Source organism: Nelumbo lutea, chromosome 6 (genome assembly GCF_056320005.1).
Source record: "Nelumbo lutea isolate HS-2025 chromosome 6, American lotus-T2T, whole genome shotgun sequence".
Lineage (NCBI taxonomy): Eukaryota > Viridiplantae > Streptophyta > Magnoliopsida > Proteales > Nelumbonaceae > Nelumbo > Nelumbo lutea.
The window spans coordinates 26,171,733-26,289,166 of NC_142689.1; the positions used below are offsets into that span (position 1 = coordinate 26,171,733).

The 117,434-nt window shown below is 39.0% G+C and overlaps 3 protein-coding genes and 1 long non-coding RNA gene across 6 annotated transcripts; 3 read left to right on the top strand and 1 right to left on the bottom strand.

The window, feature by feature from the left end:
• The first annotated feature begins 5,405 nt into the window (after positions 1 to 5,405).
• LOC148848065 (uncharacterized) lies at positions 5,406 to 11,028 on the top strand. The gene is made up of 3 exons (XR_016100352.1): positions 5,406 to 5,533; positions 10,579 to 10,644; positions 10,721 to 11,028. It is a non-coding gene; the product is annotated as an uncharacterized LOC148848065 (long non-coding RNA).
• Positions 7,275 to 13,927, bottom strand: LOC148848066 (synaptotagmin-3-like). 2 transcript variants are annotated; one of them, XR_016100351.1, is made up of 5 exons: positions 13,547 to 13,927; positions 10,146 to 10,242; positions 9,018 to 9,104; positions 7,665 to 7,793; positions 7,275 to 7,584 (listed from the first exon to the last, which is right to left on the bottom strand). XR_016100351.1 is itself a non-coding variant. In XM_088948331.1 (4 exons), coding segments are annotated over exons 1-4 (282 nt in total). In that variant the 5' UTR covers positions 13,549 to 13,925; the 3' UTR covers positions 7,275 to 7,530. The 2 variants fall into 2 exon arrangements, 1 of the variants encoding a protein (XP_088804457.1); XM_088948331.1 differs by lacking the exon at positions 9,018 to 9,104 and having other exon boundaries at positions 13,547 to 13,925.
• A 23,265-nt stretch (positions 13,928 to 37,192) lies between these two features.
• On the top strand, positions 37,193 to 81,246 carry MCCA (methylcrotonyl-CoA carboxylase alpha chain). 2 transcript variants are annotated; one of them, XM_088951074.1, is made up of 16 exons: positions 37,193 to 37,638; positions 45,682 to 45,803; positions 46,121 to 46,268; positions 49,805 to 49,942; positions 50,215 to 50,310; positions 50,401 to 50,460; positions 56,165 to 56,257; positions 56,339 to 56,450; positions 74,409 to 74,513; positions 75,024 to 75,160; positions 76,358 to 76,592; positions 76,677 to 76,843; positions 77,163 to 77,279; positions 79,242 to 79,484; positions 79,573 to 79,668; positions 80,906 to 81,246. In XM_088951074.1, the coding sequence occupies exons 1-16, from the start codon at positions 37,297 to 37,299 to the stop codon at positions 80,912 to 80,914; spliced, it is 2,220 nt and encodes a 739-aa protein (XP_088807200.1). In that variant the 5' UTR covers positions 37,193 to 37,296; the 3' UTR covers positions 80,915 to 81,246. The 2 variants fall into 2 exon arrangements, with proteins under 2 accessions (XP_088807200.1, XP_088807201.1); XM_088951075.1 differs by lacking the exon at positions 74,409 to 74,513 and having other exon boundaries at positions 37,199 to 37,638.
• Positions 81,247 to 89,334: 8,088 nt separating this feature from the next.
• LOC148848068 (serine/threonine-protein kinase 54-like) lies at positions 89,335 to 99,918 on the top strand. Its single transcript, XM_088949746.1, has 6 exons — positions 89,335 to 91,087; positions 97,452 to 97,573; positions 97,681 to 97,877; positions 97,965 to 98,139; positions 98,442 to 98,576; positions 99,534 to 99,918. The coding sequence occupies exons 1-6, from the start codon at positions 90,760 to 90,762 to the stop codon at positions 99,741 to 99,743; spliced, it is 1,167 nt and encodes a 388-aa protein (XP_088805872.1). The 5' UTR covers positions 89,335 to 90,759; the 3' UTR covers positions 99,744 to 99,918.
• The last annotated feature ends 17,516 nt before the right edge of the window (positions 99,919 to 117,434 follow it).

Genomic DNA, 117,434 nt, shown 5'->3' on the forward strand with positions numbered 1-117,434 from the left:
TCGTGTCTGATCCTTGCACAAAAGTGGTTGTACGTACCACGGTAGTCTTTCATATCTGCACCCTAACCTAATTTTATTCATGACAACATATTGAACTATTTGCCACGTATTCATATATTAAATGCACCCAAGCTATCATCAATGGAAATACTAACAGTAAATAGGGAAAATTTCAGATCAGTACTCTGCTAATCAGCTGCTAATTGATATTTGAAAAGTCAAAAATGCCATCTAATTCTCTTTATCAACCATCCAAACATTGAGAATAGTCCCAAATTCTAGATTCTTCTAAACAGTCATCAACTTTTTTGAATAGAAGATGCTAGGGTTTGAGACTGCTCAGTTTTTTGTCAACATTGATAAAGAGAATTAGATGGCATTCGAATGACATTTTGGACTTTTCAAATGTAATTTAACAGCTGATTAACGACAGGTACTGAATTGTCACATATTGAAAGTTTGAGTACTAAATTGTTACATTTTAAAAGCTTTGACACTGGATTGTCGCATTTTAAAGTTTGGGGACCAAATTACCACTGAGCCAGAGTACAAGATACAAGGTACTGACTGGGAAATTTCCCTAGTAAATAATATTTTTGTCATCTTTTAATTTTTCTAATTCAAATATTAATAAAATGCAACATTTAAATCCAACATTTAAATGTATGATGCCGGAAAGGCTTTGACATTTTGACGAAAACCTGTTTGATTGGCTACCACCACTTTTATGAATTATGATTCTGCACCGGATATTAATGATTTAAATTTGGATACAATATATTCGATTCGAATCCTATATGCTTTTATTATTATTATTATTATTATTTTTCCTTTCTTGTTACCAAAAACCCTGATCATATATGAACAAAAAGGACCCAAATCATGTACTTGTACAACACTATTTAAGAGGAATAAAGGGAAAGACCACATCTTTCCGCTGTTAAAATTTGGATACAATATCCGATTTGAATTTTATACGTTCTAAGGCCCAAGTGACACTACATGGGTCACACTGCAATAGTCCAATTAAATTTCAAAACCGATATTTCAACGAAATGGCCCAACAAATTAGGTCTATAAATGACATCCAATTATCCAAATTCAATCTTATTAAGGATGAATCCATTTATAATTAGAATTGAATCAAATATGGCCTATTCCTATTTGATATGATAATTAGGGGATCATTTCAGTCCACCCAGCCCGATCCAAGTATAAATTCGTACAAATTCCGCTTAGAAATTTCGGGCTTGGGCTTAGGATTTGTGTTAAGGCCTTACAAATTTTAGGATTAGGCTTGGACTTAATACATCAATCCCAGCCCAACCCACATTTATTTAAATATACATATTTTATACATATGTATATATATTATTTTATGTCATATTATATATTTTATGTATAAATATTATAATGTGACACTTATAAATATTATATATGTATATGTGTGTAATATTTCATATAAAGAAAACATAGGCCCAGTTAGGGGTGAGCATTCGGTTTATTCAGTTAAAAATCGAACCGAATAAATCGAAATATTAGTTAATTCAATTTTTTCAATTAATTGATTTTTTAATTCTGAAAATCGAAACTAAAAACCAAAATTTACAAAAACTGAATTAACTGAACCAAAATTCCCAAAAAAAAAACGAATTGAAAAATCAAAACCGAAATTTTTAGTTCAGTTTTTTGGTTTTAACCGAATAATGCTCACCCCTTGGCCCAACCTGGTCCAACCCTCAAAGTAAGACTGGGTTTTATGTTTCAAGCCTGGAACCCAAGCTAGGTTAAGCCCTGTCTCGGGCCCGGCCTGACCCATGATCACTCCTAAGTATAATTCAATTTGATTCGATTAAAATATATATGTTTATATATACTAAAAATTTATATTATATAACTATCGGTAAAATTTGTTCAGATATTATATTTTCTTTAAATTGTTATAAGTTCAAGTTTCATAGAAGCAAATTTTAATTCATTTTGTTCATAAAATATAAAATTGAAGTCATTTTAGTACATTTTTTATTATTTTTAGTCTAATTCATTTAAAGAACTTAATGGAGGTGTGATGGTGACAGAAATACAGGGTGGGACCCACTAGTAAAAAACAAATAAAAGCTAAAGTGGAAGACAAAAGGTTTTGTATTGCCTTGTCTTAATGATTTTTATTACCATTTTTTATTACTGTTTATAAACTGCCATTTTTTAAGACACTGATACAGTTTACGGGTCCACATAAATTGACCCTTATATGTCAAACCCGTAAAATTATATAGGCCATTATTATTATTATTATTATTATTATTATTATTATTATTATTATTATTATTATTATTATTATTATTATTTTAGTATTTAATTTAAAATTATTATTACTATTATTAGTATTTAATTTAAAATTATTATTATTATGTCAAACCCGTAAAATTATTATTATTATTATTATTGTTTTAGTATTTAATTTAATATTTTTGTTATTTAGTAATAATATTAACTAAATTTGTAATTATTTAAATATTTACTTAAAATATTTTTTCCAACTGAATATAATTATTATATAATATATTTGTTAATTCATATTTCCATTTAAGAATAAACATTAATGATTTGGCTTAATAATTTTAATGACTATTAATAAATATTGATTCTTATTTAAGGTTTAATTATTGTATTTGGTAATTATTATGGGGCATGCTTTGAATAAACATTAATGATAATTGATGATTGTTATTTTGTTTTTTATTATTTACTTAAATAAGTACTTGATGATTGTTATTATTATTAATTATTTTTATAAATATTTGATTGTTATTATTATTTACTTAATTCAGTAATTTTGAGTAAGTAATTATTTTATTTAGTCTGAATTATTTCATTTTTTAATTATTTATAATAGACATTTAGGGTATGCTCTTTATTTGATTTAAGAGACTTACCATGTTTTTATCTAGACAATGACCTCATACTAAGGGGCAACTATAGTGTCATTTAATTTGAAATTTACTATTTAATAATAAAAAATAACAACCCACCCCCAAAAAAAATATCAATAACTTTGAAATCGTTAATCTATTTATAAAATAGTAAACTTAGATGTATGTTTACAACAATATCACCAATACTGGTTAATATTTAGGGACATATGAATGGATAAAAAACATTTATGATATCCATTCAAAGAGTTTCTAAGAAAAACAATCAATGCCAAACAACATTTGCATATGCATCCATCCTCTAAAGTAAGAGATGAAAAATATATGACTACAACCAAATCATCATCATGTATGGCTACAATCAATTGATAAATTGACCCTTATGTATTTATGTAATAATTATTATGAATTAATATAAATATTAAATGAATATATCCAAAATAATAATTCTCATTATTAAAATCATTATTAATTATCAGTCGGAATTAATAATTATCAATATTACCATTAATTAATTACCAGTAACTCAATAAGTAATTAATTATTATTATTAATTAATTATAAGTAATTATTATTAGTAATAATCAAATTTAAACCAGTTAATTATCAATTAAATAGTATTAATTAATAAGATTATTAATTATTAATTATAAATTTCCTTATTAATTTTGAGTAATTAATTATCAGAAATTAAAATTATATGATATGGGCTTAAATGCATTAAACCCGTGTTGAAACAAACCGGATCTGAATAATTATGTAAAACATGTAAACTGAATCGCTATAAACCGGGTCAACGCGACCCGACCCACTGAAGCAATAAAGTCACCTTCTTAACCCGACCATAGAAGGCTGTCGCTCGATAGAGCGACGAATTGAAAACTTCAACAGGCGTCGACTGGGCACAGACGTGTGGTTTATCACCCATTTCAACCAAAAAAAACTAACTTAAACATGCGAAAATTGATGAAGAAAAATTAAAAAAATGAAGACAACGGTCACTACGAAACTCGACTACTGCTCAACCACCGCTGAGTGCGGTACTTGACCATTGGAGCCATAAACAACCTCGTATGACCTTCCTGGTCGCCGGCGAACTGATGTAAATGAACACAAGTGGTTTGAGTAAATCACGTTATCAAGGCTGTATCGGTAACCAAATTACACGCAGTGTTGGGTCAATATTTATTTTGCTGGAAACAGCTAGCCCGCCATGGTTGATTGGTGCCTGTCCCTAGATGGATCAGTAAATTCGCATTTTGGTACATGTGCCAAAACATAGTAAGCAATCAAGACAACAAATAATGGGACCCAATGTAAAATATGGCCCTTCTGTCTTCTAAATCAACATAGCAAATAATTACAGACATCTATAATCACAGGATTCTTAACTGGATCATCTGGAAGGTTTAGTTAATACCTGAAAGGAAGGCCGAAAAGTACAGTTTGATGCAGAATCAACGTCTAATGGAAGTTCACACTATAGACTGTAGAGGCTGTAGAGAATCGGTACAGCTTTTGTATTAACTGTAGAAAAACTTAAATGTTCCAGAATAGAATAACATTGATTCAAGGGAGAAGGGAAGGTTCAGTTAATACCTGAAAGGCTGCAGGATGAAAAAGTGCAGTATGATGCAGATTCAACGTCCAATGAAAGGGCACACTGTAGACCGCAGAGGCTATAGAGGTACCGTCCAGGTTTTGAATTAACCGTAGAAAAATTGAAATATTTTAGAATAAAATAAAATTGGCCCAACGGAGAATAGAAGGCTTAGTTAATATCAAAAAGGTTGCGGGCTGAAGAAAGTGCAATTTGATGCAGATTGAACGTCAAATGAAGTTGAAGGCTGTTGACCGCAGAGGATGTACAGAATCGGTCCACTTTTTTTTATTAACTGTAGAAAATTTTAAATGTTCCAGAATAGAAGAAGATTGATCCAAGGTAGAATGGAAGGTTTAGTTAATACCTGAAAGTATGCAAGCTGAAAAAGTGCAGTTTGAAGGTATAATGAAATTGAAGGTTGTAGACCGCAGAGGCTGTACAGAGAATGAAACATGTAAATGGGAAACATGTAAATACACGAAATAGAGGATGAAAAGAAAACAGAGATTGAACATAATGTAAATACCAGATTGAATGTCTTATTTCTCTAAAATTGAAGTTTTGGGCAGATTGAACTCGAAAATTGAAAGTTAGCCTAGTGACCCATTAAGCTCTCTTCTTCTTACAATTTAGGATGGTGGCCTTCCAATTGAAATGAATGAGGGGTTTTGTTTTGCTGAAAAATAGGTATGTGACTTAAAACTGCCTCCTAGGTCATGTATTGTATGAACACATCTCTAATGGGAAACTAAATAAACTCTCTCCTGAGTTTTTTATGGACAGATGTCTGAATGGAGGAGGGCCACATGTTTAACTGGAGAGGCTTTGGCCGGATTTCATTACTTTAATATATATATATATATATATTAGATATGTCTTGGGTATTCAACTAATTGGATGAGTTCTCTCTCAACAATTCTAGAAGATGATACTACAAGGAGACAACAATCGTTTTTTCAACATCTCTTCTTTCTTTTCAGTTGTGCATCCACTCTTGGTGAGAAATTTCTTATTTGTTATCTATCTTTGTTGATGATGCTTGTTATTTGAATTCAATATTTTTTTTGATGTTTATATTTAGTTGTAATTAGATAGAAAAATATTGTTCCTCATTATTATTGTTGATAATAGAAGTTTTGGGCTTCAATTTCATGGTTTTTTATCGTCACATTGAGAGGTTTTCCATATTGTTTGTTTTGTATTTGATTGTTTGACTTTATTATTGTATGCTTGCTAATTGTTGATAAGTCTCTTTCATTTGCACAACAAAAATATAGGGATATATTCTCAACATTGATAACATCATTATTGCCCATGGAATAGTACACTCCTTTAAAAAACAAAAGGTAGACATTGCAATTTTATGCTTAAACTAGGATTATGAAAAGCATATGATAGAGTTGAGTGGGGCTTTGTGATGAAAACAATTCTTTGGATTTTGGTCATCAGTTTTGTAATATCATTTTCGTTTGTATATCTACCTTAAATCTGGAAATACAGGTAAATGGCTCTAGCTCTAGCTACCAGTATATATATATATAGGGGATTGTGACAGTGATGCTTTTTATCTTCTTATCTATTCATATGTTCACTCAAAGTCTAAAAAGAGAAATATTTGCTTGGTATTAGATTTGGAATGTCAGGCATCAAGTTGAATCACTTATTCTTTGTTGATGATATATTGATTCTTGATAAGTGCATTTTCATTGAAGTTGATTATATAAAACAATAGATTGTTGTCTTTAGTTAATGGTCGGGGCAAATTATAAATTACTAAAAATCAACCGTATTTTTTAGTAAAACACTCACAAGTGTCTTTGTCTTTGCATAGCTACTACGGTGGGGGTTCGTGCTATGAGTATGAAGGAAAGATATTTAGGTGGACCTTTATCAAAGATAAAATTGTTGTCTTAGGTAGGTTGGCTAGTGCTTATCAAATCTACGCTGGAAGCACTTCTAACGTATCTCATGCAAACCCATTTATTACTTAGATATATATATATATATATATATATATAATAAAATGGATGGAGTTTGACATGATTTTTGGTGGGGTAAGGCCCATAGAAAGCACAAGAGCTCACCTAGCTTCTTGGAAATACCTCTTAAAGCCAAAAGAAGATGGTTGTCTGATGTTGAGAAATGTATTATATTTGGTTGTATTTGGTTTGTTGGAGGTTGTAAGGTATATTTATAATATTGATAAATTATGGGGACACATATGCATTTATGTGAGAAAAATGAGCTTATGTGTAATTTTGATGTAATTCGGCCTTTTGCTTATTTAAGCCAGTGGTTGTGTGAGATTAGAGTTGAGTGAGTGAGTGAATGAGAGAGAGAAAGAGAGAGAGAGAGAAGGAGTTGTATCTCTTGTTCTCATAATGGACATTTTTCCTCTGCTCCTGTGGATGTAGGGTACCAAGTTGTACCAAATAAAATCTTGGTGTTCTTTCTAATTCTCACTACAAGAAAAATGACTTTTATCCCTAAAACTATCGCTAAAAGAACTGTCGCTAGACATTCTAGCGGCAGTTTTCTCGGCTGCCGATACAAATATAAAATTTCCGCTATTTTTAGCGGCAGTCATAACTTTGGCACGCTTTTGTTTTAGCAGCAGCCGTGGACTTCTTTAGCAGTAGTCTTTTTTTCATATAATTCATATATTTTTTAAATTATTCTTGCTTTTCTTCAAATAACATGTTTTGTTTACATTCATCTAAATTATAATGAAATACAAATGCAAATTAAAAGATTTATTTTTCACTCAAAATATTTTCTACAAAAAAAAAAACATTTGAATCACAAATTAATACATTCTCTAATACAAATTTCATCATCCATTCTCAAAACTCAAGACACTTGCAATTGGTTGACTTATTTCAAAACCCATATTTATTTACATAATTCCTGCATATAAAGTTATCTAAAACAGCAAGAGGTCTTGCTTTATGTTCCTTGATTGACTCCTCTCTCAAATAGCCACTTGAGCTGCTGCTAGACATTGTTCACAATGTCTGTAAGATTGATGTCCACATGTCCCAATGATTCCTATATTACACAAAGAGGTAAATCAAGACCAAAAGATTGTGGAGTACAGAAATTATAACATTAATGGATGATAATTTTACCTTTCCTCTGAAACCTAAGCATGCCCGCTTACCAATGACTTTAATATGGAGCTTCTCATTTAAAGGGGCTTGTTCTAGCATGAACTGGAATTCTTCATTCCGACATGGGTCCCGAGTTTTCCTCATCATCTATAGCAAACAATATTAGACACAAATGAGATGAAGAGAATACTTCAAAACACAATTTAATTAATTGCAATAAGAAAGAAAATGTAATTTGAAAGCGCATTAACAAGATGATGCCTGATGAGAATTCTAAACAGAAATGAACCATCAGAATCATCTCAAATTGAAACTTCCTAGTGAACACAGTTTATTTCATACATAGTTTGGAAGAAAGGCAAAATTCTAATCCAAGTTTTCTTCTACTCCCCTCCAAAACAGATAAGAGCGTAAGGGTTGTTGTGATGCTTTCCCTCAACATCCTCAGCCCCTTGGATGACAACTGAAAGTAACCCTGCCCCACTCAAGGCTTCATCTTCACGTACCATCTTAGACAAGGATAATCTGACTAATCTGGTTGATAGTCTAGAGGATTGAAGGATATAAGAATGCAACAATTTGGACTTCTTCAAACAGCCCTTAATTTTCCAGCCTAGAGCTAGATCCTCTAGACAATAGACTTGAGTAAGCATTGTGGTTCTAGAGTAATGATGCCATGTAATTTCCTTATGCCTTGTACATGCATGTTCTCCTGTAGGGTGGTTTGATGGGTTGATGATATTGATATCAGATTATGCAGTTTGTTCTTGGAATGCCCTTTCAGCAAGTTGGCCTAAAATAATGGTTTTCCTTTGCTAGATGGAGATATCATATAAGATTTAGTTTGGGGTCTTTTCTAGTACTAATGACAACCAATAAAGTCCTGTTTGGCTGCTGTAAGAGTAGATTCTATATGCTTTCTTATCCTTGTTAGAATCAATCGTAAATCCAAAGCCTAATGCAGCTCAAAAATTGATGAAAATTTGTTCTATTAGCCTAAAATTTTGATATGGGCAATCATTAATTGGTACCCAAAAGACTGTTGGGCCTTCTTATTGTCTCCTCAAGATCCTGGCTCTAGCTGGCAACAGGCCCCATGGATTGGCTGGAACTCACTTTGCGCTCAGCTCAAGTCAAGTTGACAGGCTTTTTGATCCAAATTCAATCAGAAATTCGGCTTTAGTACAAGTAAAACCTCAAATAAAAAGATGACAACCCATGTTTCAGTCATCTATGGGTTAAGCTTGGTCTCTTTTTATCTTCATGAAGAAACAAGCCTCTCATGTCATGACTATAAGCTGGTTCAATGTTCAAATGCTATTAGATAAATAAAAATTTGTGAAGGAATCTCTATTCACAAAATATACGTACCAACTAAACTATTAGCAGTCACAGAGGCTGAACAACCTTGCATTCACAGAATAAATCTCCATCTATTTTGGGTGCTGACTTTTTAACCTGAAACGAATTAGCTCATTTGTCAGCTAATGCTTGGGATGATGTTGCCCTTTTGGTTGGATACAGAACTCAGATAATCTCTTCTACTACTGGTGCTTGCCAACTCATGCTCTACCTAGTCAAGGAGTTTGAACATTCTCCTCTGAGCTAAGCAATTCATAATTCAGTAAGATATTGTTGTATTGTTGGAAGACCTATTGTCCACCCAAAAGGAACCATATTATCACACTGTAGATTATATACTTGCTTTTTCCTAGATTAGATTCCAAATGAAAGGAATAATATGAATAGGTGTAAATCTTTTATCATGAGATACCAGCTTCTAGGAATCAAAGGATTGATCACAGATAGGAGAAACTGGGAAAAAAATAAAGTTAAATGCAAAGACTTTAAACAGATAGAAACACCTCTATGGGAAAAATTTTAGCTTAACTTGACAATAGGTTGTTTACTAGGTCGTTTGAGAAGTGATTGGATCTTTCGAAACAAATGGGTAAAAATTATATTGTTCTAGACTAGCTATCATTCTGAACATAGAGAAGATGAAAGGAATTCTTACTACATGATATTGAATAAAGGAATTCTACTCAATTATGCAATTAGATGAGCTTTAAGCTATTACTCACCATGTAGTGTAGGAGGAAAACTTCCACTCTCCACCTTTAGAAATTGGCAGAACATGATCAATTGTCAAGTTCTCACGTGAAGAACAATACTTGTTGACAAAAAATGTCCTAATTTTGTAAACTATGCCAAAAGTAAGGTCCATGCAAGGGTAATGTCATTTACCATCATGTCTTCTAGATCATAGAAAAATGATCAAATAATCATAATTATTCACCATTTTGTTATGACCAATCTGAAATTTCTTTTTTATAGTAATGACCATCTGAAAATTAGTTATTTATGAATTGATTTCTGACCCCAGAGATTAACTCTGCACCCTATTTAGACACTTCCCAACTTCATAGAAAGGATGGGTTTAATAATAAGCTTTCAAAAAGTAATTGTTATGTGTATCAGAAGCAATAGAACAAGAACCTTGGAAATAGTCAGGGCAGGGCCCCACTGCTCCTTCAATATAAATACTGCCATTGCTGTTAATATTTGGGTGGAAAACCTTTGTCCTAAATGCAACCTGCATGGTCCATCCCACAATTACAGGCATGAGAGAGAGAGAGAATAAATTGATTGATATGCATCCCATGTTTGACCTTATTACCTCTTCTAGAAGAAAATCAAGTTTTGAAACAAAGATAAGAGCATGAAAGTTAGGAATGCTATTTTTTACTTTCTTGAGGATTAGTAAACAAAATAATTGCAATCATCATCATTCATGCCTTATCCCAGCCATAAAAGGTTTTAATTTTCCATTAAGCTTTCACCGGAGGGGGGGTCAAAATTTTGAGTTTTATGGTGGATGACGTTCGTTTTGCTTATTGGGTTTTACTAAAGAAACTTCCAATTCTTGCAGGTGGTTGAAATAGGACAAGGGAGTAAGGTGAAATATGAACTGGACTAGAAAACTGACATGATCAAGGTAACCAAGGAACCCATTGTTTGGCATATTTCTTAGTTGACATTCCATTCATGTTCATAAAGGGTTTCATTTGCAGGTCGATCATGTACTTTATTCATCAGTTGTATATCCCCATAACTATGGTTTCATTCCATGTACACTCTTGAGGACAATGATCCAATGGATGTTTTGATCCTCATGCAAGTATATGAAGTGTCTATGTTGAATTCCTGCTCACAATAGTATGTTTGAATGATAGTAATACAATAAGATTCGGATGTCGAATTCTTGCACAAGTATGTAGGAATTGCTTGCTATCAAGTTTTCTATGTTTAGAAAACTCAAGAAATGTTAAAACTTCTTCTTGAGCAATAAGATTTGGATCTGAATCTCAATTCAACTCAATTAAGAATTTTCTAGACTGCATGAAGCTACATGAATCTTGTTTTTTTTTTTTTTTTTTTTTTTTTTTTTTTTTTTTTTTTTTTTTTTAATTCTACATGAATCTTGTTTTACCATTCACTCTCAATGCCATATCCATCGAAGATTTGGATCTTGTTTATAGGGAGTCTAACACCTAAATGTGAGAAGGGAGGGGGAGAACCATGGTCCAGAACATGGTACAGACCTATGGGTGGCTCAGAACTGTGGGTCAGAACATGGTTCAGACCTGTGAGTGGCTCAGAACTGTGGGTCAGGTCCATGGTTCAGAACTATGGGCCAGACCCATGGTTCAGACAATGAGCCAATCCATAGTTTAGACCCATGTAATGTTTAATTTTAGACAATTGATCCAATATATCCAAATAGTAAGCTTTCACCAACAAACCCATGGATGTCAAATGATGCATTTAAAGATTTTATTAACCAGTTCTGCCCCATTAAGCACAAAACAATTTAATTTTTTGATCAATGCACAAAACAATTTAATTAGGTATATTTTTTTATGTTTTTTCCTTTAACAAAAACAGCAATAGTTCACAAATATGGCAAAGTGGGATCCTTGGGAAAGTTGCATGCATATCAGAATTAATGCCGAAAAAGGTCCTATAGAAGAAGGAAATTCAATTTGATTAAATTAAAAGTTAATGTTGTTAACTCTTCTTCATAACTATAATGTTAATATGAGCTAGACAATCTATCAATTAGGCTATTAATGACCAAAAATAACTAAAGAACAAAATAAGCTCATTTATAGTTATGTGGTTGAAACATAGAGTTAAATCAAGAAAATACAATCAGGTCCCTTTCTGGTTCAGCACCTAATACAGTTTTCAAAAGATTGCTTTTGCATGTGCATGGAGTGTCTTCATATGTTAACTCTTAATAGCTATTTGGAGATAAGGCAACAACCTAATGGCTACAAAAAGATAACCATATTTTATAAAAAGACAACAAAATGCATTTAAAGGTCCTCACTTGCCATAAAATGTTGTCTAGTGAAGTGCAGCCCAACCATTCACATCATAGAAATTGATACTAACACCCGCAGCTACTATTGGTTCTATGGCCCAATCATAACCAAGAGCAGCTGCTAAATGCAGCATACCTTACCCTCCCTTATCTAATACACTAGAACCTTTTTCATCTTCAATTACCTTGTAAAGAAGCCATGCATGCAACTTCTCTTTCAGTTACTTTTGCAATGATTGGTCCTTTATTTGATCTAGAGAAAACTCCTCTAAGGTAAGCTTCACCATATGGAGCCATTCATAACCATCTTCCTTCATTAACAAACTGATTTTATTGCTTATATGAGCTTTCTCACAAACATTTCTGGTGAGAGTAATTGGGTGACTGGAACATCCCATAGATCAACTTGGGTTTGGCTTGCCCAGTTTTCAGCACTTTCTTTGTGAGATCACAAGGAAAAAATTCCTACTATAGTGTACTTGATGCTAAAGAAGGGGAATTAAGGATCTGAAATTCTGAATTAGGGAACAAAACACACTACTTTAAAACTAAGACAAGCCTGCTAGGACACTCAAGTATAGAATCTAATTCTCAATACAACTCTAAATACCTAATAATAATCCTATTAAATCTAAACAAATTCCAAAATAATCTAAAAAAGATTTAAGTCCACTCACAATCACTCTGACATTGAAATCTGGTTTTACAATGAGAACCTATACATAGCTACCACTTCAAGTTCTCATGGTTGTTCTCTGTACTCAACATGGGATATATATTTTACTATATTTCTTCCTTTTATTCTGATTAATTTGTTTCCCATGTACTGTTTAGGTTGAATCTGGGAAGAGTACAAATACAAATCTGTATAATGCAAAACCTTTTTTGTTTTATATACTCTTTAGCTGAAGTAAGTCCATGCTCCATTGCAGCCTGTAAATTCTTAAATGGTTGTTCTTTAGGAGACATTTTCTTTCTTTGCTTTCTATCCTAGGGATAAAACTCAAAATCATGCTTCAAATCTCATGAACAAGACCCCATACTAAGATAGAGGAACATAACAAACCCAAAAATGATGACATTTCTGGAAATCTAGTTTACAAATGTTCCAACTCCAAAATGTTTTAGGTATATAATACAAGGAACTACAATTGCCCCTTAAAATAAAGAACTCCAAATCTACATGAACTATTATTATTGAAATATGGAGATCACCTCAAATTTAACACTTGGAGAAAATAAAATTGTGAAAGAAGATCATTGTTAGGGTTGTGATTCAAATTCACTAGACCTGTTACATCATTAAATGTGATTAATGCCAATGTATGTTTTATACCTACTATTGATTTAGCTATCATCAAGAAAATTTTCAAATATATTAACTAGAAAGAAACAATATAAACAAACAAAAGGATCTAAACCTACAAAAGTTAAGAAATCACTAAAATTCAGTGGAATAAGTTCTAGAAGCATGTACAATGAACACTAAGAGGGAAAGAGAGAGTCTCACATGTTAATGTCATATTTGGTGGTTTATTTGGTGCTGAGAAAGTCAAGATCGAGGTCACCCTTTGGTTGTCGTCCAGTTGTGAGAAAATCCAGACCGAGGTTGTTCTCTGGTTGCAAGAAAGTCAAGATCGAGATTGCCCTTTGTTTCTCATTCGATTGTGAGAAGATTTGTCCGATATCATTCTCCGATTGTGAGAAAGGAGAGAGAGAGAGAGAGAGAGAGAGAGAGAGAGAGAGAGAGATGTTTAGGGATTTACGCGGGGGAGGAGAAAAGGAAATTTGATGCCAACCTTATAGCGGTAGTCAACAATATTTTTAGCGGCAGTTTTAAGTGACTACCGCTATATATTAGTATTATTAGCAGCAACTAACCTATATCCACTTCTTGAATTGCCACTGAAAGAGTATTCTTTTGTAGTGTCTTCTTCTTATTTTCTCCTTGATTTGCTATTTTGTTTTTATGTTACTTGACATAGTATGAAAGCTATTTTATGTTGTTTAACATGGTATTAGAGCATGTTGCTCTACAATCTATGTTTGCTCCATGTTCACTCACAAATCTCTTGAGGGCTACTGATTTTTGGGTACAGGTCTAGTAGGGTTTCCTTTCATAGTTGATCTATCTAGGGTTTCTTTTTGGAAGGTTGATACTCACTACTAGAAGGGATCAAACCAGTTTTACCTTTCTTTCTTGGTGAATAGTGGTGGTTTTTGACCATCACATGACTATTGTGTTAGGTGAACAATGAGGTGTGTATCCCTCTAATGGATCAAATCCATGAGGGAATGTTGTGATTGAAATATTTCTAGGTTAGTGATCAATGTTGTGAAGAGTTTAATAGTGGTATGATAAGTGATTTTGTGATCTATGAAGGTCTTCTAGTTGCTACCATTTCAAGTTCAGTTGAGGTAGTAGTCAATTACTAACCTCAATGTTTTGTGAGTTGGAAAAGAGGCATTGATGCCTCAAGTTGTGGTTGTTTGTGAGTTGAAAAAAGAGGTATTGATGCCTCAAGTTGTGGCTGTTTGTGAGTTGGTGGTGTTTTGTGAGTTGGAAAAGAGGCTTTTGATTCCTCAAGTTGTAGATGTTTGTGAATTGGTGATGGTTTGTGGTGTGGTGATAACTTTGTTGGTGAGTGTGTGAAGCCTCCAGTGGTATTTGAAAACGGTGTAGTGATGTGATAGTTTGTGGTGCAATAGTGGATTGATGGTGAATGTGTGAAGCTCCCTTGGTGTTCTTGAAAAGTGTAGTGATGTGATAATTTGTCGTGTATTGGTGAACTGTTAGTTTAGAGGTCCCTTCCACATCTCAAGGTTCATGGTTGCTGCTTCAATAGTAAACCTATTTCCATGGAGGTTGCTTCAATATCCTTAATTGCAACTCAAGCTAGTTTTTCCACCTTGAGTTTAAGGGGGCGTGTTAAGAGATATAATGTATTTGGGCTGTTGGAGGTTATAGGGTATATTTGTAATATTGATAAATTATAGGGACCTTTATGTATTTATGGGAGAAAAGGGGTTTATGTGTAATTGTAATATAATTCAGTATTTTTCTTATTTAAGCGAGTAGTTGTGTGGGATGAGGATTGAGTGTGTGTGTGTGTGTGTGTGTGAGAGAGAGAGAGAGAGAGAGAGTTGTATCTCTTGTTCTCATAATGGATATTCTTCCCTTCCTCTTGTGGATGTAGGCTACCAAGTCGAAGCAGTCAAATCTTGGTGTTCTCTCTAATTCTTCTTCTTATTTTCTCCTTGATTTGTTGTTCAGTTTTATGTTGCTTGACATCTAAATACTTGTGGTGGGGTGGTCTAGTGGTCAAAATACTTATGTTTAAATTAAGCAACTTGGATTCAAATCCCTTTAATAACATAATAGTTCTTTATAAAAAAAAAGGATGGTGGTCTTGGCGTGATAGTTGTAAAACTTAAGAATATAGCATTGATTGCTAAACTTAGTTGGAGATTTCTTACTAATCTTGGGTTAAAGTTCTGAACACTAAATATTTTCATGGTGTGTGATGTAACCGTTTTCGGCCACGTACCAATGTTTTGTGATGTAAAATTTTTTGGCAAAGTACCTCGTTATTCGACCCGGTGGTGGCATACCTTAGTGACGAGCTACTTGGTGGCGAACTGCCTGGTGACGAACTCCCTAGTGGCGAACTGCCTGGGGGCGAACTTCCTTGGTGGTGAACTGCCTGGGGGCAAACTGCCTTGGTGGCGAACTGTCTGGGGGCGAACTGCCTTGGTGGCGAACTCCCTGGTGGCGAACTGCCTGGGGGCGAACTGCCTGGTGGCAAACTCCCTGGTGGCGAACTGCCTTGGTGGTGAAATGCCTTGGGGCGAACTGCCTTGGTGGCGAACTGCCTGGGGGCGAACTCCCTGGTGGCGAACTGCCTGGGGGCGAACTGCCTGGTGGCGAACTCCCTGGTGGCGAACTGCCTTGGTGGTGAATTGCCTGGGGGCGAACTACCTTGGTGGCGAAATGCCTGGGGGCGAACTGCCTTGGTGGCGAACTGCCTGGTGGTGAACTGCCTTGTGGCGAACTGCCTTGGTGGTGAACTGCCTGGTGGCGAACTCCCTGGTGGCGAACTAGTGGCGAACTGCCTGGGGGCGAACTCCCTGGTGGCGAACTGCCTGGTGGCGAACTGCCTGGGGGCGAACTCCCTGGTGGCGAATTGCCTGGGGGCGAACTGCCTTGGTGGCGAACTCCCTATTAGGTGGTCGATGCCTTAGAGAATGTTGGAGCTCCCTGGTGCGGCGCAATCCGATTGCCCTCAGCATGAGGCGGTCTTCTTTCCTTTGTAGGCTGCGGGAGATGAGGGACCTGTGAGAACTTCATCTTTTCCTCCTCTTTGTAGGTGGCGGGAGCTGAGAGACCTGCGAGAACTCCATCTTTTCCTCCTCTTTGTAGGTGGCGGGAGCTAAGGGACCTCCGAGAACTCCATCTCTTCCTCCTCCTTGTAGGTGGCGGGGGTTGAGGGACCTGCGAGAACTTCATCTTTTCCTCCTCTTTGTAGGTGGCGGGAGCTGAGAGACCTGCAAGAACTCCATCTTTTCCTCCTCTTTGTAGGTGGCGGGAGCTAAGGGACCTCCGAGAACTCCATCTTTTCCTCCTCCTTGTAGGTGGCGGGAGTTGAGGGACCTCCGAGAACTCCATCTCTTCCTCCTTGTAGGTGGGGGGAGCTGAGGGACTTCCGAGAACTGCATCTTTTCCTCCTCTTCGTAGGCGGCGGGAGCTGAAGGACCTGCGAGAACTGAATCAGAGGTCCCGGGGGTACTTTCCCGGTGGGGGCTCTCCGATGCTTAAGTTAGCACTCTTATTGTAGAGAGCTTTGAAGATAATATGAGAGATCTAGAGAGCAGGGTTACTTCCCTTTCCTTTCCATCCCCTTCCCCTTTGGGGGGTGAGGTCTTTATATACTGGAGTCTTCGCGGGTTAGGTGGGTGAAAAGCCTCCAAACGGTAAGACTCGTCGCATCCGATCAGAATCGGGGTACGGTGGTGAACTCCTCGAGGTCGTCAGGCTGGCGCTTGTCTCAGGCGGCCAGGTCGGCGCCTGGGCCGGGTTGTCAGAGGGGTGCTTGCGTCAGTCGGTGGGTCAGTGTTTAGGCCAGGTCGTCAGGTCGGCGCCTGTGTCAGTCGGCGGGACAGTGCCTAGATCAGGTCGTCAAGCTGGAGCCTGTGTCAGTCGGCGGGTCAGTGTCTAGATCAGGTCGTCAAGCTGGCGCCTTGGCCGGATCATGCGCTAGGCTGGTCCAGGTCGGCCAGGTCGCACAGGCCGTGCACAGTTCGCGCAGGCCGCGCGCAGGTCATGCCAGGCCAGCCAGACAGGTGCCCGGGTGGGTCACCAACTTCGTAAATTTGTTGGTTGGGTGTTTTCCTAGTTGTCACGATGTGCCACGTGTCACAATTTTACTGGAGGGCCAAATCTGCCCTCATCAATAGCCCCCCACTCCCGAGCTGATAGTAACTCAGCGAAGGGAGTAGATTTCTTTTGGCCCGTAAGTCGATGAGCTAGTAAGTGCTGATCCAATTACTAGTATGGCTCGTAGGCTTTGGGAGCGACTCGTAGTCTATTCTTTTTTGACTTTGCCCGTGCCGGATAGGCGACCGGGTCTTGAGCAGTAATGTGGCCCGTAGGCTTTTGGGAGCGACTCGTAGTCTATTCTCTTTTTTTTTACTTTTGCCCGTGTCGGAGAGGCGACCGGGTCTTAAGCAGTAATGTGGCCCGTAGGCTTTTGGGAGCGACTCGTAGTCTACTCTCTCTTTTTTTACTTTTGCCCGTGCCGGAGAGGTGACCGGGTCTTAAGCAGTGATGTGGCCCATAGGCTTTCGGGAGTGACTCGTAGTCTACTCTTTTTTGACTTTTGCCCGTGTCGGAGAGGCGACCGGGTCTTAAGCAGTGATGTGGCCCGTAGGCTTTTGGGAGCGACTCGTAGTCTACTCTCTCTTTTTTAACTCTTGCCCGTGCCGGAGAGGTGACCGGGTCTTAAGCAGTGATGTGGCCCGTAGGCTTTCGGGAGTGACTCGTAGTCTATTCTCTTTTTTTGACTTTTGCCCGTGCCGAAGAGGCGACCGGGTCTTAAGCAGTGAGGTGGCTCGTAGGCTTGGCCTGCATCAGCTTCGTAATGCCGGTCACCTACTCCTACAAGAAGCTACTAGGGGCTCGACCTTCAGGGGCAACACCACTAACTTTAGGTTGCCAGCTCACACGGGAGCCTTGGAAGGCTCGACCGGTAAGGGCGCCTATGTAGTCAGTTGGCCGCCAACTTTCGCGGAAGCCACGAAGAGCTCATCTTTGTAGGGGGGACCTTGCAGAGAGGACTGATGTGACATTATCTGAATTGAAAGTAAGGTTGGTAGAGCTACTTAGTCCGTTAGCTCCCTGCATAGTCTCTGAGTTCATAAAAAATGTAAACTATAAAGCGATAGCTTTAATTTCTAAAAAGTGAGGACTTAGTTTTGGCAAGATGAGAACTTAGCTTTGGTAGGATGAGAACTTAGCTTTTTGTAGCGGGTGCCCACAGACGGCGCCAATTGAAGTAACCGTTTTCGGCCACGTACCAATGTTTTCTGATGTAAAATTTTTTGGCAAAGTACCTCGTTATTCGACCTGGTGGTGGCGTACCTTAGTGACGAGCTACTTGGTGGCGAACTGCCTGGTGGCGAACTGCCTGGGGGCGAACTGCCTTGGTGGTGAACTGCCTGGGGGCGAACTACCTTGGTGGCGAATTGCTTGGGGGCGAACTGCCTTGGTGGCGAACTGCCTGGTGGCGAAATCCCTGGTAGCGAACTGCCTGGGGGCGAACTGCCTGGTGGTGAACTCCCTGGGGGTGAACTGCCTTGGTGGCGAACTGCCTGGGGGCGAACTCCCTGGTGGCGAACTGCCTAGTGGCGAACTGCCTTGGTGGCGAACTGCCTGGGGGCGAACTGCCTTGGTGGCGAACTGCCTTGGTGGCGAACTGCCTGGTGGCGAACTCCTTGGTGGCGAACTCCCCGGTGGCGAACTGCCTGGTGGCAAACTCCCTGGTGGCAAACTCCCTGGTGACGAACTGCCTGGTGGCGAACTGCCTGGGGGCGAACTCCCTGGTGGCGAACTGCCTGGGTGCGAACTGCCTTGGTGGCGAACTCCCTATTAGGCGGTCGATGCCTTAGAGAATGTTGGAGCTCCCTGGTGCGGCGCAATCTGACTGCCCTCAGCATGAGGCGGTCTTCTTTCCTTTGTAGGCTGCGGGAGATGAGGGACTTGCGAGAACTTCATCTTTTCCTCCTCTTTGTAGGTGGCGGGAGCTGAGAGACCTGCGAGAACTCCATCTTTTCCTCCTCTTTGTAGGTGGCGGGAGCTAAGGGACCTCCGAGAACTCCATCTTTTCCTCCTCCTTGTAGGTGGCGGGGGTTGAGGGACCTGCGAGAACTTCATCTTTTCCTCCTCTTTGTAGGTGGCGGGAGCTGAGAGACCTACGAGAACTCCATCTTTTCCTCCTCTTTGTAGGTGGCGGGAGCTAAGGGACCTCCGAGAACTCCATCTTTTCCTCCTCCTTGTAGGTGGCGGGAGTTGAGGGACCTCCGAGAACTCCATCTCTTCCTCCTTGTAGGTGGGGGGAGCTGAGGGACTTCCGAGAACTGCATCTTTTCCTCCTCTTCGTAGGCGGCGGGAGCTGAAGGACCTGCGAGAACTGAATCAGAGGTCCCGGGGGTACTTTCCCGGTGGGGGCTCTCCGATGCTTAAGTTAGCACTCTTATTGTAGAGAGCTTTGAAGATAATATGAGAGAGCTAGAGAGCAGGGTTACTTCCCTTTCCTTTCCATCCCTTTCCCCTTTGGGGGGTGAGGTCTTTATATACCGGAGTCTTCGCGGGTTAGGTGGGTGAAAAGCCTCCAAACGGTAAGACTCGTTGCATCCGGTCAGAACTGGGGTACGGTGGTGAACTCCTCGAGGTCGTCAGGCTGGCGCTTGTGTCAGGCGGCCAGGTCGGCGCCTGGGCCGGGTTGTCAGAGGGGTGCCTGCGTCAGTCGGCGGGTCAGTGTTTAGGCCAGGTCGTCAGGTCGGCGCCTGTGTCAGTCGGCGGGACAGTGCCTAGATCAAGTCGTCAAGCTGGCGCCTGTGTCAGTTGGTGGGTCAATGTCTAGGTCAGGTCGTCAAGCTGGCGCCTTGGCCGGATCATGCGCTAGGCTGGTCCAGGTCGGCCAGGTCGCGCAAGCCGTGCACAGTTCGCGCAGGTCGCGCGCTAGGCCACGCGCAGGTCGCGCAGGCGCGTGTCAGGCCGCGCGCAGGTCGCACCAGGCCGGCCAATCAGGTGCCCGGGTGGGTCACCAACTTCATGAGTTTGTTGGCTGGGTGTTTTTCTAGTTGTCACAATGTGCCACGTGTCACAATTTTACTGGAGGGCCAAATTTGCCCTCATCAGTGTGAATTCCGTGTTCATTTATTCTGTCAAGCATGTTGAAAAGTAAAAGAGCTTTTAAGGAAGGGTGCCTCAATGGGCTTATTAGTAATGGCTGGTTAATGTATTTGTATCAGGACCCATGGTGTGCAAATGGTTTTTTTATTAGGGTGTGTTTGTTTAAGGTTTAAATGTAAGTTGGGGTAAATTTTACACTCTGGTTCAATTTTACTAACATTTAGATGATATGTTATTTTACATCGTAAACGAGTGTAAAACTCCACTTTAGGTAAGTTTTACATCGAAGTTACCACCAATAAAATTAAAATTGATGTAAAACTCTATCTTCCCAAAACTCAATGTACTCTCTCTTTCTCCCCCCTTCATATTCTTTTTCCTCCCCGATTTCACCCTCCTCTGTTTCTACCTACCACTACAACTTCTGGCGGTAGCGGTTCTCCCCCTTTTCTGATCAGGTACTATTTCTTTTAGGGGATTATTCTTTTAGGTATTATTGATAAATTAAATAATGATGAAAATAGGGGATTATTCTTTTAGGGATTCATTTACATTTGTCACTTATTGTTCAACTTTTGTTGGTGGAGTCTTTGGAACCATTGTGGCGCATTAGTACAGCTATTGCAGATTTTAGAAGTTTACTTCGACACCTTCCCTTTGTCTCGGTTCAAGCAATCCGTCGTACGACTAATGTAGCTGCGCACTGTCTAACTAAAATGGCTACTTCCTGATGAAGGAAGATTTGGCCCGATCTCTCTATTATGTGACACGTGGCAGAAACAACAGCTCGGCAAAAGGGGTCAAGCCTAAGCGGGAACAAGGGGACAGTCTTCGCCGAACTGACCCTAGTAACAGCTCGAGATACACTTCGCCGAACTGACCCACCTTGTAACAGCTCGGGATACACCGCCAAACTGCCATTAGTACAGCTATTGCAGATTTTAGAAGTTTACTTCGACACCTTCCCTTTGTCTCGGTTCAAGCAATCCGTCGTACGACTAATGTAGTTGTGCACTGTCTAACTAAAATGGCTACTTCCTGATGAAGGAAGATTTGGCCCGATCTCTCAATTATGTGACACGTGGCAGAAACAACAGCTCGGCAAACGGGGTCAAGCCTAAGCGGGAACAAGGGGACACACTTCGCCGAACTGACCCACCTTGTAACAGCTCGGGATACACCGCCAAACTGCCACCTTGTAACAGCTCGGGATAGACTTTGCCGAACTGCCACCTTGTAACAGCTCGGGATACACCGCCAAACTGCCACCTTGTAACAGCTCGGGATAGACTTCGCCGAACTGCCACCTTGAAACAGCTCGGGATACACTTCGCCGAATTGCCACCTTGTAACAGCTCGGGATAGACTTCGCCGAACTGCCACCTTGTAACAGCTCGGGATACACTTCGCCGAACTGACCCACCTTGTAACAGCTCGGGATAGACTCCGCCGAACTGCCACCTTGTAACAGCTCGGGATAGACTTCGCCGAACTGACCCACCTTGTAACAGCTCGGGATACACATCGCCGAACTGACCCACCTTGTAACAGCTCGGGATACACATCGCCGAACTGACCCACCTTGTAACAGTTCGGGATACACCTCGCCGAAACTGAACTGCCCTATAGATACCTTCGAGCTCAAGACTGCCTCGCTCAGCACTTTGCATCACCTTCTGGGCACCAAAGCCAAACAAGTCGTACCATGCCTGACACTAGGGAAGTCCGTGCCCGAGGGCGCCACGCCTAACTGACTTGGGATCTGACGTTCGGCAGCAGCACTCTAAACGGCCACCTGCCACCGCCACTGACGCCGCCATCTCCAGTTAGACGGTTAGGCAGTGACGGTTATGTCTCAGCAGAAAGGACAACGACCGAATTGACAAGCACAAGGGTAATCATACCCGATCTGACAAGGGCCTCGGGACGAGTACACGAAGTGACTATAAGAGCCCCCTGCCCCCCGACAACGGAGGTATGCAAACTTTGCGCTATCTGGTACTACCTTGCTTTTGAAGGATTCTAACTTGAGCTTCGGAGCCTCTACACTGGGTTCCCCCCGAAGCTTTCCCATCTCCTCTGTTTCAGGTTCCCTGCTACCCCGTTCGGAAAAAAGGCAGCGGACAGCTAAGACCAGCTGGATCGCGCTCCATCAATTGGCGTCGTCTGTGGGAAAACGCTTCAAAAAGCCTCCCTCCAAACTTCAATACCCCCTTAACAGTTCCAGCAACACCAGCTTCACCAGCACCAAGTGTTGCACAACATCTCCTAGTATCACTATCAACAGCAGTTCCCCCAACTGCCACTGAACCAACCACTACTTCAACCTTGCCACCCCGCTCTGAGGCTAGTCAAGGTCTCCCCGCAGGATGGGCGCCCCCGCCAGGCGAAGGCCTCCCGGCCCCAGAACCACCCCAACAGCCAGGCCTCGTCCCCAGGCCGAAGAGAGAAAAATGTCATCCCCGCCTCGCAACCCGCAGGTGGGTCGGGGACCTTGCCCGCAAGGTCGGCACCCTGGCGGTCCAAGCTCGAGCTCCCGCTCACCGAAAACCGATTCAGTGCCCTGGCAGCAGACTACCAGCATTCCAGGCCCATCAAGCTCGGTAACACGGAGGCCAACAGCGCTAGCACAAGGCCCGCTCAACGACGAAGGCGCCGGCGAATCGCCAAACTGCCACCCGCGCCTTGTCGGAATTCAGAGGCAAAGACACGAGCTTGGACGAGGTAGGGGCTGCCCCGGATCTCTCCGTTCCTTCCCCCCTCGCATCGGAACTCCTGGCGGTCCCCTTACCCAGAGACTTCAAGCTCCCACCTCTGGACAAGTACGACGGGTCCTTCGACCCCAACGACCACGTCGACGCCTTTCAGTCGCAAATTTACCTCGCCAGGGCTAGCGAATCGTGCATGTGCGTGGCCTTTACCACCACCCTCAGGGGGGTAGCCCGCACTTGGTACAGGAACCTAGCCCCCGGGTCGATAAAGTGCTGGGCCCAGTTCGTGCAAGTCTTCACCACACACTTCGTCACCAGCCGACGATGCCCCAGAACAGAGGAAAGCATTTCGGAGTTCCCTACTATTTGGCCAAGAAGTTCCCTACGGACTTCGGTATAGGGGTAGCGCGGGGAGACCAGCTCGAGTCCTGCAAATGCTACGTTGCCGCCCTAAAGGGAAAAACCAAGGCAGACGACGACCTCGAACTGAAGCGGCCGGTGGAGCAAGGTGAGGAGCGAGCTTCGCCCACCGAGGAAACAGTCGCAATCCCGACTACAGCTACGGACCCAGCTCGCACACTAAGCATCGGAGCTTCCATCGAAGACCCCCTACGAGCCGAACTAGTGAGTCTTTTACTTCAAAATTTAGATATTTTTGCCTGGTTCGCGGCCGACATGCCCGACATTAGCCCCGGACTGATAACTCACAAACTTAATACTGACCCTGTAGTCAGACCCGTTAGACAGAAGAAACACAACTTAGCCCCAGAACGCTGGAGAGCGGTCGACGAGGAGGTCGAGAAGCTCCTCGCAGCAAACTTCATAAGGGAAATCCACTACCTGAGCTGGGTGGCCAACCCGGTGTTGGTAAAAAAGGCAAACGGCAAGTGGCGCATGTGCATCGACTATACCGACCTGAACCGAGTTTGCCCGAAAGATTGCTTCCCCCTCCCCAGAATTGACCGCCTAGTTTACGCGACCTCGGGAAACGAGTTCCTAAGCTTCCTGGATGCCTACTCGGGCTACAACCAAGTTAGGATGGACCCATCCGATGAGGAAAAAACCAGCTTCATAATCGAGTTCGGCCTGTATTGCTACAAAGTCATGCTCTTCGGACTAAAAAATGGCGGGGCAACTTACCAAAGACTTGTAAATAAGTTATTTCAGCCCCTGATTGGTACGAAGATAGAATGCTTTGTAGACGACATGGTCGTCAAGACTCAGTTTTCACAAGAGTTAATACAAGACTTAGATTCTGTTTTCCAAATCCTGCGTCAGTTTAGCATGAAGTTGAATCCCAACAAGTGTGTCTTCGGCGTCACCTCGGGCAAATTCCTAGGCTACATTGTCAATCGGCGCGGTATTGAGGCCAACCCGGACAAAATAAAAGCCATTCTAGATATGAAACCACCTCGGAAAGTAAAAGAGGTTCAGAGGCTAAACGGCCGCTTTAAGCCGCTTCTTGTCCAAGTCAGCAGACCGCTGCCTACCCTTCTTCAAGGCAGTCAAAAGCAAAGGGACGAACTAAAAGGTTACCTCGCTAGTGTGCCAACCTTAGCCCGGCCCGAGGTGGGCGAGGTCTTAGAACTGTACCTCTCGGCGAGCGATGAGGCGGTCAGTTCGGTACTAATAAAGGAAACAGACCGGCTCCAATGACCCATATATTATGTTAGTAAAATTTTACAGGGAGCAGAGGCAAGGTACCCGTAGATAGAAAAACTAGCATACGCCCTAGTAATAGCAGCTCGTAAACTCCGCCCGAAGTCTCCGGTCGACTAACGAAATGGGCCATTGAACTCAGCGAGTACGACCTTCAGTACAAACCGAGAACCGCTATCAAGGCCCAAGCTTTGGCAGATTTTATTGCCGAGTGCACTTTCAGCCACGAAGCACCACAGGTCGAGCCCGAGGTCCCCAATTGCGGCGAACCCGGAGCTCCTGATCCCATAGAGTCCGAACCCCATGAAGTAGCAGCCAGTGTGGCATCTCTCCTAGTCAGGCGAAGAGCGAATTGGGATGAGTAGCCCTGGATCCTTCACGTGGATGGTTCCTCGAACTGGAAAGGCAGCGGAGTTGTAATAGTCTTGTGCGGCCCGAGTGGCACAAAATTAGAATATGCACTATGCTTTGAATTCGCGGCATCCAACAACAAGGCAGAGTACGAAGCACTGATCGCCGGGCTGGACCTAGCGCGAAAGGTTAAGGCAAAACACTTGGTCATCTGCAGCGATTCTCAGCTCGTGGTAAACCAAGTTACCGGCGAATACGAAGCACGCGATCTCTCCATGATCGCATATTTGGCCAAAGTAAAAGAAGCCCTGCTCAACATCCGGTCACACATCATCAGGAAAATCCCGAGGTCAGAAAACACTGAGGCCGACACCCTGTCCCGGTTAGCCAGTACGAGTCACAACAACATGAGAACTGTGTACATAGAGGACTTACCTCGGCCTAATATTCTCGGGGGGACAGAGGAGGTCGCTCCCGTCTTAGAAGCAGAGCTGAGCTGGATCGATCCACTCGCGAGCTTCCTGATAGACGGAACCCTCCCTGCAGAACGCAATGTGGCCAAGAGGGTGCAGCGCCAGGCGGCCAAATATGTCATAATAGACGAACGGTTATACTGACGGTCGTACACGCTCCCCTATTTGCGGTGCCTGCGACCTACCGAAGTCGAGTTCGTACTCCGCGACACTCATGAAGGCCTGTGTGGCGGACACTTGGGGGGCAGAGCACTTGCCCAAAAGGCACTTCGACAAGGATACTACTGGCCAACGATGAAGGCAGAAGCTGTCGAGCTCGTCAAAAAATGTGACAAGTGTGAGAAGCACGCTAACATCCACCATCAACCTGCCTCCGACCTCAAATACCTCGCCAGGCCGTGGCCCTTTGCACAATGGGGCATCGACCTCCTAGGGCCATTCCCACCAGCAACAGCTGGAAGAAAATCCTTAGTTGTTGCGGTAGATTATTTTACGAAGTGGATAGAAGTCGAACCTTTGGCAACTGTCACGGCTCGAAACATACAAAACTTCTTTTGGAAGAACATAGTATGTCGGTTCGGGTTACCTCGGCTTCTAATCTCCGACAATGGCAAACAGTTCGAGGATATCAAGTTCCAAGAATGGTGCTAGAACATGGGGATTCGGCAAAATTTCACGTCAGTCGCGCACCCGTAGGCAAACGGTCAGACGGAAGTAATGAACAGAGCCATCCTGTGCGGACTGAAAGCACGTCTGGATCGAGCTAAGGGATTGTGGGCCGAAGAGCTACCAAGTGTCTTATGGGCTCACCGAACGACCGAAAAAGCAGCCACGGGAGAAACCCCCTTCAACCTCACCTACAGCACTGAAGCAGTGATCCCGGCGGAAATCAAAATACCAACGTTGTGATTAGAAACATATGACGATCGGACGAACGGAGACGAGTTACGCACCAACCTTGACCTACTAGACGAGGTAAGGGACCTCGCGCACATCCGAACAGCGGCATACCAGCAGCAGGTAGCTCACTACTACAGTAGCAGAGTAATGCAATGAAGCTTCCGAGTCGGCGACCTGGTCCTCCGTAAGATTATGGTGCCCGAACCCGGCATCGGAAAGCTTGGACCTAATTGGGAAGGGCCCTATAAAGTAAAAACAGCGCTAGGGGGCGCATACGAACTTGAAACCTTGGAAGACAAATGAGTACCCCAAATGTGGAACATCGTGAACTTGAGGCGATACTACCTATAAACCACCTAGCGAAGTGGACGAAATCAGGCCCTATGTGCCACAAGGCAAGCCGAGGAACTTCGGCGTAGACAGCACATTATCAGCTCGGCAAAGAATCAGTTCACGGCATAAAAGACCACGGAAATTTAAAAACCCGGCAAAGAAACAGCTCGGGGAAGATGAGCAAGGGGAAAAAGACACTCCATTGCAAGAAACAGTACATTGGCAAAAAAAAAAAAAATTACATGCCCGGAGCCACTTCTTCGCCATCGGAAGGCACTTCAACCACACCTGAAGGCCCTGCCTCTCCTTCAGAGTCCGGCTCGCCATCGGCAGCATTGGCCATCTCCTGAGTTATACGCGAAGTGGTTATGGCACTTACATCGAGGTCGGGGTACGTATTCTAGATCATCCACCGGCTCAACTTGAACCCCCTCCTGTAAGAGTCCACCATCAGATCGTCAAAACGCGGGGAGGCAATGTAGTCTTCAACTGCCTTCTTGGCGTCTTCAATGCCTTGGGAAAAAATCTGTGTTCTCTCCCTGATGTCCTCCTGAAGATATTCGACTTGATGCTGCAAATCCAACTTCAAGTCCGCCATATGCTTGACAACTACCCCCATGGCCTCGGCGTCACGCTGAGACCTCGCCTGTTTGGCCATCGCGACGCGAGTAGCCTCTTCAGCAGCATGAGCGGCAGCCTCGGCAGCTCACGCTTGTCGCGAGCTCCTCTCCACTTGGGCCGCCAAGGCATGAATCGAAGAATTCACCTACCAAAAGAAACAAGTGAGCAAATGACAGCAGAAGCAACAGAATAAAAAAGGAAGACAGAATCTAACTTACCACCATGGCATGTGTTATGGCACGGCAAGCGACCTGATTCAAGGGAAGATCGGTCCACGCCGCGACCTCCTCGGGGAAAATAGCGTCCCTACTCTTCTGAAGAGCGTAGTTCGGCGTCAACACACTCCTAAACACCCCTTGAGCTCCTGAGCCTGAGGGCCCAGCCCGCATATGAGCAGACCCGGAGTGAGCAGGAGCACTTGAGTATGCAGGAGCGCCCGTATGAGTGGTTTCAGCGTAAGGCGCCCCGATAGTCTTGTGCACCGGTGGAGTCACTTCGGGCTCCTAGGCAGATCCTCTGGCATATGGTCTGGGGCTTGGGGCTCCTCATCCAGGGGCAGCTCGGTACGAGTTTGCTTGGCGACCCGCTTCCTCCTCTTCATACCTTGGAACAATGCCCCCCACGAGTTCTCTCCGCGTCCATCACACCTACAGAAACGAGTTCGACATCAGAAAAAAAAATGAACAAACCAAACAAGAAACCGCATAGGTAGAAACCTACCCGAACTCAGGGCGGCTGCAATAAGCTTGGCCTCCGTTAAGTAGTGGTGGCACTTTAAGCCTTGCCGTGCCCATTGCCGGAGACCCTTCACCGTCTCTTTATCAAGAGTTACGCCCAAATCTGGAGCGGCCTCACCCCACCCGGTCTGAAAGGGCCATCCTTGTGCACTTCGCACGCCGAAGTAGTCCCGCTTCCAAGCCGGGACCTTATTAGGAAGATCATGCAGAAGCTTGAAACCCTGGCGAGGAGAAAGGTAATACGCCCGTCTCCCCCCAGGAAGAGAACCCGCCTGTCTCTTGAGCATCAAGATAGAGGAGAATATCTCTAAGTCTAAGGGAAAGTTCTGCTCGCAAAAAAGGGAAATTGTCCCCACCAGGTTCCGAATAGAGTTCGGATGAAGCTGGCCAATGGTGACACCGAAGTGGTTTATGACTTCGACGAGAAGGGGATGGAAAGGAAGTCGCAACCCTGCAGCAAGCTACTCTCTAAAAATCACGATCTCGTCGGGACCGTGTTCCCAAGGAAAGCTACCCGAAGGAATAAAATATGTGTACCCCCTAGGAAGATTGTAAGACAGAAGTATGGATTGAAGCCCCTCAGGCGTCATGGTCGAAGGGCCAAACTGGTCTAGCATCCGACCTCGGCAGGAGGTAGACGCCAAATTGCCCGAAGCGACTCGACCTACTGGTTCGTAGTCCTCAAACTCCACCTCAAGATCACTGAGGCAGTCGGGGGACATGGCTCGGTTGGTGGAACCTACATCGGCCCTACTCGAAGAATCGTCTGAGCTATCAAAGCTAGACATTAGGGAAAAGACGAATTCAAGAAAGTACTCACCGGAAATTTTGAAGAAAAACCAAAGAACCGTGAACTGTATAACCAGCCTTGACGCGAGCTGGAAAATACTTGGACGCGAGCTGAAAGGTTGGACGCGAACTCAGTAGACAAACTGCAGAAGTGACAACCGGGGTCCCCCACTATTTATAGCTACAGTAACCAAGAATCGACCATGCAGACCGAAGACGATCCGACGACCCACGTTCTTATCGACCGCACAACCCTTAAGGTCGAGACGTGATTGGAGCACGTCTTTCCAAAAAAAGCGAAACGTCAGCGCGTCTTTTTGAAACCGACGTCGCTTCGACACGCGTCTTTTCGAAACTGACACGCCGCACGTCTCCCTGACAGTCGACCGCGCACGTACAGTAGTGGCGTGCCTTTTTGGAATGACCCGCTGTCACGTCCCAGCGGCGCGAATTGGTTTGAAATTTAAAACGTGTGGTCACAACCACCATCGTTCTTGAGTAAGCACGTTTCCAGCCTTCTCGGAAACCGAAAGAACCCTACCAAAAGCGTCTCGAACAGTGAAGGTTCGAAGGATGGGACAAATCCGCCAGCTACCTCGCGAAAACTCCCCGCACCATGGCAAGACCCCCGACGCAAGGAGTGGGGGGCAATTGATGAAGGAAGATTTGGCCCGACCTCTCTATTATGTGACACGTGGCAGAAACAACAGCTCGGCAAAAGGGGCCAAGCCTAGGCGGGAACAAGGGGACACATTTCGCCGAACTGACCCTTGTAACAGCTCGGGATACACTTCGCCGAACTGACCCACCTTGTAACAGCTCGGGATACACCGCCGAACTGCCACCTTGTAACAACTCGGGATAGACTTCGCCGAACTGCCACCTTGTAATAGCTAGGGATAGACTTCGCCGAACTGCCACCTTGTAACAGCTCGGGATAGACTTCGTCGAACTGCCACCTTGTAACAGCTCAGGATAATACACTTCGCCGAACTGACCCACCTTGTAACAGCTCGGGATACACCGCCGAAACTGCCACCTTGTAACAGCTCGGGATAGACTTCACTGAACTGCCACCTTGTAATAGCTCGGGATAGACTTTGTCGAACTGCCACCTTGTAACAGCTCGGGATACACTTCGCCGAACTGACCCACCTTGTAACCGCTCGGGATACACTTCGTCGAACTGACCTGCCCTATAGATACCTCCGAGCTCAAGACCGCCTCGCTCAGCACTTCGCATCACTTGGCACCAAAACCAAACAAGTCGTACCACGCCTGACACTAAGGAAGTTCGTGCCCAAGGGCGCCGCGCCTGACTGACTTGGGATCTGACGTTTGGCGGCAACACCCTAAACGGCCACCTGCCACCGCCACTGACACTGCCATCTCCAGTTAGATGACGGTTAGGCAGTGACGATTCTGTATCAGCAGAAAGGACGACGATCGAATTGACAAGCACAAGGGTAATCATACTTGACTTGACAAGGGCCCCGGGACGAGTGCACGAAGTGACTATAAGAGCCCCCTGCCCCCCGACAACAGAGGTATGCAAACTTTGCGCTATCTGGTACTACTTTGCTTTTGAAGGATTCTAACTTGAGCTTCGGAGCCTCTACACCGGGTTCCCCCCGAAGCTTTCCCATCTCCTCCGTTTCAAGTTCCCTGCTACCCCGTTCGGAAGCAAGGCAGCGAACAGCTAAGACCAGCCGGATCGCGCTCCATCACTTCCCTTTATAGAACCTATACATGGTCCGTGTGCCCAAATTTTCTTATATTCATTGTGGATAATGATGTATTGAATTGTGGTTTGCCCCCAAAAAACTTATGGATGGCGCTCAATGATCTCCTTTTTAATGATACTAGTAGAATGGCATCGCACGGGACATTCGAACCAATGAATGATACTACAATCAAATATAGATCTTAACTAAGTTGGGTGTGGCCACTTGTTTGATTCTTCACTTGTGTTAGTGCCAATCTATTTGATTGTCCTAAAATAAAATCATACTTCAATTACTTCATCCTAATTGAGTGTGAGTGGTATAATGTTAAAGAAAACAAAACTGACTTAAAACATGATTAAGGATTCCATTTGACATATAATGTAATGTGTGTGTATATAAGTACACAAAAAGCTTTGTATTGCAATATTAGCACAATCGCTTAAAGGGTTATGGATCCAACCATAATGCTTCGTGCTAGTCATAAATTAAAACCCAAGGACTGATCCTAGTTGAAATGGTGTAACATAGATTTAATTCAATTAAAGAGACTAGCAGTAGGGGGTTTGTTCTCAACTTTCTAGTGTAGGATGTTGAAACCAAACCTAGAGGATGCCAAAAACAAACCATACGAGGGTTTGGCTCTTAGTTTGCAAGTGAAAGATGTTGAAAGCAAACAAGTTGGATCTTTATATAGAACAAACACTAAGTTTTGGTATTTTTATGGTGCATTTCGCTAATGGTTAAGAGAATTAGGTGTGTAAGAACTTACAAGTTGCAAAACACTAGAAAATGCTTAGAAATTACAAATACAAACTTGTTTGGGCAAATGTAAGCCTGTTAAAGACACATGATTAAACACTAAGTTAATCCCAAAGACGAAAAGTGCTTGAAACTTATAAATCAAAACTTATTAAACAAAAACCCTAAAATTAGTTGAATAAAAATAATTATCAAAGAAACTCAATTTTAAACTAAAGCATGATGTGAAATCAAACTCCTATTGCATTTTAATAACATAAAAGAGTGAAAGAGATAATAGAACTTTGCAATTGTGATAAACATGATATTGAGTATGATTTTGCCATATGTTGTTGTTGAATTTTCTTGAGATGAAAGGCAAAAGACTAAATATGATAAAAAATGAAGAACAAAAACACTTGGAACTCCATTAGTTCCAAGTATCTAAAAACATACATAATTTCTATTCACATATTTTCCAATCAATCACCTAGAGGTGTAAAATCGGGCCATGCTGGGCCAAGTGGCACAACCTGCATGTGGCTTGTGCAAAGTGCAGGTCGGGCCAGGCCACAAACCGGGCCAAGTCATGTTTTTTTTTTTTTTTTGAATAAACAATGAAAATTTTAACATAAATTTAAAAATATACACAAAATTTTAAAAACATCTTAAAATTTTATTTTATATGAATTTTGATGTATACAATTGTTTATATATACAATAATATAATAAAATTATATATATTAATATATTAAATATAATATATATACATATTATATATTATATATAAAATATATATATATGGGTCGTACTAGGTTGTGCCCATGCCATCATGCGGGTTACAGGTGGCATGGCCCACTCGATCGTGCCAGGCCGACTCAAAATTATGTTGAACCATGGCCGCGGGTGACACAGCCCGATTTATACCTCTACAATTACCCCTTATGATCAATTTGGAAGGAATACAAATTCAAATATGTACAGTACAGATACATACAAAATAATGCAAATTACAAGGTTTTACACTCTACATATATTTGTATTTGTACTCCTTCCAAATGGAGTCTTATTGTTGGTTTTTAAGAAAATAAATTAATAAACATAGTTATAGGAGCAAAGCATATATATGGTATAATAAATAATGAGGATAATTTTGGAGATAAAAATCAGAGTTTTCAACAAAAACTAATGAACTTTTAAACAATGGAAAAACAAATAGAAATAATGGTGAGGGGTAATTTTAGAAATTAAAATTAGGAGTTTTGACGACTAGGATGATTACCATTCCCATTTTTATTAATGGTTAATAGGGGTAATTTTGGAAATTAAATTTAGGAGTTTTGACGAATGGGACAATTACCATTCCCATTTTTATTAATGGTCAATAGATTTCCTTTAGGCTGCATTTGGAAACGATGCAAACAAGTTTGAATGAAAATATGTAGAGTGTAAAACGGTTCACATAAATTGTAAAATTGGGTTAGTTTTGCAATGACAAATTTACCTTCTTACCAAACAACCTTTTTGCTATAATGGACGATGCAAACATGAATTCCAATAAAGATTGTGTTTTTTTTTTGTTTTTTATCAAAAGCCCTCTTGAATGCAAATTTACTTCTTTTTATTGATGTACTTTTACATCTTATTATCAATGTAAATATGTATTGATTTGTCATTTGTCAATGCATAAATGTATGTTGCCAAACACAGGCAAAAGTGAACCATAGTGCAAATTTACCCTGAACTGGGATTTACGCTCCATTTGCATCATTTCCAAACATAGCCTTAATCTCCTTAGTGTTATTTCTAAAGCTAATGCCTCCATTGAGTATTTACTAGATCCTAAAAGTATATGTACGGAGACAACATCTACAATAACTATAGAGAGAATTACAGCTTGGAGTAGACTTGTTCATAGGCCAGGCTTTGGGCCTGATTTTGCATTGTGTTGGGCTCGGGCTTTGGGTCAAGCCCATTCTAATTTTAGCAAAAGCTTCTAAGCCCGACCCATGGACAAGTTTAGTGGAGAGAGTTATAATTATTTTTGATGCTTTTGTCACCTCTACCTCTACAACTATTCAATTAATTGCACATGATCAAAGTTGGGAATTCCTCTTTGCCAAATCATCTCGTATTCCACTTTTCTCTATTCTTAAATCTAAAGCTTAAGCTTTCTTTGAAGGTCTTCTTTTTGCTAAAGAGCTACATCTTTCACTAGTCATAGTTGAAGGTAGGTGTCAGCACCCGATTTTACGGGTAGATGTTTTGGAAGGTCCTAGGTCTAATGGTTGTGTCTAATCTAACAGTTGATGTGTAAGTGAGGGTCGATCGAGGCCATCATATAGGTATCGGGCATATTTTAACGGTGGATCTGAGAGCTCTCGAGGTGAAATTGAGCTTTATTGGGTTTTTGGGTGTTAAGAAAGGATCATAAGGGTCTGATCGGGAATTTGGGGTGAATTGGGGTTCAGGTGGCGGATCGAGCAAAAATCGGGTGTTGACAATAGGGGTGCTCACAGTTCAATTAATTGAACAGTGGGGTATTTTTTTGAAATAAAATCAGTACTACTGATTTTGAAAAATCCTTGAATTGAAATTGAACTAAATCAACTGATTAATTTGTTGACTGGTTTTAGTTTTTTATTGCTTTGATTCTTTGATTTCTTGGTTTTTATATTTATAGTATATTATAAATATATAATATATTATACATTATAAATAGATTATTATAAGTATATAATTATAAATATAATATTTATATATAATGCACACACACACACACACACACACACACACACACACACACACACACAGGCCAGTTTGGTTAAGCATCGGTCTTTTAGGTTTATTGAAAACCAAAATGATCCTTCAAATTTTCAAAAATACCGAATTAATCGATTCAATTAACCAAAATTTTTTGTTCGATTTTCTCGATTTGGATCAGTTTTTTGGTTTTTTATGAACACTCCTAATTGAAGGTGATGCTTAGTCAATGTTTTCAAACCATCATTGACCCTGGCGGTCTGACCGTTCAGCCTGGAAACTATCCAGACAACCAGTTTTGTTTTACCCCAACCTGGTCCCTAGCCAAAAACCGTTGAATTGTTCAGTGACTTGCTGACTCAGGTGGTCAAACCGTCGACCCATCGACCCATTCAATAATTTTTTACTGTTTTTATTTTAATTATTATTTTTTATTTTTTATTGGAATGATCGTCTATTCAAACTGGATGGTCGAACTGTTGATCGATGGCCAAAGCGGTTCCAGTTTCAAGTCAATTTTTAAAACCTTGTGCTCAATATATTGTTAAGCTTCTTTTTGGCATATTACATTGATCCATTGTGACAACTTTGAATCGCTATCGTTTGGCAAGTCTTTTTTGAAAGATAGTTTGCACTTTACATAAAGAACTTGGTAACCCACAGACCGTTTGGTTGGAGGTGTGTCTTTCCATGTTAAGACGAGACTTGAGTAGGCGAAAAAAAAATGTAAGGCTGCAATTTGGGCTGGGTTGGCCCGGATCCAACCCAAAAAAGTCAGGTTGTTGCTCGAGTTAGGGTTAGGGTTGAAATTCATGAACCTGCCTTTATTTTAGGTTGGGTTAGGGTTGACCCCTTGGGCAACCCGACCCAACTCAAACCCGACTCTATAGTATATGTCATATGCTATATATTATATATCATACATTGATTTGTTTAGATCTATTGATAGTTATATAGCCCTCACAACATACTATCATGTCTTTCTTTTAAAATAACCACTTCATCCCAAATGAAAAGACTAGAACCTTAATAACATATTTTATATTTTTTGAATATTTTATTCTTCACCTCCTCTCTAATGTTTGCCACCCATAAAATATCTATCATAAGTCATAACTCATAATAAACTATAGTCATTTCAAATACTTATTTTTTTAAATTTTGTACTAAGATAACCAATAAAAACATCAACAAACAAATACTAGTAAAACATAGGATTAATAGTAAAATTTGAGATTAAATAATTTTATGATATTTTAAGTGATGGGAAGAAGGTTGGATTGAGCCCAATCCAACCCAAAGTTTGAATTGAGTTAGGGTTGAATGAATTTAATTAGGGTTAGGGTTAGAATTGCGTGGATCAGGTTGAAGGTTGGGTTGAGGGTTTAAAACTTTGGATTGGACTAGGATTAGCCTCAACCCAACCTAACCTTATAGCTCTGAAAAAAAGGCAAGAAGTTTCGTTTCTAATTTCCTGCAATAAGCTAAAATTGAACTGATGGCATCTTTTTAGGGCACAATCTATCGTTAGAAAAATCCTCCTCTAAAAAAACTAAAACGCAAATTGCCAAGATTATAAAAAACTGACAACCTACACGAAAAAAGATGTCGAATGGAGCTTTACATTGTAAGGGACTTCCCACGGAGTTTTTTTTTTTTTTTTTTTTTTATATATTTATTCCACTTCCTCCCACCGAGTTCTTAATATCCTCCTATAATCCGAATTCGATTCCAACCCGCTAGATATCCAAGAGGGATACGATCCAATTTGAATTCAAATATAAAATGTCATGATCTTCATTCGAATTCAAATATAAATGAATCAAATTTGTATTTGTGTATATCCGATCATCTGATCCATTTACTACAAAATTGTGTCACATATCTTCTTCTTAGAATTTCTCTCTGAAATTCAACGGCTCAAAATTAGGGTTGCAAGTCGGACTGGGTTAGGTCGGGTTGAGGCTAACCCTATCCAACCCTAAGTTCTAAACCCCAACCCTAACCCTAACCCAACCCGACCTACCTAACCCAAACCCTAACCCAACCCAATCCAACCACGAAGTCAATTTCGGGTTGGGTTGAGCTCGGGTTGGGCCCAACCCAACCTTCTTCCCATCTCTTAAAACCTCTTAGAATTTATCAATTTTAGATCTTAACTCAACTTTCACTACATATATTAATCCTATATTTCATTAGTATTTGTTTGTTGATATATATATTTTCTTGTTCTTTTCATATAAAATTCAGAAAAACAAGTGTTAGAAATGACTATAGTTTATTATGAGTTATGACTTACGATAGATCTTTCTTCGGCGGCAAACAACATAAAGGAGATGAAGAATATAATTTTCAAAAAAACATAAAATAATGTTATTAAGGTTTTAGTCTTTTTGATTAGGATTAAGTGAAATGATTATCTTAAAAAAAAATACATGATACTATGTGGTGGGGGCTATACAAATATCATGCATCTAAACAAATCTATGTACATTATATATTACATATAACTTATACTTATATATTATTACATGTACTATAGAGTCGGGTTCAGGTTGGATCAGGTTGGTTAAGGGATCAACTCTAACCCAACCCAAAGTAAAATCAGATTCATGAATTTCAACCCTAACTCTAACCCGAACATCAACCCGACCCAACCCAACCCAACTTTTTTCGGGTTGGGCTAGGGTCGGCTTCGGGACAACCCGGCCCAATTGTCAAAATGGATGCAGTGTATCCGATTCGAATCCTATATCTTTCGTGTTGAGAGATCGTATAATCTGCCTACTCATTGTCTACTCTTTCGCCGTTGGATTAGTGTCCGAAGGGTATAAATGTTGAGGCGTGTTAATTAGATTTCAATCTGACGTTAGCAACGGGCACACGTGGGTCTGCCTACCGAACCAATATGCTCTTTATCTGAACTCTTCTTCCACGCAAGCACCAGCTCATGTATAGCCTCCAACAAGATGGTACTTATCGTCGTCAAATCTCTCCTCTCGTATATCAGCGCTCAGCGGAGTGCGGAGAGAGCTCGAACTGGAAAAAATGGCGCTAATGACTTCCATATTTCGTCGAAGAATCCGATTAAATTCGCTGGGGCAGTACCATATACTGTCGCAGAGAAAAACGTTGGCCTCCTCATCGGAGAATAAGAAGCCATGCATAGAGAAAATTCTAATCGCCAACAGAGGAGAAATCGCTTGCAGAATTATGAAAACTGCCAAGAGATTGGGGATTCGAACTGTAGCAGTTTACAGCGATGCAGATAAAGAAAGCCTTCATGTAAAATCTGCAGATGAAGCTATTCGAATTGGGGCGCCTCCGGCTCGATTGAGCTATTTGAATGCTTCGGCAATCATTGAAGCTGCAACTCGTACTGGTGCACAAGTAATATATTTGACGTTTCCCTAACTAAGATTTGCTTTATTCTTTTCTTCTGATTGTGCTTGCCAGTTTCATATAGCATTATCTTTATATTAGTTTTTGTCACTGTTAAAATAATCACAATTGCGGGACATGAAGAATTTTGTTTCATATTTGCAATTACGAGGAGACTTATTAAAGCACATTTATACCTAACTTGGCACTCAAAAGAAAAATCATACAGATTGACTAACGCCCCTTAGTGTAGGTAGTTTCTTTAATAATGATTTTGCATACATTCATCAATTCATCCGTTCTATAATTGTTGTGTTGAGCACATGGAAGACATAGACTAATCTCCCCTGTTCAAGGATTCCAACTCCCACTTAGTGGGTTCCTGGTAAGGTTCAACTTGTAGAATGACTTATACTGTGCAATCAATCAAGGATTCATGGTGGGACGTGAAGGACCGAGTAGATGCGGAGGTGAACGGCTGAGATCTTGGTGTATCAAACCTGCATACAAAGAGAGAATAAGAGTAGTTGCACAATACAGGATCCGAGACACCTATCTCTCAAACAAAATGCAAGAGAGAACTGTCAAATCTGGATGGAGCCGAAATTTGGAGGTTGCTTGACCTTCCAAGTTATCTTTGATTTTGCACACTTTGCTATCTTTGTGATAGCCATATATATAGGTCTTTCCCCAACATTCCCTTGTTTTGAGGAGGGAGCGTAACCAACATGAACGTTTGGAGCGAAGACCAAGTCAAGGCCTCTCCAGATTGAGACAAATGTTTCATACTGACCAAGGATCTATCCACATGGTCATCCAGTTTAGACTGGGTCAAATGGATATCCATTGACCCAATAAGAGCTGGAATTTGGATTCAGAATAATCCAACAATATTGGTATCTCCACGCATAAAAACATTTTCAAATAAACAATCAAATAAATTTATTTTTTTATAGAAAATAAATAAATAAGTAATAATTTAAAATGAATGATTGTGTGTGAGAGTGTTGCATGGAGATAACCATAAAATCATCTTCCATCAACATGTGGCTTATCACATGGCCATTGGATATTCCAACATGTTGGGGATTAAACGAGGGCCTATGGCCACTCTACCATCATCTCCCACTTGGCCAGTTAGGCCCGAGATGAATAAGTGCCAACCAACCCCATTGCAATGGGTTTAGTCAAAGGGTCGGTAATCATATCTTTTGTAGGCACATATTCTACCAGGATCTCATTCCATTGGTAGACATCATATAAATACCGGTAATGGAGATCTATGTGTTTCCCTTTAGGGCCGATCTCACCATTTTTAATTGTCTTAATAGCAGCTTGATTGTCATTGAAAATCTTCACAGCTCCTATTGGCACATTAGGAATTCGAAGTTCTTTCAAGAATCTCCTAATCCAAACTGCTTCAGATGCCGCGGAACTACAAGAGAAAAACTTAGCTTCCATGGTGAATTTAGCTACACAACTTTGTTTCTTGCTTTTCCATGAGACAACACCTCCTCCTAAGAGGAATAAGTATCCAGTTGTAGATTTTCTATCATCCGGGTCACTTGCAAAATTAGCATCACAATAACCCAGTAACTCTAAATCATTTGCATGATAGGTTAATTTGAAGTATTTTGTTAACTGCAAATATCTAAATATTCTTTTAATAGACTTCCAATGTGTTTTACCTAGGTTACTTTGGTATCTACTAATAAGACCTACAACATATGAGATATCTGGTCTTGTGCAAAGCATGGCATACATCAAGCTACCAATAGCTTGAGCATAGGGTCTATACTTCATTTTCTCTATTTCTTCATCATTAGTGGAAGCCATATACCTACTTAATTTGGTTCCTTTACAAATTGGAGTTTCAACTCCATTACAATCTTTCATAATAAATTTCCTTAGAATTTTCTCTAAGTAATGCTCTTGTGAAAGAGTTAAGGTTTTAGTGTTTCTATCTCTTTCTATTTTAATTCCAAGTACATAACTAGCATCATCCATGTCTTTCATTTCAAAGTTGGTTTTTAACCAACTTTTAGTTTCATTAGTCATAGACACATCATTTCTAGCAATAAGAATATCATCTACATATAATGAAAGAACAACAAAACTGCTCCCACTATTCAAAGAGTAAACACAATAATCAAACGGATTAGGTATAAATCCAAGTTTAGAGATTGCTTCATGGAAGGTATGGTACCACATCCTAGAGGACTGTTTTAAACCATACAACGATTTCTTTAATTTATACACTTTATTTTATTGTCCCTCTATTACATAACCTTTGGGTTGAGTCATGTATATTTCTTCATTTAGTTTATAATGAAGAAAGTAGTTTTAACATCTAATTGACACAACTCTAAGTCCAAAAAGGCAATTAAGGACATTAGGATTCTAATAGAGGTAAACTTGGCAACTGGAGAGTAAGTCTCATCATAATCAATCCCTTCTACTTAGGTGTACCCTTTTTGCTACTAATATTGCCTTATATTTTTTCTATAGACCCATCAACATTGAGTTTTCTCTTTAATATCCATTTACACCCTATAGGTTTCATATTCTTGTTTAGATCAACTAATTCCCAAACCTGATTTTTATTTATTTAGTCTAACTCTTCTTCTATGGCTTCACACCACTTTTCTTTATCAGGTGCATCCATAGCATCTTCAAAGTCAATTGGATTATCAAAATATTCTTCATTCAAGTAGGTATAATAATATTTTAATCTTGATGAAGGGAATCTTTCTCTTTGAATTCTACCTAAGGTGTAATTATTAGATGAAGATGAAACCTGTCTATCAAGTGTAGTCTCAGCTTCTATAATTTCTTTATTTATTTCAAATAAGTTGGGTAATTGTTTATTATCCTCAACTTGATCTTCTAGAAAAGCAACATCCCTGTTTTCTATTAATTCAACTGTTTCATCAGATTTATGATTAACAAATCTATACCCTTTGCTATTATCACCCTATAAAGGTACACCTTAGACTCTTGTTATCTAACTTGCTTCTTTGCTGCTTTGACATTCTTACATAAGCACTAACCTCCCAAATTTTGATGTTAGTCAGGTCTGGTTTTCTACCAGTCCACATTTCATGGAGTGTTAAGTTATTAACTTTAGTTGGAACCTTATTTAGAATATATACAACAATACCTAAGGCTTCTCTCCAAAAGTGTGTTTTAGACTTGAGTGAGATAACATTGATATCACCATATCCAACAAAGTCCTATTTCTCCGTTCAACCATTCCATTCTGTTGTGGTGTGAAGGACATGGTTAATTGGTGTATGATTCCATTTTGTGTACAAAAGTCACTAAATAGGTTAGAGATATATTCTCCACCTCTATCACTTCTAAGAGTTTTTATTTTTTTACCCAATTGGTTTCCTACAAATGTTTTATATTTTTTAAATTTCTCTAACACTTCTAATTTTCTTTTAATCAGATATACAAAGCCAAATTTGGAGGAATCATCTATAAAAGTTACAAAATATTCTATACCCCTATGTGTTTTTACATTCAAAGGGCCATAAACATCAGAGTGTATTATAGCCAATAATTCCTCTGATTTCTTTCCTTTCTTAAAAGGGAGCCTAGTCATTTTTCCATTAAGGCATGGTTCATAATAATTGAAATTCATTTCTATTTTGGGAATTAATCCATTGGAGCTCATTCTCATCATTTTATCTTTGTTTACGTGACAAAGTCTCATGTGCCATATGTACGCATTTTCATTCACATGATAAGTACAATCATAAATAGAAAGAGCATCAACTTTATTAATAGTCAAATGATACAATTCATCAGACTTATTCCCAAACATTAAAATTCTACCATGCTTTCCTATGGTTACTTTTCCTCCCCTAAAATGTACATCAAAACCCTTCTCATCTAACAGAGGTACAACAATAAATTTCTCCTAAAATTAGGTGCATACAATACATCATTAAGGATTAAATTTGTGTTCTCATTTATGGGGATCTTCACTTTTCCGGTTTCAAGTACATCAGTGTAGGTGTTGTTTCCCATAAAAATTTTGTTCTCTTGTCTTCATTTCCTTCAGTTCCAGGAACATTTCTTTAGTTTTGCAAATATGCTTAGAGGAGCCAAAATCTATGCACCAATCAGAAAAATCAGAATCAGCAAAGTAGGATTCAGAGACTACACAGACTATGTCTTTCTTTTTAGTTTTTCCCTTTTCATTATTTGATTTATTCTTCTTGCATTCAGGGCAATTATATTTTGTATAGCCTTGTTTTTCACAATTAAAGCAATGTTTACCCTTGGTTTTCTTGAATCCTTTTGAGAATTTAAATTTCTTATTAAATTTCCTCCCATTATTATTTTTGAAAAACTTGCCCTTAGGCTTTTCAGCCATTTGGGAAGTTTCAGTTGGTTTGGGAATAACCATTAAGGATGAAGGTTGGGATTTCTTCCTCTTCCTTTCAGCCTCTAATCCTAACAAGGTAGGTAAGTTTTTTATGCTAACTTCTCTTCTAGATAGATTTAAAATTGTCACTAACATGATCTACTACAGAATCCTCTTCTCTCATTTCATAGCCATAATATTTTTCAATTAACATTTGAACATAGGTTTCAATTATTTTTCCATATGTTTCTTTAATGGCTTCAAACATATCTTTAGCATTATTATATTCTTTAAATACAACATTAATGTCAGGCTCCATAAAATTTAACAAACAATTTCTTGCCTTCCTGTTATCTTTTTCCCATTTTTGAAATTCATGAATTACAATCAAGGAATCATCATCAGTAGGTTTAGCAGGAATAGATTTATCTAATACATAATCAACATTTTCTTCATCAAGTATCATTCTAATCCTATGTTTCCAGAGAGCATAATCGGTGCCATTCAGTTTCTCAATTTTAATGAGTTCTTGGGATAAGGCAGTAGAAGACATTGTTCAAAATAGCAAGAATATTCGAAAATAAATAAAGCAAATACAGGTATCAACTGTCTGTATTTTATGAGACTGTCACTCAAGTTCGGAGGCCAAAAATAAATAAATAAAGTAAATGCAAATAAAGTACTTAGCTGTTTACACAAAAATACTAATCGGCAGCTAAGTTATCCAACATGTTTATTTTGTCCAGCTCCCACTGCTCCTTTTAATTCAGCAGCAGCTTTGGCATTCGACAATGATACTTCTAAGTGGTTTGGAGCTTAAAAAAATGACAGTAGATAATTAATAAGATGTAGAAATCAACGATTGCAAAACCGAACAGAAATGGAAATGGGAGAAATAAGCAAATAAATAAAACTCTAATACCCGATTTGAGATGCTTGGGTTTGGCTCACTAGTCGAATCCGCCTTATCTAACCAGATTTGTTTTGTAGTGAACGAAAACAGTAAAATCCCTAAATTTATTTAGAGTTTCTTGCTTCCGACTTCAGATCTGAGATAAAGTTTTGCAGTTCTTTGAGCAGCAAATTCATATATCTTTCCGAGAAAACTCGAATAGGCGTCTCTTTCGAACAAAAAAAATAAGGAAACTGGAACCAGGTTTGGAGTCGCTAGAGTTTCTGTTCGTTTTGAGTCACCAAAGCAAGAATAATAATAATAAGGAGCAGCTGTTGAAGCTTGTTTGTATCTCGACAAAGAAGAAAGAAGACCTAAAACAGGGTTTCGGTGGAGGATGATGAGAAAACTTCGATCTAGTTCTTCTTCGCAGTGAATAACTACAGTTGGAGGCTCGAACAGATGCGTAGATGGGAGAGCTGACGAAACCCTCGAACAGAGCTTCGGTGGAGAAAGGAGGAAACTCTCGAACCGGTTGTATTCTCTCTCCTCTCCCTTTTCTGAAGCTTAAAAGATGGGGTGCTATCCGGTGTGGCACGGCTACACTCAGAAAACTGTGTCAGTCGATGTTTGGCTCTGATACCGGTGAAGGACCGAGTAGATGCAGAGGTGAACGGCTGAGATCTTGGTGTATCAAACCTGCATACAAAGAGAGAATAAGAGTAGCTGCACAATACCGGATTCGAGACACCTATCTCTCAAACAAAATGCAAGAGACAACTGTCAAATCTGGATGGAGCCGATATTTGGAGGTTGCTTGACCTTCCAAGTTATCTTTGATTTTGCACACTCTGCTATCTTTGTGATAGCCATATATATAGGTCTTTTCCCAACGTTCCCTTCCTTGTTTTGAGGAGGGAGCGTAACCAACTTGAACGTTTGGAGGGAAGACCAAGTCAAGGCCTCTCCAGATTGAGACAAATTTCTCATACTGACCAAGGATCTATCCACATGGTCATCCAGTCTAGACTGGGTCAAATGGATATCCATTGACCACTCTACCATCAGGATGATCATATAAAATCTTCCAGGCTGGTGGCTTAATATTGCCATTTTTTCTTAAGAGCTGAATTCTGATCCTATGGGAAAGCAGGATCCATGGTGGGACGATCATATAAAATTCCTTTGATGGTGGGTTTGGATTGCTTTGGATATACACCAAGCTACCAAATGCTCAAAGCACGCTTGTATTATGCAGGCCCAGATAGATGCACATATATTTATACACTCATAAGTCATAAGTATATATGCATATGTATTTGTATTTGTGAAGGTTTTCTTCATAGATATGGCCTTTGCTACTTAAGGAGATTGTGGTTGCTCAGGTAATGCAAATAAAAATTGGCAATATAAACAGGAGCATATACCTAAGTCACCATTGAGTAGGTGCTAACCTAAGTTTCTGTATCAGGGATCGAGATATGACAATTTTCCCTTTGGAAAATGGGCTAGAGCAGGTCTAAAAATTAGAGATGATGTGAGACTACATTCTTGGAAATTAAACTTATCTTAAGTAACAAGGCAACACAAGGCAAAGAAGACCGCGGGCAATAAGAAACAATTTCTTTACCATCTGCATTCCTCACAGGGGCTTCATGGTTCTGAAAGTTTGAGTACTGTAATTATTTGTCATTGTTACTAGACGTGCAACTTGGATTAGGTCAGGTTGGGAATTTGCTAAATTTTCAATGGGTTCTAGCCCACATAGTTGAAATTCTTCAGATTCGGAAACCTGACTTGCACCCCTAAAATGTTTTTTTTTTTATTATTTTTAATTTGTTCATTTTTATTTCTCTCTCAAAAACTTGATAAGTTGAAGCAGGCTATTGATGCAACAGGATTGGGCTGTATCTGCTTGCTGACAGGTTTAGGCCTAAAAAGGCCTCCATATCATATAGGCTTAATGCAAGAGGATTTTACATTGATCCCACAAATCAGGCCCATCCTATCTGGGCATTTTGAAGAAAGAGATGACTGCAACAGTTAGCATGAGAATCATTTCTAAGCTAACTTGGCAAAGCCTTATCCCTACTATTTGGAGCCAACAGTATGGGAGCCATTAGATACTCAATGCATACACCTATTTATATATACATTTATGTAGATACCTTCATAATACATAATCTTTTTAGAGTTCCATGTGATTTTTTGTTGCATTAATCAAGGTTTATTTGCCTTGAAGGATTGGCTTTTATAATTAATAACTAGACATTGTACTCTCTTTCTTTCAGAATGATAAATTTGTTTTCCCTTACAACTTTATCTCTTTTCTTTTTGGTCGATGAAATTCTAATCTGTGGGTTGGAGATTAACTAGTGAGGCTCTCCTTGTTATCCACCTTTTCCCCTTTCTTTTTCCCTCTCTTCTTTCTCTTTCTTCCTTTCTTGTTTCCATTTTGTGAAGCCACCATTTAAGCAACCATGTTATTGGGATGATCTCCCCCTTCCTGTTTAGATTGTCATGCATTACATCCTGATTTTTCTTCCATAAAATCTCTCACATTTCATCATTCACAGTGATTTTGTATCTTGAAATATGGAGTGACTTTACTCCATGCACATTTGGGTTCATTTTGTTGTGAGTAACCTCTTTGTATCTTCATCAGCTCAACTTTGGTCATCGTAGGTTGGAAGCAACTTGGTAACTTTGCTAGATACAAGAGATTAATTAGAAGTAAATCATTTACAAAGACTTGCTTTTCAGTATGGCTTCTTTCTATATTTAGGCTATACACCCTGGCTATGGTTTTCTATCCGAGAGTGCTGAGTTTGCTCAGCTTTGTGAAACTGAGGGGCTTACATTTATTGGACCTCCAGCATCTGCAATTCGGGACATGGGTGATAAAAGGTATAAATAATGTTCTTCTTCCTCTGTATGTATGTGTTTTGATACATATACTTTTCACATAAACACATTATAGACATGCACTTAGTTAGTTAGTTGGCTTGCAATGTGCCTATTGCTCATTAATGCATGTTATATGCCCCTTTACATGATTATTCTTAACATTCTTCTCTTCTCCTTATGCACATATATATCAACCATATCTTTTATCAGTAACTTTAAACTTATTTCTTCCCTAATTTATATAGATATTTGTTATTGCCTTTTGATTTCCTTTTATTCTTTTTTCTTGCATATTTTCCTTCTTTGGTGTTTACTAGTGCATCAAAGAGGATAATGGGTGCAGCTGGGGTACCACTTGTGCCTGGATATCATGGAGATGAACAAGATATTGATTTTATGAAGTTAGAAGCAGACAAGATAGGATATCCTATCTTGATTAAGCCAACCCATGGAGGTGGAGGAAAGGTGTGCTTATCCTTGGTCTTTCATCAACATGAATTCATTAATGTTTCTTATATCTTCACTGTTATAATATGGAAACTTTTTGGAGGCTTCATTCCATGGACGCACACTTTTTCCTTATAAAAAGTTCAAAAACTATTTATACTGAAATCACCTCTTCCTTTTATTTATGTCTAGGGATATAAACAGGTCAGGTTCAGTTTGGGTTTGCCTTAACCTAAACTTGACATCAAGAAATCTGTTACCAAATCCAACCTGACTTAATGGCCCAACTTAATGACATAGGATGATGAAACATGCCCTGACCCTATAAAGTCCCAACTTATACCACCCTGCCCTGCCCAGCTGCCCCATGAACACTAACCCTGTTCTTAGTGAAGACTAAAGGCTATATTGATAACTAAGTTACATACAACATTCATAACCTAGTTACATACTGTAACATCACTAAAGTATCTCCATGTACTTTAGTCATAGTTGTCAAGGTGACTGCCTAGGCGTCAAGGCGACTGCCTAGGCGACAAGGCACCCTTTGAGGCTCGCCTCGCCTAATTGCCTAGTAGTTTGGTACTATGTATTGTAAAATACTTTTTTATTCTTTATTTTTTGACATTATAATTATAAAATAGGCACTGGTAAACTAAAATACTCATTTTGTGTGTTTATATAGTAATTTGTTTTTATTATTTTCTTATTTGTTAGGATTTAATCAATACAAACATTACTTTTTCTTTTCTTCTTTTCCTAGCCCTTTGAGGCTCGCCTCGCCTAATTGCCTAGTAGTTTTATACTATGTATTGTAAAATACTTTTTATTCTTTATTTTTTGACAATAAAATAAGCACTATTAAACTGAAATACTCATTTTGTGTATTTATATACTAATTTGTTTTTATTATTTTCTTATTTGTTAGGATTTAATCAATACAAACATCGTTAAATGCTGTATTGAACTCTCAAAGACTTTAAAACCTGAACCAATAAGTAAGGAAGAACATAAAATTTTGTCCAATAAGTAGTAGTAGTAGTACTACTACTACTTTATCTTTTCTTCTTTTCCTATAACAAAAATAAAGGTTCAGACCCTATATTTTTTGAATTTTCTTTTCCTTCTTTTTTTTTCCTTCTCATGAATATGTTGATTTTCAATACTTTAACATGAACTCTATACTTGTGAAAATTATGAATAATTATTAAGAAATTATGGCTATGGTACCTAGGGAACTACCCTAGGATCTATATTTTCTATATAAAAAAAGACTATCGCCTAGGCGATAAGGCGCCCCCTTGATGCCCAGCCTCGCCTTGGCGCCTTGAAAACTATGACTTTAATGTATAAACCAGCAAAGTAAACACATAGAGCAAGATGTAAATGAAGGCAAAACTATGACTTAAGGATGTCAATGAGTCGGGTTTGGTATGTATTTGACTTAACCTGAACATAATGCAGGCCAGGGCTGTTAGGCTCACTGAAACTGAACCAGACCAAGGCTGTCCTGATCCCGGTCCTATAAGGTTGGATTGGTTAGGTTTACCATTTAACATGATCCATTGACATTGCTACTCATGTTATATCCAAAATCCAATTTAAGCATCTCTGTCTCTAGTCAACACAACTAGCATTTTGTATTTGAATTGTACTAACCATTTGATAGATGATACTTGTTGTATTGTTGACATGGTATAAATAATTGTTCACAATTTTGACATTGATGGACATTTTAGCATGTAGAGATGGGGAATTTTTCTAAAAACAGGAATTAATTAATAAACCTTTAAGGAATCATTAGAAGAATTATAAAAAAACATAGCAAACAATCGTGTAAATCAAATAAGAGAAGATTAAGAGATTTAAATAGGTATTTTTCTCTGTCTCCCTTTTAATCTTTTAGCCTTCTCTTCATCAAATATGTCATTTTGACTTTTGTCTTTTTTGTTACTATATGTTTTGATTGGATTTAGAATCCTCTTTTGTAGTTCTGCACTTTTTTCCTTTTTATTTTGAATTATAATGATTTATTAATTGAATCATATCAAAATTGTAAGCAAATTATCCAATCACCTAATCCCTATTTGTTTTTTTAGGAAATTATAAAATGTATGATGATTTTAGTGAAATATATAAAATATTTTAATAATATTCTAAAAATTTAAACCTCAAATATACAATCTATCAATGAAATCTGAAATATCACTGAAATATAGTAGGAAAAAAGAAACGATTCTTGGAAAATTTCCCATCACCACTTAACTAAATGGGGGAATTTTGCCAAATCTCACCGATATTGTGAAAGCAGGGTATAATGAATGGTCCATGTGTATATGACTATTTTTACCACATTAGAATAACCATCTCTCTCTCTCATGGTAATGATAATCTGTCAAGGAGAGAAGGAAAATGGTATGGAAGAAACAAGGAAATATCAGATGAGGAAGGCTAAACAAGATGCAGAAACACAAATACATCATCATCATCCTAAACTTATCCCAACTATATGGGGTTGGCAACACGAGTCCTGTTTCGCCATTCCATTCTGTTTAATCTCATATCTGTTGTTAAATTATGGGCAAGTCTTGTCCAACCTCTAAAGCCCCCTCAAGAAACCCAGTACCGCCTTAAGCCAAAAGGATAATAGACCAGGTCCCATCTAGTACCAGCTGCCATGGAGCAGGATAGCAAGCTTCCCTGATGCCAACCCTACCATAGCCAAAAACATAATCCTTAGCCCACATTCCACTAAACCATATTGGATGGTTCTTACTGGTTTGAGCTGAATGCTGAAAATGGTAATAATTATGGAGTTGAAAATATTTTTTAGCTAAGCTGGGGAGGGTAGTTGTTGGAATTGGTTTTGTTGTATGGTGACAGCTGTATTCTGACATATTTTTTCTGCATTTTTTTTAATAATAAAAGAAAATGGATTTAAAAAGCAAGTACAAGAGGAAGGTGATAAGATATCACCTGAGAGGAGAGCTAAAAAAACTAAGCCACATCTTACAATTCAATGTCACCGTACAACAACCCCCCTCCCCCTCCCAAAAAAAAAAAAAAAAAAAGAAAATAACCATCACAATGTGTTTTCTGCATTGCTACTAAAGTTCTGGAGAGGAATAACAAAAAAAAAAAATTGTCCTCTTGTAGTTCTATGGGAGCAAGACAGGTTACTCTTTGTTTCTTCCCTTTTGATTCCTGCAATGATGTTGCGATGTCTCCAATAAGGAGAATATGACCAATGTATCCATTTGTATGGTGAGATGTGCATCCTCATTTGGACAATTATGGATTTGGTCTTCATTGGTTTAGATTGATTGTTCGTTTTCATCAACTTTTCTCACTTCTGTTTTATGCATATTTGTAGTACTTGTATTGTATTTTTCTTTCATTGTTTTAGATTTTTTGTTCGTTTTCTTCAACTTTTCTCACTTATTCTTTATTCATGTTTTCAGTATTTGTAATTTTGGTTCATTTGCAGATATAGATATTGGTTCAGATAAAATTCTCCCCAGTATTATTTACATGAATTTTTAATATTATCCCAGGGTATGAGGATTGTGCAAAGTCCAAATGAATTTGTTGAATCTTTTTTGGGAGCACAACGTGAGGCTGCTGCATCTTTTGGCATAAATACCATCTTACTAGAGAAATATATTACTCAACCAAGACATATAGAAGTTCAGGTAGTGTTCTTCAATATTGCTATACTTTTAAGTGGCTTTGCTGCAGTTAGTCCATAATATATGGTTATATCTGCCAAACCCGAGTATCCTTCTGTTTCCTTTTTATTTATTTTTTCTTTTTAAAGAATTTGCAATTTCATTAACTTTTTTTTTTTTTTTCTGTTTAAAACCTTTGACAAGCTTATATTGCTGTTTGCTGATAGAAAAAGTTTTGCTCTATTTCATGCACGTTGTAATTTATCAATTCTCTTTAAATCTGTCTGATGACATAGATATTTGGGGACAAACACGGTAATGTTCTACATCTCTATGAGAGAGATTGCAGCCTGCAGAGGAGGCACCAGAAAATTATTGAAGAAGCACCAGCAGTATTGTTTGATTTCCATATTGTTTTTCCATATTGTTGTTTTAGTTTTTTTTGGTATCTTTAGCTTGTAACAAAATCTTCATTGATGCAGCCAAATGTTCTTAGTGATTTCCGCGCCCACCTAGGTGAAGCTGCTGTTTCTGCAGCAAAGGTGATAAACCTTGATATTGGTTTCCTGAACATGTTGGATTTCAATTTATTTGGTGAACACACTTATTGATTCTAAAAAAAATTGATATCTGTGGCCATGTTTTTTATTTTTTTTTGGGGGGTGGGGAAGAGAGATTTGTGGCTATTTGGCAGATGATACAATACATGTTATGACAAAGATCAAATCAAACTTGTAAGGGTTTTAATAAAGTTCTGAGTAGTGTTAGTAAACAATTATCCATGCAATCCTTTGAATTCTTTGGCCCGCAAACACAGTGGGATCCATGGAAAGACATATTACAAAACATATTTGGTCATTTTCTTTTCATGGGTTTGACCTTGTTTGTAGGGTGATGAATTTAGGGAGTTGCATAAAGGCATTGTTTACTAGCACTGTTCTGAAGTTTCCAGAAGAACATTTGGTTTTTAAAGTAATGAAATAGGTGGATTTGGTCCTTTTGTTTATATGTGTGTTAGCATAAAAAATATCCTTCTTTTAATTTATTTATTAAAGAAACCTACTTACAATATATGTGCCTAAATATTTGTATCTGGTAGGCCTATGTGTTTCAAAATTTTAACTGAAAAGGAAAACCAAAAGCACAATTTATAATGAACTGCACTACCATAACATATAGTTAAATAATTAATATAACCGCAAGGAAAAATAAATTAAGTTTTAATTCAACTAGCTGTTCTTAGTGACCAATTGACTATTTTCTTGAATTATTCTAGCCTCTCCAAGAAGAATTGCTAAAATCCAAAAATCATATTATCATTGTCATCATCTTCCAAGCCTTATATCCTGTTTCACCATTCTATTATGTTTAATGCTATATAAAAAAAAAACCCAAAACCATATCTATTACACCAATTTTGGTAACACATTAGCCTAATTTGTGGCAAAGATTATCTGCAAGTATCTTCTGAAGTTGGATGATCCCAGCAAGGTGATATGCATTCTTTAGTTGGCAATGGAATTTTATTTGATATTCATGACAATGGTTGGCAATCATTATTAAAATTCTTGGTTGGGTTTATCTTTTCCCTCCTTTGTCTTGTCATTACTCAAGCCATAATACTAGTGCCAAATTCTTTGGCACGTCAGATTAGACATAAAGTAGATTGGTTGAACTCATGAATATTGTTGCCTCAGAAATTAAAATCTACTTGCCACTGAATCCCATAAACCGTGCTTTTGAGCATAGATGTGCAACTTGGGCTGACTTGGGTTGAGGATTTGCTAAAATTTGAATGGGCCCAACCCAAGGCCTGAGCCTAGTGTTGTGTAAATTCTATAAACCGGGTGTCCAACTTACACTCCTATTTGAGCATTAAGACACTCTTCCTTGAAGGGACTATTAAATCCCCATGTATACTGCCTTCTTGAGTGTATATATCTCTTACATGGTAAATTAGCTGAAGCTTAAAGTTTCAGACTCCAGTTCTGTCCTATTAGGAATTTTTGTTCATTTTACAATGTGTGGATCTTGTTATCTAAGGTGGTGGTTCATGCATATGGTTTGGAAGTAGGTCTTAATTGGGATTATAGGGTTCAATTCCATCTGTAGTTGTGAGTTGGCAATGGAGGGTGACTGCAGAAAGTGATTGGTGAAGGATGTGTCTTCCCAGATGAAGGACCAATGAGGGAGAGCAGTGCCAGTTTCCCATGGGTTCAAAGATGATGGAACAGACCTAGGTGTTATTTCAGGATGTTACAGCGAAGTGGGTCTTGGAGCCATGGAAACCAACTACAGGGTGAACATTAAGAAATTAATCTATTGACTATTGTATGTTTCCATTCATTCTACCTTTTCCTAGAGACATTGAACAAATCTTAAAAGAGGCTTCCTGGCAATTTGGCCAAACTCCTATACTATTGGAGTGCTGGGGCTGGTTGTGCATCAAATGAGCTGACAAAAGTCAGAGTTTTTAATGATTTGGATTTGTGATTTGGTATGCCACTCATGCTATGGTGTTTGGACATGATTCAAGTGATGGGAGATTATTGTAGAGAGTTGGTATGCATGTGTAACTCATAATCCAAGCTCTACTCTTGTGAGTGGTGTGCATGTAAAGGTGCAATGGAGAGGAGTGGTGCCGGAGATAATGTTGTTCTGATTTCTGAAGAATTTGTTGTATATTGTGCATTGGCATTGGGAACTACCAAACCCAAATCTCAGTGAATAGATAGTAAAAGTGACAAGCTGGTTAATGGTGATGATGAAAGCATCTTACGCAATACTAGGGAAGCATTAATATGAGCATCAATGAATGCTCATAGTAGGAAGGGGAAGGAAGTGGATGGGGAATATCTTGGCTCTACTATCAAGGAGGTGGAAATAGAACGAGTCATACTAATGGTTTATTCTCCAGCTTCAAGTCTGTTACATGCTCGACTAGCTAAGGCAATGTTGAGCAATGTTGTAAGACTTATACTAGACACAGAACTGGAAACTTGCTCATCTCCAGGTCAAATGGTTTGACCATGAGTAATATAAATAGTATAAAGAATAAATTTTGTGATTTATATCACATATCTAAGTGGCAGCCAGATGGCTGAAGTGCTGTTTTTTGATACAACATACAACTGCCCAGGATTCAAGTCTTGCAACTTGCATTTTATTCATAATATATAGATACTCGAGCGGGTCATGAAACCCAGCCAGTTTTCATGGTTCCACTGGATTTTAACCAATTTGAATGGAAAACCAGGGTATTAAGAAAACCAGAATGGCCTCCCGTTCCTGGTCTGACTGGCTGGTCCAGTCCAAGTCTTGCAACACTGATGTCAGACAACCAAAACCACAAGGTGTTGGAGATAACCATCAGTTCAAATCCCAAGATCAGCCAAATTTTCAAAATTGAAATGCTCAAAACATTTAGATGAATGCAGGGGAAGGTGTCAAGGAGATTACTTGAAAAGTCCTTGCACAAGTATATGATTAGGGAAAAAATGGTATCCACAAAAGACAAGAATAAATTGAGGAATAGGTCTAGCAAATATTGCCATTACAACCAACCTGATTTTAAAGGTAAAAAGACATCAAATGGGCATCTAAACATCACCATATGTGCAAGGTAGAGACCTATGAACCTGGGCCCAACTATGATACAACCTGGTCTATCACACTCTTAGACAACAAATGAACAAAAAGAAATAAAGAGAATTGGTGGTGCTGCAAATGGTATGTGAATGTCCAAATTCGAATTTGAATCCAATTCCATTGGGGGTAATTTAAATTCGATTCATTTATAATTAGATCAAATGTGGATCCACCCCTATCCAATATGATATATTCCGGTTTGGTTCAATTTAATATACGCACACACACACACTTAGAAATTTTACATTATATTTATATTCTATAATTGTTGGTTTTGATGTTGTGTTTTTATTAAAATTTCATAGGTTCAAGTTTCACACAAGTAGTTCTCAATTCATTTTGTTTATGAAATACAATATCAAATTCATTTTATTATAATATATAATATTTTGATGATTTTAAGTTTAATTTATTTATGCTTATCCTATATTCGATTACAATCCAAATTTGATTTGAATCCAACATAAATCCAATGGATAAGATCTGATTCAATTCAATCTGTTTGCAGCCCTAAGAATTGGTTGGAGAAGAAGACATTTATTGGTAAGCCACCAAATTCTGATCCTTAACCTAGCTTCAATGGGAAGCTAAGGGGAGAAATTCACAATATGCTACTTAGGAGCAACAATTCTACAAAGTATCATACCAGGATAGTCATATGTCAACAAGTCAAGGAAGGATTTATAGCAATCAGGTACCCCACACTCCTTCCTAGATAGATGGTGGATTTGGGGGACTGAATGCTACATAAAGAAGAATTAAACAAATAAGCCATCATTGAGAATAGGTAAATTGACTGTCAAGAATAGGGCCTTGTTGGGTAGATGTTTGTACAGATTTCTTTTGGAGCCTAATGGGCAGTGGCACAATGTGGTGTGTAACATTCATGGGATGCAGATTTAAACCCTAGGGTTTCTTTTGGAAGGGCATTATTGGCCTTCTCTCTTCTTTCTTGTACTTTGTTTACTTAGATGCTTGCTTGGGCAATAAAATCAAATTCTGGTAAGACCTTTGGGTTACAAATTTTCCTCTTAAAGTCTTTTATTCTAGACATTTTTCCATTTCCTCCTACACTTCTAAACCAATTTAGGTCTTTGTATCCAATTCGTCTGGTGGTCTTTCTCGGGATCTTGGATTCAGAAGAGGCTTGAGGGATGATAAAATACTTGCTTTGATTGATTTGCTTAACACCCTCCATAAAGTCTTTTTGGACCCTGAATTTTCCTAATACATGTTTGTGGACTTCTGATCCATTGGGGTTGTTCTCTTGTTCTTCTTTTCACAATTCTCTTTTCCTTTTCACTTCCTTGCCACAAAATTCCCTGGTGAAGGACATTTGGAGTGGAGCGATGTTGCATAAAATCACTACCTTTTCTACTAGTTAGTGGTCTATGGTTAAATTAACACATTTGATATCCTTAAAAGGATACCTTATTGGTGTCTTCACATATTTGTTTTCTTTGTCTTGCAAATGGGGAATCTACTCTATACTTTCTAATCTCCTGTCCATTTGTGACCAGCATTGGGAATGGCTCTTTTCTCTCTATGGGTGCAGGTGAGTCCTATAGACATGGAAATGCCATCCCCATCTTTCTTTACTTTACCTAGAAAGAGAGGAAGAATCCTTTGGGGATTTAATAGAATGGCAATGCTTTGGACAATTTGGCAAGGAAGAAATAACAGAATATTCAAGGGGAAGGCAAATAGTGTGGAGACCATGTTGGATAATATCAAGGTGAAAGTGGCACATTGGGCCAAAACAAGGAAATTTTTTACCTCTTTTTCAATTGATGGTCTTTTAAATGTAGCATGGTCTTCTACAATTAAAAAGATTGTTCTAGTGCCCTGGCAGCCATTTTTCACTGTTGAAGACTACTACAATGGAAATCTGTGTTGGTGGATATGGAAGGAAAGACATGATCAAATTTTTGAAGGAAAGAGCCTCTCCCCAATTCAGGTAATATGAAGAGTTGAATGAAAATGATTGGGTGCTCCCTAATATTGAAGGAATTCGCAAGGGGAAAACATGCTTACTTTTCCATGCATTGGGACAGAATGCTTCTTTTATTCTTCTTTTGATGTATAGCACAGTTTGTACATGGTTTAACCTCATAACTGTGTACAGTTCTTGTACTTTTTGGAAACTACCTACACCTACTCATTAATACAATATTTACTATTTATGAGAAAAATCTTATCCAGATACACTAATAGATTTTTCATTGATCAGTTGGTTGAGCTTTCTAATGGTCATTGCTTGGTGCAATGGTAAAAATTAAAATCTCAGGCTGACAAGCGTGAGAATGTACATTCGAGTCTAGAACTTCCATTTTGTGCAAAAAATGCCAAATATTAGGTTAATATCTAGTCCACCCCTCCTATGACCCTGGATGGGTGGGACAACATTGGGCAATGGCCCTTTTAACTACTTGAACTTACTTTTTCTTTTTTTTTTTATGGTAAGGAGTTAGTTTAAATTTCAATGTTTTTTTACCTGTTTAGTTTATTAGCTTTTTATCTTTGGTTGGTATGATTGCAAGTTTTTAGCTCGGATTAACTTATTTGGTTACTTCTGTTTGATATTCACCATCTGAGAAGGCAGTTGCATATCATAATGCTGGCACTGTGGAGTTCATAGTGGATAGAGTTTCAGGTCAATTTTATTTCATGGAGATGAACACCCGGCTTCAGGTGAATCACATTTTGTTCTTGTTATTGAAGTTTTAAGTTAATACATGGTTTTGACTGGAAGCATCTACAACTTTTTTGCAGGTTGAGCATCCTGTGACTGAGATGGTTGTTGGTCAAGATCTTGTGGAGTGGCAGATACGTGTTGCAAATGGAGAACCTCTTCCGTTGAGTCAGTCACAGGTCGCTTTGAGAGGTAAACAATTTGTAAGATGAACTACCTCTTATAAATAATTTTAGCTGTTAGGTTATTACTAGGTCACCTTGTGCTTGCTTTAAAACCATAACTCACCTCGTTTTTAAGTACAACCAAAAAATGGTTATGATTATGTCATATTTGGAACTTCTTTTACTTCAAAGTCATATTTTTTCCCCTTTTCTTTAATACCTTTGGTTACAGATGTCTCTTAGTTGAGGAGGTTGTAGGATAAAGCTGAACAGACTTTTGATCAATAGCCAAAAAGAATAAGAAAAGAGGGAATGGCAGGTAAAGTCAATAAATCATCGAAGATGATCTATCCCATTTACTTGGGACGTGCTACAAAATTCCTTTTCCACAATTCTTTTTAGAATTTATGAGAAAAGACATACAAATTTGATCTTGACTACTGCTTTGTCTCAACCTCCCCTATTTGTGCCTGGGACTGGTAACCTAAACAAAGCCCAACTTTTAGCAGAGCTCAAAACAATAATTAAATAAACAAAAAGTATTACATCAGCATGGCCTTGATTAAGTTAGTTAAATATCCCTTGATTAGTTTTTTACTCTTTAAGAATGAGATGGTCAAAAAGAACTGGGGCCTAGATATCTTGTTTGTTGCCTTGGGTTGTTAGGTTGGTAATTTTCTTTTTACATACTTGGACATGTTGCCCAGGTAGCCTAACCCGAGAGGGAGGGGGTGACGGCTCTTGAAACTGGTAGGGTTTGATGCAACCTGATTTTAGGAATATTTTGGTATGACTCTTGCAGTTGTTTGAAAGTTCCATGATTTTTTGTGATTTTTTCAAGCAAAAATCGGATAAAAATCCACATATGATGCTGGGCATTTTTCTGTAATCGAGAAATCAACTTTCCCTGGCTCGTTTTATGTTTGTAGATTGATGGGAAGAGGTCCTGTATTTTTTTGAACTCTAGAAAATTTTTGGGAGATTTTTCTCTCCTCTCGTTTTATGTTTGTAGATTGGCTTCCAACTGTGTTTTGACTTATCTCTTCGGGTCTGTTGTGTGTTGGTTTGTTGTTGGGGTTCTTCTATTGGCTGTCGAGAGGTATGAAGCAGTCCAAGGTTGTGTCATTTACCTTTGGTGTGTGTAGAGAACACTGATGTGGGCCCCACAGCTACGGTCCCACTGTGTTCGTAGGGTAGAAGGTGTTGTAGTCTTCCTAGGGTTAGCTATTGATCATTTAGTTGTTTCAGTTGTTATTTATTTCAGTCTTATTTTTTCTTTATTTGTTATGTAAAGACTAAGGGCAGATCTGTCCTTTCCATGTAATGAGCATAACCTATATATATTAATTAGAGTGGTGGCGGCAGATTATTAAGCTTCTGCCCCTCCTTTTCAACTCTTGTGTTCTACTGCTTCTCCTCCCTCTTCCTCCTCTTTTCTCTTTACCTTTTTTCTTATTCTCGAACCTGAAATCCATTAGGGTTCAAGACTGATAACAGTCCTGAACTTCTACTTGGTATCAGAGCTAGGGTTTCTCATGTCAGTCTAGTCCAGCCGATCACATGAGAACCATCTAAGGCTAGAAGCTGAGAAAGTAGAGTTCGTTGATTGGTTCTTGGAGATCTCTAGAGGATTAGCAGCTGTTTGAAGAATTGCCACAGTTGCAGTGAGTTGGTGATTAGTAAGAATCAGAGAAGGCTAGGGTTCGGGTAACCTTGGAAGGCAGGAAACAACATCCTATTGTAAGTTTTTTATTTTCTAAGAGAAGTACTATCAAAGAAGATAGGTTGGACCTATCTAGCAAGGGCGGCCGAGCCACTCTAGGGTTTTATCTTTATATTCTCTAGGGTTTTGTCCTAATCCCATTGCAAACCCTAGTACTGGACTGAACCTTGTGATCTAATACTGCAGCAAACCCTAATAGTTCTCTCCTCAACATTGATCAGTTTTAGGGTTTCATATTAACCCTACTACAAGCCTTATCTGTATGGTACTATCTGGAGTGTACGGCTGAGAATTTGCTTTTAGGACTGATTAAAACCCCAATTCGCCTTCAGCATATCAGATTGTTCTTCAAACTGTTTTTCAGTTTTCTTTTGGGGTTTCGAACTCTTCAAAGGGGGTGAAAACAGTTCAGACTGTTGCTGTTGTGTGTGGTAACTGATTTCAGATCAGTTTTATACCTGTTTCATGTACATCTATTGTGAGTACAGACTGGTTCTATACTGATTTTGTGATTGTGGTTGATAGTCCAAGTGCTGTTTTTGACTGTAATAACCCTAATTTTGAGACTTCTGATTTTTGACCGAAATGGAGTTTAAGAATCAAGCAGAAGGCAGTATTGGGAACAACAATTATGTGGTATGTGGGCATTGTAGGAAACCCAAACACACAAAAGAAACATGTTGGAAGCTACATCCTTATTTGGTCCCGGCAAAGTTAAGAAGCAAGAAGGGTAACGTTCATGTGGCAGTGCATACTAATTCAGCATTCTCGTCTATCACAAGAGGCACATTCTTAGAGACCTTAGCCTCAGTTCGGGCTGCACTTATACAATTGGAAGGGGAAGTTAGGAACTCAGCTCAGCCGCCGCAGTCACCATTAGCCCCCGCCACATTTGCTTCCGCACATTCAGGTACTCGAGCCTCAGTCTGCCATGCCTCAGCTCCAGGTACCACTGAACCCTATTGGGTAATAGATTCAGGTGCATCCGACCATATGACTAGCTTGCCTTCATTGTTTACCACTTATCATTTATCTTCTGGTAGGGATAAAGTATCTATTGTTAATGGCTCTCTTGTCCCCATTTCTGGCAAGGGTGACATCAAGCTATCGGATGCCATGTCCTTGTATTCTGTCTTACATGTCCCTAAGCTTGATACTAACCTTCTTTTAGTCAGTAGTATTACCAAACACATGAACTGCTCAGTAACCTTCTTCCTTGACTAGTGTGTTTTTCAGGACCTGAAGACGAAGAAGGTGATTGGGACTGGCCGTGAGACGAATGGGATCTATCTGCTCCGGGGGAGTTCTCGTCGGAAAGAGTCAGGGGATAAGAAGCCACTTGTTTCCCAGAGTGTGAGTTCGGACCGATTGGGTCATTTGTCTTTTCGGTCCTTAAGGAGTCTTTTTCCTAATTTGTTTGAGTTTGTTGAGTTGTCCCAGTTGCAATGTGAAAGCTGTGAGTTTGCTAAACATTGTAGACACTCTTATTCGTTGAGCAGTAAAAGGAGCAATCGTCATTTTGAGCTTGTGCATACGGATGTTTGGGGGCCATATCACATTCCTTCCATGGGTGGGTACAAATATTTTCTGCTATTTGTTGATGACCATACTCGGTTTTCTTGGGTTTATCTTATGCATTCACGAGATGAGGTTCCCGCCCTGATTCAAAACTTTCAACAAATGATCCTAACCCAGTTTGATGCCAAGATCAAAGTTCTTAGATCTGATAATGCAAAGGAATACTTTGCTAAGCCATTGACATCTTACCTTCTTACTCATGGGGTTATTCACCAAAGCACTTGCCCTCATACACCTCAGCAGAAAGGAAGAATAGGCACATCTTGGAGGTGGCTAGAAGCATTATGTTTACCTCCAATGTCCCTATTCGCTTCTTGGGTGATGCTATCCTCACGGTGGTATATCTTATTAATCGGGTTCCTTCCCGGGTTCTTGATATGTCATCTCCTTTTTCCCTTCTATACCCAGATGAGGAGTTGTTCACTATTCCTTTCAAAACATTTGGTTGTACCTGTTTTGTTCAGCTTCTCGGTCCCCATCACTCCAAGTTCGAACTTAAGGCCTCCAAATGCATCTTTCTTGGTTATGTACAAACTCAAAAGGGTTATTGCTGCTATGATCCTGTCTCCGGGAAGAAGTTTGTATCCATGGATGTCACTTTCTTTGAGGAGACACCCTACTATTCTTGGGTCTCTCCTCAGGGGGAGAGTAGTGAGCGTGGAGATTTGGGTCCTTTTCTTCAGGGGGAGTGTAGTGAGGGCAGGGTTAATACTTTTGGGGTTGTTCTCTTACCTATTCCAGTGGGTGATGAGGGCTGCAGTAGCGAGGGTGGTCAGGGGGATCGGGAGTTGCGAGTCTATCACAGGCGATGCAGGCAGGTTGATCCCGGTCATCAGCAGTCCCAGCCAGCTCCAACCTCTTTTGCGGCTCCAAGTTCAGATATTACAGTCCAGGGCCCACAGAGACTCCTTCCATTGTTGCTACCTCACCCCCTGCAGATGACCTTGACCTTCCCATTGCCATCCGTAAAGGAAAACAGCATTGCACCACATCTACAGCCCACTGCATCTCCCAGTTTTTGTCCTATGATCGCCTATCTCCCTCCCACAGGTCCTATCTCACTTCCGTTGCTAATGTCCCTATTCCAAGAACAGTGCAAGAAGCCCTATCAGTCCCGGAGTGGAGAGGTGCAATGCAAGTTGAAATGGATGCCCTGTTGAAAAATAATACCTGGGAGCTAGTTGACTTGCCCAAAGGAAAGAAACCAGTTGGATGCAGATGGGTATTTAGTGTGAAGCACAGTGTGGATGGTTCCATTGAGAGGTACAAAGCTCGACTAATTGCAAAAGGGTTCACTCAGACTTATGGTATAGATTACTTGGAGACATTTGCCCCGGTAGCCAAGATGACCACCATTCGGGTTCTATTATCTCTTGTAACAAGCTACACTTGGCCTTTGTACCAAATGGATGTTAAAAATTCCTTCTTGAATGGGGACTTGCAGGAAGATGTTTACATGCAGTTGCATCCTAGATTCTATGATACAGAGGCAGGTAAGAAGGTTTGTCGGCTCAATAAGGCATTGTATGGTTTGAAGCAGTCACGTAGAGCTTGGGTCGACAGATTCAGACTAGCCCTTGGGAAATTCGGTTATGTATAGGCCCAGTCAGATCATACACTGTTCATCAAGAGGGTGGAGTCGTCGCTGACACTACTTGCAGTATATGTTGATGATATTGTGGTGACAGGAAATGACAACCATGAGATTGAGTCCCTCAAACAGCTCCTTCATCAAGAGTTTGAGGTGAAAGATCTGGGTACACTACGATATTTTTTGGGTATTGAGGTTGCTAGATCTAAACAAGGGATCTTTGTCTCTCAGAGGAAATATGTTCTAGATCTGTTGGTTGAAACTGGAAAGCTGGGTGTCAAACCTGCAGATACATCCATTGAACAGAACCACAGAATTAGTGCAGAGAGTGGGGAGCTGCTTGAAGACAAAGTTATGTTCCAACGGTTAGTGGGAAAGCTCCTATATCTATGCCTCACTCAGCCAGATATCAGTTATGCAGTTAGTGTTGTCAGTCAGTACATGCATTCTCCTAGAACCACACACCTTCTAGCAGCAGAAAGAATACTAGCATACTTGAAGAGATGCCCAGGTAGAGGTATACTGTTCAAGAACAATGACCACATGAAGGTGGAAGTCTATACGGATGCCGATTGGGCTGGGAGTGTTGATGACAGAAGGTCTACCTCTGGATATTGTGCTCTTGTGAGAGGTAACCTGGTCTCTTGGAGGAGACCCTACTTAAGGAATTGAGTATTGAGAATGAGAAGCCCCTGATGCTGTATTGTGATAATCGAGCGGCTATTAATATAGCACACAACCCGGTGCAGCATGACAGAACTAAACATATTGATAGTTGATTGACACTTTGTACGAGAGAGGGTCTCATCACAAGAAGTGTGTCTCCCATACATCACCTCCAACATGCATGGCAGATATCCTCACCAAAGCTGTACCACGGAAGAAGCTAGAGGCGGATCTATCCAAGTTGGGAATGATAAATATTTATTCCCAACTTGAGGGGGAGTGTAGAGAACACTGATGTGGGCCCCACAGCTACGGTCCCACTGTGTTCGTAGGGTAGAAGGTGTTCTAGTCTTCCTAGGGTTAGCTATTGGTCATTTAGTTGTTTCAATTGTTATTTATTTCAGTCTTATTTTTGCTCTATTTGTTATGTAAAGACTAAGGGCAGATCTGTTCCTTCCATGTAATGAGCATAACCTATAAATATTAATTAAAGTGGCGGCGGCAGATGATTAAGCTTCTGCTCCTCCTTTTCAACTTTTGTGTTTTAATGCTTCTCCTCCCTCTTCCTCCTCTATTCTCTTTACCTTTTTTCTTATTCTCGAACCTGAAATCCATTAGGGTTCATGACTGATAACAGTCCTGAACTTCTATTGTGTGCTTCTTGGAAATGTGGACAGTTCCAGTAGCATGATAACTATAATGAAATTGGATGGGACAAATTTTCTCGAGTGGTCCCAATTAGATAAGCTTACCATCACAGGAAGAGGTAAGTTGGAATTTATTACAGGCAAAGAAGTAAAACCGAAGCTTGAAGATTCAAAGTTTGCTAAATGGGAGCAAGACAACTCGTTGGTGATGTCATAGTTGGTTTGCGATAGAGTTGTTGCTACCTACTCCAGACTAAGAATATAGCTAGAATGTATCAGCTTTGGAGAGAAGCTTGTAGTGTGTGTTAGGGGGAAAGATCAATGGCCATATATTTTTCTTCCCTTCAATCACTTTTGGAACAGAAGGACCCTGAGGATGGTGATCAGTACCGGAAGTATATTGAGGAGAATAGAGTCTTTGGTTTTCTGGTTGGTTTGAATCCTGAGTTTACACATTCTTAGTGCAAATATTGTCTCTCTTTCAACCACCTACTCCCTGGTGCAGGGGGAGGAGAGTAGAAAAGCTACTATGATGTAGCCTCTAGTGGCTGAGCACTTAGCCTTTGTCATCTAAACCCAAGCAGTGCATAAGAAAGCATATTGTCAATGAAAAGTCTGAAGGTGTGGTATGTGAGTATTGTAAGAAGCCTAGACATACCAAGAACAGATGTTAGAAACTAAATCTTCATTGGAAATCAAAGAAGTTCAAGATAGGGAGGAAAGGTAGCGTTCATTTGGCAATTGTTGGCAATGATGTTCAGCTTATTTCTGCTTCATCTTCTGCCTTAGACTCCTTTGATGTGCTGGATAAATTTTGGAGTCTCTTGCTGCACTTGGAGAAGAGTGGGACGTCTACATCTATTAGTTTTAAGAATCAGTCCAATGCCTTTGCTAAGATGGGTGCACTTACTTGTTCCTCCTCTAACAACTCTTGGATTGTAGATTATGGGACTAGTGCCCACATGACCAGTGTGTCTTCTTCCATCACCTCATTTAAGTTAGCTCTAGGGAAGGGTAAAATTACAGTAGCTGATGGTTCTCAAACTCTAATGTCTAGTCTGGGTGAAGTCAAGCTTACTAGTAGCCTCACTCTGGGTTTTGTCCTCTATGTGCCTCAGTTGCATAAAAATCCATTATTTGTTAATTCCTTTACAAAATCCCATAATTGTTTATGACCTTTCCTACTTATTATGCCTTCCAAGGCTTGAGCAGAGGGAGGATGATTGGAAGTGGACATGAGGCTGATGAAGTCTATCTTTTTTATCACACATCTGAACAAGGGTTGTTGTGCCAGACTGAGTCCTATCCTAATGAAAATTTGAGTCATTTAGAATTATGGCATTGTTGTCTTGGCCATGTCTTTTGGTTCCATGAAACGTTTATTTCCAAAGTTGTTTAATTCTTTGTCAAACTTGAATTTTCAGTGTGAAGCATGTCATTTGTCAAAGCAATGTAGAACAAATTTTGTGAGTAATAGAAGTAATGTTGCCTTTTCTTTGACACATACTGATGTTTGGGGCCCATATACTGTTCCTTGCAAGGGTGGATACAAGTATTTCTTTCTTTTCATTGATGACTATTCTTGATATACATGGCTGTATTCGATGAAGAATCAGGATAAGATACCTAAAATTATTCAAAATTTTCTAAATATGGTGGAACCATAATTTTAGAAAAGAGTTAAAATCATAAGATCTGGCAATGCAAAGGAGTACTTTGAAAAACATCTACGGGTATTTCTTGAAGGGAAAGGAATTATTCATCAAAGCTCATGTGCTCGTACCCCTCAACAAAATGGGGTTGCTAAATGGAAGAACATGCATGGTTGAGGTGGCTCGAGAACAATTATTCTAGATGCATGTTCCCACTCATTTTTGGGGTGATGTTGAGACTACAGGTTATTAACTTCCATCCAGAACACCGTCTTCAATCTCCTCACTAGCTCCTTTTCCTTAATGAACCAATGTTTAATTTACCCCTAAAAATCTTTGGTTGTACTTGCTTTGTGCATGACATGAGTTTTTCTAAACATAAATTTGATCCAAAGCCCATCAAGTGTATCTTGGTTATTCTCTTGTTCCGAAGGGATATAGATGTTTTGATCCTCTTTCTAGAAGGAGATATGTATTTAAGGATGTCACATTCCTTGAGTTCTTTCCTTTCTCTTGGTTATCTTGTCTTGTTCTTTAGGGGGATCGTGTTAGTAAAGATTGGACTCCTTTTTGCTTCCCTATTCCTATCCCAATATCTATCTATCCATCTACTTCTTCTTTTACTTGCTGTGGTAATATTCCTTCACCTCCTCCTCCTCCTATCTATCAGCCTCGATCTTGGCAGTAGTTTTTTATTAGGCACAATATGAGAGTGACTCTTGATGTTGAGTGTCCACCAAAATCTGAACTCCCAAATTAAGGTAATCTTGAACCTAACACATCTGTTATTGAACCTCATACCTCAAATTCTAATCTTGATCTTCCTATTACCACTAGTAAAGGAAAGCGGAAATGCACCACTAGCTACCCTATTGCTATTTATGTTTCCTATGATGCTCTCTCACCCTCTTGTTGTGCCTATATTTTTGTTATTTCGTCTATTTCCATTCCTCACAATGTTGTAGAGGTAGTGTAGTTATCTTAGTGGAAGGAGGCTATGAGCCAAGAGATGAAAGCTTTCATAAAGAACCAAACTTAATAGATTGTTTCAGTTGAAAAACAGCCCACTTGATGTATGGAACTGTTTGAGATTAGATGCAAACCAGAAAATAAACAAACAAGAGAGGAAGAGGAGAGAGCTGGCGGCAATGAGTGTTAGAGAGTAAGAGGTTCGAACATAACCCCTCTCTAACACTCTAAACATCTTATTAATAAGTTAATCTCTGACAAATTACAGAGAGGCCCTTGAGTGGGCAGGAAAATACAAAAAAAAACAGAACATTACAGAGTATGGGCCCAGAATAAGGCCCACAACAGAGAGAAACATAACATAACATGAAATGACAGTCTATGGGCCATTTGGCCCATCTTCTCTACACTCCCCCTCAAGCTGAGCATAGATGTTAATCATGCCCAGCTTGCCAGTGTCATGTTGAAGCCTTGCCTTGGAAATTCCCTTGGTTAGGAAATCTGCCAATTGTCCTTCAGAAGTAATGAATGGAAGACACACTTCACCGGAGGAGACTCTTGCACAAATAAAGTGTCTATCAACCTCAATATGTTTGGTTCTATCATGTTGTACCGGGTTGTGAGCAATGTTGGTGGCAGCCTGATTATCACAGTACAACATCATGGGTTTGTCATGATCAATCCCAAGTTCTTCCATTAAGGACCTTAGCCACAACAATTCCGAGACTCTAGGTCCTAAAACACACAGTGAGAAGGGAAAAAGGTTACACAACAATTCAATGACTTGGTCAAGCTACTTACAGATAACAAGTTGGTATTTAACTTAGGTACATGAAGAGTGGAAGATAAGAGTAAAGAGTTTGTAGGCTTGACAGTTCCCTTGCCAGAAATAGGGGCAAAAGAACCATCAACTAAGGTGATTTTTTCACGACTAGGAAGCAAATCATATTTCACAAACAAAGTGGAAATGTTTGTCATGTGGTCAGAAGCACCTGAGTCAATGATCCAAGGGGTCTTGGGATTATCTGATGTGAATGCATGGTTAGCAGAAGCCCTTATACCTGAGTGAGCAAATGCGGTGGTGGCTGGACTTCCAGAAGGGTTGGATGATGAAGTTACACCTTCAAGCTGGCTGATCATCTTTCTAAACTTCTCATATTCAGCTTTCATGGTTGCCAATTTTGCACTGGCAGACTCAACCTCTGTATCTGTACTTGTGGCTGCATGTGCACTTCTTGTCTTTCTACTATCATTCTTCTTCTAGAATCGGATAGGGACAGGACTGGGATGCAATTTCCAGCACTTGTCCTTGGTGTGTTTCGGCTTCTTGCAATATTCACACACCACCTCCTTCTTTCCTGTGTCACTGGGAGTTCCTGTAACCCTTTTGGGTTTAATTCCCATATTTGCAAAATGATCATTGGTACTGACTCATTGAACTTGCACTTGCCTCCTACTTTCTTCACTGCTGACCAAAGCATATGCTTGAGACAATGAAACATCTTCCTTAGACAAGATGTTTTGCTTTGTAATGTCATATTCAGAATTCAGTCCTGTCAAGAACTCAAAGACCCTATTCCTTTCAACCAATTTCCTGTATGTTTCAGCATCCTTAGGGGTGTCCCATGTCACCGCCTCTATCAAATCAATCTCTTGCCATATAGATTTTAGGGCTGAGAAGTATGCTGCAAGTGACTTCTCCCCCTGTCTTAGATTCTTCACATCACTTCTCAGTTTGTAAGCTCTGGCAACATTCAACTTCTGGGAGTAAGTTTCTGCAACACTATCCCAGATTTCTTTAGCCGAGTTCATCCACGGATAATGTTGACTAATCTGTGGCTGCATTGAGTTCACAAGCCACCCAATCACTGTGTAGTTTTCTTGCACCCATCTCTCATAAGATGGATCATCCTCTGGAGGAGCTTCTTGCTCCCAAAAATAAAACCCCATTTTCCTTTGCTACAAATATGGATTTTCACTAATTGTGACCAAGCCAAGTAGTTACAGCCAGCATAGAATCGGTTGGGGTTCCCAAAATCTGTCCATATTCAGCAGCATTCTTGTTTTCAAGGCTTGAGAAATCCATCATGTAAAGGCTCCAATTAGGATTTTCAATCGGTTCCCCAAGGTACTAGGGTCTTGATGAGTTTAGTTTGAGCCGAATAGGCAACAACAACTAGCTCACAGATAAGTTCAATCTTGATAACTGTGATAGTCCAGTTCGGTGGTAGTTCTTTCTTTACTGTTTCAGCCTTCAAAGGACTCTTAGAAACCTCCAATCACAAGGTATTTCAGGTTCCCAACAGCCGTTGTCCCAAAGAGAAGAAAAAAGGGCCACAGTCCTTAAGAGACCTTTTGTCGAACACTCAGTGTGCAATAGTTAACAACCTACTGTTAACTAGAAGAAACCACTTCAAAGTGTTCAATATAGGTCCAAGAAGAGGTTGGGATGAAGATGAGACTAGTACCACTTAGTTTTAGATCAGTTTCAGTAGCTTGGCAGTCCAATAATCAGTCGAATAGCACCTCCAAAACAACCCAGAAATTTCTGAGTAGAATCAGTCTAGCAATAGTGGGCCGAATGGAGGTGGGCTTTGAATGCTTTAACAGTCCTCCAAACAACAAAAAATAACCCAGCAAAGGACTGAAAAAAGACTTACAGTAAGAGAGTCTCTGGTTTGAACTATAAACCAGGCCGAACACTCGTTCTCTGAGATAACTTCGAAATTCTTTTTCTCTGATTTCAAATCAGGCCAAACAACTTGCTCTCAGATTCTTCTTGGTCACCGAACCCTTCTCCAAGTGTATAGAAACTTGGGCACCCTCCAATGACTCCAAGAACCAGGCGGATGACTGTAAACTTTCAGCCCTAGAACCTCCTCATGTAGTTGGCTGAACTAGAACCACATGAGGGACACGCCAAGCAATGGCCCGCTCTGATACCAAGTTGAAAAACAACCCACTTGATGTATGGAACTGTTTGAGATTAGATGCAAATCAGAAAATAAACAAACAAGAGAGGAAGAGAAGAGAGAGCTGGCGGCAATGAGTGTTAGAGAGTAAGAGGTTCGAACATAACCCCTCTCTAACACTCTAAACATCTTATTAATAAGTTAATCTTTGACAAATTACAGAGAGGCCCTTGAGTGGGCAGGAAAATACAAAAAAAACAGAACATTACAGAGTATGGGCCCAGAATAAGGCCCACAACAGAGAGAAACATAACATAACATGAAATGACAGTCTATTACAGTTTCTCTTCCTAAGGACAAGATTCCCGTTGCATGATACATTTGCTCCTATGGCTAAAATGAATTCTATTTGGGTGATTATAGTTGTGAAACACACCTATAATAATTCAAAATTATGGAAAAAGCAAGGAAAGATTCAATAGAAGTTTGTGAAAGAAGGAAAGAAGAAAGAAGAGAAGTGCTTGATCCTCTCTCTAGCCCCCAGTGCCCCCCCCCCCTCAAGATATTTTATATTTTTTCTGAATTCTAAAATGAGTACAATTCCCTAGATGCCCTGGCCACCCCTAAAGAATTAATAAAACAAAACAAAAGAGGCCCATAATTGAAAGAACATAAAATAAAACATAACTTAAAAGAAATAAAGAAACTAAGGCCCATTCAACCCATTCTCACTACACTCCCCCTCAAGCTGAGCATAGATGTCAATCATGCCTATCTTGCTTACATAATGTTGAAGCTTTGCTTTTGGAACTCCCTTAGAAAATCTGCTAACTACTCTTCTGATGCAATGAAAGGAAGACACACGTCTCTTGAAGCCACTCTCTCTCATATAAAGTGTCCATCTACCTCAACGTGCTTAGTTCTATCATGCTGAACTGGGTTGTGAGCAATGTTAATAGAGCTTGGTTATCACAATATAACATCAGTGGCTTGTCACACAAGACACCCATCTCATCAAGGAGAAATCTATACCATAACTAAGAAACCCCATGGGCCATAGCCCTATACTCTGCTTCAGTTGAAGATGTAGCAACCACTGACTATTTTTTACTCCTCCAAGAAACAATATTCCCAGCTACCATAGCACAATAGCTTGATGTGAACCTCCTATAACATCTGTATATGCTTCTACCTTCATATGACCATGTTTATCAAATAGTATACCCTTACCGGGAGTTCCCTTAAGATAGCTTAGTGCCCTTTCTGTAGCAACCATATGTGCGTCTCTAGGAACATGCATGAACTGGCTGATTACACTCACAACATATGAAATGTCTAGATGAATTATACGTAGGTAAAGAAGTTTCCTCAATAACCTTTGAAGCACTCCCCTATCAACTAAAAGTTCTCTATCATCAGCTGAAAGTTTATGATTCACATCAATAGGGGTGAAGGCAGGTTTAGCACTAAGTTTCCCAACCTCAATAAGGAGATCCATCACATACTTTTACTAAGAAATAAAGATACCTTCTTTGGACCTAGCAACCTCAATGCCCAAAAAATCCTACATCTCCCCCAAGTCTTTGATCTCAAATTTAGAATTGAGGAACTTCTTGTGTATCATTACTAGTAACAACAATATCATCCACATAAATGATAAGAAATGTGACCCGATTATTTCTTCTCTTAACAAAGAGGGTATTATCTGATTGGATTCGAGTGTAGCCAAACTGAACAAGAGCAGCCCTAAACCTGTCAAACCAAGCATGTGGAGATTTTTTCAAGCCATAAAGTGACTTCTTCAATCTGCACACCTTACCTTGCATCTCATTACCATATATACCAGGGGAAGGGACATATATACTTCTTCAATGAGATCACCATTTAGGAATACATTCTTAAGTCTTAACATCAAACTAGTAAAGAGGCCAATCACAACTCACTGCTAAAGATAAAAGGATTTTCACAGAAGTCATTTTAGCAACTAGAGAGAAGGTCTCAGTGTAATTTATCCCATACACTTGAGTATATCCCTTGGCAACAAGATGTGCCTTATATCACCCAATTGACCCATCTGCATGATACTTGATAATGTAAACCCACTTGCACCCAATAGGTTCCTTCCTAGCTGGCAAGTCAATAATATTCCAAGTATTATTTTTATGAAGTGCTTCCATTTTAATCCTCATAGCATCCCTCCACTCTGGTTTGGCTAAGGCTTTAGTCATTGACTTTGGAATGGCTTGAAAGAAAATAGAGGCTAGAAAGGAATAGTAGGATGGGGACAACAAGCTATAAGAAAGATGTTTGGAAATGCAATGAGTTGTGCATTTCGTCTTACCCTTTCTCGGAGCAATGGGAAGGTCTAGGCCTAGAAACAAGGGTGATAGTGGTGGAGATGTCGGACTTGTCCTCTCTTTGGTGATTGGAAGCAATTGAGATTCAACTAGAGATTTGGGATCAACCTATGTTTGCCTTAATCTTTGCCACTAGTACTACCTTTGGAGAATAGGATGAGTGGTAAAAACTAGAAGACTAGCAGGAGGAGGGGGAGGTGCAGGAATGGGAGACATCGAAAGAGAGGACCCCTCCATGGGAATAGAAGTAACTGTGGAGCATTCAACACAAGACTCAATTTAAGGTGGTAAAGGAAGGGATGGAGAAAACAGTTCAAGAGAACTCTCTCCCTCGGAAGGGTGACTATGAAAAGGAGTTGGCTCTGCAAAGGTGACATCCAACGAAATAAACTGGTTGCTACTAATGGGGTCAAAACAACATACCCTTTTTGTATGGAGGCATAACCAAAGAAGATACATTTTTGAGCCTTGGGTTCAAACTTATGTCTCTTGGAATTGGGAATGTGGACATAGCAAGTGCAATTAAAGACATAGAGGAATGGAGGAAACCTCAACACTAGGAAAGAAGACACCAAAAGGAGACTTTAACCCCAAGACTTGGGAAAGCATGTGGTTAATAAGATAAGTGGTTGTTAAAACTGCATCACCCAAAAATTTCACAAGAACATTGATAGCAAAAAGAATAGCCCTTGCACTTCCACAATATGTCTATTTTTCCTCTCCACTATATTTTGCTGTGGAGTACATGCAGAAGAACTCTGATGAACAATCCCTAATTTTTTAAGGTAGGAGGTAAGATCCTTCTCAAAATATTCCTTAGCATTGTTTAATGGGAATATTTTGATGCGGGTATCAAACTGAGTAAGTATATATATTCATGGAACTGTAGCACAAGTTTGGGCACTTCTACATGAGAGTGCATAAGGTAAATCCAGATATATCGTGAAAAGTCATCAATAAATAGGATGAGATATCTATAGCCACCCATACAAGGTAAATGGTAAGGCTCCACATTAGAGTGAATAATATTAAAAGGAATATTTGATCATTTATTACTTGAAGGATAAGTGTTCTTACAATGTTTTGAAAGACTCACAATGTAGACTCGATAGACTTATTCTTTTAAATCATTCTGGAAACAATTGACTCAATGAAGAGAAAGACAAATGACCCAAACAACTATGATATAATATAATACAACTAGTGGATTCTGAAACAAAAGCAGTTCTCTGAGGTTGTACTTGGCTTTGCTTATGCATGTCTAACATATATATCCCATTCACCTCGTGGTCACTCCCAATCACCTTCTGAGATTTCATGTCCTATAAAACATAATATGAAGGGAAAAAGGTCACATTGCAATTCAAGGATTTAATTAAATTACTAATTGAAAGCAAATTAGTATTAAGTTTAGGTACATTAAGAATAGATGATGAGGTTAGGGCATGTGAGGTCTTGATGTCTCCCTTTCCCATGATAGGAACCAGTGAACCATCAACAAGGGATATCTTGTCCCGGCTAGAAAGGAGTTGGTAAGAGGTGAATAAATGTGAAACACTGGTCATATGGTCAGAGGCACCAAAATCAATTATCTAAGGGATTTTATAAGCACCTAAAATAGTAGCATGATTTGCAATGGCACGCTTGAGTGTGCATACACAAAGGAAGGAACTGTCTCTGATGAATTAGATGCTATAGCAGTAGACTCCAAATGACTAATTATTCAGCCATATTTCTCATACTCAACCTTGGTGGCTGCAAGCTGCTCTCCCACTAACTTCTCACCACTCTTCCCTTATTCATTCTGTGAGGAGGTGGATGCATTTGCATTTCCACCTTTTCCATTCTTAATCCTTTTTCCATTGTTTCCATTCTTGACACTTGAGTTTGGCAAGAGTGGGCTCTAGGTGCAGCTTCCAACAGGTGTCATTAGTATGTTTAGGCTTCTTGTAGTATTCACAGACAACATCTTTCTTCCCAATGTTAACCTTTGGCTTCACCCCAACATTAGCATAGTGATCAACCTATAGCTCTATAGACTGAACCTGTCTTCTGCTCTCCTCACTACTCACCATAGTATAAGCCTGAGACAAAGCCACCTCATTCTTTGCCAAAACATTTTGCCTCTACATCAGATGGATGTAAAGAATGCCTTCCTCAATGGGGACCAACAAGAAGAGGTTTATATGGAGTTGCCTCCAAGGGTGATCCTCCCTAACAGTGAAGGGAAGTTTTATTGTTTAAAAAAGGCTTTGTATGGTCTCAAACAGTCTCCTAGAGCTTGGTTCAATAGATTTAAAAGGGTTGTTTTGAAGATTGGATTTTCTCAATCTCAGGTTGATCATACTCTTTTCATAAGAAGAGTCAATGGACAAGCGACTATGTTGATGATATTGTTGATATTGGAGATGGTGTTTTAGGAATCAACTAGTTAAAATCCTTCCTTGCTTCTAAGTTTGAAATTAAGGACCTTGGTGAGCTTAAATGTTTCCTTGGAATTGAAGTTGCAAGATTAAAGAAAAGAATTTTCATTTCTCAGAGAAAATATGTTCTACACTTACTCCATGAGGTCGGGAAATTGAGGTGCAAGCGTGTTGAAACCTTAAGTGATCCTAATCACAAGTTGAGTGCTAGTTTTGGAGATATTCTTCTAGATAGGAGGGTTTTATCAAAGATTGGTTGGTTGGCTCCTTTCCCTTTGCTTGACTATACCTGACATATCCTATGTAGTTAGTGTGGTAAGCCACTATATGTATGAACCAAGGACCTCTCACATGCAAGCTATCAATAGAATTCTTGCATATTTGAAGGGATTCCCAATAAGAGATGTTATACTCCAACCATGGACATCTAAAGGTTGAGGCTTATACAGAGATGCAAACTAGGCAGGATCTATTGATGACATGAGATCTACATCTAGCTATTGTACTTTAGTGGGAGGCAATGTGGTTTCATGGAGAATGAAGAAACAATCAGTTGTTGCTCGTTCTAGTGCAGAGGTAGAATACAAGGCAATGGTACATGGAGTGTTTGAGTTGCTTTGGTTAAAGACCCTATTGACAGAGATGGGAATCTAGACAGATACTCCAATGAAACTCTACTGTGATAACCAAGCAGTTATAAACATTACTTATAATCTTGTGCAACATGACCGTACAAAGTATATTGAAGTAGACCAACATTTCATCATAGAGAAGATAGCCAGTGAAGAGATTTTTCTAAACTTTGTGAGATCATAAGACCAGCTTGCTGATTGTCTCATTAAGGGAGTCCACAAAACAAAATTTCACAGTAATTTAGACAAGCTGGGCATGATAGATATCTGTGATCAGCTTGAGGGGAAGTGTTGAGAACAGATTTTATTGGAAGGGTATTTTGTCTTTATCCCTGTTTATATTTTGGGCACCCAAATAAGGGCACTATTGTAATTTGTCATCATATTAGAATTCTTTGGTCTATGGGTGTGAATAGTGAATAATACACCACATTTAAACAACCCTTCTTACAAGTTACGACTTTATTAGAGCTATTGATTCTACATTAATTGGTGCCATCCTATCACAACCACTAACTTTTTCCTGTCACAAATCAGAAGAGATCTAGGCTGAACAGCTTTGCCACCAAGTCAGGGGTATATTAGAATTATATATGGCATAAAGCAGTTGAAACCATGGTAATGGGATTTTTTGAGGCTGATCAACTATAGAAGAAAATTTGGCTTGCCTACAAGTCATAGTGTTAGTTCATTTTTCATCTTGCAGCCTGGTCTATGGAGGTTATGCAGCTGAATTTATTTTCATTTTAATTTTATTATTTTTACCACATATTCAAGTTATGTAGCCTCTTTTCACTTTGTGATCTTTGTTTATAATTCCTTACTTTTGGTGTCAGGTCATTCCTTTGAAGCTCGGATATATGCCGAAAATGTTCCAAAAGGATTTCTTCCAGCAACTGGAGTCCTCCATCATTATCATCCTGCCCCTGTCTCACCAACAGGTGCATGCACATGTAGAAGGAAAAAGGCTGCCGTACTTTGTTTTTATTTTTATTTTTTCTGTAGAAGTTGTTCAAATGGGGGAGGAAAGAAGAAGCTGTCTCCCCCTGACACTATTGATTTATTCAAAGATGGATAACCACCATTTTGATGGTTCCATGTAGAAGATTTCTAGTCCAGGAATTTTCCAATCAAATGATCCTAGCCATCCAGTCTATAGAATGTCTATTGGGATATCTACCAATCACAGACATAAACAATCTGTGAACATATTGCTGCAATTCAAAAGAATGACAGCCTCTCTGTATCTGCAGGGGTAAGGCTGCATACATCTGCCCCTCCCCAGACCCCGCATTAGTGAGAGCCTTGTACACTGGGCTGCCCTTGTAGTCAGGATGTTCTAGGTGTTTTTGTCATGTTTAGAATATGCATCTACTTTTCATGCTAGATATTTTTCTTTGACATTATCATTCTGTTAACTGAAGTCACTTTCTGATCTGCTTACTGAGCAGTTCGAGTTGAGACAGGAGTGGAACAGGGAGACACTGTTAGCATGCATTATGATCCAATGATTGCTAAGCTTGTAGTATGGGGAGAAAATCGTGATTCAGCATTGGTTAAATTGAAGGATTGCTTGTCAAAATTTCAGGTATATCTAGTTTTTTGAATTTGAAGAAAATGTGGTTATCAGGTTTTATTGTCACGATGATTGACACCAGTATGCCTACAGTTGGTGCCTGTATCATCTTATACAAGGTTGTCATTTTCCAAACTATGATACCAGCATACCTTTACAATGTTGTCATATCATGTCAGATGCTTCAATTTTTAGTGTAAATTTCGATCTGATATTATATCCATCTGTGTTCTTGACACATCTGTGAAACAGTTTCCAAATCCTTTCCCAGAAGTTGAACCTTCTTGGAACTCCTCTCTCAGAAGTCATAGTGTTGGGAGTTTGATTTAATATTATTTGTTGTCCTTCAGTATACCAATTGAAAGCTCTCTTTCATTAGTGCAGAAATGCAATAGATATTTCATTTCTAGACAGTAAAAATGATTTAGATGTTCTATGTAATATAGATGTAGCTCTGATTAGATAATAATGAAAAATAAAATAAAGTTGGAAAGAATATCCAGACAAACCATCTATAAGTTTACGGTTATCTTTATGACAATATTGCATCATTAAAATATCTATGTATCTTTGTCATTTATATATATATAAGCTTTGGGACATCCAGACACTAAAAAAATGCTTGTTTATAAATCTGGTTCCCTCGTCTGATTTCATGGTACGGTTGCATGAACCTTGTTGCCCTGATTGGACAATCAGTGAAAACATGGTAGATGGTTCAACTCAATCAACTTTAATCCCAACTATTTGGGGTAAGCTACATGGATTCTGTCCTTCTGTCATGCTCTATCAAGAGCTATTATAAGCCTTTAGATAATTTCCTAGCACTTCAACCTATACTTTCTTTGGTCTTCTCCTTTTCTCTTTTGGAGTCTTCTACATGCACCGAGTTGCTCCTTCTTTCTGGTGCAGTTATTGATCATCTATGCACATGATAAATTTGAATTTGCACTTTCAATATCTCTCAATCATGCGTGTTTGCTACTGAATCCTATCTTCTAGAAGTGTGCCTCAAGTGTACCACTATCTTCTTGGAACTATAGTCCACTAGGTGGGTTATTTAGGTGTCTTGTGAAATATAATATCTGTCACCTCTGATTGGTTTGATGCCTCTGTATAGCTTCTATTGAATATTTTCAGGGGTGTCATGTTTGTATCATTGAGGTTTCTAAATTAAACCCCAATATTAAATGCTAGCAATATTTGCAGGTCGCAGGCTTGCCAACCAATATTAATTTCCTACAAAGGCTTGCCAAACATTGGGCATTTGAAAATGGACAAGTGGAAACTCACTTTATTGAGCATTTTAAAGATGACCTATTTTTCGATCCATCTAATGAAATATTGGCAAAGGATGCATATAATGCTGCTGCACTTGGTGCAACATTGGTTGCTGCTTGTATTTGCAAAAAGGAACAAGTAGCTTACAGGGAAAGTCTTCCTGGTAAGCTCAATGATATAAACATGTTGGGTGGTATTACTGAACTATTCATGGTGTCTTAATATCCAAATTTACAAGCTTTTGCAGGGGATAGTAGTTTACTCTCTTTATGGTATGCCCATCCAACTTTCCGAGTCCATCATTCTGCAAGGTGTACAATGGAACTTGAGTGGGATGATGAGTATGATAACAGTGTCTCAAAGATTTTGAAGCTTGGTATCAAATATCGACCAGATGGGAACTATTTCATTGAGGTAAATCCTACTTATAATATTCATAAAGAGATGGTTTCAATCCCAATTTCTGTACTTCAAATTCAGATTGTTCTCTGTTTGCATTAGATTTTCTGTTCTACCTATACTTGTTCTCTGTTTGCATTACTCTTAGGCTGTGTTTGGTTTGATAGAAGATGAGAGAGGAAACTTGAGGGAAAGTTCTCAAGGAATTTCACAAAAATTGTTAAGAATTCCCCCTCAACTTTCTGATACTCTCTTATTTATATCAAACCAAACATAGCCTTAAGTTTTTTTTTTCTTTTTTTTACTCAAAAAGTGTTGTATATGCACCCAACAGAGAGGAGATGGTGATTCTCGTGGGATAGAAATTGAAGTTCTATACCTTGGACATCATGATTTCAGAGTTGAAACTGATGGATTAAGGATGGATGTTAGTTTAGCTGTTTATACCCAGGTAAACTCTTTCTGCAAACACATTCTTTCATTTACCTATCAGAAAGGTGGTCCATTAATATGCTTTATTTGATACCCATTTTTATGTTGCAATTTTAGGTTATTGTTTTATTTGATATTTTTCGATATATAGATTTTTTATTTAATATAAGAGACTAAATCAAGTTTTATTTATAAAAATTATCCCACTTTATGGATCCTACATCATTTGAAATGAGGTTTTGTTTTTTTTTCCCTCTTTTAGTGGGGGTAACTACCACTAACCTTTTTGAGAATGGAGATAACTACCATTTGAAGCTCATACTCTTTTTGAGTGGGTAGACACGTGTCTGAGGAAGGAAGCTTTTGTTTGGAGTGGGAGTAACCACTTTTGAGATGCTCTTTCTTGAGAAACTAAGAGGACACTTGTCTAAGGGAGAAGCTTTCTAGTCTGAGGGATTTGTTTTAATATATATATATATATATATATATATATATATATATATATATAGTGCAACAATGGGTGTTTTGTTTTTGGTAAAATGAACAGAGGTACTCTGGTCATTTCTCTTTAATTTAACTCAAGTGTATATATATATATATATATATATATATATGAAATAGACATCGGCCTCCTTGCACTACCAATTTCTCTTCACCGAAAGTAATTTTTTTTTCTTGCTTGTCATTGCCGATGTCTATTTATATATATATATATATATATATATGAAATAGACATCGGCCTCCTTGCACTACCAATTTCTCTTCACCAAAAGTATTTTTTTTTTCTTGCTTGTCATTGCCGATTCTTCTTCACATTTAGAACATGGAAGACCTCCCTCTTGAAATCATCTTCAACATCCTCTCAAGATCACCAGTGGAGACACTTCTCCAGGCTCCAGCTGAAAATCCCAAGGGTTTTCTTTTATTTCATTTCCCCTCTTTCATACATTAGCAAAAGTTTTTCCTTTGGAATCTCACCAGTAAGTCATCTCCTTCTTTAAGAAATGAATCTTTTCTTACCTATTGCTTCTCTGGTTGTTTGCGCGTTTGCAAAACTTGGGGTTTCTCCTTAAATATAAAATAAAAGAGCTAGTTTTACTGGGTTTTCTTACAGAGAGCATTTCTTCTTCTTGCTTCTTTAATAAATGTTCAAATCCAGGTCTGACCAACTATTTTCTTCTTATTTGTTTGTTTCCTTTATTCGTCTGTATTGCTTCTTTGTCCCACCATGGATGCTGGCTGGGTTAATAAACAGCTTTAAAATGATAACAATGTCCATTTCACCGATTTTACATCTGGACTGTAAATGAAAATTCTTTGGAATTTCATCAAACATTGAAATTGGATATGAGGAGTAATTTAAGTTCAATAAAATAATTATAACCATAATTGGTTTTCTTTAATTTAATTGTTTTTTTTTCTTTCAGAAACTCTTTTTGCTTTAATTTTTATTTTTTCTTGGTTAAAAATCCTCTTGTACTGATTCTTAGCACTACCTGGGTCAGGTTGGGTTGGTATCGGATTCAACCCTATAGGGTTGGGGTGGGTTTGGGAACTGTGGTCTCTTAACTTGGGTTGGGTCAGGATTGGGTGGAGACAGTGGAGGGTTGTGTTAGGGTTGAGGCAAACATGTACTGAACCCGGCCTATTGACATCCTAGTCTGAGTGTTGTAATCATGACGATGTGCTTGGCATGGGAGTTTTGCATAAGTGTTTATGAAAGCTCGGGTCCTAACAGATTTTCCTTTTGAATTATTTATGCAAGTAATATTCACTAGGATGTAGACTACAGCTCAAGCTACTAAATTTATCCTTCACTACTCATCAAAAATGAAAATAATGGAAACAAAGAAAAACAAAAGTTTCCTTTTGCCAACCTAAGTAGCAAATTTCTTTGATAATTGTCTGCTTTAGTAAAAATATAGCCAAAGAAAAATATTAGCCTCTTTTTCTCATTTGGAGTTTTTTGGTTGTGCTCTAGGGGTATACTAAGCACATCCATATTTGGCATGGTAAATATCATCATCATTTTAGACAAAGAATAGGGCTTGATCTGTCAAACGATGAAGGCTCTCTGGATAAGCAAAGTTTTGAAGCAGCATCCCATCCTCGAGGGACTGTGGTAGCACCAATGGCAGGCTTAGTAGTAAAATTACTGGTGAAGGATGGAATGGAAGTGAAGGAAGGGCAGCCTGTCTTGGTCTTAGAAGCAATGAAAATGGAGGTATGCTAGTCATGCATGTTTCTGTCTTACATCTTTTATTTTATTTTTATGATAGAAGAAATCCTGATTATTTTTCTGCTTGTTCCAGCATGCTGTCAAGGCACCATGTGCTGGATTTGTCCGTGGGCTTCAAGTAAAAAATGGCCAGCAGGTTTTTGACAGCAGTATTCTCCTCAGTATTAAGGTAACTCTCTTTGCACATCAGGGAGTAACAAAGATACTATAGACACTAGAGATTATCAAGGATGCCTGCAAATTATCATACTGCAGGGTCAATCTAAGCAAAAATTACTAGTTGTTTTGCTCATGTGTCATATGTTGATGGGCTTAAAAAGTCTTTAGCTAATAATTTAAGATAAGATAAAAAGGAGTGATCTTGAAGGTATATGTTTAATATTAAATGCCCAGTTCTTTCTTACAAAGGTGAAAGAATTTTAAAAACTGGTGAGGCACACCAGCTTCTTTTTGTTTCCTTTTTTTGGGAGGCAGATGTTGATATGCCATTTTTATCTTGTAACTAATGGAATTAAAGAATAAGCCTATTAAAGAAAGTTTAAGCCAACAAACGGAAAAAGTAAACAATAACCATTATAGTTCACGAGATTAGAAACCTATAATTGTATTTCTTTATGATCTATACAAACTGTTTGGTGCACTTGTTTTTTGTGCTACTATTTACTCTATGATAATAAATACTGGTATGCATATTGAGTTCAAGCTTTTGAAAGACAAAATCACTTCTTTTTTGGAAGAGATTGAATAGAACCTCACCACAGTGCTTACATGGTTACATTCTGTGAAGGAGTCTGACTATGATACTAGAAAGGTATGATGCCTAAAAAACTGGAAACCAATGAACTGGTATCACCCGGGGGTGGTGGTTCTGATTGGCTAGAATTCTTCCAGTTTCATTATTGCATATTTATTTGGTTGGTTATTTCCACATTTGACATCTTTTGTGCTCATGGTCTTTTCGATGCAAAATTTTAGCTTTGGAGAATAGATCACAAATTTATCAAATAATAATAAACTACACAAAATCTAGTGTGCCAGGGTATTTACTCATGTTGAAAATCTGTTTAGGTGAAACTTTCAGGGTTCTGGATGTTCTGCCTAAGTTCTGAAAACACCCTTGATATTCATCTGGTTGATAGGAGGCCCAAGGTTTGGCTCATGTTAAATAGAGTGGCTCCCCAATTTTTCTTTTAGGCTGTGTTTGGTTTGAAAGAAAAGGTAGGGAAACCTGTACCCCCTACTTTCCCTACCTTTTCCTTCAAACCAAACACAGCCTTAAGGTTTCTACGGTGGCCATCTGAAATGAATAATCCCGGCTCAACCCCTGCAAACCTGCAGGTAGCCTGTATGTGGATGGGACACATGCACTTTACACATGCTGAAGTGACTTTTACTCCATGTTCCAGGACGAATAGCAGTGATACTGAGCTCCTTTGTCCAGAAAAGCGCTGCTCAGACAAGGCCTCAGTTTGTCTCTGAGTTTGAACTGCTTTATGGTAGCAGCGAGCAGGGCCAATCTACGTTGCTTCGGTAAGAAAATTCTTATGATAAATAACTTGAAAAAATGAAGATATTTTCTTTTAGTAGTTTTTATTTCTTTATATGAAACCAAGTGTCACCATATAAATTATGGCTTAAAGCTTGTCATTACTGCAAATCAAAAGGAATCTTGTATATTCTCAATTTGTAAAAACAAAAGAATTAGTCAATCAATATTGGAGATGCATATGTTACCTTTCTCCTTTAATTTTTCGTTTTGCAACCTCCTATTAAGAACCTTTCCATGGACTTTAATATCAAAATACTAGGATCATAGGGCTATCCGGCTATGCATTTTCAATTGCTGCCTAGTGGATCACTTTATATTATTGTCTAGTTCTTGCATTGATACACTCCAGGGAGGAAATGCCGAGTGGAAGAAGGTAATAATGAGCTTAATGAATAAAATTTGTGAGACGAAAGGCCTGGTTTGAAACCTTTCTTCACCCACTCATAATCACTATTCCCTATTTCCCCAGCAAAGTTTGATTAGCTGACTTTTGAAAAAAAAAAAAAAGAAGTCAATTATTGGATGGTAGGCTTAGCTGATTCTGCTGACTCTACAAAGTGGGATTCCTTTACATGGAGTCCACAGATTTGAAGGAGAAACTAGCAACATAACCGGTTTCATTGCTATAACTTGCGCGTGCAAGTTCAAATGCACCACAAGATGGCATGGGTGCTGACGCATCAATGACAGTAATGAAAGTGATGGGTGGCAATGCTCATTGGGACGGTCCATGCACTGGGTTATATATATATATATATATATATATATTCAAGTTGAGACTTGGTATCAAAACAGTTATTTCTTTTCATCATTTCTTAGTGTGATTTTTATATTCTGTTTTGACAAAAGATTGATGGTGATGCCTTCTTCCAAAATCAGAACAAATTTACTTGAAAAGTAAAGCACAGATTTGCAAAGGTAACAACGATCGTACTAGTGGCTGATTGCCCAGCTGGTGTCTGGTGAGCACTTTGAACCAACATTTAGATATTGATAAAATAATGATTTTTGGGCTTATTGCTATGGCATGTGGCTTGGATGAAAATTGAAATGGCCCTGTTTCGGTGCCGATAGGCAGATGCTTAACTATTAAAAACTGTTACAAACCCATACTTTCTACCATCATAATTTGCCCTATGGGTTCAACTATGATACCGAAAAGACAAGATATTAGAAAAATTTATGACCAATCAACTGGTATCATAAATTTATTAACCAATCAGGTGGATTTGTCAATATTCACGAGTGGGTTTTGATTGGTCAAAATTCTTTCCGTATCATGTCTTTTTTGGCATCATAGATTTTTCCTAAACCATAACAAATCAATGTTCAGTTTCCTTTTGCCCCACAGGGCTATACAACAGGGGTAGCCCGTAACCCCTCCCTCCCAACTTTAGTGCAGGTGGGATTTGATCCCAAGTCTCTGCTACAACCAATAAGAGACCTTATCAATATGCCAGTTGGCATACTTAGTTGGTATAAACCTATTTTAAATTTGAATTGACTATTAAGCAGCGCAGCTAAAAATTATAAACATATATTCATAAATATTCAAATACAAGTTACTTATATGAAAGAAAGATTCTTACTAAAGCTATACATACTATTACAATTTGTTACAATGACGCATGCTTAACATTTAAGCCATCTTTATCCAACCCAACATTTTCTTGTCAATACTATATCAATAGAAAATTAAGGAGTAATTTAATTAATTGATCATTGAAATTAGTTTTTTTTCTTTATTTAAATTACACCATAATTCTTCCACCATTTTCAAATGTTTCTCCAAGTATATTTTGGTAGTCCAGGCTTCATATAAATTATTAAATTCTGCCTTCTATATGATACTTTACTTATAACCATTTGAAACTTGAATTTGGTGTTGTATATAAGGTTCAAAATATTGCAAGCTTTGATGCGTATCAGATGATATGTATCAGTTTTTCAAACATTCCCAAATTTGGTTTAGAGGGTTTTATTTATTTATTTCTTTTTGATGGTGGGGTGGGGGTGGGGAGATCTATAGGTTTAATGGTTAGACCCTCTCTTATTATACTCAACCCTGAAACATCATACAAAAATAATAAAAAAGGGGATTATCTTAAAGTTGAAACACTCAAGCGTTGTTTGGATACTCTGAACCTTGAATGTAGATGTATTCTTGAGAATTATATGAATTTTTTTAGATTATTTATACCGATTTTAATTTTTAGGGTAAAACACAGAAACCTCCCCTGAAGTTTATAACAATCATAAAACCTTCCCTATTGTTTCATTTTAACAAATACCCCCCTAAACTTTTGAGAAACTTGACAAAAACCTCCATTCCCCCCACCTTCCCAGACGATAAACGTTAGACTGATGCACCCATTTTTTTCAAATGCCCATTCTACCCTTTTATAAATTATTTTACATACAAAATTACTAAAATAACCATGTTTTAATTTGACGAAAAACCTACTTTAACATTCATCTCCTAATGTTTTTGTCAAGTTAAAATAGGGTTGTTTCAATCATTTTGTATGTAAAATAATTTATAAAAAGGTAGATAGGTATTTGGAAAAAAATTGGTGCATCAGTCTAACATTTTTTCGTCAAATTAAAACATGGTTATTTCAATCATTTTGTATGTAAAATAATTTATAAAAGGGTAGATAGGTATTTGAGAAAAATGGGTGCATCAATCTAACATTTTCCATCAGGGAAGGTGACAGAAGAAGATTTTTGTTGAGTTTCTCAAAAGTTTAAGGGAGGTATTTGTTAAAATGAAACTATAAGAAGGTTTTCTGATTGTCATAAACTTCTAGGGAAGTTCTTGTATTTTACCCTAATTTTTAATATATCCATGCATTTTTAGCATGTTATAGCATCTTTTAAATTTGCCTTTCATTATACCCTTATCAATACTTTGAACCATAATTTAAACTACTTTGAATTGGCAGTACTACTTATAATGGTCATACGACTTTTTGGTTGAATTTCTATTACAAATTCTGAAAAAAAAAATTCTATGATACGGGAAAGATGTGATATGAAAAGAGTTTTGACCAATCAAAACCCACTCATAAATTTTAATAAATGACACTTGACTCACTATCATTCCAATTTATTGATCAGCTATTTTTGATATCATATCTTTTCCATATCATAGTTGAACCCTACAAATTCCACAACTTAGAAAAAGGCATGCCGTTACTTCATCACCATTAGATTTACAATAGGAATATGATGTGATGTGGGATCAGCTTGTCCATTCACACTAAACGATCAAGAAAGATGGGCTATTCTGGTACCTCCTCACCATCGGATCAATGAGTAGGACGGTGAAGTGGTTGGACACAACACATCCAGTTCCTTTGTACAAAAGCAAAACTATAAGACCATCAACCTTTGAGGGAGAATTGAAGGGTTTGACTTGTGCTCTAGCAATTGTTTGTATGAAGTTTTGAAAAGGAAATCCATGACCTACAGTTAAAAACTAACACTCCTTTCTTGTTCCCAATAATCAAAATATGGATACAGTGGATACCAACACCTTGGGTATCAGTGTACTGTGTATATATTCTTACTTTTTTTAATTTTTTATTTTAAAAAAGAAGATCAGTGATACAAAGTTAAGTTTAAAAAGAAAAAAGAAAAAGGTTCAATTTATCTATGTGCAAAAAAATTGCTTATTGTACATTTCAAAGGATCAATGTAAAATGTTCCCACCGTCTAACTTTGAACCTGAACATGTTTAGGGAGGATATTAATTATCAATTATAACCACATGCCTTAAATCTTAGTAATTATTAATTAGCATACCAATGACCCTGAAAATAGATGCATATTATACGATATACTGTGATTCGTATTGATACTTTGAACTTTGGTTTAGACTTTAATATTGAAATCAGAGAATAATATAAAAAACTTATAACTTTATATATATATATATATATCCGGTCCAAATGAATGGCATTGATTGATTAATACATGGGCAGCCCTTCTCCTACATAAATTTCTATGGCATCTAAGGTATACAACCTGGAAAAACTTCAATTCAGTGGTTGTAAGTTTATTTAGGTACCATACCATTTCGGTATGGTACTGATTGATTAATACATAGCATTTTCTATCACCTATTCCCTCCTTTTTGTCATTTGTGTCGTGTCGGATTTTCTATCATAGTTCATAGGGTTCCAACATCCAAAAAGAGTGGTAGGAATATTGGCCTTCAATGCAATATCATGGGTGACTCCGAAAATTCGACAAGTTTGATTTTTATTATTTCCTCTTTTTAGGATTAATTATTAACATTTTCCCTTTCTAGCGCATCAACGGTCAGCCTCGACGATTGTGCCCTTCCAAACACCATGTATATCGGATATCGAATATGATTTGATCCAATTTAATTTTTGAAAATTATAAATAATATAATAGTTTATATAAAAAAAAAATCTAAGTATTTTCTTTAATTATTTTCATCATATTTATATATACTTTCTTATAAAAATTATAAAAAATGTAATATAAACATAAATAAAATAAATAATACATATATACATATATATATAGGCCAACTTTTGGGCCTTTATCATTAAATATATTATTTTTAATGATATAATAATTTATATTATATGATATTTATGTTAGGATATTTATGCATGTGTGCAAGTAAAGGTAAACATATTTTAATGATATATTTTCAAATTTAAGTTTTATGATCTTCATTAATATCAAGGCAAGTATGTACTTTAGAACAATGTTTTAAAAACGACTCGGAGGCCAAACTATTTTTGCCTTCAAGTTGTAGTCATCGGTTCGACTAGGGGCGGCAATTTCCCCTTCTCGGTGGGGTCAAGGATGGAGATTGTTTTTGTGGGGGCAGGGATAGGTATGGGGATTAATAGGAATCCTCAATCGGGGTCAGGGGATGGGGATTGAGGTCCCTGCTCCCGATTATACACACACACATATATACATACATACTATATATATATATATATATATATATATATATATATATATATATATATATATATATATATATATATATATATATATATATATATGATATTTAAAACATTATTTATAATTTAAATTTTTTATTTATTTTAAGTAAATTTATTTAAAAAAACTGTTATGTAAAAGAATTTCAAGGATTCGAGTCCTTACAGGCAAGGTTCTAAATATTGGCACAGGCTCATATGTCAGTAAGGTGTATCGGCCTATGTCGATGCTTTTTTTTATATATTTTACTTTTTTTTTTTCAAAATCGGTTCAGATGGGCCGGTTTAAGGCCTAGCTACCCTTTGAACTAGTGGCTGACTTGATACAACCCCTGTAGGGGTGTATCGGGAAGCCATCAGCATGATACGGGCTGATATGTGTCGATACTTTGAACCTTGCCTATGGGGAACCCATCCCTGTCAGGGATCGGGGATGGAAGACAAATTTTATCCTCGATGGGGGTTAATTTCAGAATTGGGGTCGGGGATGGGGAATATGATCCCTGCCCTGAACCCACCCTATTGTCATTCCTAGGTTCGACCGGCCAGGTCAAACAGTTCAGATTGTGCCATGTCAACGCGTATGTATTTTAAGTGTGTGTGTGTACAAATACTATCAATAAATAATGTATAATTATATTTTGAATATGATATATGTATTATTGTATATTTAATTTATGTTTTTAAATTTTTATTTATAAAAAATATAAAAAATTGTTTTTTCCACAAAAATAGAGGGGCAAGACACCTACGATACCTTGGGACACATACATCTTGAAAAGTTACCCAAAATAAAAAACCACTTCAATCAAATATCAGAGTGCAAAGTTATGGCCTCCCAAAGTTTGCATACACAATTATTATGCAACCTACAACCTGATCACTAGGTTGACCGGGTCAACAGTCCAACCATCTAGGTCAGATGTTTTTTAACAAATTTAGTAAGGTTTGACATTTCTCTGGGTTTTACTCGAACTGGACCTGAAATCTTCTCCGAGTGATAATTTGAGCTATTCAACCAATTAGGTCAACGGTGGGTTAAAAATGCTTTATAATAATATACATGGTGTTTGGAAGTATGAGCGCTTTTTGGGACCAATTTTCAAGAAAAAATGCCCATGCTTCCCAGACCCATTTTTCACACACACAAAAAAAAAAAAAAACGCTTTTGCCACATAGGCAGTGAGTAACACTATGCTGTTTGGTAAGGTGATTTTCATCACTATTTTTCATGTATGTACTGACAGGTAAGCACCACATAGGATACACATTAGTCAACCATTAAGGAAAACGGTTCACCAATGCATGAAACGTCAAATTATCATTTCATGCATCGGTGGAATCCCAATTTTTTAATAATCGACTAAACCAAACAATAAGATACATGGGCGTTTGCTGAAACACCTATATAAATCCAATGTGACACCGTTTTTTTTTTTAAACAACCACGGTTTCAAACATCCCCATAGATAATATAAACCTGGCTAAACTTAATTTATCCCTCAAGAATACTTGTATCTAATGACCCAAAAGCTTAGATCGCCCAAAGTGCTAACCAACTAATTGGTAAGGTCTCAGGATGGTCGTAGTGGAGCCTTAGTGTCCCTTCGAATCCAGTGGTGCAAGTTAGTTACCCAAATTAAAGCATTTACACTACGCGCCATTAAACTTTTAACAAATTTTCAACCTAAGATTGCCAAGTTGCACTGCTATTGAATATGAGACATAAGATCATATTTGCATAACCATAGGCATGGACCTTGCATGCACTCTGTTTTATTCCACCCCTTCATCCCCTCTAATGTGTAAGTAGAGAATAAACCCCAATACTAAGTACCGGGACAGTATTTTGGTAATTTTTTATTTATGTATTTTGGTAAACTTTGTTAGACAACCATTTTTTATGTTGTAGATTTATGTTATTATTTCATTTGATATTTTTTTATATATAAATTTGTTATATAATTTAGAGATCGAATTATATTTTATTTCTAAATAATAATCTATTTTATGGATCTTACATTATTTGAAATGAATTTTTGTTTTTTAGTAAAGTCAACTACCATTAATCTTTTTTGAGAATGGAGGTAAAAGCTCATACTCTTTTTATTTTTTTTTAGAGTGAGTAAATATATTGCTGAGGAAGAAAGATTTTGTATGAAAGTGGGATTAACCACTTATATATTAGATATATGATATAAAAAACCAAAAATCTATGATAAGGCATGGTACCAAAGAGCTTTGACAATTAAAACACCTCATGAATTGTGATGAATACCATGTGATTGATCAACTCATGAATTGGATGTAAGTTTTTCCGGTACCATCTCTTTCTAATATCATAGTTGAATTGAATCCTATATTAGAACAATTATTGTAAAATCACGTGCTAATGTGCTATACACATTTGTGCAGATATTAGGTTATTAACCATATAAGATATATGGTATTTAAATTTAACTTTCATAATCTGTATAGTCTGGGGTTGATAATGGGTCAGGTCTAGGTGGAACCTAAACCGATCTCACAATAAATACTAAGGACCCGGATCTGGAACCAAATTGGGCCCATTAAGGTCTATAATTTTAAACCTAGAACCAAATCAATCAGTTCATAAGACAATTAGGGTCTATTATAAAAGTATACAAAGTTTTAAAAACCAACTCAAAACTAGAACCATTTTGACCATCGATTTTTTAGTCGAAAGTTCAAACTGATGACTAATTTCAACTGAAAAAATACAAGGTCATTAACCAAATCAATGGTTTTTGACCAAGGACAGGGTTGAAGGTGAAATGGAACCAATTACTTGTATGGTCCTGGGGCCGAACGATCAATTTGTTCGAATTAACGATGGTTCGAACAATTCAGAAACCGGGTGGAACCGATTCCAAACCGGGATAATATAATAAAATCAGATATCCATTTTATACAGTAATTGTTTTTGGATATTGGTTTAACAATATTTGATACATGATATTTTGATTTAATTGCATGAGGGGTAGACGTATCCGCTTTTATATGGTAATAGATTTTTGTTTTTTGCTTCAGTTATATGGTAATAGAATAGATCGATAGTTATATGGTCCACTTGTGTGGATATCACCAGACATTCCTAGCGTGATGTGGTTCTATTATTCCCCACATTGATTTTTGATAAAATCTGGAAATTCTAAGGCAATCTCCACCTCATGTGAAGGCAAATAAATAAAAGGATAAAGAGTACTTTTGTCACAAGGAGGGCAGTTTAGTCCTTTAAAGAATTCTTTTAATGAACCGGTAAATTCGTTAAAAGGAGAGGGAGGGAACTGGGAAGAGAGTTTTGCACTTGTACGCAGTACGCCCTCTTTCCTGCTGTCTGATTTTAGGTTTTGATTGCTGCGGTTTTCTCAACTCTCATCTCTCATCTCTTCTTTCTTTTCTTCTTCTTCTTCTTCTTCTTCTTCTTCTTCTTTCTTTCATTTTCTTAATCCGGCTCTTCTTCTGTTTCTTCTCCTCTTTTTTTTTTTTTAATTATTTTAATTTCCATAAATAAATATATATTATTTGCTTTTGCTTTAAATCTCTTCCAATGGAACCCTACTTTCGGTCGCAATAGATTGAGCCGCTGATGTCGATAATGATGTCATGGGCTCTACTGTCTACAACTGCGTTTTCCATCTGACAAAAGCCACTCGACTTGAGGCTTTAACCACCCATTCTTTCAATTTTGGTCAACCATTCCGTCTCTCTCGCTCTCGCCTTCCCTCTATCATCCCCCCCTCTTTATCAACGCAGCCGCTTTCTTTTCCTTTAGCTATCTATCTATTTTCATCCCGTTGGTTTGCTTTTCCTCATTTGGCGGTTTTTTTTGGTCTTTGAATTCGAGCCTTTTTTCGTTTGGAATTTTGTTGGGTTTAATTGCCGTGGGTGGTGGGCTGTTCACTTTTACTTTAAAATTTTTATCTTTTTTGTTCTGAGTCGTTACAGGTTAGTGGTGGGAATTTTTAAGTTAGAAAGAAGGGAGTATAGCTGACAATGAATTTAGCAATTTTGAGCTGATAAAGGCCGTTATATATTTTTTTTCTCCTTGGCGTGCTGGTTTAGTTTCTTTCTTTTTTTTTTTTTTCAAGGGAAAAACTCACTAGTGGTTAGAATTGTTTGCTGGGTCTTAAGTCAATATCGTGGAGTTGGAATTAGGATATTCAGGGTTTATTAGATCAATTCCTTTTCTAGTGGTTTTGATTTTATTTATTCTTTTTGTGTTTATAATTATTAGTTTGGTGTTCTAGGTCGATACAGGAGGAAATTGGAACTGGACTGGGATTGCAAATTCGGGGTTTATTGCATCTTTTGTGGATTCTTTTTTTCTTCCACAGAATAGAGAAGAAAAAAAATTGATTGGTGCTTGATCCAGTTAAAAAGCTGGTGGTCGGTTTTAACTAGGAATTGAGAGGCACAGGTGGTCTTTCCCATTAAATTGTCTTCCCTTTCTGGTCTCATTTCTCTGATTTTGGCACTCTTTGCAGGGAATTTCTACGTCAACGATTGTAATGATGCCAGCACAATGAGAATTTTTGTTGATTAGGTCTTTATTGATTATAATTGGATTGAGTTTTGCCAATTTGCTTGCAATTGATTGAGCCTTTTTAGCTGGTTTGAGGTTTTCTCTAGTGTTTGTGGTTTTTCCCGGTATCCTTTTTCTGGGCTTCTGAAATTTTCTTCAGGATTCACAAAAATGGGTTCAAGGAACGGTGAGGAAGGTAGAAGTGCTGGAGCAGCTGAGAATTTTGATGTTGGAGAGGGAGCCTTGCGTCCAAAAGTGAGGGGGGTGGGAAGCATGAGTAGCAATGATATGTTTTTCAGAGCAGATAAGATTGATTTGAAGGCCTTGGATGTCCAGCTGGAGAAGCACCTGAGCATGGTCTGGTCAAGAAATAAGGAGCCCCCAAGGACAAAGGAAGAGTGGGAAATTGATCTCTCTAAACTGGACATAAGAAACGTTATTGCTCATGGGACTTATGGTACTGTTTTTCGAGGTGTTTATGATGGGCAAGATGTTGCAGGTAACATTATTGTCATTATTCATCACATCCTAGTTGGATTTTGCATGAACCTGGAGAAAATTTAGTCCTGGTGTTAGATTTTGTACTAGTCTTGTTTATCTGTTTTCTCACTGTCTATATTTATGATTTTGAACCTATTTATCAAAAACAAAATTATGATTTTGAACCTTCATAGCTTGTTCTTCATTTAGTTTCCAAGATTTGATTACTGTTTTGGTTATAACTCTCTTCAATTAAAAAAATCCATATAGTTGTTGGGAAGAAAGTTCTATTAATATCTATACTACATTATTTGGAGAGCCTTGTCTGGCTCATGTCAATATGAACTGGAAGGTTTCATTGACAACCTGTTCTTAGTAGAAGAAGCATCTATACAATATCTATCAAGAGAACCATCCTGGTTCTTGCCTATATATATTAGTTGTCCTCAACTCATCTGTAGCAGAGAAGGTTTTGAAATGAATTCAATAGTTAATTCGCCAATTAATTGATTAACAAAGTCTTAGATCAGTTAAAGTGAGAAAATCAACAAAGTCTGAGTCCAAATGTTGTGGATCAGTTAGACAAATTTCCTTGTGTATGAATGTGTTTAATAAGGGCTAGTCAATGCATAGAGTAAAGAACTTTACAGAAAAGAGATATAAACTTTTGTCTAGCTCCTGGAATAGGATTTTCTTGTATAGAATCTGAGGTAGACAGCAAAAAATATTGAAAAAAAAAAGCAAATTGAATCTTACATTGATTAGATGATGCAAGGAATGAGAGGCACCTTTATGTGTGTGGTGAACTGGTAAGTTATGCATGGAATATATGTATAAGATGTTGCCTTTGTATGGTGTAATTTCTCCCTAGCCAGCACTCATTTGGCCCCACAGACCCATAGTGATGATCCACTTGTTGAAAAATGCACCTTGATTCCTGGTCCTATTGTATTGTATTCTTCTTTATCATAGGCTTGAATATGATGTCTTTTATGTAGTCTTGGGTTTGTGTAATTGTGTGTGTGTGTACGCACACACAACACATATTTCCCTGCGTTCTGCATCCAAAATTAGTCAGCTTTCTAATGTATAAAGACTGAAAGAAAAGTTATACCTTCTTACTTAACTTTTGCATGGCTCAAGCCTAATTTTTATGCTCCTTATGAATGTGAGGAAAATTAGTCACACTTTTCTAATGTATAATTTTTTTCATGACTGTAGAATACCTAATAGTTAATGCTCCTAATGGCAACTACTCTTTGCGTATTTACCTGTTATAGAATATTGGACACTAACTCCTAGTGGAGATATCGGAGATGAATTTTGGAACTCTGAATTTACTGAACTTTCATATTTGTATTTACATGACAATCTGTGGATTTTGTTCCATTGTTTTATACTATATAGTGTCTTCTTTCAGAAAAGGAGTCATGCATGTTGTTTTATTTCATAATCTGTCCTAGACATGGTTCAAAGTATCGATACACTGCTGTGTATTGGCAGAGGTGTGTCAGTACTTTAAGCCATGCACTTTTTATGTTTTTTCTTTTCCAAATTTCGGTTTTATACATATTTTTTGTATATATTATTCATTAAAAAAGGGTTCCCAAAAACACGTGCAAACAGGGGTATTGGACCCCTAAAGATATGATACGGTACAATATGCCCGATGCGCTCTATACATAAGAAGATCTTGGGAAAACCAATTCAGCATATATTGTCGTTCTATAGCATGGGTTTCATATTGTGGAGGCAATCCATTATGCTTGCATGCAATATTTATGGGTGTGTGTATCACCAAAAGTGGTGCTAGTACCAAGACTATGGTGCAACAGTGGAGCATTTTTCATTTCATGGTTTTCTATTATTCTCTTTTTGATTCTTTTGCCACATAGACATGTAGAACCTCCTTGAATTATGATTTTAAGTTTTGTTTGCTTTTGTGATATGTGGTCTATTTCTTATCTTTGACCCCATAATTCTCTCTAAATTCCCATTTCTGCCAGTTATTAGAAATTCCACTCTATACTGATTTGCCTCTGAAATTGCCAATCTAGGGCTGCAAATGGATTGGATTGGATTTGGTAAGGGCACATCTGATCCAATCCATTAAGAAAATCCGACTGATCCGAATCCGATAAGGATCCGTCGGATTTTCAAAAGCATGATTCGAATTCGAATTTGAATGTAATAATATTTATATTATATTTATAAATATCATATTATATTTATATTTATATTATGTAATATAAATAATATATTATATAATTTATATAATATAATAATATATTAAAATATATAATATATAATTATATAAATAATATATAGAATATATATTTCATAATTAACGGATTGGATCGGGTCACAACGGATAGGATCAACCAATATCCGAATTTGATCCGTTAGGTTAACAGATTGGCTTTTCTGATCCAATCCGATTTGTAGGATCAAGAGGGATATCCGAATCCGCCTCTTAATGGATCGATATCGGATTCGAATCGGATCGGATCCAACTTGTTTGCAGCCCTATGCCAATCATACCTTGGGAAAATTTTCATTGTACCTCTTCTTCTTTGGAAAAGACTCTCCCACTAATAGTTCATTTGTCAATTCTTCTTCAATATCTCTTTCTTTTGCACATATAGCATCTTTAAAATTATTTACAAGAATAAAAAAGGCATGCTAATATTCTATTCTCTTCTGTATTTAACATCATCATTAAAACCTTATCCCCCATATAGTTGGGAGAAGGCTTACATGATGATGATGTAACATTACATGTTTTGTTTATTCCGTTATTTTCCTAGGTAGAAGAAAATTGGTTCTAGTTGTTAGAAATTTTGTTTGGTACAAAACCAAAGATTCAAGTTTTGGTTTTGGACCACTATTCTATATGGTTTAGAACCTAAGTTTTTAGAATTTTTTTTTTTGCATTTTGACATCTTAAAACCCTTTGTGAAGTAATTTCATGTCTGGCTGGGTGCTTCATAGCTGTAATAAAAACTAAAATAAAATAAAAAAATGAAGGAATTTTACCATTTCATAAAGTCATTTGATTGTCAACAAAAAGGAATTAGAAAATTTTAAATTAACCGGACTGTTGAGGGTCCAACCTAGATTCTAAAGCATAAAGCTTGAAAAAGAAAGGATATCTGCAGGTGGTACTATGTTTTCTCTGAAAATAGTATTCTAATTTTCTATGTTTTCTAGAGGGAACTCTATATGAGAGAAACATTTATGGAAGTCCCACTAAATTTTTTAAGATAATTGCACAACCTTTGTTTTTATCTTTTGAGAAAACGGGCACTTTATTTCACTTCAATTCACTTTTCTTAAGAAAATACAATTTGGAGTTGTTTCATGGCAATGAGAAATTCAAAATTACAAATGTAGCTGAAAGGACATTATTAGGAACTTCTTTATGACAATAGAAGGGGTTAAGTTTTTGCATAAGGAAAGCAATTTGAATTTTAGAGTAGAATTGGCAGTTCAGAAGCAGGTGAAAGTGAGAGATGATAAAGAAAATGGTGGAGTGAGCATAAGGCTGGTTATGATTGTACTTGGTTGGCTGTTTCTTATCAATTTACATTTATGCGTCAGTGGTTCCATCTGGTTTGTTATACATGACATTAAGATACTTAGTGATTGAAAAGGCACACCTCAGGCAACGCTCATTTTAAGGTATGTGTCTTGCCTAGGCCCTAGGTGCAACACTTTCAAAAGGTGCACGCATGGTGCTCCTAGGCGGGCGCATAGTGTGCCTTCCACTTCAGCCCAGGTGTGCACTTTTTTATTATTTGTGCTTTTTGTTCTTTTCTGAACTTAGCAGACGGGCTGTGGGTTCTGCCCCCCGGACACCCAGCCAAGTCCCTCGAGGCAAGCCCAAAGAAGTCCATGTTAGGGTCTTAAAAAGTTTTTATCCCTATACAAAGAAAAGGTTTTAAATTTTAATTGCCTTTTAAGAAGATATTTAATTAGGATGAGTAAATGAACAACATTAGCAAATAGGCGGTAACATGGACTTGTTTGCACTTGCCTCGAGGGACTTGGTGCAAACATGGCTCGTAGAATTAGGAATACAAGACATTTTACATCACATTAACTATTTGAAGTACTGCAATTGAGGAAATAAAAAGATTGTGGGTTTTACATGCTTAAAGATGTTTTGTATGTTTGATTTTATTTTCAAATTTTCATTTGAATTCACTTTACATGTTATGTTTATGTATTTTAATTTTAGGTAATAGGTTTTTTCATACATTTATTTTAAAACTTAAGTTTATATTTTTTATTAATATTATGTTTAGTATTTTTTATCTTTTTGCATTTTTTATTTTATTTTTGGCATTTTGGTAATTTTTGATTTTTTTCTTTTTGTATTTTTGCACCTTGCTTCAAAAAGGGGTGCACCTCGCCTTGCACTTTTAAAACACTGGGGATGCTATAGGTTACTGATTGAAGGGAAACATTTTATTATGTGCATCTTCTCTCTGATTTTTTTGGTAACTATGTGCATCTACTCCTACTTTTTCCTGGATTAACAATAATATAGTTAAACATAGGAAGTTCATGGAATTATTTGTAATTTCGTCAAAAATTATAATTTGTGGCTGCAAAAGGGCTCCATACCTCGGCCATAGGGGCTTTGTTGAGGGCAAGAAGCTTATTTGGGTTGTAATCTTGTTCGGGGGGGGGGGGGGGGTCTGATTCCCAAGGGGCTCCCCTTGGGGGTTCTGTTGTACTTCTATTTCTGAAATCTAATAAAATTTACATCATCTTTTCTCAAAAAAATTTATAATTTCATAAGATATTTTCTTATATTTAGATGACTGATTGGTCACTTATGCACTCTCCTTCAGGATAAAATTATCCTCTTCCAGAGACCTGATATCCTAATTCCTAACCTTAAGCTCTTTTTTCCTAGATTTTTAAGACACTTTTATTTCATTAAAGATGGTTTCTAAAATATTTTTCCCTGTTAAGTATTTTTCTTCTATCCTAAAATCTAGGGAAGTATATATTTATAAAAAAAAAAGTATAGTAGGAGTTCTTGACCACAAAATATTGGCCAAATCCTGTGCACAAGGCACTACAACTGTACATTGGGAACATCTCTGCACGAATGACATAAGAGATGTTCTTGATATGCAGTTGTTGGGTGTTGTATACAGCATTTTTGTTTCATCAGACCCGGACTCATATATTAGTAACATTACTATTGGTTATAAAGAACATAATTTTACAAGATGCAATTTTGAAATGCATACAAGAGAAAATAATTATCAATATATATTTTTTTTCTAACAATTGAAGGGAAACTTGGTTAAATCTGATAACCTTTTTTAAAAACCTTTGGATTGAAAAATAGTTTAGTGTTTTTTAACATGATAGGTGAGCAATGTTCAGAAATTGGTGGATTGGAGTATGCCAACTTCATATTATGAACCCCTTACTATTTTTTGATGGGCGGAGCATTTGCAAATAATTATATCTCATTCCTGTTGCCGTAATCAGGGATGTCTATCCTTATCAATTTTGGGCCCCTGACTCCATGAGACCACTATTTTTACATGGAGAGTAGGAGCTGCAAGGGTTGCAACTAGAGAAGATTATATAGGGTTCAACTCCAATCCCAATTCTAGGAGTTGTAACAGCTAATATCATAATTCTTGTTTATGTACAGATTATTGAAATTCAGAGAAATTTTGAATAGAACTTGGTCTCTTAGTTGAAACCCAATTGAAAAAGAAAAACCAAAATTTAATGCCTTGGTGTTAACTGAAATGATAGTGGGTTGCCTTATTTTAGTTGGAAGTTACTAGATAATTAGTTAGATTATTAATATTAGTATTGATGCTTAAACTTTTGTGGTTTAATTCACAACAGTACCAACTCATTCATCTAACTGCACTCTTTACATGGTATTATGTTTCATACTATAATGAAGCAGATGGTTAGGTTGAATATTTATTTTTAGAATGTGGGCATGACTCTTCAAACATCATTTTTGGAGGAGGGTCTTTGTTTGGCATACACTAAGAGACCATGCCCAAGACCTATGCCTTTTGTTTATTTCATTTTGCTGATGTTATCATGTAGCCAGTATCTTCACTTGATATTTAATTGTTGGCTTTACTAGTCGGTTGCTTTGAAGTTGTTGGTTTACATTACCTTTCAATATTTATATACAATATACTATCTGTGTTATTCTGTTGAGAGAATGAGAGGTGGCTTTATTAAGGCATAATGATAAAATATTATTCCATCCACTCGTATAAACTATAAACATTTAGCACTTTGAATGGGTTATTTACTGTTATTTATGAAACGAATCTAAGTCCCAATTAAAATCTCACAATACAATATTATTTTCAATATTATAGTGAAGGTATTGGATTGGGGAGAGGATGGTTTTGCCACTAGTGCAGAAACTGCTGCTCTTCGGGCATCATTTCGGCAAGAGGTTGCTGTTTGGAATAAGCTTGATCATCCCAATATTACGAAGGTATGAAATAGTTTCCAAAAAAAGTGCAAGGTATAATTTATTTTTTGTTAATCATATTAAAACCTCTAAGGTCATCTTGTAACTTGTATGTATCTTCTTTGTTGTAGTTTGTTGGAGCTTCAATGGGAACCTCAAATCTTAGGATTCCTTCAAGTGAGGGTCAGAGTTCTTTTCCTTCTCGAGCATGTTGTGTGGTTGTGGAATATCTTCCAGGTGGGACACTAAAGCAATTTTTGATAAGAAACAGACGGAAAAAACTTGCATATAAAATTGTGATACAACTTGCTTTGGACCTTTCTAGAGGGTGAGTAACCTCTCTTATGGTTGAGTTGAAAAGTTTGTACCATGGATTTTTTGATAAATGAATAATCAGTTTTCTTCTAATTTGCAGTTTAAGTTATCTACATTCAAAGAAGATTGTGCATCGTGATGTCAAAACTGAAAATATGTTGCTAGATTTTCATAGAAATTTAAAAATTGCGGACTTTGGGGTTGCTCGTGTTGAAGCTCAAAATCCAAGGGACATGACTGGTGAAACTGGTACTCTTGGCTACATGGCCCCAGAGGTATCCTCACTTTTTTGTAGATATTTAGACATTTATGAAATAAAATTTTAGATTATTTGGGTCATCTTCAATGATAGTTGAGTTCATTTATCTAAAAATTAAAAGGATAAGTTGTTAACCTTAGAAGATGTCTAATGAATATGGCAAATAGTTTGTAGTAAACTATATTTACTACTAGAGTACTTTTTTTTTTCCGAATTTGTAACTAGAGTACTTGAACCTGGAAGAACTGTGTTCTTTCTTTGTTATTTTCTACAATTATTTTCTTTGACTTGAAAAATTACTAACAACACTCTTTGCAGGTCCTTGATGGTAAGCCTTACAATAGAAAATGTGATGTCTACAGTTTTGGCATATGTTTATGGGAAATCTACTGTTGCGACATGCCATATGCTGATCTTAGCTTTTCTGAAGTCTCATCTGCAGTTGTACGACAGGTAGTAGAAAATTGCTAGTGGTATCTGGCATGTTTGTATTGCCTGTTATTTCACATTCTGTCATCCGATATTTCTTTTTATAGATGGTTTTCAGTGTTTCAGAAGTTGAACATTTTGATGCTGGTGATATGCTTCAATTTCCTTGTTGACCAATTTGTTATGTGGACCATATAAATGCTTTTTGTCAGCACTTATTAATTGCTATGGGTAAATTCTGGTAGTTCCAACTGTTTAAGATGACAAGTTGTCAAATTCAATCCAGTCAAGGGTGGTCTGAATTCCATCCTCTGGTTTGATTTATATATATATATTTATATATACTTAAAAAACTTATATTTTATTTGTTAGTAAAATTGGTTTCAATGATGTATTTTACTAAATAGTCATAGGTTCAAGATTCATACAAGTTTTCAATTTTTTTCCCATTTTAGTTTAATTCATTAATGCTATCCATTATCCAATTGCAATCCGAATATTAATGAATCAAATTTGGATCTAGATATTACCCAATTTGGTCTGATCCATTTGCAGCCTTAAGATTATGTATTATAATTGCTTTCTACAATTCATCTATATTATTCCAAGTTTCTTATATGTATAATATCACAGGTCAAATGCACAACTTAATCTTCAAAAACAGTGTCTTATTGTTATCAACAGCCTATGCATGTCATCTATTCCTATATTTATTAGAGTGGCAAAATCTATTATCGGCTCCTAGCAATTTTTAACATAAATTTATGTTAAATTGATTTCCCTTGGTCAAATTGCAGTCTTTTATGATGCGTATAAGGTTTGTTATTTTTGCAATTGCAACATGGAGACTTATGTGTTCTAAATAAAAAAAAAATAAAGTTTATATAATTAGAATGCATGCCTTTGTCTAATTACAATTGTAGGTTGGTGTTACTTGAAATTATTGATGTTGATGTGAGCTTTACTTGTGATTTTTGACAGAATTTGCGACCAGAAATACCTAGATGTTGTCCTAACTCATTTGCAAATATCATGCGTAAATGCTGGGATGCAAATGCAGATAGAAGGCCTGAGATGGATGAGGTGGTGAGATTGTTGGAAGCAGTTGACACAAGCAGAGGAGGCGGCATGATACCAGAGGACCAGGTTCCCCATGGCTGTTTTTGTTTTAGCGCAGCTCGTGGTCCTTGATATTCTTCCCTTTTCCATTGTGTTTATTGATGAAATGAATTCCAAGGTATGTCTATAAATGTTTTAGCAAACTTGCCCAGTCGGTTGTGAGATTATTGACTGGCAATTGGCCTTTTTGTTGTATATTGACCACAGCACAAGCAAAGATTTATTGAATGTTTTTTTTTTCCTGCAATATATAATCTTTCCAAAGCTTTCTAACGTTAATATCAAATGGTATATATGTTTTATAGACCATTAAATTGTTGTTTATCATATAACCTCCCATGCATCTGAATATAATATACAGGAGTGTGGATTTGCTGTTGAAGCTTGGGCAATAAAAAACATGGTGTTGAAACGCCATGATTGGCCAAGTTAGCAACTCGGGGGCATTTTAAATAATCAACATTTGTAGGTGTATTGATCCAAATGCACCCAAAAATATTCATTCAATCACGGTGCTGAATTTGCTGCTGAGCATGAGGTATCAGAAATGATGCTTGATTATCATTATCATCATAACAGGATTCATGTAGCTGACCTCATGATTGGAACAGGGGCCGGACCCTTGTCATTCATGGGGAGATGTTTCTGATGTGTAGTTTATTGTCTTGTTGGGTGACTTGTTGGAAGTGTTTGTTGGGAGCAGATCTGGTTTTTGAGCATGTTAGGGAAATGTTATTGTGGCTGATATAATGGTTGCTGAACTCATAGATCTTTGTGCAAAAACGAGTTCAAATCAGCCCCCCACAATGTCTTACAGCACATCTCCGCCTTGTAGTGGGAACACCTCCCAATGATGACATCAATATTTTTTGTATTATTATTGGGAGATGTTTCCAATACATGGCGGAGATGTGCTGTTGGGTGTTGTGGGGGGCTGATTTGATTTCTGCAAAAACCTGGAACTATGAAGTAGTCCATAAAAAGATTTCATGTAGCATTATTTTGTCGAGTGAATTTGATTCAAGTTTCAAAGTATCTACATGTTTCGGGACCTCTCCAATATGTCCCTACAGTGGGTGTATCAGGGGTCTGATTGGTTCAGGGGGTGGAGGAACTTTAAACCGGCTCTGCCGGCGATTGCTCAAGATAAATTTGCAAAAAACCCCTCATGGTGAATTCGCAGGCATGATTAGGTTATAAGGCATTGGTACAGGACAGGACCGTCCATGATACCCATGTATCAAAATTGGAGTCAATGAAAGACTACTTCTGTGTTCTGTGGAGGCACGGAAACCATCAAGGCAACCTAATACTAGTGTTCATGGCACTTATTCATTGAAGAGATGTGGAGTTGATAGGAATTAGGAAGAACTACACCTTTATATGCTCATCGCTGGAGGAAAATGAAGCTATGGCTAGGCTTTTTGTGGAGGTTTAAAATTGGGAAGAGATTTGGATATCGCTGCTATTTGGGTCGGAGGTGTAAAAAACATTGTAGTTGACGATGGTATGAGATGTGGGTTAGCTTGGCCCAGCCCACATATGACTAGAGGGCCCAGCCCATTAATGCCTGCTAACGTCAATCACAGTAGTGAGAGCCCTATTGTCTTCGTACGGAGTCAATCACTTAATTATCTGGCGTATTGTCAGGGCCTGCAGCCTGGTCTCGTACGGTTCTCATCCGAGGCATTTATCTCTACCTATCACCAGCACGCTCGAGTATAAATAAGAGGTAACTGCCCCTGAAAAGGGGCGGGAATGGAGTAACTCCAACATTTAGTCACTCATTTACTTCCTGCATGTACATTATCTGCCTAACATTAATTCTGGGAGATCTAGTGCATCCAAGGACTTTCTTCAGGAGCACTCTCGCATTCTCCCCAGCTTCACACCTCATACTAACTTGAGCATCGGAGCCTCCACCTCGGGTATCCACCCCGAGGCCTCTGACATTCTCTGTCTTGCAGTACCTTAGGCCACCAAGGACCTCACATCAACTAGTAGTCCTTGGCTACCTTAGTCCTTGCCTCGGTTTGCTTTCCTCGACTTTGGTCAACCTCTTTCGAGGCCTCGGGGTCCTCGGATAATGTTCAAAACTTGAAGAGTAAATTTACCTCGTTGCCCTCGACCAAACCACACGACAACAATTGGCATTGTTTGTGGGAAAGTGGTTGCTAAAATGACCCCCACTTCAGGATAAACAATAATAACACTCTAAGATCCAAAATCCCTGCAAGCTCAGAAGCCATGGTGAGGAGAGCTAGGAACACCCAAAACCTGAAGGCGATCGTCCCGTTGGGGAGTCAGAGGATCAGGGTTAGTGTGAGAACATCGAGATACTGGCTCTCGGCCACGGTAATCCATTGGCCGAACCATCAGAATCGGGCAATAACAACCTCCCAGACTAACATCGAAGGAATGTTTGTCCTTCGAGCCGAAGGGAGAGTGTGCCTGCTCAATCCGAAGACAATCATCAATCTTCTGAACAGCACCACCGTTGTCGTAGGGAGGTCCCCAGGATGATGGCAGGTAGTTCGACTGCCCTGGAGTTTGCTCCCGAGGCTAGAGCCGACGCCATCCCACTCCACCTCCCGTCTCAGACCTCAGGGACATTTTGAATGACCGTCGCACCCGTAGAGGAGCATGCGACCCTGCCTTGGAGTATTCGAGATTCCGAGCCGACACCCATCGGGTCCGCAAAGACAAGAGTAGGGCCCATGCCCATGCCGACCCAGGGATTGCCGAGTTGCGATCCGAGATTGGGGCCATCAAGGACAAGCTCCGCCAAGTTAAGGAGAGCCGAGCCAACGCCCCAACCAGCCACGACAGCTCTATTGATTGCATGGACGCATTCACCTAGGAAATCATCTTGGAGCCTCTCCCCCCACACTTCAAGGCTCCCACACTGGAGACGTACGACAGAAGCACTAACCCCGATGACCACCTGGAGGGTTTCAGAGCGCTCATAATATTGTATGGCTATTCCGACGCCTTGACGTACTGGACCTTCCAGGCTACCTTCAGGGGAGCTGCTCGTCGTTGGTTCTCCACTCTTCCTCCTTGATCAATAAGCTCGTGGGAGCAATTTACAACCATGTTCCTTACCTGCTTCATCAGTAGCAAGCGATGCTAGAAGAGCATAGCCTCTCTGGTGTCGCTCAATTAGGAACCAAGTGAAAGCTTGCAGTCTTACATCGACCGCTTAAAGAAAGAAGAGCTCAAAGTTCGAGACCTCGACCCTATGGTCTCCATGCATGCGGCCACCAACGGACTCTACCCCAGTTTAGCTCTAAAGTGCTTGGTTGCCAAGACCCCGCCAAAGACCAAACTCAAATTCCTCAAGAAGGCCCAGAAATACATTGCGGCCGAAGAGGCTTCAGCTAGAGACAACCAAGCAAGGGCAGCCGAGCGCCCCGATGGGCCCCCGGAGAAGAAGAGGAAAAGTGGAGACCAGCACCACCTGGAAACAATGGTGGCAAAGACAACAAGAAGCCCACCACCCTGGCCCATGGGGACTACATGCCACTCAACTCCACCCGCACCCAGATTCTGATGCAAATAGGGGAAGAGAAGTTCGTGAAGTGGCCAACGAAGTTAAAGTGGAACCGCAAGAGGGGAAACCCTATGAAGTACTACAAGCACCACCGCGGCACTGGACATGACACCGAGGATTGCCACGAACTAAAGAATGAAATAGAGTCCCTCATTCGTCGATGACACCTCAAGTAGTTCATCGGAGGAGAGGCTGACACTTCGTCATCCCAACGACAGTAGCAGTAGTACCAGCAAGTGGCAGGCGTCATCAACGTCATTGCCGAGGGTATGGCCTCAGGTGGAGCCTCGACTTTGGCTCGAAAAGCCTACGCCAAACAGCTCAACATCCAGGAGCCTGCCCCAAAGAAGCAGAAATACTCGGGCACTCCACAGAGCCCGAGAGGTTCACATGCCCTTGTCTTCACTAACGAGGATCTAAAGGGGGTTATTGTCCCCCACGATGATGCCCTCGTGGTCGCAGCCATCATCTCCAATTTTATGATGAAGAATATTTTAGTGGATAGCGGCTCATCAGCCGACATCATTTTCTATGACACCTATGAGAGAATGATGCTCGTGCCAGAGAGGCTCCAGCCAGCTGACGCTCCTCTTGTCGGCTTCTTTAGTAGTGTCACTAGGCCAGAAGGAAATATTACCCTACCATCGCGGTGGAGACAACGCCACACCAGGTGACTTAGATGCATGAGTTCCTAGTGGTGAAGGTTGCCTCTCCCAACAACGTAATAATGGGAAGACCAACCCTTCATGCACTAGGGGCATCCATGTCCTCTTATCACCTGACTCTTAAGTTTCCCACCGAGCACGGCGTCGGTGTCGTTCGTGGGAACCAACAGATCGCCTGCCAATGCTACGTGGTGACACTAAAAGGAAAAATATGAAGGCCTTATCATTGGAGGGCCTCGACCCCCGGGAGGAACCAACGAGTCGAGGACCTCGTCTCAGTTCCCCTGGATGAGTAATCCTCGGAGAGAACAGTTCATGTCGGGTCCAACCTCCCCCCTAAATGCCTATCTGAACTAGTGAGTTTCCTTAGAACTAATGCCAACATATTTGCTTGGTCCGCTGCTGACATGCTTGGCATTGACCCTACAGTCATTACTCACAGGCTGAGCGAGGACCAGAGCTCTAAGCTAGTTCGGAAAAAGAAGTGGAACTTTGCATCGGAATAATGGAAGGCTATAGGAGAGGAAGTTGACAAGCTACTCGACGTCGACTTCAACCGTGAGGTACATTATCCTAACTGGCTGTCTAATGTGGTTTTGGTAAGGAAAGCGAATGGACAATGGTGGATTTGTATTGACTTCACAGACCTTAACTGAGCCTGCTCGAAATATAGTTTTTCTTTGCCGAGGATAGACCACATCGTCGATGCCAATGCAGGGTATGAACTTCTTATCTTCATGGATGCCTTATCTGGGAATAACCAGATGTAGATGCACCCCGAAGATGAGGAGAAGACATCTTTCATCACTGAGCATGACACAATTTGCTACAAAGTGATGTCGTTCGACCTCAAAAATGCAGGGGCCACTTACTAGCGCCTTGTCAACAAGATTTTCAAGAATCAGATGGGGAGGAGCGCCGAAGCCTACGTGAATGACATGGTGGTGAAGAGCCTGAAGGCCAAAGCGCACACCTCAGACTTGGCCGAGACATTTGATACTCTGCGTAAGTTCAACATGAAGCTCAATCCGAGCAAGTATGCCTTTGGGGTTACCTCAGGGAAATTCTTAGGCTTTGTCATCACTCAAAGGGGAATCAAGGCCAACCCAAGCAAGGTATAGGCCATACTAGACATGCCACCCCCTCAGTCAGTGAAGGAGACTCAGAAGCTCACCAGCAAAATAGCCGCCCTCAACCGCTTCATGTCGAAATTGGCAGACTGCTGCCATCCCTTCTTCCGCGCCATCAAGAAGTTGAAAGATTTCTAGTGAACGAAGGAATGCCAACATGCCTTCGATGAGCTTAAACTGTATCTCGCCTCATTCCTACTCCTTACTCGGTCGGTGTTAGGAGAAACTCTGTATTTGTACCTGTCAGCCAGGGACGAGGTCGTTATCTCGGTCCTAGTGAAAGATGACGGAGTTCAGAGACCGGTATACTATGTCAGCAAGGTCCTCACCGGCGCTGAGATTCAGTACCCTAAAGCTTAGGTCATATTTCCAAGCCCACTCCATAGTAGTCCTGACAAATCAACCCCTTAGGGTCATCCTCGCTAAGCCAGAAACTTTGAGACGCTTGATTAAGTGGGCAATAGAATTGTTAGAGTTTGACATACAGTACCGGCCGAGGCCCGCGATCAAAGCGCAAGCCCTGGCTGACTTCATAGCAGAAAGCACTTTCAGCAGGCCCGTCAGTCGTCCTCGCAAAGAAGAGCCAGAAGAAGAACGACCGGCCGGGGAGGTCCTCCCGCGTGGAGACTTTTTATTGATGGTTCATCCAATGCCAAAGGAAGTGGAGCGGGCCTCATTCTCCTCACTCCCGACAATGTCTTCATAGAGTATGCACTGAGATTCAAGTTCCCCGCATCAAACAACGAAGCCAAGTATGAAGCCCTCTTGGCAGGATTGTAGCTCGCCCAAGACCTCGGCTCCAAGCATGTCGAAGTCCTCAGCGACTCGCAACTAGTGGTGAACCAAGTCAACGGTGAGTATGAGGCCATAGAACAAAGCATGGTTAAGTACATCGCCAAAGTTCAAGAGTTAGCCCACCACTTCCAATGCTTCTTCTCTCTGTAGCAAGTCCCGCGAACTCCTGAGCTTATGCCCTCTCCAAATTGGCGAGCAGCTCGGATGCGTCCCTCGATAAATCTGTGCGAATGGAAAGACTAGCTTGACCCTCCATAGAGGAGATCCAACTACTACCCGTGGAAGTTGAACCATCTTGGATAGATCGTATCATCGACTTCCTACTGATAAAATTGCTACTGGATGATAGGAACGAAGCCCGAAAACTTCGATGATAGGTAGCGCATTACACTTCACTAGAAGGAAAGTTGTATACGAGGTCCTTCACCTTGCCTTACCTCTAATGCCTCCATAGGGAGGAGGGTGAGAATGTGCTCCAGGAAATTCATGAAGGCATCTGTGGCAATCACCTCAACGGCCAGACCCTAGCCCAGAAAACTTTAAGGCAAGGGTACTTCTGGCCAACACTTCACAAGGATGCAGTCGACCTGGTGCGGAAATGTGATAAGTGTTAGAGACATGCCAACCTCTACCATTAACCAGCGACCACTCTCCCGACCCTCAGCAGCTCCTGGCCCTTCGCCAAGTGGGGGATGGATCTCCTTGGCCCCTTATCTCAGGCTACGGGAGGCAGGAAGTACCTCGTCGTTGTTGTGGATTACTTCACTAAATGGGTGGAAGTTGAACCCCTAACCACTAGCACTGCGTAGACAATTCAAAGCTTCTTATGGAAGAACACCATTTGCCTCTTTGGCCTCCCCCACATGCTAGTCACGGACAATGAAAAGTAGTTCGATGATGCTAAATTTTGAGAATGGTGCACCTCCCTCAGCATCAGAAAATAGTGCACCTCAGTGGGGTACCCCTAGACGAATGGCCTGGCCGAGGTCACAAACAGGACCATCCTGGATGGGCTAAAGACTAGGCTGGATAGATCTAAAGGCCTATGGGCTGACAAACTACCCAACATCCTTTGGGCGTACCAAACCACACCTCAGACAACGGCGAGAGAAACTCCCTTCGGCCTGACCTACGACATGGAAGCAGTGATCCCAGCGGAGATTGGTCAACCAACGCTTCAGATCCAAAGGTATACCATGGACGGAAATGATGAGGCGCTTAGAGCAAACTTAGATATGCTAGAAGAAGCCCGAGAGCAAGCACAGATAAGGATGACTGCCTATCAGTAGTGAGTGACCCGCTACTACAACTCTAGAGTGAAAGAAAGACACTATAGAGAGGGAGACCTTGTCCTCCGGAAGGTCATGGTTCCTGAACCTGGAGTAGGGAAGCTAGGCCCCAACTGGGAAGGCTCCTACCGGATCAAGCAGGCTTTTGACCGTGACACATTTCAACTGGAAAAGTTCCTCTTCACATCACCTCCTCACCTCCGAACATGGTGACCCCCTCAACCATCTGCACTTAGCATAGAGAAAACAACGAAGCAGAGCCCTCGGCTTCGTCGGTGGGATGCCTCGGCCTCCCCCGAGAGAACACTTGGTAAGAACGAGTCAAGGGAGATGCACCCCAACGGTGCTACTTCGCCATAGCTCTCCATCCACCCAAGTACCTCGACGGCATACTTCAGCCTCGAACCTTGGCCAAAGTGTTAGGTCTCTTCAACCTCGCCTCAGATAGCATGGAATTTGGAGGCCAGGAGAGCTCTGCCTTGAGCATATGACTCCCCATCGGCTTCCAACATCCAGACGAGCCAAAATGAGCGTGCAAATAAACAAATACAACAGCTGAATTGTATGTGCCTTGTGTATTGTGGTTTCAACCTTTTGGAGGGGCAATGACCTATACAAAAAAAAAAGAAAAAAGAGAAGAAAAGAAAAGTGAGAAGAAGGAAAGAAACAACATACGCAAAACAATGTGTACACAAAAAATGGCTTCATTCACTATTATTTTGACCTTGTACACCCTTTACAAAATTTTGCATTGTGCAAAAAAAAAAAAACAATAGAACTATTACAACAACAGAACAAAATGAGAAGGGAGGAGCCTCACTTGAGCACCAACCATCGTTTAGGGGTCCTTGTGCAAGGCCTGGTCCATGAGGACCTCTTGGTGAGTTCAGTGACATGGGGGGAAGTCTACGATTGTGCCTCATCATGGGCCGGAGGAGGAATGACATCTTCGGCAGGAGCGTCGGGGATCACTTGTAGTCACTCGACGTCAAAATCCAGCAGCACCAATAGGAGTGCCTTCTTAGTGTCCTCTATGCCGTCGAGGTAAGATGATGAAGCGTACTCCACCAACGCGTCCAGGTAGTCGGAAGACTTCTTGTACGTCTCCACTGCCTCAGTCGCTGCCTTCTTTGACTTCTTCGTCGAAGCTAGGGCTTTGGAAACTTTCACCTTTGCCTCAACAACTCTTTTTAGGGCTTTGGCAGCCCTCTCCTTGGCCTCGGCATCTCGTCTCTCCGCTTCCCTGATAATACTTTCTATCCTTACCCTCTCCACTTGCTCTTTAGAGAGCCCTTGGCGCGTCTCCTGCAACTGAACTTCGAGGCGGTCCCAAAGCGATTGTTCATCCAGAAGCGCCTTGCGGAACTTTTGGTGCTTCTCCTCGGTGGCAGCAGTTACCTTTTGGAGCTTCTCTTCCGTGGCCTTTTTCTCTTTCTCGGCCTTGTCGACGCAGCCCATGGCTAGCCTTATTCGGTCCCCGAAGCCGATGAAGTGTAGACAGGCCTGCCACAAAACCGATCAACGAAAACAAAATATAAATAAAATGAACATACACATGGTGAAGCATTGAAGAACGTCTTACCTCGGCCAAGTGGTATAAGCCCTCGTCGTAAATAGCCTTGGGTTTGCTTTGAAAGAAGGCGGTAGCAATCCCTTGGTAGAATGGAGCCGCTGACCAACTCCTGGCTAACCCCCTCGTCGCAGATGGAATCCCCCTCTTGGAGCTACCATTGGGGATGGAAAGTTTTGCCAGCCCCTTTAGTCCTCTCGAAGGCGCCCTATACTGATGGGGGGCTGACAAAGGCCCAGATAGACGCTCCCCATGCGCAGACCTCCGCACCACCTCCTCGGCGAAAAGAATGTGGAAGACACATTAACTACAAAACCTCTCCTATCGAGGGGGGCTGGACTAATCCCAACGAAGACGAGGGGGACCTCCTCCACCAACAGCTTCGCATGAAATGTACCCATCACAAGTAGATGAGCTATTGTTGTAGCCTCTTCATCATGGAGCAGTGAGGGACATCTCTCAACGATGACGAGAGCCTCCCCCTAGTCAGACCTAAAGTGCCAGCCCTCGGGGTAGGACACGTAGAAAAACTTGTCCTTCCACCTGTAAATGGAAGAGGGGTTGTGCACTGGCTTCCCTCTCCTCGGGTGGAAGTAGTCCATGTTAGTCTCGGAAGCATGCTTCCTCGACACGAACATGGCATGGAATAGTTTCAACGTCAACTCCACGCCCCTGAGTTGAGCCCACACCATCATACCACGATGGTTCAGAGGGCATTAGGTACGAGTTGACTGATGGTAATGTCATACAATTCCAGTAGCTCGAAAATCAAGGTTGGGAGGGGAAACCTAAGGCCAGACTCTAAAAAATGCTGGTAGATGCAAATTTCCCCCTCCTTGGGGTTCCACGACCTATTGCCCATGTCGAGGACCTTCAGGTCGTAGGACTGAGGTATATGGAACCTCTTCGCCAGGGATTTGACCTGGCATACGTCCAAGGACCTATCAAACTCCAAACGTGGGACGCCAACATCAGCCACCCTTTGGGCATCACTCCCCCCTACTGGTCCGGCGACGAGTTTCGCATCATCACCCTCGGAGAGAGGAGATCCCTCAGGCTCCCTTAGCGACACTGAGGCGACACTTTCATGGGGAGAGTCATATCCCCGATGACTACCTTTGGCACCCCCCGAGGTTAGCCTCTCCCTCACAACGGCCGCCTCCCGTCGATGGGGGACTACAACTAAGGAAGCTAGAGAAGATAAGGGAGAAGGGGTTGTAGGAGAGCTCCCTCCGGAGATGTTTGGGAGTTCATGGCACTTAGGACCAGAGTCTGAAAACGACATCGTGAGATTACCTAAAAAGGATGGAGTGTCCCAAAGAAACAAAGGGGCAAAGTAGTTATAGAGACTTGGGAGTTAGGGAGCTGCGTTCACTTGAGAGCAAGGACGTCTAAGTCCAAATGGAGAAGAAAGGCACCGACAAGGCCCCTATTTAAAGGAAAATGAACGACCAAGATTTCTCCAAATCTGACAGCTAAAAGTAATCCGCTCCTGCCATCCAACCGCGATGCGCCACCTAGCGCAGACCCTCGGAAGATGAAACAACGACCAAGGCAACGGTTCAGATTAGCGCAGATCCAACGAACATGGGAGCCCCCTAGAGTAGGTCCTCAAAAAACAAAATGACACTCAAGGCAACAGTTCAAATCAACGCAGATCCAATGGACGTGGGAGTTCCCCACTCCTGCGAACCAGTCTCACTGTGCCTCCTAACCCATCCCCTCGGAAGGTGAAATGACATCGGGTGAGCCGCAAAGACCACCTGCAATAACCCACCGAGCAAACCGAAAGACTCGCTCGTAGTGGACCACCGGACAACCCATTCAACCCGGCAAACACAAGATTCCTAGGGCAGTCGTCCCCTGAACAATAGCCCCACTAGGGTGACCTGCCCGTGCGGGATATGGGGCATCCCCCGCCAGGCCAAGACATCCGCATCGCTCATGCTTCCGAACCAAAGAGTGACGACACGAACAGCAAAGACGACGCCACTGCAAGGCACCCCTCAACTAACGATTCCGAAGGCATTACGACTGCTACTGCTACTCCCAATGATCGAAGTCGAAGCCTCACTTCAACGACCACCCTTATTACGGGCAAAAGTCGAGGCCTCACCTCGGTTTCAAGAGTGTGGGGCAAGTGATGTGGGTTAGGTTGGCCCAGCCCACTAACGCCTGCTAACGTCAACCATGGTAGGCGAGAGCCCTGCTACCTTCATATGGAGCCAATCACTTAACTATTTGGCATATTGCTAGGGCCTGCAACCTGACCTCATACGGCTCTCATCCGAGGCATTCATCTCTACCTACCACTAACACGCTCGAGTATAAATAAGAGGTAACTGCAACCTGTACGTATATTATCTACGTAGCATTAATTCTGAGAGATCTAGTGCATCTGAGGACTTTCTCCAGGAGCACTCTCACATTCTCCCCAGCTTCACACCTCATACTAACTTGAGCATCAAAAGCCTTCGCCTCGGGTATCTACCCCAAGTCCTCTAACACTTTCTACCTTGCAGTACCTCAGGCCACCAGGGACCTCGCCTCGGCTACCTTTGTCCTCGCCTCGGTTTACTGTCCTCCACTTTGATCAACCTCTTTTGAGGCCTCTGAGTCCTCTAATAAGGTTCGAAACTTGAATAAATTTATCTTCGTTGCCCTCGGCCAAACCGCGCGGCAGTAGTATTGATCCTCCATGGAGTATCGGACTAGTGATAGCTGACTGCAGATCCCTCCTAAAACAGTTTGAAATTTTTATTATTAGTTGCTTGCATGCACCCCCGGGCGTAACTCACAAATTAGCTGAAAAGGCTACTATAAATAGATCAACGACCTCTGGTCTATCATTCCTGATTATGTCGGACCTTAATTTGATCTTGGAGCAAATGCAATTGCCATTTTTTTTTTTGGATGGAGCTAACTTCAGGTTAAAAAAAGGTATGATGATGTCAAGAATGTTCCTCAACCAACCCCTAAAACAATTGTGAAAAAAGAAAAACTAAAGAAAAAGTTATGGAGTATGAAAGCATATCAAAGCACTTGATACACCTGTTTGTGCGCATCAGGCATATGATACTTTAAATCGTGATTATATGAAGATGGAGATGCTCTTTGGCCTTAATGGCTGAAGCTAAAACTGATTATTTGCTCTTGAATATTGTATTACTTAATTACTTTATCCACTAAAGACAAAGTGATAAGCCATTCAATTATCAAATGGCCCTCATTAAAAGGTACATGACCTCACTTGGAATGTTAGTCTAAGGCCAGTTCATTTTTCAGTAAGTTATTTATCCGGGTAAATATAGTTATCTGGGTAAGTTTTTCCTGGGAAACACTTTACTGGGTAAGTGCATTTACCCATGTTCTTTTATTTCTCATGTAAATAAGGCAATGACCAATTAACCATAAAAATCCATTATTAAAAGGGGCATTTTTGTTCCATCCAAGTGTTAGTAACTTTTCCCCTAGGTGAGAGTTATTTACCCACGTAAGTGATACTGAGGAAAATAAACTTTCCCTGATCCCCACATAAATCAGGAAAAAGAACATGGGATTTTTTATCAATAGAAATCAAAATCCCATTGACTAACTTCCCCCTCTCAAAATCCAAAAAAAAGAACGGCCCCTAATAATCTCTGTTAGGCCAACTTGCCATTGCCATATGACAAAAGACAAAAGGGAAATGCTTTGCATCAATGGCCTTGATGTATAAAGTATGGACAGACAATGGGGCGTATCTATCATAGCATTTTTGCTGTTCATGCTGGACAGAGTATGCCATATAGGGGCTAGGGCTCTCTCAAGACAAAATGTTTTCCATCGTTCAACTAGAGGTGATCTTGGGCCGGGTTGGGCCAGGTTTATTACCTATATTAAGGACTATAGTTCAGGTCTTATTTTATTTCATTTGTATTGCGATCAAATAAAATAGAGCAAAAATTGAAATAAAAATAAATCAGAATTTGCACAGAAATCATTTACATTACCATAAATTTGCATTAGTGCAAATAAATCTAAACTACAACCAAATGCACCCTTAATATTAAATATTAAGTATACAATATTTTATATTATATGATATATGTATAAATCTTACTTTCTTAGTATATTATTTGTATGCTTGGCCGAAGTGAGGTAATTTTCTAATTTGAATAAAAAATAAAATTATTTTAAAGCTGGAATTAGACCTTTCCACTTTATGTATACTACAGGAATGGCACGTTCCTAACCCCTAATTTTGAACGGCCTGTGTCTAACCGCACTTCTTGGATTCTTTTTTAATCCTGGTGGAATTGAAAGAAGAAGAAAGAGAAAAGGACAAATAGAGTGTTCTGTAATTGTGCACGGGGTTTGCACTTATTTGCCTTGACTAGACTGGATTAAGATTGGGTGGTCCGTGCCCATCACATCACTTCAGCCCATGTTCTTTGGACTACATTCAATACGTGTCCGAAGGTTGCCGGGTTCTAGGCTTTAATATTCTTGCTAGAAGTTTCGCTTTTACACGTTCCAGTTATTTATTTATTATACTTCAGCGACCCTCTTATTTTGATAAATTCTTGCAGCCGGACGCTGCTTTAACTTACGCGCTCAAGCCGTTGCTTGTTGCATCCGAGCAAGCGAGAAAACTACAGCGCAACAAGCAACGGCTTTGAATCGCTTGCTCGACTGCGCTACCGCGCCGCGCCGCGCTAGCGAGTGCATCCGTTTTGCTCCGGCTTTCGAGCCAGCAAGCATTTATAGTCAAGCCCTTGTCAATATATATTACCCTACAAATGCTAACCGGATTCCAAATGATAAAATTGAAATATCTAAAATACCCCCATACTAGTTACCCTACAGATAATGTTAAATGATGACATAGAGATAGATAGAGCGGAGAGTAAGGAAAATAAATGAAGAGAAAAAAAATTGGGGGAGAGGAAAATATATGGATTAGTTTTTTTATTTTTTTTTGGGCATTGTGATATACCAAGGCCAATATCAGCATTGCAAAGATTTTTGAGAAAAGGATGTCTAACCCAATCTTGCCAAAATGAAGACCACATGCATAATTGTTTTGCTCATTAGGGCTGTATTTGTTACTATTTCCACTTTTTTTTTTTTTTTTACATTTGTATTGGTGAATACAAATTTTTGAAAACAATCACTTTCATTAAAAAAAATATAGGCTTTGGATTAGGTATTGGCATTTATAAAAGAAAACACCAAATTTGACATTTCATTAAAAATCAACAATGGAACCCAACCCAATGTTGTATCGATAACTAAAAGCATTTGTTGTAGAATATATATATATATATATATATATATATTCAAAAAATTTATATTGATCAACATAAAAAATTGTAAGTAAATGTGGCAATGGTACTAAATACAACCCAAGTTGTGAGTTGAATAATTTGATTGTTCTACTCATTTTAATATAAAGGGTAAATTTCTTAAACTACCCTTATAGTTTAATTAATTAACTAAGTATATATACCCTTACTGTTTGAAAATTGATTGATGCTACCCTTATTGTTTCTAACAATTGTCTAACTCTACACTTTAGCATTAGCATTAATCAATATTTCATCAAAACCTATACACATGTGACACCACGTGACCGTTTAAAATTTTTAAAGCCCAATATTACCCTTGACCAAACCTCCTCCAACCTCTGACTGTCTCCATCAACACTAGATCACCGTCAGTTTCGAACCTTGCAAATTATGGCTCACCTTCAAGTTCTCTTCGATCCAACAATGGAAGCCATTGATGCATAAGCAGCGCCACCAGAGAGATCGCAAAGTTCACGCTGCCTTCATGCCAATCTTACTGTTTGAAAATTGACTATGCTAATAGTTGATGGTACCAAATTATCTTTTAAAAGCATTTTAGTTACTTCAAAATATGCTTCAAATGGTAAATTTAAGGTAAATTGTAAATAGGTATACTTTGAGGGTAGTCTACTTTAGGGCTTAAACTTTTAAATGTACCACTTTAGCACCCAAACCTATAGTTTAGTCCAACTCCATTAAACTAACACTAGCGGAGGGGCCCTCCTTCGCAAGGGCTGGAATGGAACCGTCAACCTATCGACCCATTGACCCGGTCTTTGACTGTTTTTTATTTTTTTAAGCGGCCATCTATGCAACCGGTTCCGTTTTATCCTAATCTTGGTCCGTAGCCAAAAATCGTTGAATCGGTCAATGACCCATTGACCTGGGCAGTTGAACCATTGATTCATTCAATGGTTTTTGGTCATTTTTTATTTTTTTAAATTTTATTATCAAAATGGGCCATTCGTTCGAACTGAATAGTCGAACCGTTGACCCAAAATTTGGTGGCTAGAATGGTTCTATTTTCAAGTTGTATAAGTCATGCGCTCGAATGACATAACACGTATGGTAATGCTTAATGGACCTCACACTCAATACTTTGCATATAATTTTTGTTGTCAAAATGAGTCATCCATTTTTTTATTTTTTTAATTGGAAACTGTCCAAGCAACCAGTTCCGTTTTACCCCAATCCTGGTCCCTAACCAAAAACCATTGAATCGGTTAACGACCCATTGACCTGAGTGGTCGAACTGTCAACCCATTGACCCATCCAATGGTTTTTGGCAGTTTTTTTATTTTTTTACTTTTGTTATTAGAATGGGTCATCCGTTCGAATTGGACGGTCAAATCGTTGACCCGAAAACCAGTGGCTAGAATGGTTCAATTTTTGGGTTGTATGAGTCACACGCTCGAATGACATAACATGTATGATACTACTCAATGGACCTCACAAACTTAATTTTTTGCCTGTAATTTTTGTTGTCAAAATGGACTGTCCATTCGAACCGGACGATTGAATCGCTGACCTGAAAACTAGTAGCCAAAACGGTTCCATAAATTTTTGCTTATAATTTTTTATTATCAGAACAAGCCATCCGTTTGAACCAAACGGCCAAACCGTCAATCCAAAAACCGGTGGCCAAAATAGTTCCGTTTTCGGGTCGTATGAGTCACACACTCAAATGACATAACACATATGATACTACTTAATGGACCTCACAAACTCAAATTTTTGCCTATAATTTTTGTTATCAGAACAGATTGTTCGTTCAAAACGTCGACCTGAAAACCGGTGGCTAGAATGGTTCCGTAATTTTTTGCTTGTAATTTTTGTTGTTAGAACGGGCCATCCGTTCAAACAAAACGGTCGAAGAGTCGGTTGTTAGAACGTTATTAACAACATTAATCAATAATAGAAAGTAATTATACTATTTAATTAAATAATCATTAATGATAGTTTTAATAATATTATTTAGTTATTTTTAATATAATAGTAATTATTAAATTTATGAATAGGATTTATTAACAATATTCATTAAATTAATAATTACCATAATTAAATTAAATTAACAGCATTTATTAGTAATAGTCAATAATTATAATATTTTATTAAATAATCAATAATAATAGTTTTAATAACATTTTTAATTATTTTGAATATAACAATAATTACTATATTTATTAACAATATTTATAATTTTCATTTAAAGTAAAATTTAAGTAAATATCTATTTATTAACAATATTTATAATAATAGTAATTTGGGAGAAGTACCAATCAGCCCAAATCAGAATTTACTAGGCCCAAAGTACAGGGGGAATGCATCCTAAATCGTGAATTGATGCCAAATTCCCGGGCATGATGTGATTTATAGGGGGAGAGGGCTAGTTGTAGGGGGGGGGGCTGGAATTCAGAATTCAGCATCGTGTGTTTCAATACCTTTCCCTAGTAATTATTAATTATAATCACTAATTATATATTTATTAATTTACTGCAATAATCAATAATTATTAAAATTGGGTTACTAATTTTATTAACAGTATTTTTAATAACAATATTTATACTTTTAATTTAAAGTAAAATTAAAGTAAATATCTAGTTATTAACAATATTTATATTAACAGTAATTATTAATTATAATAACTAATTATATATTTATTAAATTACTGTGATAATCAGTAATTATTATTACAGTAATTATATAATTACACTATTAATTACTGTAATTAATTAGTAATTATTGTTATTAATTAATAAATAATTAGTACTAGAAATGGGTGCATGTTATTACACTATTAATTACTGTAATTAATTAATAATTATTTTTATTAGTTAGTACTGTAATTATTATTACAGTAATTAATTAGTAATTATTGTTATTAACTAATAATTAATTAGTAACTAATTACTGGAAATTGTTATTACACTATTAATTACTGTAATTAATTACTAATTATTGTTATTAGTTAGTAATTAATTAGTAATTATTATTACTGGAAATGGGTACATGTAATTACATTATTAATTACTCGTAATGGGATCTACTAATTATTGTTATTAGTTAGTAATTAATTAGTAATTATTATTATTAATTACTGTAATTAATTATTGAAAATGGGTGCTCGCACGTGGGATCTACTCGTACCAGTAGATTCCATTTCCTGAGTGCAGACAGCACCCATATCCTTTATATATATAAGGTTATAGGAGGGGTAAAATCACAAAAATACCCATGTTCTGACTCTTTTTTTTTACTATTAATCTTTCTTCTACCTTTGGACTTTTGAACGCAAATAGTGGTAAGAAAATAAGTTCACCCTGATTTGTTTATTGGGGGTAATTTCATTTTTGCATACATACTTTGGTTGTGTTTGGTTTTGTGGGAGCTTATTGAAAAAATGCAGCCACATCAGTGTCACATACGTGCTG

Excerpts from the sequence above, each read along its gene's own strand:
- LOC148848066 (XM_088948331.1), bottom strand. Across the intron at positions 7,794-10,145 it reads CTGCCCTGACTATTTCCAAG|ATGATGAGGAAAACTCGGGA; the intron begins GTTCTTGTTCTA and ends TGTTTGCTATAG. Across the intron at positions 7,585-7,664 it reads GCTTAGGTTTCAGAGGAAAG|GAATCATTGGGACATGTGGA; the intron begins GTAAAATTATCA and ends TGTGTAATATAG.
- MCCA (XM_088951074.1), top strand. The coding sequence starts at position 37,297 with ATGGCGCTAATGACTTCCATATTTCGTCGAAGAATCCGATTAAATTCG. Across the intron at positions 49,943-50,214 it reads CAAGACATATAGAAGTTCAG|ATATTTGGGGACAAACACGG; the intron begins GTAGTGTTCTTC and ends CTGATGACATAG. Across the intron at positions 79,485-79,572 it reads TAGAAGCAATGAAAATGGAG|CATGCTGTCAAGGCACCATG; the intron begins GTATGCTAGTCA and ends TGCTTGTTCCAG.
- LOC148848068 (XM_088949746.1), top strand. The coding sequence starts at position 90,760 with ATGGGTTCAAGGAACGGTGAGGAAGGTAGAAGTGCTGGAGCAGCTGAG. Across the intron at positions 91,088-97,451 it reads TGATGGGCAAGATGTTGCAG|TGAAGGTATTGGATTGGGGA; the intron begins GTAACATTATTG and ends TCAATATTATAG. Across the intron at positions 98,140-98,441 it reads TTGGCTACATGGCCCCAGAG|GTCCTTGATGGTAAGCCTTA; the intron begins GTATCCTCACTT and ends CACTCTTTGCAG.